Raw genomic sequence first — 144,179 nt, 5'->3', positions numbered from 1 at the left:
TTTTGTAGCCCACAAAAAAAAACAAGGTTATGAATCCCCTGATTATATGAGAAATGATTGATTTCAATGTTAAATGGAGAAAAGTTGAACATAAAATTTGATATCCAATATGATGGGAGCTTTGTCCCAGAAAAATCACCCTAGCCAGTGTACAGAAGGGAGGAAGGAGAGCAGATGACAGGAAGGAAAATTATTCCAAAGCCTTATCATTAGTCTTATTTAAGTAATGGAATATCAAGCAATTTTACTTTCTAACTTTTTTGGTTCCATATTTCCATGTAAGGGACATGAATTATGAATACTTTGTAGGAGGAGGGTACCCTTTTTCACAAAAATTTAACACTGTGTTCTAATTCCCTCCATTAGAGGGAGAAATTATTTCATGTAATTGCACTTTGATGTGCTATATAGAACCAGTCAGGAATTTTAGTCTACTTTCCTCTGACTGTGGTGAGGGTTTTTTGTTTGTTTGCTTATTTGTTTAGAATTTCTTTGCAATCAGTTTTAGAAGATTGATTAAACCATTATATTAAAAGTAGAGGAATTTTGCAATTTTTTCCCCTTTTTCCCCATTGAAAACTTGACTGGCTTTAGTAATGAAACATTAAAGAATTTGAAGTTCTTAGGCTCTCAATTTTTTAAACATGTTCTGAATATAAAGATATATGTTCATTGAGCAAATGCTTGAAAACAATGAACAACTTATTGAAGGAAATAAAAGCCACCTCTGCATGTACACACACCTAATCTGCTCTTTTGTCTTAGAAAAGTATCAAAAATATTTTGCTATGTCACTGAATACTCTTCTACATCAGAGAATTTGATTAAGCTTATGCACCATCTCCCAGGAAAAACACACAGATATATTTTGAATGTAGAACTCCTGAAGCCCATTCATTAACTCTGGTGGAGACCTCCTGTCATTCTTTTCTTAGTGGCTTCATAGCGCATTCCTTCAGATGGTGAGCTGTTTTTATTGAAACCAATCCCAATTTGGAGGCTCTTAGCTTTCTTCTAGGGTTTGGTTATAAACAATCTTATGACATCACGTTGGTAGATAAATCTTTGCCCACATCTTTGATTTCCTTAGGGTAAACTCCTGATGTAGGATTGTTGTTAGGTACCAAAAGCTACTCTCCAGAAAGTGACACCAGTTCCTCTCCCAATGATGGCATATAATAGAGTTCCTCATTCTTTAAGTGATTGTTCAAAGCAGTTAAAATGTATAAATATACCTTACTGTTCTCATAAGTATTCTGATTGTTTATCGCTGCATAAGAAACCACCCCGAAACAGTGGCCTAAAACAATGACAATCATTTATTTTGTTCATGAACCTGGAGGTTGAGTAGAATATTAATTCTTTTACTACACTCTTACTGACTGAAAACAATACCTATTAGACTAGCTCACAGTTCTGCAGGTCAGAAGTCCAGGCACAGCGTGACTGGGTTTCCTGCTCAGATACACACGGGAACATGTGGTTTCCCTCCTGAGAGTGTTAAAGCACGTGGAATTTAAGTGTAACACACTGAGCCCCAAATGTTGGATGTTCACCATAGTTTGTGTGGGTCACAGAGCTGAAATCGGGATGTCAGTCTGGCTGTGTTAGCATCCAGAGGCTCTGGGAAAGAATGCCTCCAAGCTTCTTCGGCTTGTTGGCATAATTCAGATTCTGCAGTTGCAGGACAGAGGTCCCCATTTCCTTGCTGGCTGTCAGTCGGGGGACAGTCTCAGCTCCTAGACGCCTCTCGCTTGCCTTCCCTGCCACAGCATTGGACTTCTTCAGAGCCAGCAATGGAGAGTCTCCCTCTTGTCCCTTTTGTACTTCAATTCAGGAAGAGTTCAGGTCCTTTTCATGGGGTGCCTGAGTAGGTCACATCCACCTAGAATAATCTCCCTATCTTAAAAAAATCAACTGATTTTGAACCTTAATTCCGTCTGCAAAATCCCTTCACTGCCGCACCTAGATTTAGAGTTTGATTGGATAAGTGGAAGGTTTGTGCACTTCAGTTAAGTAGGAGTCTTAGGGGCTCTGTTAGAATTCTGCCTATTGCAAGCAGTGTCCCCACCTCAAGGACTGAAGTGTCTTAGTTCCTAAAACTCCTAAGAGAGTTTATCAGTGTTCATTTTATTTTATTGACCTTGGTGAATGGGAAGACTACCACCTCCGTGAACAGGAATGGCACCCAGCTTCCTGAGTCCACAGTGTGGCTTGCTACTTAGTGGTGTGACCTTGGCTGTGCTGCTCTACTTACTCTACTTCTCTGCCTCTGTTTCCCTCATCTGTAAAATAACACGGAGTTAGTGATTGTTCTTTCCTCGTAAGGTTTTTTTTTTTTTTAATAAATTTATTTTATTTATCTATTTTTGGCTGCGCTGGGTGTTTGATACTGCTCACAGGGCTTTCTCTAGTTGCGTCGAGCGGGGGCTACTCTTCGTAGTGGTGTGCAGGCTTCTCGTTGCAGTGGTTTCTCTTGTTGCAGAGCATGTGCTCTAGGCGCGCAGGTTTCAGTAGTTGTGGCACACGGGCTCAGTAGTTGTGACACGGGGGCTCTAGAGCATAGGCTCAGTAGTCGTGGCGCACGGGCTTAGTTGCTCTGAGGCACGTGGGATCTTCCCGGACCAGGGCTCGAACCCGTGTCCCCTGCACTGGCAGGCGGATTCTTAACCACTGTGCCACCAGGGAAGCCAAGCCCCCTCTTATGGTTTTGATAATTAGATTATTTAATGCCCAGGGAACTCCAGGAAGAGTGCTTGACTGTAAATTGCTTTAAAAGTGATTACTTTTTAAAAATATGCTTTTGAATCTGCAATTATGCAATTCAGGTATGTTAAGCATGTTCATTAATAGGACTTCCTACTATAGAGAGACCCACAAATAAAAATAGAATTTTTCTTTCTTGGTCTTAACTATTTATTTCTGACTTGCTATGTTATACACATATGCCTTTTATGGTGGGCTGCCACAAATTTATGTTGGAAAAAGTAGAATTTAAATAAATCTTTACTATGCTAATTTGATAGATTTTGATAATTCATTTCACTAGCATGGTATGATATTACCAGTAGCAGACTAAAATCTGAATTCACTTCTGGCTATGCCCTTAAATCCTGATGAGTCCTATAGCTGGAAAGGCTTTTGGATATTATACTACGAATTAGTTATAACATTTACTCTGTTTGTTTAGGAAAAACTGGAGGAGTGCCTAAAGCAGTTAAAGGAGGAAAGAGTAATAAGACTTAAGGCTGATAAATGAGTCAATGAAGTAAACAATTTCTTATACTTTTGAGAGTGTTTTGGTTTTATTTTGATTTGATTTTAAGCCATATACACATAGTTTGTAAACTTTAAAACTCTAATATGTTGCAGATTGGTTGTATCATATGGACTTTTGCATTTACTGATATTTAGTGATCATGTGATCTATATTCCAGAAAGTACGTTTTTAAAGATGTGAAAATCTCGTTTTGTGTGTGTGTGTGTGTGTGTGTGTGTGCTTTCTTATGACATTAGCTTATTTTCTGTTCATGATTCTTTGATTCAAGAAAGCACTTTTTGTGCATATACTGTATATACGGTAGCATAAAAGACATGATGAGACTCTCCTGGCAATGAATTAGGAAAGTGAATCATTTAAATAAATTTAAGATATTGGAAAACTTCTAAGAATGCAATGAAAGATAAAAATATATACTATAAGAATTACATTAGGTAATGTGCATGAAAGCAGGGCATAATCTAAAAAGTTCTATATAAATATACTTTATCATAGGTTGAGTGTAGGGAGGAATTTTTCAAAGTGCATCCACTGGATTGGCGGACACGCATTCAATAAATGTTGAGCACCTGCTTATATAAGGCAAAAGGGGCATCATGAACATAACAGCCTTCCTGAGAAATACTAGAGTTGAGCTTATAGGGGGGTTTAAGTGCATAGGTGATGAGCGGAAGGGGAAGAGTGCACGGGAGTGAATATTTTGAAGAAGCCATAGAAAATATTGGCGATCGTACATTTAATAAATCGGGTTGGGTATGATTTAGGACTTTTAAACGTAAGCATTAGATATTTTGCTTACTAAAGTTAATTCTTAACATTCAGCAGAGTTGTAATATGTTTTGTTCAAATCAGATTCTATAATTCACTTTCTAATTTAAGGGAAACTTAAAGCAGGTAATTTTCTAATGTGGAATGAGGCTCCATTATGAATTTAACCAGTTAGAAATGTGATCTTTTGTGAAAGATCATTAATAAAACGATAACTTTGGTTTATTTATATACCATCTAAGTGTTATATAGGAAACTTTGTTGGGTGCCTGGGGGTTTTGGTTATTATGTGATATGGTCTCTGTCTTTACTGGTGGAGAGTTAGGTTAATTACAGATTAATTACATTTTGAATGTTTTAGTTTTGTTCCTTGAAACTAGACAAGACTACTTTTGATGACAATGAGAAAAAATCATGTCAGACATTTTCAGTCTTCTTTTATAGCTGGAACATGAAAATGCCCAGTTAAGAAATATAAATTTCTCTTTGTCTGAAGCCCTTCATGCCCACTCATTGACAAGCATGATCCTGGATGATGAAGGTGTTTTGGGCAGCATTGAGAATTCTTTCCAGATGTTCCATGCTTCCTTGGATCTCCTTAAAGATGCTGGGTTAGTTCATTTCTCTTCATGGCGTTCTCCTCTTTGCGACTATAATGGTAGTTTGCTGAGGAACTGGAGCAATTTTCATCACTTACGTGGCCATATTTAGCCAAATTTATTGCAATTATAGGTAATATAGACGTTTTAAAATGAGGAATTAAATTTTTTAAGAAATGCAGATAGGGGAGCCTGCTTTGGTAGAGTGGGGAGCCCATTATAAAGCAGTAACCTGTAGACAGAGTAATTAGTAGGTATAGTTTTTTGTAAAGACTAAATTGAGGGCAGTTTTCATTGAAAATATTCGGGAATGGATAAGAATTTTCCTATCTTTCATTTATTTTGCTTGTTTGATAAGTTTGAATTAAAGTTATTTTTGTCTTAGACATAAAAATTATGATTAATCTGCAGGGAAGATATAGGTCAGTGGTTCTCAACCGGGAGCAATTTTGCTGAAAGAGGGAAGTGGAGATTGATAGTTGATGGAGTGGTGTTTTGTCAGTGAATGAATTGGTGTTGGGAAGGAAGGAACAAACACATTCTTGGAAACTGGAGGAAAGGTGGTAACGATGTGTGGGAATGGAGGTGTGGCAGGCAGTGGACGGCGTGCATGGTACATGTTGAAGCTGCTAGTGAGACAGTGGGATGTCTCCTAGAGGATGAATCTGGAAAGGGCTGAGAATTTGGGGGAGAGAGAGGCTTGTAGTCTGGAGTAGGATGTTGGCTTTTAAGATTTTAGAAGTATTTCATGATTGTAGGTCTGGGGAAATCTAAACTGCTCTTATGTGATTATAATAACCTTCGTCTTTTCTCCTTTCCTCCTCTGGTCCAGGCTTGGGCAGCTGGCCACAATGGCTGGTATAGATCAGTCAGATTTTCATTTACTAGGTCGTCCCCAGATGAATTCCACTGTTAGTAGTCCACCTAAAGAAGAAAAGAAGGCACTTGAAGAAGAAAAATCAGAATCAAAGCAGAGTGCCCCAGTACAAACGCAAAATCTCCAAGTAAGTGGACAGGACAGCACTTAATGATTCTAAGAGTGATTAGCAAAAAGGAAATGACCAAGTCAGAGAGAAAATAATAATGGTCGGTCTCTAATAGTTCACATGCTCGGGAGCTAGAGGACTGTGGAGTCCTCTCCAAATCTGAGATTAGTAAATGTGGGCCCATTTCATGATACTGTATTGTTGTACATAAGAAAACTGGAAGTTCTTTAGAAAATTTATGAGTTAAAGCAAACTCTCCTTAATGAAGAAAGAAAACATTACAGAAAATATTCCAAATTTTAAATTGTATAAATGTCTATTCTATTCATATTTTATCTAGGTTTCTATTTGTATGCAGTCAGCTTACAATGAAGGAACACTAATGAAGGTACACGTACTGATATAATTTTTAAAATAAATAATCTTGACATAGCTAATATGTAAGATATTATAGTGACTCACCTGGTCATGGGAATGGGAGGGGAAACCTGTCAGCTTTTCCTCTAGCTTTACTTGGAACCCCCTTCGCCCACCTCAGCCAATCTCAGACTGGTCTTGGGAACTGACAGCTTGAGAACACAGTCTGGTCACAAACTATATACTGTTTACATGTGCCTGGAGGATAGAAAAGAAATTAATTTTCTTACAGAGTAGAGTTTCATTTTTAGTGAGGGAAAGGAAATGGGTAATAACTACCCCAATCACCAAAGTCTGAAAATGTAGCGGACATAGCCTTGGATATAGCTAGGTTAAGCTGAGAATCACTTGGCAAGATATAATTAGAAAAAACTGGCTCTGAAATCTTCTGAATAATCAATTGACTGTGTTAATAATAAGATCACAGAGTAACATTGAAGTTTTGAACTCTACTTTTTAATGGTTGGCTTTGTTCATCACTGAATTTTTGTCTTGTCTTTTGTCTTTCCCTCCAGTTTCAGAAAATTACAGGTGATGCTGGGCTTCCTTTGCCTCTCGACTCCTTCCATGTCCCAGTCTCTACTCAGGAGGCCTTAGAAACTTCCAAAGACAACCTGGGGGTCCCAGTCACAGAGCAGCGGCACGAGTCTTTTGAAGATTTCATTGCTAGAACATGCTCTCCTTCAGCAGACATCATTTCTGGAACTGGAGGTCAAAGAAAAGAAGAGGAATTATCTAGAAATAGCAGGTCTTCTTCAGAGAAAATGAGCAAAGCAGGTGAATATACCAAAAAATACTCTGCTAAGAAACTACCTGGGAAGGACCTGCATTCCTGCTCTGACTCACCTGTAAAGCAGAAAAGCAAAGGAATTGGGCAAAATAATTCTTTGCTTAATGAACCAATTAGAAGTGAGTCTTCGAAAAAACACATTTCTGTTAAGAAAGAGAGTAGAATAGTGACTGTTTCATCAAAGACAACTAAAAGTCAACTCAGTCTACTAGAACATTCTGAAAGTGATACTCTTGGATCTGATTGTGAATTTCCAGAAACCATCCATACTCCATCATGCCTAACATAGGTCTAAATCTTTTACAATCTTTTAAAATTATGTTTTTGCCTTCAAATTTTAATAAATTACTTATGCTTTTATTATAGCATATGGTGTTTTAAAATACTTGACTGGAAGCCATTAGAGAAAGATTTATCTATACTTCTTTATTATAATGAAAGTTTTGGTGTATTTTTCCTCGTGACACTTTGCACCATTCATTCAGCTAGTGTTTACTGAGGGCTTCCTATGTACAGTACTTCTCTGGGTGCTATTGCTTTCAGCAGTGAACAAAATAAAGCCTTTACTCTCCTGGAACTAACACTCTGTGGTGGGAGAAAACATAAACAACAAAACAGGGTAAGGGGTAAAAAGAGATGGGAATAATAAATGGAATAGTTTTACCATTTGGTTAAATGTCAAACTATTATAAATCATATGGCCAGAAGCCATTGACATATTTTAATTCACAATAACCAGAGAGCATCAAACATTTACCAAGGTACTTAACCGTGTTTATGGATTACAGCAACACTATAAGGTAGGGAACTATTACCACCCCCTTTTTATAGATGAGGAGTCTGAGGAGACATTATGTGAGTTACCCAAAATTACACAGCTATAAGTAAGTGGTAAGCTGGGATGTGACCAGAACCCATGCTCTTTTTTTTAATGTATGGACTTTATTATGTTTCATTTGTTTCTGATTTATGTGATTTTTTTTAAAAGATTTTTTTTGATGTCGACTATTTTTAAAGTCTTTATCGAATTTGTTACAGTATTGCTTCTGTTTTATGTTTTGGTTTTTTGGCCACAAGGCATGTGGGATCTTAGCTCCCCAACCAGGGATCGAACCCTCACCCCCTCCATTGGAAGGCGAAGTCTTAACCACTGGACCACCAGGGAAGTCCCCCTTATGTGATGATTTTTATGGCAGTTTTTTTAAATTTTATTTTTTATTGATGTATAGTAGAATTACAGTGTTGTGTTAATTACTGCTGTACAGGAAAGTGACTCAGTTATACATGTATATAGATTCTTTTACATATTCTTTTCCATTACGGTTTATCACAGGATATTGAACATAGTTCCCTGTGCTATACAGTAGTACCTTTTTGGGGTTTTTTAAATACATCCACTTTTTTTTAAATAAATGTATTTATTTTTTTATTTTTGGCTGCGTTGGGTCTTCGTTGGTACACGCGGGCTTTCTCTAGTTGCAGTGAGTGGAGGCTTTTTTGAGGTGCGTGGGCTTCTTATTGTGGTGGCTTCTCTTGTTGCGGAGCACGGGCTCTAGGTGCATGGACTTCAGTAGTTGTGGCACACGGGCTTCAGTAGTTGTAACTCGCAGGCTCTACAGAGCAGGCTCAGTAGTTGTGGCGCACGGGCTTAGTTGCTCCACGGCATGTGGGATCTTCCCGGACCAGGGCTCGAACCCGTGTCCCATGCATTGGCAGGCATATTCTTAACCACTGCGCCACCAGGGAAGTCCCATGTAGGACCTTTTTGTTTATCCATCCTGTATATACACCAGTTTGAATCTGCTAATCCTAAACTCCCAATCCAACCCTCTCCCACCGCCTCCCCCTTGGCAACCACCAGTCTATTCTCTATGTCCTTGGCTATGTTTCTCTTTCACAGATAGGCAGAACCCAGGCTCTTAATTACTTTGTTATCCTGTTTCCTTGTTAAGAGAGGAAGGGTTTAAGGAAGGCACCGAGAGAGAAGCCAGTGAGTACTAGAAGTGCAAAACAGTGGGGCTGTCAGAAAGCACACCTGTCTCCTTCCCCCATCTGAGCAGAATTTTTAAACGGCAGAGTATGTAAGAGTATGTGATGACACATCTCTGGATTAAATTATGTCTCCCTGGTAAAACATGTACAGATAAGTCTTTAGTTCAATCAGACTGAAAGGCGAGATCAGAGAAGAGCTGGAGTGTCAGATTTCTTCTAAAAGGTCCTGCCTGATTGTTACTAAGAGGACTACTAGAGTACTAGTTAGTTCATTCGTCACGGATTGAGTGTTAGAGGAGTGAAACAATGAGCAAGATGTAGCGTTGGCCCTTTAGCAGTGGAGTGAGAGGGGAAGACGCACAGCAGATGTCTCATCCTGCGCGTGACATGCTGTGACGGGCATATTCAGGGCGTTTAGTCAGTATTTGTGGAAGAAGAGGGGGAGCTGTGAGGCAAAGAAAAATCATCGAAAGTGGCAGTCCCTAAGCTAAGTCTTAAAGGACTCGTGAAAAACTGGTGAGTCAGCCGGTGAAGGGCAAGGACACTCAAGGCAGAGAGGACAGCGTAAGTCCAGAGCCGTGAGTGCGCGAGGGGTGTGTTACGGAGCCACAGGCACAGGCTCTGGAGCATCAGTGCAGTGTCACCAGGCAGTGGCAAGCGCCCCTAAAGGAGGCAGCGAGGAGGAGGGGAGCGGGTCTTAGCCGTCCATGTGCGTGGAGCTGGTTTCCTCAGAAAATAGCTAAGAATGGAAAGGACAAGTTCAGGTGGCATTTTAGACCACTGACGTCAGTATGGATGAGGAATTTAAAGAAGCCTGGAGACAATTATGCCCCACTCTTCTGAGGAGCAGTGTTTTTTATTTTCGAGTGGGACTTTCACGCTGCCACCTCCTCTCCTGTCCCTACTGAAAGGTTTATAGGCCGGCAGAAGGGAGAACCTGGCTTAAGTAAAGGTAATCAGGTTTCTTTACTGCACAGCTTCTCAGGGCTGCTGTCGGCTAATGTTCATTCTGGATCGTCATGGCAGGCATACTATGGTACACAGCCATCCTCAAAGCTATTTGACTCTAGAGTCCTTTTTTAATAGAACTGCCTAACAACTGGTTCCACCAAACAGCAATTTGGTAACTTCTAGACCAGGTAACAGCAAGAAGAAAGGGGTCTTAAATAAGGTATAGATGAAGGGAGGAAATAAGTTCTAATTGTATTTAGGAAATTACAAGCAAGACTTGATCTTGGGAAGTAAGGAAGAAGTAGGAGGTGGAGGCTGAACCCCCATCTGTGTGACTAAGGTTGGGTGGTGGTATCATTGAGTTTGGAAATAGGGGATAAAGAACTGAATTGGGGAAAAGACTTTAGTTCTGGACACGTTGAATTTTAAAGCACCTGTAGAATTCAGGAGACAAACTGGTAGATAACTGGACCTGCATGTGAAGACATGGAAAGATAAAAATTTGAATGTCATCAGCACATATCAGCAGTCATTAAAATCATGAAAATGGATGAGATTTCAGAAAATTGTGAGTACTGACAACGTTTAAGTAATAAGCAGAGAAAGAATTCTGGGAAGGAGAGAGGTGATAGAGTTTCAAGAAGGAGGAAGTAGATGACAGCATCATCCTTCAGAGAATGTAAGTGTCCATTGGATTTAGGTCCCCAGTGACCTTAGAGCAGTTCAGTGAAGTGGTGGACAAGAAAGCCAGATGGCAAAAAATTGAGGGCATAGGGCTGCCTGTCGGGGCCAGGCGGGGCTAGTGAAGACAGTGGGAATAGGCTGCTCTGAAGGAGTTTGGATGAAAAGAGAAAATAATTAGCAAAAAAGAATTTTTTAGAATGAGAAGGACTTATATTTTATATGTTGAAATGAAGGAACCGATAAAGGAGATCCTGAAGATGTAGATAATAATTTAGAGAATTGGGGAAACATGGACATATGAATAAGAAAAAAACCTTGCACAGTATATAAAAATCACTTGTATCCTTCGAGTTGGATGGATACTGGTAAGTTTGGGAGGAAATAAAGGTAAGAAGAGATAGAGGTAAATGAGTTCATACTGATAGCCTCAGTTTTCTTTGACACAGATTTTTCAGAGACACATATATACATATACATAATTACAGTTTTAAAATTCTTTCATAGTTACATGTTTTATTAACCACGTCTGAGAAAAGTCATTGATTTTCATTTTGTACAGCATTATCTTGTAAGGACAAGATACAGTGACAACTTCCAAGTTTTTGCATATCAGAACTGAAACTGAAAATATCTCCATAATTGAATTTTCACTTCTTATTTGTTATAAGTTTATCCTTAGGAGGATACTTTCACAGTGTTTGATCACAGATGAGTTTGGGCATTGCTATCACTCAATAATGTTAAGCATCTGTCAGGTTCTCTCCTATACTATATATTAATTTTTTCTCCGTTAAGCAAATATTTATTGGCGGCCTGTGGAAATAAGATACACCTAGGTCCTCTTTCCTTGGTACATTCACAAAAGCCTCTGAAACTAAATTTCCATGTCAGGCCATACTAAGGCCTGGCATAATAAGTTTTCATCGTTAACAGTTTTTTTGTGTTTGTGGGGTTTTTTTGTTTTTGTTTTTTTGAAGCAAGGATAAGACACTGTCTTAACTCAGTAGTTGTCCATTGATGAATAAGTCAAAGAAGACATTGATGAAGCATGGTATTTTGAATATCCTTTCCACAGAATAGGTAACGGGCCGTCCTGAAACTCTGGTGAGATGCTTATCATTTTCAGATTTTGGAGTGGCAGAGAAGACCCTATTACACCTTGAATTATCACTAGAAACATGAATTCAGCCAAATAAAAACAGTGCCTCTGCCTACTGAGGTTGTCAATTTCCATCTTAACAAAAGTGAACATTTCTCCTTTAGATTAAAATCAAGAAAATCCCCTCTGTCCAGGATGCAATAATGGGGTACAAGAAAGAGGAAAACTGAAGGTATTCCCTCTTTACACCTAAACAGTGAATTCATTCTGATATCAAATATTTGTTATGATTCTGCTATGACCAGGTGCTTTATTGTGTTTAGAGATCAAGTTACTGTTCATTCTTGGTAAGTAAGAAAAATCCATGTTTTAGGACTCTGAATAGTAACTTTATGTATTTTATATATATGTTAAAAATAAATATATATATTATATATTCCACCTATTCAACAAAATTGTAATTTTCATCATCTCTTACGAATGATCAACTGTATTTACTCTTTGGAAAGGGCTTATAGGAAATTAAAGTCTCCATATACTTTTTATATAAGACCATGGAAACCAAATTCTCAACTGGGAGCAAACTTAGGTTTTACTATGAAGGTTTATGCTTGCCTGGCCTTAGAGTGGTAGGCCAGGAACTCAAGGTCTAGTTTCTTTCCTCTAAGTTACTTTCATTGATGCCACCCTGAAAAAATTTGGAGGGAGTATTTTTTGAAATAGCTTTATCTCAGTAACCCTTTAAAAATGCTTCAGGGTATGGGGCACATAACTGTCAAAATGTTCAAGCAACTCTTGTTGATTTAAGTGTAATTGATCAGGAGCAATACAGGAAAGAGCTGTGTACAAAAGACAAAAGGCCCGAGGCTATTTCATGTATAGTTTTTGGCTTATTGTACAAAACAGAGAAAGTCTCATACACTCACACAGCCAAGGTCCCCTACTGTTCTCTCCTTTTAGTAGAAATAAAAGAGAGCTAGTTTCTCAGTAGCAGCATTCTATCCTTAAGTGGGTACACAGTGATATTCTAATGGTCTCTGGAGCAGAGAATAATTCCGTGGCAGCTCTGACCTCCAGTCACCGGGTTCTCTGTAACTTAGTCTTTCATGGCCAAGGACTATAATCATTATTTCGATTTCTATTTAGCATCTCAAAATTGAAAGGATTCCATGGACAACAAAACAGTAAGTGATTTCATGAAGTGTTTTAGTATGGATAAAATAATAAACTATAAAAATACAAATCATCAGTAAAGCTTTTTCTTTCCGGAGAACTATATTCAGAAATTAATGTAAGCATCTAAGGTGCGCATGTGTGTTTTTTCACCCATGATCACGTTTGTGTGTGTGTGTGTGTGTGTGTGTGCATTCCACTGCTACAGGAGACATGCAAAATAATATCAGATTTGCTACTATATGAAGTACTGGTTTCTCCCAAGAACTGTGTGCTTGCAGGGTTCGTTCAGGAAGGTGAGTGCCCTACCACCACATCGCAGTCATATCTCATCACCTTCGGCAGGAATAATTTACACTTTAACCTTACATGCAGGCGTATTAAATTAGTATTACTCATCGGAACTTGCTTATTAATAAAACAAGCTGAATTAGCCACTGGAGAATCATATTTGGAAATTCAATGACAATTTTACATTTTTAATAAAGGCTCAGAAATATTATTGCAGAGCAGGTGGTACAGAAAACTGTGGTCAAATTTGACATTCATTAATAATTGAAGTGTGGAACATGACAGGTGTAAATTGATATTGATTTCTTTCCTCTAATATTTGGAAGAGTTCTAAAAGGTAAATAAAATGAGATAACAAGACATATCAAATCTCACTGATTTCTTTGATCACCTCCTCCCCACATATCACTCCTTCGCCTACCATGTTTTGAATAATTCAATGCCCATAGTCTTTCCAGTTCAGTGCATTATAAAACACACTCAAGCTGGGTTTCAATCATATTAGACTGAAAGCTGAACTTTTTATGAAGGATTATTTAAAACAAAATGCGTCTTGAGCCCAACAGCCTTTGAAACCAAACAGTCCTGGGAGTTCAGTAAGGAAATGTCAACACTGAGGAGAACTTTTGGATTCAGAAAATTCAGTAATCCTATTTGATGTATGTTAACCATATCAATATTAACAACCTTCTGCTTGATTTCAGCACTGATTTGAGAGCTGAGTTACTACTGGTCTTGTATTTTAACTAGTTGTGAAAGCACTGAGAGAGTTGTTCTTGGGTTGAACTTGACCTGCCTCTGGGAATGCTCTCTGTTCTATCCATCTTGAAAAGCTTTATTCAAGTGCATTTCTCTGCCTTCCTTCTTCTCATCTGCACCCCTTGGGAAAACGAAAGATGCTCAAATATAGATGTTAACACTGCAGATGCTCTGTTTGGCAATGGTGTCTTTCAGCTTCCCAATAAAAAATTATATTGCTGACCAGCCATTTGACTGAAAAGTGACTCATTTTACTGACAGATATCTGGATTGAGATGCCAAAAGAAATAGGTCATTTCAAATTTCCTTTTTAATTTGAGTCATAGCTTTGTGTTGCAACACTACTTGTTCAAAAGTTAGATCATGAAGGTTCCTTCCTATGACCTCCAAATAATTAATTAAAATGTTCTTCAATAAGCTATATAAAAAGCAAGCAGAATATTCCTAATTATCAATCTTTCTCTTGAGTCATATAGTTCTTGTAATTTCAAAGAAGAGAAACTCAAATGGAAAGTGTTACAGTAGCCAAGCATACCAGCACTGTTATCTAACCATTCAGCAATTTTCTCTGCCAAGTCACTCTGAACCTTAGACTAGTGAGAATGTCTTTTTAATTAATTTTTAAGGTTCTCCTCTTTTGAGTTAAAAAATGGTCACAATTTTATAAGTAAAATTAAAGAAAAAACACAAAATAGACCATCTGAGATATTTCCATTAGGCATTATATATATATAAATATATATATATATATATATATACATAATTTTAATATATATACATATATAAATACACTGGGATAAATCTCCATCTTCTGTGTCAGTCGGACATAGGTCCATTTTCTTAGGAATAGGGAACTCCTTTCACAATGGAAGTGAGGAAATTGGCTGGACCATCCTTCTTGAATATAATTCCATGAAGCCGCCATTTAAGGTTGTCTGGATCTTGGTTCCTTCTAGCAATCTACTACTCCAACAGTGTGTAGTTCATCAAATTCAGGTCTTTCTGAAGCCAGGCTAGAAATACAAAGTGAGGTGGACGACTGAGGTAACTGACCAAAAAGGAGGAGGAATAGAGCAAAACAATTTCCCAATTTCATTTTTTACCATATTCTCTGTGCTTTACAAGGGAAAAAATATTTGGGTCTGAGTTCCTTTCATTCTTAGCCATTGCTGGTTCAAAGTCTGAGAAAAAAAAAAAAAAAAAAAGGTAAAAACGAAAATATGGAGTCCAGAATTCCGTTAGCTCTCTTGCATGCAATATCACAACTTAAAAGACCTTCCAAAATGAAGGAATAAAGTTTTAAAAATATAGCCCAATCTTTTCAATCTAAACAAGTAAACACTAAAATATATATTCTAGAAATCCAGCAAACACACTAACCACAGTCAAAGCAAAGGAAGGCTTATGGTTTACCAAATGACAGTGGCTGTCTACAAGAGAGAGAAAGAGAATACTCCAAAATTCTATCTGACCTGGCAGAGCTCAGCACAGCTACTATTCTTCTTTCCTAAAATCAAGGCATAAAGAAATTGAATAAAACTTGCCAAAATGTCACCCGCTGCCTCCAAAAGCAGATTAAAGAAGGGAGTGTCTAGAAATCAGGATGAAGAAAACTACTTAGAGAAGCCCCTTCTCCTATCAGTGGACCACCAGGGTTTATCTGGGTAATAAAATGATAATAGGCCTTTTTGTCATCTTCTTTTTATAATTTATACATTTAAATTTCAGTTAACATTTAAAAAATATCCAATCAGAATGACAGGCATTTCCAGAAGTATCAGTTTTTTTAATCCTCACCCTTTTACAAATGTGAAAACTGAGGCTCAGTATAGTTGCCAAGGAATTTTCCTAAATCATTGAAGCTGTAAATTTGGGACCTAAGTCTAAATCAGATTCTCATTTTATCTTGGCTATCTTCTTAAAATTCTGTTTAGGGACATGGGGAGGGGGAAGGGGAAGCTGGGACGAGGTGAGAGAGTGGCATGGACATGTACACACTACCAAATGTAAAATAGCTAGTGGGAAGCAGCCAAATAGCACAGGGAGATCAGCTCGGGGCTTTGTGACCACCTAGAGGGGTGGGATAGGGAGGGTGGGAGGGAGACGCAAAAAGGAGGGGATATGGGGATATATATATACATATAGCTGAGGCACTGTTATACAGCAGAAACTAACACAACATTGTAAAGCAATTATACTCCAATAAAGATGTTAAAAATATATATATGAAAGCTATACTATAAAATAGATACAGTGATAATATATCTGAGAGGTGGAATTATGGCTGCTTTTTAATCTATTTTTGGATTATTTGATTACTTGATTTCTCTATAAAGAATATGAATCCCTTGTGTAATAAAAGTGACTCAAAACCAAAAAACAAAACAAGAAAAAAAACCAATTCTGTTTAGGAAGAGAGGATAGAATGAAGGTTTGAGCATAGAAATCATCTAGAAATCACTGAAGATACTGGGCCTGTAGTGCAGTTTCATTTGTAGTGGGTTTGACTTACATTCTTTTTTTTTTTTTTTTCGTATATTCTTTGCCTCTGAGTCCTTGTGGGATTTTTTTTTTTTTTAAATTCAGACAGAAAGTCACAAAAATTATACTCATCCTCATCAGTTCACTCAGTCCCATGTAATTAATTTTTTTTTTCATCTTGATCTTTTGTTAGCACTTTTATGAGTTCATCAGTTTTTCATTAGAGTTCTGAAAATGCTTATTCATTCAGTTCAGCAGTACAGTCAGTTACCAGAAACCTGTACTTGTCAGAGTCTTTTCCATGAATTTCTTGAAGACGAAACCCTTTTATAGGAACATATTTGCAAAATCATCAGAGTACACCCAGAACTGTCTGTAAATGACAAAAGACTTAAAAATGACCACGGTTAAAGATTTGATGAAAGTTCATAATAATGCAGTTGACAAGAAAATTAGTTATTTCTGAGATATGCATTTTAAAGTAATAACTAGGATTATTACTTATAACATTATACCAGAACATATAAGATTTTTAGAAATTTCATGTAATGTCTGAAACATTTATATTAACATATCTCCATACATATTTCCATACAAATACAAATATAAGATTTTTAGAAATTTCATGTAATGTCTGAAACATTTATATTAACATATTTCCATACAAATAACCCAATGAAAGTTTAGTATTAGTTGTTTTGTTTGTTGTTTTATACTGCAGGTTCTTATTAGGCATCAATTTTATACACATCAGTGTATACATGTCAATCCCAATCGCCCAATTCAGCACACCACCATCCCCACCTCACCACAGTTTTCCCCCCTTGGTGTCCATATGTCCATTCTCTACATCTGTGTCTCAACTTCTGCCCTGCAAACTGGCTCATCTGTACCATTTTTATAGGTTCCACATACATGCATTAATATATGATATTTGTTTTTCTCTTTCTGACTTACTTCACTCTGTATGACAGTCTCTAGATCCATCCACGTCTCAACAAATGACTCAATTTCGTTCCTTTTTATGGCTGAGTAATATTCCATTGTATATATGTACCACTACTTCTTTATCCATTCGTCTGTCGATGGGCATTTAGGTTGCTTCCATGACCTGGCTATTGTAAATAGTGCTGCAATGAACATTCGGGTGCATGTGTCTTTTTGAATTACGGTTTTCTCTGGGTATATGCCCAGTAGTGGGATTGCTGGGTCATATGGTAATTCTATTTTTAGTTTTTTAAGGAACCTCCATATTGTTCTCCATAGTGGCTGTATCAATTTACATTCCCACCAACAGTGCAAGAGGGTTCCCTTTTCTTCACACCCTCTCCAGCATTTGTTGTTTGTAGATTTTCTGATGATGCCCATTCTAACTGATGTGAGGTGATACCTCATTGTAGTTTTGATTTGCATTTCTCTAATAATTAGTGATGCTGAGCATCCTTTCATGTGCTTCGTGGCCGTCTGTATGTCTTCTTTGGAGAAATGTCTATTTAGGTCTTCTGCCCATTTTTGGATTGGGGTGTTTGTTTCTTTGATACTGAGCTGAATGAGCTGTTTATATATTTTGGAGATTAATCCTTTGTCCGTTGATTCATTTGCAAATATTTTCTCCCATTCTGAGGGTTGTCTTTTCGTCTTGTTTATGGTTTCCTTTGCTGTGCAAAAGCTTTGAAGTTTCATTAGGTCCCACTTGTTTATTTTTGTTTTTATTTCCATTACTCTAGGAGGTGGATCAAAAAAGATCTTGCTGTGATTTATGTCAAAGAGTGTTCTTCCTATGTTTTCCTCTAAGAGTTTTATAGTGTCCAGTCTTATATTTAGGTCTCTAATCCATTTTGAGTTTTTTTTGTGTATGGTGTTAGGGAGTATTCTAATTTCATTCTTTTACATGTAGCTGTCCAGTTTTCCCAGCACCACTTATTGAAGAGACTGTCTTTTCTCCATTGTATATCCTTGCCTCCTATGTCATAGATTAGTTGACCATAGGTGCGTGGGTTAATCTCTGGGCTTTCTATCTTGTTCCATTGATCGATGTTTCTGTTTTTGTGCCAGTACCATATTGTCTTGATTACTGTAGCTTTGTAGTAGAGTCTGAAGTCAGGGAGTCTGATTCCTCCAGCTCCATTTTTTTGCCTCAAGACTGCTTTGGCTATTCGGGGTCTTTTGTGTCTCCATACAAATTTTAAGATGACTTGTTCTAGCTCCGTAAAAAATGCCATTGGTAATTTGATAGGGATTGCATTGAATCTGTAGATTGCTTTGGGTAGTATACTCATTTTCACAATGTTGATTCTTCCAATCCAAGAACATGGTATATCTCTCCATCTGTTGGTATCATCTTTAATTTCTTTCATCAGTGTCTTAGAGTTTTCTGCATACAGGTCTTTTGTCTCCGTAGGTAGGTTTATTCCTAGGTATTTTATTCTTTTTGTTGCAATGGTAAATGGGAGTGTTTCCATAATTTCTCTTTCAGATTTTTCATCATTAGTGTATAGGAATGCAAGAGATTTCTGTGCATTAATTTTGTATCCTGCAACTTTACCATATTCATTAATTAGCTCTAGCAGTTTTCTGGTGGCAGTTTTAGGATTCTCTATGTATAGTATCATGTCATCCGCAAACAGTGACAGTTTTACTTCTTCTTTTCCAATTTGTATTCCTTTTATTTCTTTTTCTTCTCTGATTGCCGTGGCTAGGACTTCCAGAACTATGTTGAATAATAGTGGTGAGAGTGGACATCCTTGTCTCATTCCTGATCTTAGAGGAAATGCTTTCAGTTTTTCACCATTGAGAATGATGTTTGCTGTGGGTTTGTCATATATGGCCTTTATTATGTTGAGGTAGGTTCCCTCTATGCCCACTTTCTGGAGAGTTTTTATCAGAAATGGGTGTTGAATTTTGTCAAAAGCTTTTTCTGCATCTATTGAGATGATCATATGGTTTTTATTCTTCAATTTGTTAATATGGTGTATCACATTGATTGATTTGCGTATACTGAAGAATCCTTGCATCCCTGGGATAAATCCCACTTGATCGTGGTGTATGATCCTTTTAATGTGTTGTTGGATTCTGTTTGCTAGTATTTTGTTGAGGATTTTTGCATCTATATTCATCAGTGATATTGGTCTGTAATTTTCTTTTTTTGTAGTGTCTTTGCCTGGTTTTGGTATCAGGGTGATGGTGGCCTCATAGAATGAGTTTGGGAGTGTTCCTTCCTCTGCCATTTTTTGGAAGAGTTTGAGAAGGATGGGTGTTAGCTCTTCTCTAAATGTTTGATAGAATTCACCTGTGAAGCCATCTGGTCCTGGACTTTTCTTTGTTGGAAGATTTTTAATCACAGTTTCAATTTCATTACTTGTGATTGGTCTGTTCATATTTTCTGTTTCTTCCTGATTCAGTCTTGGAAGGTTATACCTTTCTAAGAATTTGTCCATTTCTTCCAGGTTGTCCATTTTATTGGCATAAAGTTGCTTGTAGTAGTCTCTTAGGATGCTTTGTATTTCTGCGGTGTCTGTTGTAACTTCTCCTTTTTCATTTCTGATTTTATTGATTTGAGTCCTCTCCCTCTTTTTCTTGATGAGTCTGGCTAATGGCTTATCAATTTTGTTTATCTTCTCAAAGAACCAAATTTTAGTTTTATTGATCTTTGCTATTGTTTTCTTTGTTTCTATTTCATTTATTTCTGCTCTGATCTTTATGATTTCTTTCCTTCTGCTAACTTTGGGTTTTGTTTGTTCTTCTTTCTCTAGTTTCTTTAGGTGTAAGGTTAGATTGTTTACTTGAGATTTTTCTTGTTTCTTTAGGTAGGCTTGTATAGCTATAAACTTCCCTCTTAGAACCGCTTTTGCTGCATCCCATAGGTTTTGGGTCGTCGTGTTTTCATTGTCATTTGTCTCTAGGTATTTTTTTATTTCCTCTTTGATTTCTTCAGTGATCTCTTGGTTATTTAGTAACGTATTGTTTAGCCTCCATGTGTTTGTCTTTTTTACGTTTTTTTCCCTGTAATTCATTTCTAATCTCATCGCATTGTGGTCAGAAAAGATGCTTGATATGATTTCAATTTTCTTAAATTTACTGAGGCTTGATTTGTGACCCAAGATGTGATCTATCCTGGAGAATGTTCCGTGCACACTTGAGAAGAACGTGTAATCTGCTGTTTTTGGATGGAATGTCCTATATATATCAATTAAATCTATCTGGTCTATTGTGTCATTTAAAGCTTCTGTTTCCTTATTTATTTTCATTTTGGATGATCTGTCCATTGGTGTAAGTGAAGTGTTAAAGTCCCCCACTATTATTGTGTTACTGTCGATTTCCTCTTTTATAGCTGTTAGCAGTTGCCTTATGTATTGAGGTGCCCCTATGTTGGGTGCATATATATTTATAATTGTTATATCTTCTTCTTGGATTGATCCCTGGATCATTATGTAGTGTCCTTCCTTGTCTCTTGTAACATTCTTTATTTTAAAGTCTATTTTATCTGATATGAGTATAGCTACTCCAGCTTTCTTTTGATTTCCATTTGCATGGAATATCTTTTTCCATCCCCTCACTTTCAGTCTGTATGTGTCCCTAGGTCTAAAGTGGGTCTCTTGTAGACAGCATATATATGGGTCTTGTTTTTGTATCCATTCAGCCAGTCTATGTCTTTTGGTTGGGGCATTTAATCCATTCACGTTTAAGGTAATTATCGATATGTATGTTCCTATGACCATTTTCTTAATTGTTTTGGGTTTGTTTTTGTAGGTCCTTTTCTTCTCTTGTGTTTCCCACTTAGAGAAGTTCCTTTAGCATTTGTTGTAGAGCTGGTTTGGTGGTGCTGAATTCTCTTAGCTTTTGCTTGTCTGTAAAGCTTTTGATTTCTCCATCAAATCTAAATGAGATCCTTGCCGGGTAGAGTAATCTTGGTTGTAGGTTCTTCCCTTTCATCACTTTAAGTATATCATGCCACTCCCTTCTGGCTTGCAGAGTTTCTGCTGAGAAATCAGCTGTTAACCTTATGGGAGTTCCCTTGTATGTTATTTGTCGTTTTTCCCTTGCTGCTTTCAATAATTTTTCTTTGCCTTTAATTTTTGCCACTTTGATTACTATGTGTCTCGGCGTGTTTCTCCTTGGGTTTATTCTGTATGGGACTCTCTGCGCTTCCTGGACTTGGGTGGCTATTTCCTTTCCCATGTTAGGAAGTTTTCGACTATAATCTCTTCAAATATTTTCTCTGGTCCTTTCTCTCTCTCTTCTCCTTCTGGGACCCCTATAATGCGAATGTTGTTGCGTTTAATGTTGTCCCAGAGGTCTCTTAGGCTGTCTTCATTTCTTTTCATTCTTTTTTCTTTAGTCTGTTCCGCAGCAGTGAATTCCACCATTCTGTCTTCCAGGTCACTTATCCGTTCTTCTGCCTCAGTTATTCTGCTATTGATTCCTTCTAGTGTAGTTTTCATTTCAGTTATTGTATTGGTCATCTCTGTTTGTTTGTTCTTTAATTCTTCTAGGTCTTTGTTAATCATTTCTTGCATCTTCTCAATCTTTGCCTCCATTCTTATTCCGAGGTCCTGGATCATCTTCACTATCATTATTCTGAATTCTTTTTCTGGAAGGTTGCCTATCTCCACTTCATTTAGTTGTTTTTCTGGGGTTTTTTTCTTGTTCCTTCATCTGGTACATAGCCCTCTGCCTTTTCATCTTCTCTATCTTTCTGTAACTGTGGTTTTTGGTCCACAGGCTGCAGGATTGTAGTTTTTCTTGCTTCTGCTGTCTGCCCTCTGGTGGTTGAGGCTATCTAAGAGGCTTGATGGGAGGCTCTGGTGGTGGGTAGAGCTGACTGTTGCGTTGCTGTGGCGGTCAGAGCTCAGTAACTGGCTTACATTCTTATGTTTAGTTTTATTTCTATACAACTATCAAAGAAGGAGAAAGAAGTTGGGTAATATTTGCATTTGCAACTAATCAAAGCATAATTGCTTTTAGCTTTAACAAAAAGATCATTTTGTGATCTCAGATTAACATCTTTATTCTTAAATGGAGCATAAATAACATTTATTGGCTAAGATTATTTGCAATGAACAAGACTGTTTACTGTTTACCACCTAGCAGATGACTATTTGTAAGTCTCACTGAGTATGCTAAAAGCTTATACTGAGCTCTCATTTTACCAGAGTGAATTGAAATTAACTTCAGCAGCCAGAATTAATGAAACCGGGTAAATGATGCAAAGATATTCCATAGGGTATTCTGTTTTAATTAGAGATAGAAAATGTGCGTCATTAGAGGTTTTTTAAAATGTTGCATTCTATTACTTTCTCATATTTTAAATCTAGGAATATAGATGAAAACTAAAACATGTTAGCCACCTTAGTTCAGTTTTTAATGTATATCAGCTCTGAATTTATATTGAGTGAATAGTAAAGAGTCTGAATGAAGAAAATAATCTGGAGGCATTCAGGTACAAGTCATAAATTTTATTAGAAGTTGAGTATCTGTTAATTAGCAGGTAGCTATATAACTTACCTATAAAGCCACTACAATTCAAACATTGTAGCATTACTACATGAATGAACACATATACAAATTAAACAGAAAAGAATATCCACAAATAGTTCTAAGTATGTCTGGGAAGTTTGATTGTGATAAAGTCAAGTCATAATCTTTAAAACTGATGCCTAGAAAACTACACACCCATTGAAAACTGAAGTCTGTACCTCACACTACATACCAAAATAAATTACACCAGTTGCACATGTAAGAAGCTTGCAAGTTGCCACTTTATCCTAACAAGATGCGTCTTTTACAAATGTTTTCTCCCACTCTGTGGCTTGTCTTTTCATTATCTTGATAGTGATTTTCACAGAGCAGAAATTTTCTATTTTAATGAAGTCTAGCTTATCAATTCTTTCTTTCATGGATTGTGACTTTGGTGTTATATATGTATATATTTTTTCACACACACACACTGTATTTTATTTTTACAAGAGATAAATAGACTGACCAAGCATTGTACATGGATGACCACAACAAAAGCAACAATGAAGGACAATAAAGGACAACCATCAACCTACCTAATCTGCTCAATTTGAAGACCCATAAAGGACTTTGGGGCATTAGTGTGAAGAGGGCTTCCTTTTGCGTTTGTGTGTATGTGTGTAATTCACTTTGACACTGTGGTTAGGCTAAAGTAGCACTATTCTGGGCTTTCATCTTTGGCAACTTTTTTCTCACCAAGAAGCTTTTTTATTGGGTTGACGCCAAATGAGTACTTGCCTGATTCCTCATGTCCTGATTCTTTAACTATTTTCCTAGTTTGGACAGCCACAAATTTGGTTAGTATTTGTTCATTTCACCCTTCAACGTGGACACACTTGAAGCGAAGTGAACTCCCACCACACTGATGGTAGACTCCATCTGAGCATGCTCAAAAGAGCACAGAAGGTTGTCCACGGGGAGGGTACTATCAGAGGCTGATTGACAGTATCTGTGTTGTAGACCAACTTAAGGGCAAACACATACGGTTCTTACGCTTTCCTGCTCCTGATAATAGGCAATGGCAGGCTCTGGATCACAATGTTTGAACCCAGCAGGAATAGTTTTGCACTGTATGTGGCATGACTATGATAAGGGGTATATATATCTTATCTAGCATGTATCTTCTTTTTTATGATACACAAATACAAGGCTGTCACTTTCTGAGACAATAAACTTTCTCTGGCTGTGACAGATTCAAAGCAGATGCCAAGTTAGAAACATTTCTGAATTAGGTGATTTGGGTTCCTTGACCAGGTTAAAAAACAAAACAAAACTGTTTTTCTTCTTGGTTTCACATTTAAACAATATGAGTTAGTCTAAACTATATGACCAAAAAATAGAACTACTAAAATAACAGGCCCTTATCATTATTATTTTGATATAATAAATAATAGAGGGATATTGTTTTACTAATAATTACCAGCATTTAGTAACGGCAAGCCAAACATTAAGCCTTTAGGAAATTTGTGAACTCCTTCATTTCTTACAATAACTCTGTCAGATTGGTACCAGTATTTATCCCCATTGATGAAGAAACTCAGTTTCAGAGGAAGACACTGAGGCACAGAGAGGTTAACTGTAACTTGTCCATAATTGCCCGAGCTGCTATGCCAGTCTGCTTCATCAACCACTATCACCACTATCACATTTCTTTAATTGGACTTTAGATTCAGATAAACAATTTTTCCTGGTTGCAAGGAAATCATCTAACAAGCCCAGATTGCAATGCTTGAGATGCAAGTCTGAGCCCAAATCAGAGAACCCTAAACCATGTGATCACTAAAAATACTGAGTATCAATTCTGAGCCTTATAATATGAGTTTGCATTTAAAATAACAGGTCCTATTAGGAATAAGCATACAAATGGCATTCTAGGAGGGAATATATCCAACAGGTGTTTTAAATTCCTTTAGTGGCAATGAAAAAGTATGAAGGCATTTCCTGCAATACTAAATGAGCTGATTTGCTTTTGGTGGGTAAACACTGAACTTTGTTTATAAAACTTAACCTGAAAGTATTTTCTAAGTATCCTGCTATTACTCTACTCAAAGTTAGCCTTGTTATCTCCTTTAACAAACAAGAATGGTAAGCCACAGTCTCAGTTAGTATAGTATGGATAAATCATTTGCAGTCTTGGGGAAACTTGTACCTTAACGAGTGTCTTCAGTTTGGGGAAGACATGAATTCACAATTGCCATTCTCTATGCATATTATTGCCATATAAACTAATTCCAGCAAAAGAAAGCTATAGTTAGGTAGATCCTTTCATAAAGTGATGCAGTCACTCAGGAATACTTTATAACCAAAAATGACTGGACAGTCAGTAACCAATGAATTATCCTAATGCTGATTCATCTGAGAGGTCCTTTATTCCAATGACTTTCGCTGCTATCCTTCTCTTTTCCTTTTGGGCTTAAGAACTATGCATAAAGTCTTACTTACTCTAAGGTTCACCTTGTACCTCTCCTGTCATACAACTCATCACTTTCCCCATCATATGCCACCAAATGCCAAAAAGAAATCTGAGTACTCTGTGGTCATGGCACAGGTATTTCTAAAGAGATGAACACGTGTTCAAAAATCACTAATCCGAGAATAAATATATGGGGAAATGAACTGGGGACATGACTGGGGAATCAACTGAAACTGTGAGAGGCCAGCAGGGCAGATATGTGTGTCTGTATGTGCCTTAAAGAATAATGTTCTCTATGAGAAAAAATGCTTTATTGCCCCAAACTTTAATCCAATTAATATCTGGGAATATATTTCAAGACCACTTGTATATACGTGTATGTACATAATGTTAGCATTGTATATTATTTGTGTTATGTTCTCCCTTCTATTCATGGGAATATGTTGCCTTTAAAGTTTAACCTTTTTGTTGATTTTGTACATGGATGAAGGGTCACACAGTAAGATAAGTTCAAGGATTTCTTTCTCCAATACCATTGATATGAATTCCTATTACTTAATTTCTTTTTGATAGATTTTCAGATGACAGTCCAAGACAGTTCTGCCAATGGAAATCACAGGACTACCAAATATGGAAAAGACTCTGGAACACTTACAGTGTGTTTTTATGGTCTGCATCAGAATTCTACAGAAGGCTTTTGGCTGAATTGGCAGTGAAATGAGAATGGAAAGTTAGTGTATCAGTTACTTTTCAGTGTGGTATTTTTTCTTCTCTACTATTCTACTATGTATTAGAAATTATGTAAAAATCAGGAGAAGAGAAATGGTTAAGAAAAAATATAATCTGTCATGTTAAAGACATTCAGCACTTACCTAGACTCACAGGTAACATGAGAGAACATGAGAGCTGGCTTGTGAGTGCTAACCTTGTTCCAATTCCCTCACTGTATTGATGAAAAGCTTTGAGGCTCAAAGAAGGAAGTGACCCTGCCAGAAGCATACCACGAATCAGTGATGAAAGGGAGACTCCTTGGCTTCTGTAGAGCCATGCCTCTGTGCACAAGGTCTTAAAGAAGCATTAATTAAATGCCCCTTTACCTAACAATGTGGAGCTTAATCACAGGGTTTGCGCTTCTTGTCTCTTCTTTTCTTTTGCTTTCTCTTTTACATCCTTGGGGCCTTAGTTTTTAGTTGCTCTCTTGAACTGGATTTACAAGACATTTATTTTCACTAGCCCTTATTTTGTTGGATTGTAGGCTGAATTTTTAAGAAGTTGGGGAAGGATACTGAACTGCCAAAAGTTAACAGATTATTGGCAAAGATATAAAAATAATTATAATGCCAATTTCCCTGGGTATTCCCTGTGTACTTTAGGGGTAAAAAGAGTATTTGTAAAGTGATTTCAGAATGTGCAAATATTACCTGTGGGACATAACCTACTGGTTAAGAGCACTAACTTTGAAATTAATTTGCCTGGACCTTTTTTCCCCAGCTCCACCACTTATTAGTGGTGGGACTTCAGGAGTGTTACTTCTTTGTGTTTCACTTCCTCTTTGAAAAACAAGGGCTTAATAACCTCACCCATTTTACAGAGCTGTGGCGTGGAGTTAATACACGTAGAGTGCTTAGGAATCCATGCCACTCTTAAGTCTTTTAAAATCAATCTTACTATTGTTGTTACTACTATTGTTATTTTGTTAGCTGTCCTTGAAAAAGTTTGCCAGCAGTACTCACTTGCTTTTCTTTTTGTTGTATATTCTCTACATCCCACTTAAGCGTTCTACCAAACCCTAAGAGGCTGTTTTCAGATATTTTACACCTCTTTACATGTTTGTCACAGCAAAAGTAAAAGGAGTGTGGCTCCCCTTGATCGAACGAGCCAGAACTTTGGTTTTCTCCCATTCATACACATTGGTGAACAGATGTGAAAAACGACTCCATGGGGCTTTCAGTCTGGAGCTAAACATCCAGGCTCTGTGTAACTCAACACTGTTATGCGCACATGTTGGTCCCTTAGGACCCAAAAGAATCTCAACTAAGCCCATCATTATTTCAGGAATATGAAGAATGCTTTTTGTGAAGTAGCTGAACATAACAGAAATACAAGAAAAGGCAGAGGTGTTTCGTATCACAACTTTTTGAGAAATGCTCGGAGCTCTAAGATGTAGCTGACAATTCCCCCATCAGCTAATGCTTTCAAAGTTACCATAAATTTCACCATAAATACATTTTTTTCAGCAATGGCAATAACGCGGTGACTATACTGCTCAATTCCTCACAGTGTCAGCATTAAATGCATTAAAAGGGTAAGTTAAAATATCTGTCTGATTGCTTCTGACATAACCCTGAGATCTCTTTTATTTCTATACTCCATCAATTATAATGTGGAACATTAAGACAAATTATTTCTAAACACTAACAAGGAATGTAGCAACAAGTGGCAGACAATCAAGGGGAACTTTGCCATAGCATGGTGCTTATTTTGTTACAAGCGGGAATGCAAACCCAAAGGATGTAATTTAGAGGAAACTCTGTCCTATCTATTCTCTGGGAACTAGAACAAGGAGACTGAGAGAAGATGGTTCTGGGTAAATCAAACCGTTTTCTCCTAATTACAGCTGAATAATAGGGAGCAAACTCCCATGGAAGGTTGTGATCTGCTTGAAGAAAGCTAGGAGGTTGCCTTGGTTAGGGTCTTTCATATACAGTTATTCAAGCTCAGACTTGATCATCTGTCAGGGATGCTGCAGTAGGGAGAGTTTTGCCGTAGCTGTGAGACTCAGCAAGATCACTTCCAACTCTAAAACCTACAATTTTAATTTAATCACCAACACCAGCCATCATTAAGAGTGACCTCAAATAACTCCAAATCTGTTCATCTACTCACATATTCTTTACACAGTCAACAGGCCTCGAGTGATTACTACATGCCAGCCACAGTTCTAAGACACAGAATAAGGGATAAGAAAGGTAACAACCTCTGTCACTGTGGGGCTTGAGTTCTTTGGGAAGAAGTTCATCTAAATACAAAGAGACACCAAAGAAAATATTTGTTTTTATTATTATTCTGTGAAAGAAGTAAGGTAATCTGATAAACTGGGACTAAGTTAGGCTAGTAGGACCATCAAGGAAAAAATATCTTTAAGAGATGAGTGCCAAAGAATAGAAAGGAATCATTTATGGACAATTTTTCTGGAAATAATATTTCCAAAACATGGGAACAGCAAATACAAAGGCCCTGAGGCAAGATGAAGCTTAACTACAATCAAGGAACAAAGAGAAGCTAAAAGGCTAGGTCAGGAGATAACCACACAAATTTACACCAGCTGGTCCCTAACTTCAAGTCTATGTGGATATATTCTTGAGGTGAGTTAGACATATATATCATCCAAAAAACAACAACAAAAAATTGACTCCAAAGTTACCCTGGAGATTCTGAGTGAGACTCTTTACAAAGGCACAACCATATTAAAGATCACAGCCATCATTCTCCAAACTCCACTCTGGCCATCACTTGCAGGCATTTAACGGCGGTGTTTAATATCCTCTCTAAAATATTGGGCAGGAAGAACAAACATCCTAGCATGTCTGCACCGTGCACCTAGTGTCTCACAATTGAAAATTGGCTGGAGCTCACCCTGCTGATGGCTTTGCCGGGTTTTTTTACCTTTTATTAAGAGTCCCATCTCTTTTAAGAACTGGGATATATTTTTTGAGGGAAATAAACTATAGGAAACTTCAACTGACAGAGATCATACTGTACTTGACTTTTCTGTTCTTTGCTACATTTATTTGTTGAGACAAACGTCTGTTCTTAGCCTTTTTTTAGTGGCTCTGTTAAATAGAACAGACACAGAGTACACTGCACATACTTGAAGAACACAATTTAAGTTCTGAAATATGCATATACCCATGGAACTGCCAACACAATCAAGAAAAGGAACATATCCATCACTTGCAAGTGTTTTTATGCCTCATTCATAAAGCCCCTTTCTTTCCCTCACATTCGACCCCTCCACATCCCCAAGTGACCACTGATATGCTTTCTATCGTTAGAGATGGGTTTGCATTTTTCTAGAAATTTATATAAATGGATTCACATAGTGAGGACTCTTTTATCTGGCTTCTTTCACTCAATGTAATTATTTTGAGAGTAATTCGTATTTTTGTGGGTATCAATAGTTTATCACTTTGCTTTGCAGAGGAGTGTTTCACTGTATGAGTATACCACAGTATGTTTATTCATTTGCCTGTTGATGGGTGCTCGAGGTTGTTACAATTCTGTCTATTAAAAATAAACATGCTATGATGATCCACGTACAAGTCTTTGTATGAAAATATGCTTTCATTTTTCTTGCATAAATATCTAGGTGCAGAAAGGCTGGATCATACGGTAGGTGTATGTTCAACTTATAAAGAAACAGCCAAACTGTTGACTGAAGTGACTGTACCATTTTCCTTCCCACTAGCAGTGTAAAAGACTTCCAGTTCCTACACTGCCTCACCAATACTTGGTGTGGTTGGACTTTCTAATTTTAGCCATTCAGTAGGTGTGTAGTGGCATCTCCTGGGGCTTTCATTTTCATTTAGATAATAATTCATTACATTGAGCAACTTCATGTGCTTATTTGCATCCGTACACCTCCTTGGCAGGATCTCTTTTTAAATATTGTTACCCATATTGTTAATTTAAAAAAATTTTTCTAATTACTGAGTTTTGAGAGTTCTATACGTGTTAGAGACACAAGTCTTTTCCGGTATATAATTTACAAATATTTTCTTCCAACCTGTGGCTTTTCTTTTATTAATAATGGCTTCCAAAGATGAAACCCAATTTATCACTTTTTTTCTTTTATGGATCTTGTTTTTGGTGTCATCTCTAGGAAATCTTTGCTTAACCCAAGATCAAAAAGATTTTGTCCTAGTTTTAGAGATTTATGTTTTGATCTACATTTAGTTAATTCTTTATATGGTGTGAAGTAGGGATCAAAGGTCATACTTTTGCATATGGCTATCTATGCACAATATCCGTGTGCCATATGCTTCCAGCACCATTTTTCAAGAAGACTATCCTTTCTCCTCAAAACTGGCTTTGCAGCTCTGTTGAAAAATCAATTGTCCTTATATGTGTGGATATGTTTCTGGGATCTACATTCTATTTGATTGACATATTATATCTGGCTCTTGGTTATAATATATTCTTTCACTGATGTCTTTTCACTTGCTCATGTAAATAGTCTCCCAGTAATATAGTCTTACCATTTTACTGGACATACCTAGGTATACCTGAAATGCATTTGATAAATCGATGGATCTTGCACTCAAACTAGGGTTACTTTCCAAAAACACTTAAAATGTTGAGGTGTAAAAACGATGTATTCTACAGCCTTCCTGCCTCAACCAAGTGTATGTTAACACATCCCCACGAGCTATTTTGCATGTGTATGGGGCTGTAGAGTCTGGGGAGTATGAGAGTGGTATGTGCTGTCTATCCCAAAAGATCATCATAGGACACAAAGGAAACATTAAGAAAATAGATAGGAATAGTCAAATGCCAAATGTTAAACTATTTCTCATGCGTTTTTAATATTTACATTGAGATAAATAAGCAAATTATTATAAAATAAAATACAAAACTTTAGAGAATATTTCAAAATGCTCTTTTTTGCCAGATGCAACAAGATACTAGGAATAAATAGAGGAATTGTCTGGACCCAGCTTGTCTTTCCTTTTTTTATCACCATCGAGTGATGGAGTTGTATTTTATTCAGTCTATTGTACATGTGGATGTGAATAAGATGGAACTTGTCTCAAAAAGAGAAATGAGCAAAGAATATATGTTGTCAACTTGTCTAAAACATTTTTTCATGTTCTGACTCATTTTTCTTTGTATTGGCATTTCAAGGGATTTTGTTTTTTAATTTGACTATTAAAAAACCTTGATAACTTCAGTGAAATCCCATGAAGATAATATAAACAACTGTAATGGAAAATGAAAAGATGATAATAGCAACCAGCACTGTGATATTTCTTGTCAGTGCTCTTTACTATTTAGAATAGTAACAAATCCCATATTAATTTGACTTTTTGAACTTTGGCCTTTACTTTGGTGGAAGAAGTTCCTTTGACTTTGCTTATTATCTGTTTGCAATGAAAAACAATTAATGATGACCATACTTTGATATGATCATCTTAGAGTTGTATAGAGGGGGGATAGTTATGCAACTATTTATATATCTATGGGTTCAAGGAAGTTTAAAGGCTTGATATTTGAATCCTGTGGAATGTAGCCTCCTTTCCCAGAGGAAAATGAAAATATACATGTACTTAATGTAGGTTAAAATAAAGCAACACCTGTTCGTAGAGGCACCTTCTATTCCAGGCATGTTTAGGTATAGGGAAGGGGAACAAGAGCTATAAAACATAATTCTTGTCTATAAGGAGTTTACAGTTTAGGGGGGTTGAGGGCACTCAATGACTCAACGAGGATGAGCCTGATGCAGGTGGCTACAAGGTCACCCTTGGATAAACTCTGCTTTAGGAAAGACCAGCCTACTCTTATTCTGTTAAACTCTTTAACGCGGTGTCCAATAAACCTGAATATCAAGCTCAAACGCCACTTTAGAAATGTTTCCAGGGGTGCTAACAACCAACAAGTTAATATGATTCCTACACACTTGACACAACTCACCAGAGGTCTTGAATTTGGTGAGCATATTGACCTCCTTTAAGAAAGATCACCATTTAAACTTCGAATGCTATGTTCTAAGAGAATGAAGTGAGTAATAAGTGATTTTCAGGTTCAGAGGTGGAAGAGAAAAGAGGTCTCACCTTGAGTAGAACATTTTGTTGGATTCTCCAAAGTGGCAAACAATAAGGAGAACACTAACCAACTAAGACTCTGAATAAATTGAGAATTAAGATGAAAGCCTAAGATGGAAGTCAAAATGTCCCCTAGATTTAAGGATACACTTAGGCTGAAAGGGAAACTATTGAAAAAGATGTAGAAAATGCTAAATATTTCACAAAAAATTTATTAGAACTAATAAAACAACTTAGCAAAGTTTGTTTGCAGAATATGAAATCAACATATACACATCACTTGCATTTCTGCACATTAACAATGAACAATCCGAAAAAGAAATTAGAACAATTCCATTTACAATAGCATCAAAAAGAATAAAATACTTAGGAATAAGCTTAACCAAAGACATGAAAGACTTGTACACTGAAAACTACAGGGTTATTGAAAGAAATTAAGGAAGACATAAATAAATGGAAAGACATCCCATGTTCATGAACTATTGTTAAAATGTCCATATTACACAAAGCTCCCTACAGATTTAATGCAATGCCTATCAAAATCCCCTATTTTTGCAGAAATAGAAGAAATGACTCCAAAATTGATATGTAACCACAAAGGACCCTCAATAACCAAAGCAAACTTGAAGACCTCACACTTTCTTTTGAAATGAAGTTTTCTTGTTATTGTGGGTTAAAAATCCAAAGTCCTAAATGTCCATAAATTATCCTCCTAAATTTACATTTTGGTTCATTCTCAGTGACAGGGCTTTCAGTGCCTGAATGGCATTGAGGGTTCCCTCAATATCTCTAGCTTGGACTTCTGTCACTGACATGGTGTGGGTATCTCAGAACCTTGGCTCTTTTACCAGTTGATCAAGTCCCGCATGAACCATGCTCAGAAGGGCCCCACGTTTGCTTGGTTTCATGCTCTGCTATTGATGTCTTGAAATTCTTAATGATTTTATCTTTGAACTTACGTTTTGTTAGTAAAGTTTATGGGACAATAAAATATACGCATGAGCAGAGGGGACATGTGCAATATGTGTGTCTGCCACCATTCCTGCTGCCCCATTCACATCTAGTTTTCACCCTGCTCATGGTGTGCTTTCCATGACATGCTTATTTGGTACCCATTTGGAGTCTTACTGAATTCCACCAGAATTCTGTGCTACTGGTCACATCCAAGACTAAGTGAAGGTGTTAACAGCTCCGGGAGGCCATGCTTTCCATTTGAATCTGAACTTACTTCTAACACAGAAAGAAAGCAGTTGTTTTTTAAGAAACAAGAATGTCCAAGGAATCTTATCATATCCTTTCTTACTCTTGTCACTTCCCAATATTAGCCAAACACTTCTGCTGAAAAAGATGACATATATGAAAAAGAGAAGAGAGAACAACCCATAGAACCCATATAGGGCTCACCCTAATCTAGTATGATGTCATCTTATCTCGATTCTATCTGAAAAAAGAATTTACTTGGGCACATTCACAGGTTCCAGGTGAACATGAATTTGGGGAGGACACTATGCACCCCAGTGCAGATACTTTCAACAACACTTTTTCTTTGCAGTTTGAACAAGAGGCACTATATTTTCATTTTGCACTGGAGCCCACACATTATGTCACTTTTTACTGTTAGAGCCCATGTTGGAAAAAGGGGCTTCATGAGACAGCCAAGTGAGTCTGTCAACTGAATTCTAGAATTATCCAGACTTACCCACTTTGTTGCAGCAAGTTGGTTCCAGGCAAACCCATGTGAAAGGGGCATGTCCACAGTGGAGCAGAGAACTTTTGTCTATCACCAGACTCACTCCCAAGATGAAGGCAAGAAGAGCTTAGCAAAGCATGGTCAGTTATTCTTCCTAACTTTGCCAGTCAAGTAGGTCACCTCACCTAGCCAGTGTCAGTGAATATAAGAGCAGGGAGGTTAAAAGTTATACTAATCAGGGCTTCCCTGGTGGCGCAGTGGTTGAGAGTCTGCCTGCCAATGCAGGAGACACGGGTTCGAGCCCTGGTCTGGGAGGATCCCACATGCTGCGGAGCAACTAGGCCCGTGAGCCACAATTACTGAGCCTGCGCGTCTGGAGCCTGTGCTCCACAACAAGAGAGGCCGCGATAATGAGAGGCCTGCGCACCGCGATGAAGAGTGGCCCCTACTTGCCGCAACTAGAGAAAAGCCTTCGCGCAGAAACGAAGACCAAACACAGCCATAAATAAATAAATAAATAAATAAATAAATTTAAAAAAAAAGTTATACTAATCAAATTCCCTTCACATGCTGGTACCATTAGGAACGAGAAGGGAAATTGTCACTAATGCTCCCCTGTTTTTTTCAATCTCTTAACCCACTCAACTATGCCTTTAAGCCTGTAATTAATGGAATATGGCTCTCCCTTCAGGAAAAATAATAGAACTTTATCAGGACAGTCCCGCTCACACTTTTATGGGGCTACTCATTTGAGTGGCTTCCGGGAACTGCTGGTGGATGACTTAGAGTTTCATCCCAGAAGTCTCCGATATGGGTGAGAAATTGCATTAATTTAAATTAACTCCAGGGCTACTCATATCCAATGATCAGAAACAACTTTTTGTTCTACCAGCCATCCACAGCACAGCTAACCATAGAAAATTGATGAGGTTAAATGATACACTAAGATTAAATACATAAAAGCATCCAGTAATACAATTCAGAAATCATAGAAATGTTGCAAATTTGGAAGTACACCTTTGCCAGTATCAAATTCTTCACAGAGAAATTAAAAGGGCACACATTAAACGCTCTTATGAATTAAGCTCCCAAAGTATCAAAGTCCAATTTTGAAATCAAGTTTCCTTGTTACTGTGGGTTAAATATCCAAAGTCCTAAATGTCCATAAACAATCCTCCCAAATGTACATTTGGTTCATTCTCAGTGACAGGGCTTTCGTTGCCTGAATGGGACTGAGGGCTCCTTCAGTATCTGTAGCTTGGACTTCTGTCACTGACACGGGTGTGGGTCTCTCAGGGCCTTGGCTGTTTTATCAGTTTATCAAGCCTCTCATGAACCATGCTTTTAAAGAGTCTAAAGAGTTACTAAGATACAATTTGATTTTACAGCACTATCCCCAAAATTTAAAAACAATCTCAAAAGCAAGCCAAGCCCCCACTCCTAGAAGAGTGAAACTAGGCACATTTTTGTTCCCAGAATCCAGTACACAATTTGACCAAAGAACATAGCAGAAACTCAATGCCATTTGAGAGAAAGATAAAGTCTCTTTCGTTTTAGCCTCACTAGGATGTCCATTAGTCTATGCCATTTATTTGAAATTTCTGACCTGCGAACTTCGAACTAGGAGGAATCTTTGAAGCCTGACGTTGATTTGTCACTATGAATTTGCCAGGTGCAGTGCACAGCCCTGAGCATCTGTCACACATGGACTCTTGAGTTATCTTTCCTCTTTGACGACCCTGTGGTTCACACTGCAGTACTGAACTGATTATGGGTTCTGTCGAGTGACATCACACCTCCAGTTCTGATGCGTAGATTTGACAGTCCTATGCCGCCATGGCCATTTTCACTGCCTCCTGCTATGGAACTGCATAGACCAAAGGCGGCTGCCTTTAAGAACATTTCTTTCTCCAACATAATTGACAAATCCAGTGTCAGCTTGGGTCCACATGTAAAGGGAGTCACTTGAGCCTACGGTAGACCATATGTGTCAATGCTGACAAGTTCTACAAAACATGTTTTCCTTACAATTGAGTTTTTGTCTCAGTCAAGCCTGCTTGGGAAAAACTGTACCTGAAGAGTAAGGCAAGGTGGACGGCTGCCTGAGACTTTCCTGTCCTGTAAACTCGTGCACACTCTCATGTCAAGTGCCAGGTAAAGGTGTCTGTATACTAAAGACTCTCCAGGTGCCTTATTCATTCCGCTCCAGGTATTGCTCAGTCACCTGCAACTCCCTAACGCCCCTTTTCTTTATGTCAGACCTTTACTTAAGTGGCTCTAAAGAAACAGCCACTCTGCCACAGCATAAGCTGCAGCCATCAGCCAAAATCAAAGTATCTTACGGCTGGTATAGTGGGTTGGATGGTGGCCCCCAAAAGGATATATCCATGTCCTAATCCTTGACTGTTACCTCGTTTGAAAAAAAAGGTTTTGCAAATGTCATTAAGGATCTTGAGATGGGATTTCCATCCTATATTATCTGGATGGGTCCTAAATATAATGAAAATTGTACTTATTATACAAGAAGGGCAGAGGGACATTTGAAATAGACAAAAGAGAAGATACAGACACAGAAAGGGGGTGATGTGAAGACAGAGACAAAAACTGAGTGATGTGGCCTCAAGCCAAGGAAGCTGGCCACCACCAGAAGCTGAAAGAGGCAGGGATAGAATCTCCCCTAGAGCATCTGTAGGGAGAGCAGCCTTGCTGACACCTTGATATCACACTTCTGGCCTCTACAACTGTGAGATAGTAAATTTCTATTGTGTTAAGCCTCCAAGTTTATTAGTCTCCCAGAAAGCACGGGACACTTACACAGCATGCATTAAACCTTTTCTAGGCTTCAGCAGTTTACTGCACAAACCTAAATATTTTCAAACAGTCAAAGGTCTCAACATCCCACCATACATTAAAGACCAAGGCACTAGACTACCTTCCTTGGCAGTATCAAAATATTTTCCACATGGACATTTTCCTCTCCAAAATGTCTGCTCCTTTCTTTTTATTTCTCAGTGTCCCCAGGTAATGCACCAAATGTTAGGGTCTTTTAATTACCTTCCAGCAAGTACAATGCCTTAATTCCATTTGGTTTGGAATAAATTAGGAAATAAGATAAAAGAGAAAAGATGGAGGGCCGAATATTCCTGTTACTGTTGATAACCCTGGCTTGAGAATCCAGTTTCAATGAAATGATCACATAACGGAACCCCAGAATTGGGCAGATTTACTAACTAGTAATACACAGAATGAGAGAAACAAGAAGACACTCACTCACACTCTCAAGGGAGAGAACAGAATTAGTCAAGGCAAGCATGCTCACTTAATTCTTTTCAAGCTTTCTATATAAGTCACTTGATCACCCTGGGGCAGAGTCAGTAAAGAAGCAGGGCTGAAATGACCCTAAGAGCTCTCTTGACAGGACTGAAACATCAGGAGCAGGAAAGGAACATTCCCTCACTCCCCACCACCACCACCCCCAGCAGTAAAAAATGATCATCCACATTGACAATGTAAAAGAAATCAGAAACTACACTAACTCTGATTCACTCTTAGTATACCAACAGCTAATCAGGAGCCTTGTGCAAAAGCATCTTGATTAGTTGCTAATAAAACTCTTTAGAAGCAGACCCCTCCACGTGCCTCAAAGGGAAGATGCAGACCTGTATGCTTCAGGATTTTCTCACCAAAACCCCACACAATTTCTTTACTATTCCAGCCAAGTATGGCCTAGCCCTACCCTTATCCCTGTTTTTCTTGGTTTAGTAATAAAGAAACATAGATGGAAATAAAGAAGAGCTATCAGGTAGAAAGATATAAAATAGTGGGGAAAATAATATAAGTGAAGTCAAGTACCACCACCATTTACTAGAAGTGAACTTTCAGCACCAACATTAATATTTTTTCCTGTTATATCTGTAAATGATAATAACTAATAGGTACATAACAATTTTCAATTTAATCAAATCTCATTTTTATAACTAACTACTTCACAACAAGTAACATGCTAAGGCAACATCAATAGATGAAAAAAGGTAGTCCCTGGCCCCAAGGAATGTTGCCCAGGAGAAGACAGAGATATGTAAAAAATAAAATTACAATGCAGTGTAGCGAGTGCAACAATCAGGCATGCAGAAGTGCAAGGGCAGCAAAAAGGAGCGTGTGATCACAACACTAAAAAGAAGACTGCACAAAAGACATAATATGTAAATTGAGTTTTGAAAAATGAAGTGAGTTTCCCAGGTGCCCCATAGGGAGAAAGGAATTCTTGGAGGAGGGAAAATGAAGACAGTGAATTGTTCATATAATCCAGAAGTGAAGTAGGCAATGGCAGGAGAAATGACTGGACATAGGCGTCATGAATACTTGTGTGTCTGCATTTTAGCAAGTCCATTCTAAAGGAGACTTGGAGGATCAACTCGGGGGTGGGGGGCCGCGGGGGGACAGAACTAGTCACTCCTGCAAGAAACACTGGAACCAGTTTCTACCAACCCACCAAAAAAACAACTTCAAAGGCAACGTGGTATCACAGGAAGGGCTTGTTTTTTTGTTTGTTTGTTTTTAGTTCATTAGGCCTCACTTAAAATTCTGATTCCACAATGCACTTTCTTTGGGATCTTGAACAACACTCATAACCTCTGCAAGTTTCAGTATAGTAAGTTTATGTGATTACCTTCATCTGTAATATCCCTGCGTTGCAATCTTAATGGAAACTCAAGTTCAGGCCAAAGACAAGTTTCTCTGTGACTTCTCCTCTGTATTGATTCAAAAGCCATCTCTCCCGTCCTCATTTGTCTTCTCTTACGGAATCTCATAAGAACTTCTAAGACCTCTTTGGTTTTTTGTTGTTGTTGTTGTCTGTTTGTTTTTTAATTGAAGTATAGTTGATTTACAATGTTGTGTTACTTTCAGGTGTAGAGCACAGTGATTCCTTTTTCACATTCTTTTCCCTTATAAGTTATTACAAAATATTGAGTAGAGTTCCCTGTGCCATAGAGGAGATCCTTGTTGTATCTATTCTATGCCTTCTTTGAATGACCGTAGCACTTGTTGTCTGTATAATTTTTATGTCTGTTGTGGCTTTGTGACTGAAAATTAAAATTTTCCATTGTTCATGTCCTGGCCCTTCCTTAGAAATGTGTTCATTTATCTATTTCATATTTATTGACTACATCTTAGACACCATGTTAACTGCTGGTTCTAGATGTTAGTAAAATATAGACCTTCCTGCTCAAAAGGTCACAGTATTTGTGGGAAAACAAAAAAATGAACAACCTATGTCTCAAAGAGCTTTGTACGTCCCAAAGAGAACACACCTAGTAGGTACAATAAGTACATGTATCATACGTAAATGTATAAATAGTTAATGGGATTAAAAACTAGAGATAACTGCTTTTCGATTCTGAGGAAATGATGATTGTATTTCACCAGGAGCTCAATGACAGTCTGAGAATGAGGGCTTAACCCCCGTCCTGACTCACTGCATCGCTTTCCTATATAAAAATACACAAGTCTGTACATACACTCTAGAAAAAGGCTTATCTGGCATGAATTTCAGATAGCAAGAAGAAAACTTCAAGAGGTTCAGAGACGCATCCAGAAGCTCACATGATTATCTGGCACTAATACAACTTGCTTGACAGGAAAATAGAGCTGTAAATCTCACAAAATTAGATGATCTTTGAAGAATTTCAAAACCTCTTGCTATTAATTGGAAATCCTAGAAGAACAGCTTCTTTTAAACTATACTGATAATACGCTTTACAGCTTAATATTCAGCAGCCTATGTTTTGGCTAAGTGAGCGTCAGGAAAGAAGGAAACTTGTGGTTTAGCTCCATTTACTCCGGAACCTCTGGTCAAAACATCTGCTTCTGTGCTCAGCCATCTCATCATCTGTACAATGGGGGCAACTCTAAGAAAACATAGTGACAGAGATGTTGCACAGCTTCATGTGTCATTGTCTTCATTTGTTTCAGAAAACCAATCACATCTAAGCTACGACTGAAAGAGTGCAATGTTATTTGGGGTCATCTAGTGCAGCTCTGTCAAAGTAAAGAAAAGGAAAGGGGCCTAGAATAACTATAATTTTCCCAAGGGGACACAATTATTTTATGGTAAATCTGGGTCAAGAACCCTGATCTCTTTGATGCCATTCCATTGTTCTTTCGTTGGGTTCTGAACAACCCAGAGAAAGAAAGAGAAATAAAATTCCTATGTGCTGTGTCACTGGTACAGGAGGTGGCAAGATTGGAATTGGAGAACTACATATTAACAGGTATCTGCGAAATTCTTCAAACTAATTGAGATATATACCAGGTACATAAAAAACAGTATGTATTCTCAAGATGATTCTGTGGAATGAACAGAACTGGTAACTGAAGGTGTGTGTGTGCTGCAGTTCCAAACAGGATGGGTGAATTCTCGTTTTCTGGCACCTTGAAGACTCCACCCCAACATACATATTAAAATAAAATTAACATTTCAACTGGGTCATATTTAATTCTGCATGCTCCTGTAAGTCAGCAAAATATTCCATATACCATTTAAGTTGTCACTCACTTTTTAACTTGATTTTTAATTTCTAAAAGTCTTTCCAAACACAAAACAGAGTTTGGAAAATGGTATATGGGAAGCTGCAGAGATGAAATAAGCTTATTTCATTTGGCATAAAGATGAATACCCAAACAACTTCTTCATAGCTGAAAGTGTCCAAATCTGCTATCTTCATTTTGTAGTCAAGGCTTCCGGAAAAATATGCTAACGGATTCCTAATTACCCAAATGTCCCATATCTGTTTCAGTAAGTATCATTATATATTATGGAAATTTTTCTCAGTGACAGAGAAAGACATCCTGGCTGAACATCCCCCTGCCCATGACACAGAGATGATGGTCTCAAGCTATCCTGAAGGCGCTGGAGCCTACTTTATCCGTTAATAATATTAATGGAGGACAAAATTTAATATTCTGTTTGCTCTGTATTTGTTAAATCACTTCTGCCCTTCATTAAAATGGATGGCCCATAATTGAGTCTGTAGTGTGTGTATCATTGGAAACTGAACAAATTTTTGTTGGTTTTATTAATGTCATAGGTTTCTAGGGAGGGTCTACTCAATAACTAAGTCTAGTTTCTCAGTTACCAATAAATTATGATGTAACTTTGAATAAATTAAGCTCATCATAAAGGAAGGATACTGATAGTTGCTACTACCCCTTCACTGAGGGGCTCTTGTAAAGCACTAAATAAAGTAACAGAGGTGTATATGCATGCATATATTTTCAATGATATTTGTACACACTTAAAAAGAACTCTACAGAATGCATTATAAAACTCTTGATGCTGTGTGTCCCTAGTTCCCAGCTCTCTCATTAAACTACTTAAATGAACAAAATCGTATCTATTAGGATAGCTATCAGAGTACTCCAAATACTACTTCTTGCAGTACCCTGTCCCAACCCTTTGCCTTCCTCTTCCCATTAGTCCTCAATTCAGAAACCCCAGAGATTTGTTCATTAATTTATGAACATATTTCTTCATTCAGCCAAGAAAATTGATTGATCCCTTACCAAATTTCAGGCACCATTCTTCAGTATGTTTCATAGGCATGTTCAGGAAACACAGCAGTGATCAACACAGATGAATATAGCCTCTCTCGAGCTGAGGGGAGAGACAAAAGTAAAGAAGCAAATATAAAATCATAAGTATAAATATGTAAATAAAAATTAAATAAATGGGTAGAATAACTAGTATATCAGGTAAGTGCTGGAGAAAAACAGCAAGCAGGGAAGGGAGATGGAGATTGTTAGCTGGTAGGAGGAGGCTGCGATCTGAAAGTAAGTGATCAATGAGGGCTTTCTGGGGAAGATAAAATTTAAGAGGGAACTTAAGGTTGTGAGAGGGAGCAAGGTGCATATCTGGGAAGTGAATAGTACAAGCATAGGGAACAGTCCGATGGAAGGGCAATGAGGCAAGAGTGGGTTTGGAGTATCCAAGGAGCAGAAAGGATGTCAGTGTGTGGAAAACAGAGGGAGCAAAGTGGAGAGGAGAAGGAAACAGTCAGAGAGGAAACAGAGGCCCAGATTTCTAGGGCTGTGGAGGCACTTTGAGGACTTTGCTTTTCCTGTGAAGAAGCCATTGAAGAGACTTGGGTGACATGATCTGACCTGTTTTAATAGGATCTCTCTGGATGCCATGTTGATTAGAGACTGTAGGAGAATAAGGACAAGCCCCAGAAGACCAACAGTTGATTCAAAGAAGTGATTTACTCAAAAATGCGCCTCCTCCTCAGTGAGGACGCAGAGCCGGGATCGGCAAATACTGGCCACAAATCAAATCAGGCGCTCAGCCTGGATCTGTGTGACTGTGAGCTAATAATGGTTCTCATGTTTTGAAAGGTTGTTGAAGAAAAAAGGGGAGGAGAAGCTACAGAAACTGTATATGGCCCACAAAGCCTAAGACATTTAAAATCCAGAAAATGCTTTCCAACACCTGATGGAAGGCATCTGGCTGGTAGGAGGTCCTTAGCAAAATTTGGAAGAGGAATACATGAGTCAATTAGTTCCTGAAAACATTGTAAAGTGATAGGTGTCAAGAAACATTTATGCCTTCACCCTTAACCTTCACAAATGATGCCATTTCCATTCAGCTATTGAAAAATATATTCTGGCTTGCAACACAATAAACCAGAAGGCATTTTCTCACATAAGCAAGGTCATAAACAACTGTCAGCTAAAGTTGAAATAGCAACAAATCAAATAATAACACAAACATTTTTATGGATTTTTAAACCTTACAAAGCATTTTCATGTTCATTATCTAATTTAATCCTCAAATCAACTCCATAAGATAGTTATTATTTTCCCATTAGAAATGACCACATATTAAATCCTTAGTGATTGCTCAAGAAAAGCTGAAATCTTGAGTGTTACATCTATTAATGCCAAGGTTGGGTTTTTTCCGATGGGAACATTGGATGCTAAAATCAACAGGGATTTTCAGCTCAAGATGGCAGACTAGGAAACCTTTACTTTCTGTTCCTCCTGAAACCATATTTAAATAAAACTGTAGAAATACCAAAATTAAGCAACCAATAAAAGCCAAGACATTGTGGAAGTCATCAACCACAGAAAGATTTCAACACATTTTGAGAAGGCAAACAATGAAATGGAGGAGCCATGAATAAAATCATTAAGAAAAGACTACCCTAACTAGGGTCTGCACAAAGCCAGTCAGCTTTTGCTGAGCTCTGGTTATAGTCAAGGGCAGAGGAAAGAAGAGGGGCTGAAAACAAGGAGACAAAAATCATTTTAGGAACAAAAGTTCATTTAATGAGCTCCAGGGAACACTCAGCCTGCTGCCATACAAACTCATGAATTACAATGGATTGTTGGTAAGCAAGACAAGAAAACAGGGAACAAACAAAACAAACAAAAATCAAGACTTTGTTTCTTACTGAACTCTTCTCAAATGAGATCAAGGAATTATGGTTCAATGCCACAGCTGTAAATCATTTCTGCTCCTGGAGAGGTTAGAAAGGGCTTATAATATTTACCCCTTTTTTTCAGACAGAATTTAGGTCTGAGCAAAACCTTTTGTGTCCTCAAACCTCAAAGTTTATTGGGGATGGAAGTCCAAATTATCTGTCACATATCATAAAAAGAATCTCATGGGCAGAGGGTCAAACTAATTTTGGAATATATGAATTATGCCCAGTGTTATTTTCAATAGGTTTTCAACTAAAATATATAAATAAATTTTTACTCATCTATATGACTCTGGGTTCTGAAACTTTTACATGTCACATGCGTGATACAGAACACACAATGTCAGCCCCAGGAGAGAGAAAACACTCCAATGAAGCAAGCCAAAGAAACAAGTTTCAAACAAGGTAAAGTGATGTGTAGACCAGGATTTTTCAATTCTTTCCTGTCATGCTGAAGCTTCCAGCTCCTGAATAACAACACATGTTTCCCTTGCCCTAGACACCCAAGAGTATGTCTCCTCTCTTGGGCATAAGAATCGCTAGAGTTACATATGTGTAGTAAACAGTGGACCCAGCTGGCATACTCACAATGACCAAATTGTGTTGATCGTACTTTAAACCAATACGTCGCTCCACGATGAAGTTGCAATAAATGATATATTTGCTTTCCAGACATGAATGAGATGCCTTACTGGATATACTCCAGGAAGGCCAGAGAAACTGGAATAACTTACTGGTGAATTTCTTTCCGGATAGCCCATGATTTATCTAGAATATAAGCTTTACATATCTGGATCCTTCAAACTAGACCAAAGGGAAAATCTGGGCTGCAAGCCTCAATTAGAAATGTGGGGTGCTGCTATGCTGACAACTGGTGCTCCCTGACCTGTATCTTCTGAGATTAGAACCCAGTGTGGTGGATGAGCAATTCATGCGTTGAACAAAAGAAGACCTCCTACAGTGCAGTGTACGTGTTCATCACACGTATGGCACTTAGGGCTAAGTACCATAAGGGCCACAAGAAAAAAAAAAAAAAAAAGTAACACATGAAGCATATATGATAAGGAGGCGCCACAGTCCAGAGCACGAGCTCTGGAATCACACAGGCTTGCTTCGAATCCCGGCTAAGCCACTACCATCTGTATACCCTGAAGAACAGTTGAAGGTTTAAATGTTGTTTTACCAAATTTCGATAAAGAAGTGAAGAAAGAACCTATCTGCCAGGAAGGGACATCGTGGGGTGCAGCACCCAGTCGGGTCAGGGCTCTGCATCCCCTGCTCAGAAACCTTTGCCACCTGGCTCATGCTGATGCTGGCAGCTGAGCAGCCCTGGAGAAGGTGCTCCCGTCATCAGGCCTCGCAGAGAAGCTGGGGAGGTCCCTGGAGGAGGCGGGCCACACCCTGGCAAGCTCTGGGTGCCTCCTGCACTCAGCTCTGAACAGGCTCTGGCCCCTGGGCCCCTTGTGGGGGAAGGGCTGGCCGATACATACACAGGGCTGAGGGGCCTGCAGAGCCGGTGCCCAGGCAGGGTGAGCTCTGCAGGAGAAGGCTTCCACAGTCCCCAACAGTCTCCGCATGGTGGCCCATCGGTGCCAAACACCTGGCACCCACAGCGAGAAGTCCCAGCCACTAGAAAGTCCAGAAGGGGTCGGGCTCTGGGGCCCCGCCCTTTGCCCTTGGGCCGGGGTTTCTCCACGGGCTGGGCTTGCATGCGCCCCCCACCCCCCGCCCCACGCCCTGCCCCGCCCGCCCTTTCTCTGTGACGGGTACAATGGACATGTCACAAGCGCCAGGCTGAGCCATCCAGTGTCCAGTGCGTGCTAGACCTTGAGAGGAGGTGAAGCTAAGGAGAAGCTCTCCCAGTTTCACTCTGTTCTCGGATCGCTTGGCGCACAACCGGTCCTACATGGGCAACTTACTATGCAAATTTCGTACCTGGCTCCGCCACCGCCGCCGGCCCCGCCGCCCGCCCCGCCGTGGGGCCCCGGTGGGCTGTCACCCGCTGGTTTTGCCCTCCTGGGAGGCTGCCACATCTGACCGGGACCACCCTGCTGCTCCAGCGCCTGCCTTCTGCCCTGAGCAGGGAGTCAACGTCAGGAAGCCGGTACCATCCAGTCACCTCCCACTGAGGAGACGGGGGCTGGGGAAAACAGGGGCAGAATGGAAAATGACAGCCTGGGAAGGAGGTGAGAAGAGGGAGGTGAAGGCCCCATCCCATGCCGTGCTGTCCTCTGCCCCAACCGCCTGCTGCTCCCTGCTGCTGCAGAGGCCAACAAAAAAAGTGCTGGGGGAAGACCACCGGCCCAAATCACCAGGCTCACCGATGTCTGGGAAGGAGCTGCAGCGTGAAGAGTCTTCACGCATCCCAACAAGAAGCTCCTCTTCCCTGCTATCTACCAGCAGTAGGCCCTGGAAGCGGAAGATTCCCCTGCCGCTGCCAAGGCTGAGGTCGCCCCCGTCGGGGAACGAGGCACTGACATGGGATCGAGGTGAGCTGCCCCCTCCTCCTAAGCTTCTGTGCTTAGCTGCTGCCTAAAACCCAGGCACCTTGGAGAAGAATATTCAGTGTCGCTGGAAAAAGATCCCCAAGAATATAAGGAAGGTCCAGCCACCGTCCCATGAAAAAGAACCCCCAACACCCATCTGTGTAGATTCTACCCCTCCTTTATACTTACCTACCCCTCTTCCAGTCCCTACCATCGATCCCCCTATTTTAACTGGGCAGCCCATGACTTCTGTGGCAATCCCTTCCACCAGCATGGTCACGGCATCTGGAAGTTTGACCTTGCAGCCTAGTGTCTACACGGACACTACTGCCCCTTCCCAAGCTGTCATTGTTAGGTCTCCCCCAGGTTTCAGGGTGGAGCAGAGGCACCCTGCAGGGGTACCAGTGTCCATCACCCCACCTGTGCCGATGGTCCCCTGCGCCACCCCAATTTTTAACCATCCCTTTGGCCCCCAAACCAACCCTCAGCCCATATTTGGGACCTCTGATGGGCAGCAGAGGGCCTCTCTCCCTGGTGCTCCTGTTTTCTCCACACGCCCATTTACAGCTTCAGCTCCTGTTTTCCCCAGCCCCCCATTTATGGCTTCAGGTCCTGTTTTCCCCAGCCCCCCATTTACAGCTTCGGCTCCTGTTTTCCCCAGACCCCCATTTACGGCTTCGGCCGTCATTGGTGCTTCAGCAGGCAGCACCTCTGACACCAAACCTATGGACACCACACCTCCTTCCCAGGCTGTCATTTTCCATTCGGCTCCTGTTTTCCCCAGCCCCCCATTTACGGCTTCGGCCGTCACCGGTGCTTCAGCAGGCAGCAGCTCTGACACTGTACCTATGGACACCACACCTCCTTCCCAGGCTGTCATTTTCCATTCGGCTCCTGTTTTCCCCAGCCCCCCACTTACGGCTTCGGCCGTCACCGGTGCTTCAGCAGGCAGCAGCTCTGACACTGTACCTATGGACACCACACCTCCTTCCCAGGCTGTCATTTTCCATTCGGCTCCTGTTTTCCCCAGCCGCCCATTTACGGCTTCTGCCGTCACCGGTGCTTCAGCAGGCAGCAGCTCTGACACTGTACCTATGGACACCACACCTCCTTCCCAGGCTGTCATTTTCCATTCGGCTCCTGTTTTCCCCAGCCCCCCATTTACGGCTTCGGCCGTCACCAGTGCTTCAGCAGGCAGCAGCTCTGACACTGTACCTATGGACACTACACCTCCTTCCCAGGCTGTCATTTTCCATTCGGCTCCTGTTTTCCCCAGCTCCCCACTTACGGCTTCGGCCGTCACCGGTGCTTCAGCAGGCAGCAGCTCTGACACTGTACCTATGGACACCACACCTCCTTCCCAGGCTGTCATTTTCCATTCGGCTCCTGTTTTCCCCAGCCCCCCATTTACGGCTTCGGCTGTCACCGGTGCTTCAGCAGGCAGCAGCTCTGACACTGTACCTATGGACACCACACCTCCTTCCCAGGCTGTCATTTTCCATTCGGCTCCTGTCTTCCCCAGCCCCCCATTTACGGCTTCTGCCGTCACCGGTGCTTCAGCAGGCAGCAGCTCTGACACTGTACCTATGGACACCACACCTCCTTCCCAGGCTGTCATTTTCCATTCGGCTCCTGTTTTCCCCAGCCCCCCATTTACGGCTTCTGCCGTCACCAGTGCTTCAGCAGGCAGCAGCTCTGACACTGTACCTATGGACACCACACCTCCTTCCCAGGCTGTCGTTTTCCAGTCTGCCCCTGTCTCCAGGCAGAAGCAATAGGCATTTCACAGGGCTGTTCCTAGTTCTGGGAACACACCACCCAGTGGTAGCAATGCCTCAGCCCATGCCTCGACTCATTTACCTGCAACGCCGGCCAACAGATAGACCAACACTTCAAGCTTCCTTAGACCCAGGTCTCCCGTCTCAGGCCACATTGGGGGCCAAAGATGGGCAGAGGCCTAACGATAATTTTCTATTGGGAAACCCAGCAGCCTCAGCACAAGATAAAGTCCTAGTCGCTCCTGCAGCCTAGCCACCGCGAGTCAGCATCATGCCGTCAGCTTTGCCAGCTTCCCTATTCGCCACCACCAGCAACACGCAGCCGGCCTTTGGCGACAACCCAGGCATTCTCCCCAGGGCTGTGTCCGTTGCTACTGGCTTTGGAGTTGCCAACAGGATGCCCAGTACTGGGGACAGTAGCTCGCTCTTTGCCGATACCACACCGGGCCCACTGTTCAGGGGACCTGCAGCCCCTACGGCCGGTGGGAGCCTTGCAGTCGGTGTGTCAGCCCCAGGCCTCACTCATTCAGAGGCATCCAGACCACTTAACTTTGGGGCAGGACTAAGTGGGGCACTCAGCACCGCTTCTGTTCCTACTTTGGGCCAGACAACCTGCCATCTACCTGACCACGGCAAGGCTGCTGCAGTAGGAGGGGCAGGCACCATCTCAGCATTTGGGAACATACTTGATTCCACCTTAAATCCAAATACCTGGGGCCTACCTGGGCTGAATACAGGTGGTACGGTGATGGCAGGGGACAACACCATCCCCATGATGGGAGGCCCTAGTGTTTCCACTTGCCGTCACTGCACACAGGGCCCATCTGGACGTAGAAAATCTACTTTTAAAAGTTCCATCACCAAGGAGAAGGAATCTGTGTCAATGGACGTGTCAGTTTCCACCTTCCATCAGAGCACACCACATCTGTTGGAGTTGCAAGTGTGCTTACCACCCGTGGGTTTCAACACACTTCTAGTTCTGCCTTATTTCCAAACACAAGGCGCCCGCCTGCCCACAATCCAGGTGGTGGCCATCTAGGAGGGAACAACATCATGCCCATGACTGGAGGACCTGGTATTCCCGCTTACAACTGGGACCCACCTGGCCAACACACAGGTGGTGCGGATGGAGGGCACAACATCTCACCGGTGCTGGGAGGCCCTGTGTCAATAACTGCCATCAGACTTGGAACCCATCTGTGCTGAGAACCGGGGGGGGGGGGGCATGGGGGACAGCACCACACCTGCTGTGACTGGATACACTTCTGGTGCCACATTCATACAAAGCACCTGGGGATCCCCCTGGTCAAAACCCAGGTGGTGCCATGGGGGACAGCAGCATCCATATTTAGAGAGGAAGCTCCACTCTCAGGAAGAACACTGGGGTCCCCGAGTCAGGACACCCCTCTGACTTAGACGAGCCAGCATTGTGTTTGCAGGCCCCTGGTCAGGGCAGCTGTGCCTGTGCTCATAGGAGTCTGGCAGCCGCATAACCTGCCCAGGGCTTCATAGGAGCCACCAGCGAATTCCTTTCTTCTATGAAGAAACTCAACAAATGAAGAGCAGATCTTATTCTGCAAACTGTGTGTAACCATGAATGGACTTTGCCTCACTGGAAAGCGGCTCAGCCCCTTGAAGTGAAACTTAACCTCCTCTCTTCCTACAGCAAGCCGGAGGACCACACCTCAGCGGTGTGCAAGAGTGTGTGTGTGTGTGTGTGTTGGAGGGTGAGGAGCATATGAGCTCACTTCAGAACTACACCAGACTTGAGAAGTTCCAGTTAGGAGAATGGAAGAGAGCTGGCTGTATCATCCACTGTGCCATCCCTGGCTTGACTGTTAACTTGGCGGACCCAAGCTCCTGGCCAGTTTTCCCTAGACTTGGAACTGGCAGGATGCCCACTGCTGTTTTCAGATGCTTCCCCTCCCCCTATGCATTTGCCTCAATGGGCCCTTCTCTTTCCCAGCTTTATGTACATATATATATGTCAATAAAACCTTGTTCATATTAATCTGCTTCTGTTTATGTGTCTTTACTCACTGACTCAGCTGTAGAGGAAGAACTGACATATGTGAGTGGTGATGTGTGAGCCAGACTTAAGACACCAAAATTTTGTGTCCCAGTGACTGGGATGTGGAATTAGGCACACATTATGGCTGCATGTGCTGACTCCTGAAATCTGTTTTCAGTGTAACGAGTGACAATCAGGAGGAACTAAGGTCCAGAGGAGGGAGAGATGGGGTGACTCACCCTGGCTTCTCTATATGTCTCTCTGTCCCCTCACCACTCTGACCACACTGGAGGCTAGAGAATCCCTGATGTGTGATAAGGAACCACACTTAATGATTGTACTTTTCAAAAATGTTGAAATGTCTTTTGGGGCATCTTTTTATTCAATTGAGACTTAGGCCAGTCAACTTCATATATTCCCTTTACACCCAGAGAGGACAGATTTGGCATCCAGGTCCATGTGTCTAGAGAAACAAAGGAAGAGTTCATACCTGCTCTGTAATTATTGAAAATTTAAGTTGACCTCAAATGTACCATGTTGCTTAAAATTAAAGATCCTCTTTAATAACTGGCTTGGCTCTGAGCTAACCCACTAAAATATCAAATCACAAGAGTGACAATTGTGCCCAGTTCTGGCTGGCCCTAGAGTTCTACTGGGCCTCAACCAGGTTTAATAATGGCAAAATTCCTGAGTCTGTGCAGCCTATCTTCCAGTTGGAAGGGAGAACAGAAACCCATGTACATTATCTGGTAGGTTCGCCAGGAATAAATGCTATGGAGATTAAGCAGTATATGGTGAGGTGAGATTGTGGGCAGAGAGGAGCAAGGCTTTCAACGTAAACAGTAGACAGGATAAGTCTTACTGGGAAGGTGGAATTTGAACAGTCTAGAGGGAGGCAGATGAGTCAGACATCTGAGGGAAAAGCATTCCAGATCATGGGAATAACCTCTGCAAGGCCCAGAGGAAGGATGCCAGTGTCCTCAGGGAAGAATTAGTAAATAATGTGGCTGGAATAGAGTCAGCAAGTAGGAGGGAGGGAAGGAGGAAAGGAGGACAGAGGAGATGTGTGTAGAATTCCCTGCATCACCATTTACTGACTGAGTGATCACAAACAGTTAATTCAACCTTCAAGTGTTTCAGTGAACTCAGTGCTTTTCCTATGGCCTATTGACCTCTCAAGAGTTTTGGAAGGATAAAATAATGTAGGGAAGTGACTTATAAGCCACTGTTACTGTTCTATACATAAGGATAGATGGATAGACAGGTAGATATAGATAGACAGATACATAGATAGATAGATACATAGAGAGATAGAGAGATAGACAGAGAGAGAGATAGAGATAGATAGAGAGATAGATAGATAGATAGATAGATGGAGAGATAGACAGATAGATAGATAGACACACAGATAGATAGATACACAGATAGATAGATAGAGAGATAGACAGATAGATAGATAGGTAGATATAGATAGAGAGATAGATAGATAGATAGACAGATAGACAGAGACATAGATAGAGAGATAGATATAGATAGATACATAGACAGATAGATACAGAGATAGAGAGATAGAGAGAGAGATAGATACATAGATAGATAGATACATAGATAGATAGATAGATAGATAGAGTTAAGGACTGAATTTCTGTGCCCCCCCCAACCAAATTCATATGTTGAAACCCTATCCTCTTATGTATGATGAAATTAGGAGGTGGAGCCTTCAGGAGGTAATTAGGTTTAGAAGAGGTCATGAGGGTGAAGCTGCCATGATGTGATTAGCTCTTATAAGAAGAGGAAGATACACCAGAGCTTTCCCTCTCCACCTTGTGAAGAGACAGCAAGAAGGTGGCCCTCTACAAGCCAAAAAAGGAGGACTCACCAGGAACTGGATTTGCCTTGATCTTGGACTTCCCAGACTCCAGAACTGTGTGAAACGTCTGTTGTTCAAGACACTCAGTCTATGATATTTTGTTATAGCAGCCTAAGCAGACTGATACAGATAGGTAAACAGGGAGATAATGATTGATAGATGATAGATAGATAGATAGATAGATAGATAGATAGATAGATAGATAGATAGATATACATACATTCATACTCACTTCAGTGACAGATGGAGATACTGCACATATATGTATGCTTAATGAATTCCTTCTAAAGCTTTCACTTGGCAATTCAAATGGGAGATCCCCTTTTTAAAGGGAGCATAAAAGTGCTTACTTTTATGAAGTACACAGGTGGAAAAATATAACAGCCTAAAAATGCACAGCACTGAGCCTAGTGCAACATTTATGAGATTAGACCTGTAAAAACAAAGAACACCATCACAGAGAGGCTTCCAGACTCCTCCAGGCACCCAGGCGCCTGATTCATTTACTCTAAGTTGTTTGTTACGGTTCCAGAGGATCAAAACTCCTGCTCCCGAACCTTTTCTGTTTTGTTCTTTTTTAGATTCCATATATACGTGTTAGCATATGGTATTTGTTTTTCTCCTTCTGATTTACTTCACTCTGTATGACAGACTCTAGGTCCATCCACCTCACTACAAATAACTCAATTTCATTTCTTTTTATGGTTGAGTAATATTCCATTGTGTATATGTGCCACATCTTCTTTATCCATTCATCTGTCGATGGACACTTAGATTGCTTCCATGTCCTGGCTATTATAAATAGAGCTGCAATGAACACTGTGGTACATGACCCTTTTTGAATTATGGTTTTCTCAGGGTATATGCCCAGTAGTGAGATTGCTGGGGCAGGACAGGAATAAAGACGCAGACGTAGAGAATGGACTTGAGGGCACGGGGAGGGGGAAGGGGAAGCTGGGACAAAGTGAGAGAGTGGCATGGACATATATACACTCCCAAATGTAAAATAGATAGCTAGTGGGAAGCAGCCGCATAGCACAGGGAGATCAGCTTAGGGCTTTCTGACCACCTAGAGGGGTGGGATAGGGAGGGTGGGAGGGAGACACAAGAGGGAGGGGATATGGGGATATATGTATATGTGTAGCTGATTCACTTTGTTATGAAGGAGAAACTAACACACCATTGTAAAGCAACTATACTCCAATAAAATGTTAAAATAAAAAACAAACTCCTGCTACCTGGCTTCAGAGAATCTCCTGCCCTTGTAGTCAGAACTGCCTCCCAGAAGCAGGGTTGATATCCAGGTTGCTTCTAATAGTTCCACACCTTCTCTCTGGGGTGCCTGGCAATATTATCAGGGACAATTTTTAATTTTAAAAACTCATACTTCTTGGCTTTTTATTTTTAAAAAATGGCCTTCAAAGCTGATAAGAACGATCCTGATAAGGAAAGCATTTAACAAATGTATGAGAGATTTAAAGATAATTTTGAATTTCATGTTTTGATGCATTTACACAGTTGAAGCTATTTCTAAATAAATTATTTTTAATGAAAATAATACATGAACATGATAGCAACTCAAATAATACTGAAATTCAACCCGTCTAACCCCAGTTCCCCTCTCCAGAGACAGGTTTTCGCTACTTCAGTGTCACCCCCATAATTCTAAACATTATGTTTATCCTGCTATATCCATTTTAGATCCATTTTAACACCCTAACATGAAGGAGGAAGATAAACCCCTACCCCCACTACTACTCATCACTCTTCTTTTCCAGTACATCATATTCATGTCATTACTCATGCTGCTTCTCTTTTGTAACTTCATGGAGTTTTGCTAGCTTTATTGATGGGAGAAGTGGTAGCATAGTAGCTAAAAGCACTGGATCTGGACATGGACCACATGGCTTGGAAGCTTTCTTCCTCAGTTAATTAGCTCTGCAATCCTGAGTAATTCATATAACCTTCCTGAGCCTCTGTTTCCTCACCTGTAAACCGAGGAAATGGATGATACCCATCGCACAGAGTTGCTCATGACAATGCAGATAATAATAAGGCATTTGCAGCCTTTAGTATCCAACACCCAGAAGCTCTCAAGAAATATTAGCTCTAGTATATAGCTATACTCTCAACTTTCTTATGGTATCAACTTTCCCCCTAATCTCATCATTTTCTTTCTGCCTGAGACTATTTGTGTCCCCACAGCTCTCTGTCTTTCCTCTCCCCTTGTACAGCTCACCTTCTGTCAATACCATGTTTGTTTCGTTTGTCTGTGCTGATCACATTTACATTTTCTTATGCAATCACAGCAAAGGGTCCTGTGTTTTATCTACAGGTTGACAACAAGGGTTGAAAACCAAGAAGTTATATTAACTATTTAAGTTTTGCTCAGTCCTGGGGACAAGAGTATGGTAGGACTGTATTTTCTTCTCTCTAGGTATGATGCCCCTACTTCTGTCGTTACTATGAATTATTTAAACTCATGCTATATTTTCGTTTGCTTTTGACTTCAACTATTATCTTCTCCCAAGATTTCATTACTTTTCCTAAAATTTGACCCACCTTCTTCTTTTTTTCTCCCTGCACTATTTGCCCATAATAAATTATTTTTAAAATTTTCAAATTCAATATTGTTTCCTTGGCTGGGTCCCATCCTGTGCCAGAACGCTTGTCCCTCCCCTACTCAGTTTGGAAGCTGTAAGACCAAAGTAAGGATAAGATCTTAAAAGAAAGGGGACCAACTTGCTTTTAGGCTAGGCCGGATGGTGGCCTCAAAGAACGAGTTTGGGAGTGTTCCTTCCTCTGCCATTTTTGGAAGAGTTTGAGAAGGATAGGTGTTAGCTCTTCTCTAAATGTTTGATAGAATTCACCTGTGAAGCCATCTGGTCCTGCACTTTTGTTTGTTGGAAGATTTTTAATCACAGTTTCAATTTCATTACTTGTGATTGGTCTGTTCATATTTTCTGTTTCTTCCTGGTTCAGTCTTGGAAGGTTATACCTTTCTAAGAATTTGTCCATTTCTTCCAGGTTGTCCATTTTATTGGCAAAAAGTTGCTTGTAGTAGTCTCTTAGGATGCTTTGTATTTCTGAGGTGTCTTTTGTAACTTCTCCTTTTTCATTTCTGATTTTATCGATTTGAGTCCTCTCCCTCTTTTTCTTGATGAGTCTGGGTAATGGCTTATCAATTTTGTTTATCTTCTCAAAGAACCAGCTTTTACTTTTATTGATCTTTGCTATTGTTTTCTTTGTTTCTATTTCATTTATTTCTGCTCTGATCTTTATGATTTCTTTCCTTCTGCTAACTTTGGGTTTTGTTTATTCTTCTTTCTCTAGTTTCTTTAGGTGTAAGGTTAGATTGTTTCCTTGAGATTTTTCTTGTTTCTTGAGGTAGGCTTGTATAGCTATAAACTTCCCTCTTAGAACTGCTTTTGCTGCATCCCATAGGTTTTGGGTCGTCGTGTTTTCATTGTCATTTGTCTCTAGGTATTTTTTAATTTCCTCTTTGATTTCTTCAGTGATCTCTTGGTTATTTAGTAACGTATTGTTTAGCCTCCATGTGTTTGTGTTTTTTACGTTTTTTCCCCTGTAATTCATTTCTAATCTCATAACGTTGTGGTCAGAAAGGATGCTTGATATGATTTCAATTTTCTTAAATTTACTGAGGCTTGATTTGTGACCCAAGATGTGATCTATCCTGGAGGATGTTCCGTGCGCACTTGAGAAGAAAGTGTAATCTGCTGTTTTTGGATGGAATGTCCTATAAATATCAATTAAATCTATCTGGTCTATTGTGTCATTTAAAGCTTCTGTTTCCTTATTTATTTTCATTTTGGATGATCTGTCCATTGGTGTAAGTGAGGTGTTAAAGTCCCCCACTATTATTGTGTTACTGTCGATTTCCTCTGTTATAGCTGTTAGCAGTTGCATTATGTATTGAGGTGCTCCTATGTTGGGTGCATATATATTTATAATTGTTATATCTTCTTCTTGGATTGATTCCTTGATCATTATGTAGTGTCCTTCCTTGTCTCTTGTAACATTCTTTATTGTAAAGTCTATTTTATCTGATATGAGTATAGCTACTCCAGCTTTCTATTGATTTCCATTTGCATGGAATATCTTTTTCCATCCCCTCACTTTCAGTCTGTATGTGTCCCTAGGTCTGAAGTGGGTCTCTTGTAGACAGCATATATATGGGTCTTGTTTTTGTATCCATTCAGCAAGCCTGTGTCTTTTGGTTGGAGCATTTAATCCATTCATGTTTAAGGTAATTACCGATATGTATGTTCCTATGACCATTTTCTTAATTGTTTTGGGTTTGCTTTTGTAGGTCCTTTTCTTCTCTTGTGTTTCCCACTTAGAGAAGTTCCTTTAGCATTTGTTGTAGAGCTGGTTTGGTGGTGCTGAATTCTCTTAGCTTTTGCTTGTCTGTAAAGCTTTTGATTTCTCCATCGAATCTGAATGAGATCCTTGCCAGGTAGAGTAATCTTGGTTGTAGGTTCTTCCCTTTCATCACTTTAAGTATATCATGCCACTCCTTTCTGGCTTGTAGAGTTTCTGCTGAGAAATCAGCTGTTAACCTTATGGGAGCTCCCTTGTATGTCATTTGTCGTTTTTCCCTTGCTGCTTTCAATAATTTTTCTTTGTCTTTAATTTTTGCCAATTTGATTACTATGTGTCTCGGCGTGTTTCTCCTTGGGTTTATCCTGTATAGGACTTGCTGTGCTTCCTGGACTTGGGTGGCTATTTCCTTTCCCACGTTAGGGAAGTTTTCGACTATAATCTCTTCAAATATTTTCTCTGGTCCTTTCTCTCTCTCTTCTCCTTCTGGGATCCCTATAATGCGAATGTTGTTGTGTTTAATGTTGTCCCAGAGGTCTCTTAGGCTGTCTTCATTTCTTTTCATTCTTTTTTCTTTAGTCTGTTCCACAGCAGTGAATTCCACCATTCTGTCTTCCAGGTCACTTATCCATTCTTCTGCCTCAGTTATTCTGCTATTGATTCCTTCTAGTGTAGTTTTCATTTCAGTTATTGTATTGTTCATCTCTGTTTGTTTGTTTTCTTTCTTTATTTTTTTAATTATTTATTTATTTTTGGCTGTGTTGGGTCTTCGTTTCTGTGCGAGGGTTTTCTCTAGCTGTGGAAAGCGGGGGCCACTCTTCATCACGGTGCGCGGGCCTCTCATTATCGCGGCCTCTCTTGTTGCGGAGCACAGGCTCCAGACGCGCAGGCTCAGTAGTTGTGGCTCACGGGCCCAGTTGCTCCGCGGCATGTGGGATCTTCCCAGACCAGGGCTCGAACCCGTGTCCCCTGCATTGGCAGGCAGATTCTCAACCACTGCGCCACCAGGGAAGCCCCCTTGTTTGTTCTTTAATTCTTCTAGGTCTTTGTGAAACATTTCTTGCATCTTCTCGATCTTTGCCTCCATTCTTATTCCGAGGTCCTGGATCATCTTCACTATCATTATTCTGAATTCTTTTTCTGGAAGGTTGCCTATCTCCACTTCGTTTAGTTGTTTTTCTGGGGTTTTATCTTGTTCCTTCATCTGGTATATAGCTCTCTGCCTTTTCATCTTGTCTCTCTTTCTGTGAATGTGGTTTTTGTTCCACAGGCTGCAGGATTATCTCAAAGGTCAACTTTAAACATTTTGCATCTAAAGTGGCTTTGGATACCTTTGGATAGAAAGTACAGTCTGAGCACTGTCCAGACACTTAGATACCTAAAGCGCATCTAAGATAACAAACCAAAGTCCTGATATTCCCTCAAAAGCTGCTCCTCCCATCAGCCCCCTTTGTCTAAGTGATACCACCCAGTTGCACACATAATCATCAACGACTTGTCTCCTTGTTACTATTTCCTTCATACCCCACATCTAATCTATCGGCAAGCCCTGTTAGCTACACCCTCAAAACACAACCTGAATTCAACCACTTTTCACTTGCTCCAAACTTCCAACCTAAGCTAAGCCATAAACATCTCTTATTTGGACCACTGTGATAGTCTCCTAACTGGTCTCCCTGTTTCTCTTCTTTATCCCCCCAAGTCTGTTCTCTATACCAGGTCATCTTATTGAGATACTATTTGGATCATGCCATTTCCACTTCAAAACCCCCTACTCGTTTAGAATAATCCACATCTTTATGCTGGCCTTCAAGACCTTACAAGAGCAGACCCTTGGCTAGCTCCTTGACCTCACGTCATACCACACTCTTCTTCACTCAGTACTCTGGCCATGTTGGCCTCCTTGCTTTCCCTTAAATACTCCACCCACCTACATGCCTGCATACTCATTGCCTCCTTGTCCTGGAGTGTGCTTACCCCAGATCTTCCATGGCTTGCTCCTCTCTTCATTCAGGTCTCCGTTCAAATGCCACTTCTCCAGTGAAGCTGTCCCCTAACAAACCTATCCAATGGAGTCCTACCTGCCTCCGCTCACTCTCCTTACATTATGATATTTCTGCACTTCCTACTATCTAAAATTATATTACTTATCTGTTTACTCATTTCTATCTGAACCCCTTCACTAGAATGTAAGCTCCACGAGGGCAAGACTTTTGTCTGTCTGGTCCACTGCTTTATCCCTAGTGCCTAAACCCGTATCTGGCACACAGAAGCTATTAAAAAAATTACTTGTGAATCTGACAAATGAATAAAGTACTCCTTGCTAGAATTCAGAGGTTGCACAAGAAAGAAAGAATGCTCTTGGTGGAAGCAGGCTTAGTATCTAGGTGCACCTCTATTCAGAGTAGAGATAAGAACAATTTAAAGGTATAACTCACTTTAATTAGTACATTATCTGCTAAAAACATAAGGGAAGTGCAACATTACAAAAGTACAGTTGACACTTGAACAACATGGGTTTGAACCTCGCGGGTCCATTGACACACGGATAGTTTTCTATAAATATGTACTATCGTCCTACACGAGCCAAGGTTGGTTGAATCCACAGATGCGGAACCACTGACTATAAACTTATACCCAGATTTTCAACTGTGTAGGGGTCGGCACCCCTAACCCCACGTTGTTCAAGGGCCAACTGTATATGATGAGGAAAGTGAAACATATTAAGTTTTAAAAACTGTCAACACGTGAACAAATTCTTTTTGTTTTGCTATGTGTTAATGAATTTTAAAAAAGTGACCACATACCAACAAGTGGATTTTTTCTTATATCCAGAACGAGCAGAGTTCTGTTGGTTTCAAGGGCCTTTAGTAAAGCCTTTGCTCCTTCACTGGTGAGGCCGCACTGCTGCAGGTCAAGTGCTTTTGATGAAAGACAAAAGGTCACTTGCTAACTCTACAGATTTAATGTATAGACAACTCTCATTTTCTCACGTGTGGAAGAGTCCTGCACAAGACAAGTCATGGCAGGTTTGTAATTTTGGGTATGGAAAAAAACAGAAACATATACGCACAGACATAATGCATAATCCAATTGAAAAACCTCTTCTTGGATGTGCAATGATAACCCTGGCTTTAGTACCAATAAATCATACAACATATTTTACAATTACAGAACTGAAGAATAACTGTATATAACCTATGAGCAAAAAACATCACAAAATGAATCTCAGTTCATTATTAGCAAGGGTGGCAGTGGCAGTGTAAACCTCACAAGCAAAAACTGGTGGAGCTCAGAAATGCACTGCATTCTTTTGATCACGATCTTGAGCTCCAAATCACACTTGAAACTAGTTAAAAGGGGAAAACAAAATAGAAGAAATGTAATAACTGTTAGTTTTAGAGCAAAAAAGACAAGTCTAAGAGGATACAAATAATAACAAATTCAAACAATGTGTGAATAGAGAATACATACTAAAAACCTATCATGAAAGTATGATGGTCAAGAACTCTCTCCATGGGGCTTCCCTGGTGGCTCAGTGGTTGAGAGTCTGCCTGCCAATGCAGGGGACGTGGGTTCGCGCCTTGGTCTGGGAGGATCCCATATGCCGCGGAGCAACTGGGCCCGTGAGCCACAACTACTGAGCCTGCGCGTCTGGAGCCGGTGCCCCGCAGCAAGAGAGGCCGCGACGGCGAAAGGCCCGCGCACTGTGATGAAGAGTGGCCCCGCTTGACGCAACTAGAGAAAGCCCTCGCACAGAAACGAAGACCCAACACAGCCAAAAATAAATAAATAAATAAAATGCTGGCTTAACTCTTAGAGAGTTTCATTATTAAAAAAAAAAAAAAAAAAGAACTCTCTCCATAAAAAGTCAGAAAAAAACCAGAAAAACTGATCATGAATTCTAGGAGTTCTGGGGCTGAACAACCTACTCATTTAAACCAAAGGGATCATCACCAAAGCACAGGTATTAAAAAATATTATATGAAAGGAAACTATCATGAGTCTTTTTTTTAAGTGTTGTGTGGACCATCACATTGAAATAACTGCAGGCTTTCAACACCCCCATGACACACAGAAATAGCAAGTCAGACATACGGATCTGACAGGATATGATACAACCCTTACAAACTCTCACTACAGAAGAATGGACACAGGGTATAATTAACCAAATAGCCAAATTAATACAAACAGCCAGTAAACCTCACCAGTAACTCAAATGAATACAAAATAAAACAAAATGTGGTTATTCTCCTATCAGATTAAGCCAAGATTCTGTAAGAAAAGCCTTTAAAATGTGTATACCCTTTTGATCCAACAACACTCTTTCTAAGAATTTAACCAAAAGAAATAGTCAGAGATATAGGTATGGATATATATCAGAGTACTATTTGTAACTGAAAAACTGGACAAAGCTTATACACAAGAATGGATAAGCTATGTGCACTGTGGCATATTCATATAATGGAACACTGAACAGTCACAAAAAATGATGCAGGAGATGCAAACTGACTGACTTGCTAAAATGCTCATACTAAATTAACTGAAAAAAGTTATAAAATTTGGAGTAATCCTACTTGCATAGAAAATGGAGAGGTACTCATTTTTGTAGTTTTACAGTTTTTTACAAGTGCTACAAGCCAGTGTTTGTGAGAGGTAGGCTTCACATCCACTGTTGGCGTGGACTACAAATTGGCATAGCATTTCTGGATGGTAATTTGGCAATGTGTATCAACAGTCTTAAAAATATGTCACACTCAGGTCATTCCACTTCTTAGTTCCTTATTCTACAGAAGTAATCCCGATGGACACAGAGATGTATACACAACGTATTCACAATGTTTCTGACAGGGAAAAACAAACTGTCTAAATATAACGGCAAAGAATTGATTAAACTATGGGACATCAATATGATGGAATACTACATGATACATCATTAAGTGAAAAAAGCAGGAATATGAAATAGCAAGTATACTCCAATTCTAGTTTTGTAATCACTAAGTGTACAAATATATTTATAGAAAAATAGAAGACTGAAAGTGTATGCACCAAAATGAACAGTGATTATGTCTGGGTATTAAGATTATAGGTAATTGTTCTCTTGTAACTCTGCATTTTCTATAAAGAATATATGCAACTCGTAGAGAAAGTTTACAAGCAAAATAAAACCCATCAGAAAAATGAGGCTTTAAAAAAAATCCTATCACAACAGTATCATGCCAAAAGCTAAGCATATATCATATTAAAAATTCAATATTTTCAATTTTAGAATTTACCTCTAAGCCATAAATCCTCACTAAGAGATTCTGCCAAAGCATTTGCACCCAGGTCACCAATGAGCGTGTTGCAGTTCAGAGTGATGCGCCTCAAACCAGCCATACAGTCAAGATCAGGTCTCCTGGAACGAAGACTCTCAGCCCAGGTTTCTTCATGCCTTCTGGTAGTCTGATACTTCAAAGATTTAATGGGATGAAATTAAGATGCTTGAAGAAGGAAACAGGGTGTGCCTACTGAGTATGGCTTATTATGTCAGAGATTTACACACACACATATCAAGCATATATGCCAGGAGAATCAACCTGAGAAATTAAACAGTCACTGCTGCTTTACGAGTCCAGTGACCCAGATTCTAGTTGGTCAGTGATTAGATTCCAGCCACTGGATGACCTGCTCTTGAACAGTTATGTAAAGTTGGACAACTCAATTACAGTCTATGAATTATTTTCCTTATCTTCTAAGTCAGGGAATTGGTTCTAAATTCTATCATTGCTGAGGCTCTAAATGTCATCATTCTGTCCTCCAATGGTCTCCAAACACCTGACTGGGCAACCCATAAGAAAACTTTTTAATATGCATCTTATTTTTTAACAAATTATATACATGAAGTTCTATACATATAATGTATGTACATTATAAACTACATAGATAGTGTTTAAATGATACAAAGCTAAATAGGTTCTAATATGTTCTTTTCCTAACTCCTAAGGCATTATTTTATTTATTTTTAAAAAATATTTATTTATTTGTTTGTTTGTTTGTTTGGCTGTGCCGGGTCTTTAGTTGCAGCATGCCGGATATTTTAGTTGTGGCATGTGGGCTCTTAGTTACGACAGGCACGTGGGATCTAGTTCCTTGAGCAGGGATCGAACCCAGGCCCCCTGCATTGGGAGCACAGAGTCTTAACTGCTGGACCGCCAGGGAAGTCCCAGGCATTATTTTTAAAACTATATTTACAAAATGGATCTCACATGCTCCCTACGGTATGCACACAAACTTGAGAGGCCTAGACTATGCCCAGCCAGTTGGATGCGCCTTGGGAAAATAATGGTTTGACATTTAACCACAAGTATTGTCTTAAAGACATTCAATTCTTTATATTCATAAAATAAAGTTTGGTAACAGGGAACACTGACTTTAAATGAAAAAAGTCTTATTACATTCTTGAAAAAATAAAAGACTCAAAGTGCCTTTGACACTCTAAAACGAAAATCATTAGGGTCATTTTTCTATTAACAATACCTTATAAAAGCTCCAAGCAGAAATAACAGCAATCACCTACACAGTGCTTAGTATGCGCCAGGCACTATTTATACAAATGAGTTCATTTAAACCTCATAATGAGGCACAGAGGTTAAGTGATTTGTCCATGGTCACTTGCTATGAAATGGGAGAAAGGGAATTTGAACCTAGGCCATTTGGCTTAGGCACCCAAGTTCTTGACTGTTTTCAGCCCCAGGGGTCAATGGACTTGCCCTGTAGAGGCTCAAAGAATTTTTCAATTTTTCAAATCTAAACTTAAACATTTCCAGCTTTGTGGGCTATACAGTTTCTGTTGCAACTACTCAACCCCACTGGCGTAGGGTGAAAGTAGCCATAGCTATCATGTAAACAATGGGTGCGACTATGTTCCAAAGTAACTTTCTTTACCAGGCGACGGGCTGGATCTGGCCCACCAGCCATAGTTTACTACCCTTGATCTGCACCATCAAACTATTCAGAAGGCTTCATGTCAAATTATTAAATAACTTTAGGCCTAAATACAGTAATTATAACCACTGTAAATTTGTTAAGGCATTATTTTAAAAACGTATTTACAAATTGCTGATGTAGTGATTTTTATTAGTTTATAAACTACAGCAGCTAGTAAACACTTGATTCAGTTAAGTCTTGAAGACTATAATGGCATAGTTTTTTCACAGTATCACAATCAATGTTTTCAGTAACTAAAAATACATTAAAATATTATTATATATTAAATCTCTTATTTCTAAAATTAAGTGGACTATCTTTACTACATGGCAGAATCCCAAACTGAAAACGGGTCATATTCTTTCAACAAAACGAAAGCTGCACTCACACGTATCAAAAGACAAAAATTAACTGCCATCTGTATCAATATATTAATGTGCTTCAATCACATATGTTTTCATGAAAGTTCAAACATAAAAAAATCACCTTTAAGATCTTGGCCATGTGATCTATCTGCTCCCTGCCATGTCAGATTACACCCCGTGAAGTTTACTGTTTTAAGAGTGGTAGAGTTCTTTACACCTTGACAAACAACTAAAAGAAAGAAAAAAAACCACACACACAATAAGATGAAGAGCCTATACATTTGCCAATCTTGACTTATTTGCTTTTCTTGAGTCAATTGGACGTTTAGAGCCACATTCTTACAATCATTAACTACAATCTTCCCAAACAGGTAACTGACGAACAGATGCATTCGAAAACTGGTAACAAAGTGTTATTCCAGTTTACAGCAGCAGTTTAATTCTATTTAGATACTAAAACTGAATACACTGAATACTGCAAACTTTATTCCCAACCACTCAGTAAAATACTACATACGTTTTGAGACACAGGAAAAAAAAGAAAAACCTAAAAATCTTAAGACTCCTCCTATTTTCATTTCCAATGATACTTCCCAATCTTGATGATCAATCAGCGATTTAAATGTCAACTATAACCCAGTATTTTATTAGGTGCTACGCAGTATACTAGAGCAATAGAAGAGAGAGGACCTCAAACCCTCTGCTCCCTCAAATTGAAAGGCAGGCTTCCTTACCCCTCCAGAACACTACTGGACACAGGGAAGAAGTCGGCCGCGCTGTCGCAGCGCAGCTTCACCGGTCATCATGGCCCGAGCGCGGCCTCGGGGACGCTGGCTGTGGACACGGTGCCCACACCCGCCTGGGGGCCCCGGCTCGCCTCCTGGCCCCTCGGGCGCCCACCGCCCGGCGGCTGCGGCCCCGCAGCGTGCGCAGGACCCGCGACGCTGCCAGAAGACGCAGGGCCACGGGCCCCAGTTAGGCACGCCCCTCCATGCCGCGCTAACTGTGGCGCCAGCCTGATCGTCCTCCGCGCCATGGGGCTGCCGTTCCAACCGACAGGCGGCCCCGTGGGGGCGGGGCTCGAGGACGTCTGTGCACCCGCTGTGCGTCAGCACGCAGCCCCGCCTCCCATGGGGACCCGGCCTGAGGAGCAGGGCGGCCGGAGAGGTAGGAGGTGTGGAGAATTAGGGGTTTCCAAAAAGCGTCTGCTGACTGATCCAAGCAAAAGTGAGACATGGTTGTATCAACGCATTTTTTAAAAATATTTAATTGCATTGGTTGATATTTTTATTATTAATTAATTAATTAATTTTAAAATTTTATTTAATGTTATATATAAATTTATTTATATTTATATATATAAATATATATTTTTATATATTTATATTTAATTAATTTTATATAATTTAATTTTAATTAATTAATTAATTAATTTATGGCTGTGTTGGGTCTTAGTCTCTGTGTGAGGGCTTTCTCTTGTTGTGGCAAGTGGGGGGGCCCCTCTTCATCGCGGTGCGCGGGCCTCTCACCGTCGCGGCCTCTCTTGTTGCGGAGCACAGGCTCCAGACTCAACGCATTTTAAAAGTAGTTAAACTCCCGACAGATGTCTGTGCTCGCCCCGCCCAGGAGAGAGCGTGCCCTCCGTGAGGGACACGTGAAAGGCTGAGTGGACATCTGCCTGTGGTCTGTTACCTGGTGCACGGGTGTGTGAATTTCTGCGGAGAGCTCTCAATTTCTGTAGTTTCTGCTGACTTGACACGGTGGTTGGCAAATGGTGACGTGTTCCATGCATTCAGGACATGATCGTGGTTACTAATAATCACTTTGTTCTCTCTGTGCATGTCTGTGTCCTAATTTTTTCTTTTTATAAGGACCCCAGTCATATTGGACTAGAGCCCACCCATTTGACCTCATTTGACCTCAGTTACCTATTTAAGGGCCTTATCTCCAAATACAGTCATATTACGAGGTATTGGGGGTTAAGACTTCCACATATTAACTTGAGCAGGACACAATTCAGCTGATAATAGAAGGTAAGAGTAATTTAAGCAAGTAAGTAACTATTTTTTAAAGTGAGTTGCTTAAAGATATGAATTGACTCAAGAAGAACAAGAAGAAATTACATAACACTGTACGTTATACAAAGGTATTAAATTAATCATCATAACATCCTGTGAGATCCACATGAAATCAGACTAAGCAAGATTAAGCAACTTATCCAGAGTTGTATAGTTAGTACTTTCCAGAATTTAAACCAGGTTATTTTCCCAGTTCCATTCTACATTATATTTTCATTTCATTATTTGAAATGAATTTTGAGTCTTCATTTTGCTTAGTTTCTGAAGTTCTATGGGGATAGAATGGAGTTGGATATTTTCAGTGACATTCACACATGGGGAAGGAAATTGAGTCCAGAAGCTTCCGTGATCTTTCCGTGGAGAACGCTAACAACAGAACCAGAAACACCGTTATCCTTTTGGTTCAGTCATCTTTCGTAACACACTACAAGAATTAATTTTAAGAAGCCCGCTGTTTTCCAAACTTTCACCAATGGGCTCTGTAGGGTCCTCTAATAATATCTAAGAGACTCATTAGTTTCACATTCCAAGCCATTTAAGACCAGGAGTTCTGACTGTTCTTTGTGAGAAAATCAAGTGACAATCATAGCTCGTAATTTAGGATGGTTTCTTCAGGGCCCAGGCAAAACCTAATACACAGTAATAATCATTGTTAATTGCATCTTTGACAATGATTGATCGGGTATCAAAGAGGTGTATAAATTGGGAGAAATTATGATCAAAGAGAAACATAGGCCACAGATGTTTAATTAATGCTCAATTATTTATGAGTTTAACTTTAGTTAAGCTAATTTTCCTTCTTCTAGACAATTTCCAATTCACCTCTACAAAGAGACCAGAATAATCACCTTCCAATACAAGATTTATTGTGTTCCTTTAATTAAGAGCCTACAGTGACTTCTACATTCACTCCACGAAGTTTTGCTATGAGAGAAAAGGAGCCATTATATTTTGTCTTGAATTAGATATGCCACCATACTTGACTTAGCTCATCTTACTGGAAGCACTTTGAGGGCAGATCCTACAGTCTTGTCTTACATCCTCTACAGAATCAAGCCAAGGGAATCACACATAGTTACAGCTGGAGGAACACTTGTTCTGGGTTGATATTTTTAGCCTTTACCACCAAGACTTTATCACCAAGACCTATCTTTACAGTCTCTAAACAGAAGACCTTCTTGCCTTCCGTTTTCATATTGACTAGGAATGTCAAGGGAAGAACTGAGAAGTAGCCATAGTCGGCTAGCAGCCAGCCCAGATAAACCATCTGTGGAGATATTGTTTCTTTCAAAAGATATAAACATAAGAGGAAGTCCTAGAGTTTGTAACAATTGTGCATAATAAAATTCCATGAAAACCTAGAAATCCAGATGCAGATCAGTAACATATTGGTTAAATAAGCTGTTATATTCATGCAATGGACAAGTGTACAGACATTAAGAAGAACGAGATACTCTTTTCTATGAGATTCTCTTTTCAATGAACTCATCAGTGCTGCAAAGACAATGTTACATAATAGCTTTTCTTTAACATTATATCAGGCATCTTCATCTTGTCCTGTATTTATTGCCAGTGTTACTAAAGGTTATCATTTACCTCTTTCTCTTTTAGATATATAATTTCTTCTTACTGTGGAAGCATTCATCAATCCCTATTTTACTATTTCTTTTAAATTAGAAATGAATATTGAATTTTATAAAATATCTTTGGGGACTATTTCAACTGATTGTATAGTTTTGTTCTCTTTTGACCTTGTTATATGGTAAATTATATTTTGTTATTTTATATTATGCTATTTATTATATATGGTATTATGTTTACTAATTACATTTATTATATTATAATTACATTATAATTAAGGTAGCATTTTGTTTCAGATAGACAAAACAACCAGTGGAATAGGAAGCATCTTAAAATTAGATGCAAGAGCGTAAGGGATTTGAGATTAAAATAAAATTGACATTTTGGATCAGTAGCCAAACATATTCAACAAAATTGGGAAACTATGGCTATCATTAATAAATTCTAGATATAGCCACTAGTTAAAAGTAAAAAAATCATGAATGTGTAAAAGTATCAGAAACCTGGGAGACTTGAAATAAATTATTCATGAGGAACACCTTTCTAAGATACAAAGAAAAAAGGATACATTTAATTATATAAGAATTAAAATTTTCCTCATGGCAAAATGCACTCCAAAGGTCAGAAAACAAGCAAAAGGAATTGGGAAATATATTTAGAAATAGATATGCTCTCTTTACAACTTTTGAGAGAAGCACATGTTTCTTTTTCCTTTAACCTGTTATGTGGGTATTAACCTATAGTGTAAGTGCATGGTTCCTTTCCTTTAACCTGTAATGTGAGATTTCATCTGTATGGTAAGTGCATGGTTCCTTTCCTTTCATCTGTAATGTGAGTGTCAACATGGGGCACTGTTTCCAAGCACAGAGTTTGGATGTTCCTGTGCTGGTCGCATCACTGACCATCCACAAAAACTTGCAAATGTTGCTTTACTTTCCTGGGGGTTAGAGTCTTAGCTAAGAAATGGAAGCAAAATAGAACCTTCCCCCAGGGATAATAGAAGGTTTAAAGGAGTAAATATGTAAATGACTTAGGACAGTGCCTAGTACAAGAGAGATCAATAGAAGTACTTATCAATTTTTTAAAGAGACAGACGAAAGAAATAAAATGTGGTGATTTCAATCTATTGATATATATTCTTGACATTAAACTACCTTTTCATTCACTGGATGACCTAACTTGCTCATGCTTTTTCTTACTCTAGTGAACCTGGGTAGCTAATATCATAGCTTAAAATTTTTGCTTTTATATTTACAAGTAAATTTGACCTGTAAATTTCTTTTTCTTACAGTCCTAATCTATTTTCAGTATTAGGATTATATAGACTTCCTAAGATGAATAAAGGAGCATTCTTCCTTTGCTACTCTCTAGAAGTTTTTCTTTATTAATACTGATGTTACCTGTTTAATAGAAGTTTGATAGAATTCCCCACCCAAACGTTCTGGGTGGGTCTGGTATTTTCTTGGTGAAAGATTGTAAACTATTGACTTAATTCCTTTACTGGTGAAAGAACTCCAGCTATATATTTCCTCTTGTGTCAGTTTTGGTAAACTTTAGGAGCTAGGAAATTGTCCACTTTACATAAATGTTCAAATTTACTGGCATTTCGTATATTCTCTGTTTGTCCTCTCTGCTATAACATTGTCCTGATTCTTTCTGTGTATTATTTACTTATGTTTTTGTTTTGCTTACTCAAAGTGTGTTTTTAAAATCTTTTCAAAGAATATTCTTTTGACTTACTAAATCACCTCAATTTTATACCTTTTTCTGTTTTATTAAGTTCTGCCCATATCTTTATTATCTATTTTTTCTATGTTCTCAGGGTTTATTGTTTTGCTCTTCTGATGTCAATTAAAACACTTGGTTATTAATTTTAATAAATCTTTTTAGTTATAAATAGTTGAACTTTTTGAAGATGCCAGCTTAGTTGTAAGTATCTAAGGGTCAGCACCTCCACATTGTTGCTGGCCTAAGCCTTAGTGCACCCTATAGCAATGTATATATTGACATTTTTTCCCCTCGACTTTCTGTGTTTTGCTACTTCTCACTTTTCTTTGGAGAGAAGCCCTCTGAAATATCCTTGAGTTACTTTACAGCCAATAAGTCTTTAAAATATGTGTATTTTTTTAAGATAAATCTACTTATATAATTAGGCAGAAAATCTGATTTGCCATATTTTTGAAAACAGCATAATTTCACTCTTCTCCATGATTAATCTGCTGTTTTACACAACCTTTGAGTTTTTAGCTTTATCAATGACATGTACTTTAGAAATTTTTTAAAGACCCTACGCACTCTTTTAAAACATCCTGTTCCTTGTTTCAGTTCTAGTTTTATGTCTATTTTCTGCCTTGCACCTGATAATTCCAACATTCAATGGATGGCCTTGGGAATCTAATTCTGGTATTGATTGTTTTTGCTGATTCTCTCCCATTGTAGCTGATTTCTTCATTATTGTGTAAATTTAGATCATGAGCTCATGTTTAGCTAAACTTTATCTGTGGGAACGCTATAGGCCTGGGTTGAAGGTCTACCTCTCCAGAGAGTGTTTAGTTCTGTGTTTGGAATACCACCCATCTGGGAGCATTTTAAGGTAACTTCTTACCTTCTGTTTGCAAGACCGCAAATAAATTTGCAACCCAAACACTGTGAACACAGATCTGGGGTTCAGAATTCTCAAGATTTCCTACCTGTTTCCTACCCAGAGCAGAGGCCAAGAGAATTTGGTCTTAGTCTCCCTTTGCCAGCAGATATTTTTTTTTACTAGCACACCCTTTCATTAAAGGTGAACCTAGGGATAGATAGGTTTAGTTCTAACTTCCCATCTAGGAGGGATGGAGTCTTATCTCCTGCTTCCCATGTGGTAATGGCCATTTTAACAACAAGTCTCTGTGTCAGGTCAGGTGTGTCATTAAACTATGGCCTGTATTCCAAATCCAGACAGCTGCCTATTTTTTATGGCCTATGAGCTATGAATAATGTTCACATTTTAACTGGTAATATTTTAAATGGTTGCTTAAGTACCTAAATAATAGCCTCAATTTTGCCTCTTTGGTCCACAAAGCCTAAAATATTTGCTATTTCGCTCCATAAAAACAGGATTACCAGCTTCTGTTCTAAGCGATCAAGATCTTCAATCCACTCTTAATATAGCTATAACTCTCACACATGTACCCCCCTTCTTTCAGGGGTCCTGGAAATTTCTACTGCACACTTCAAAAATCAGACACGCACTTAAAAATAAGGTGTTTACATTTAACCTAGCATACCGAACTCTTTTCTTTTAGGAGAGTTTTTCAAGGAATCTTGCCCACCAGATTCTTCAGAGCTTCATTAATAATGGCAAAAAATTAAAACAACTTAACATTCAACAAATGGGAATTGTTCATAACAATTATAGAAGCACATACAGTAGAAAACTATAAACTGTTATTGAAACGGTGAGACATAACTCGTTTTATTCTTCGAGAACTATGTTTATTTAGGTCTCTTTTGTTTAAATAAGTATATTTCTGTGTATGTATGTATATAATCGTGTATTTATGTACACACACATTATTTATATGATATATTTATACAAATATGTGAAATACATACCTATACACATACCTTTGATTTATATTTGTCTACATACACAGGAATATAATTATGTATATTGTATATTTATATACACTGAACTGAAAAGTGGTAGTATACATATATATTGTGTATAAATGTGTGTATATGTGCATGTGTAGAAAAACAGGTTGAGCGATATGTAAGCATGATTTAGACAGGGTTCAAGCTTTTAAAAGTAGTTATGTGTAGGTAGTGAGATTATGGCCCATTTGATTTAAAATATTGCATATTTTTACATCAATTGTTATGAACAGATTCTTACGTAAATAAAATTATAAATAGTTATACATACTTGTATGTGTAGTGTATAATTAAAATATATCTACTTTATATAAGTATTATATTTATATTATATAATATACTTGTCTTATAATAATACATTATGTATTGTGTTATATAGAATACATTAACTATAATGTATTATATCAGATAATAATAATGATATATTTCTATATTATATCATTGTTTTATAATCAATATTACATGATATATCATATTAATACTGTGAACATATTAAACGTATAAATACATTGCATTAGTCATATAGTTTGTGTACAATATATGCTATGCAAAAATACACGTTAATATAATACATAATTGTTATACATTCATATAAACAGTAATATATTACATTTATACACCAATATAATCTTTAATATTGGTATATGTATATTCTATTTAATATATACATAGCTAATGCTCTTTAAAGCCATCTGCTACAAGAAGTAGAATGAGACCAGGAGTATGGCCAAAGCAAATTCTAAAAATATTAGATTATTTATATTCACTTATATGTCATTTTCCTGGAATCTGCATCTGGCTGTTAGAGAGCACACACAGCACAATCCCGATAAAGTGCCCAGGAGGACATGGGATCCTTTATTTACTGGGACCTCAAAGGAAACATAGTGCTATTCAGTCCCCCATCAAAGAGCTAAGAGCAAATCTTGAAGCACCCAGTAAAAGCCAATTCAAACAAAAAAGCTTTTCAACTTGAAAAAGTTAAGTTCCCAAGAGACCCCCTACATCAACCACCGAAGCTCATTTGGCAGTAAAAACAATAACATTCAGCGGACAACAAGAAATCGAAAACAATAGTTGTTTTAACAAAATAAAATCCAGCAGCTAATCAGTGTCTTTCCTGTTTGAAAGAAGGCAGTGGGAAGTGGACAGAAGACCTGATAGGAAAGATAAAAAGAAGAGGAAAAGGAAAATAAAAGTTTCCAGTTTGACAATCAAGCTGTCTTCTGCATCCATTTCATCCCAAGACCACCAAGCCAGTGTGGAGGCTTTTTCCTCCTTTCCTTTTCGTGAGACTGATCACAACCAGCACTGCAGAGTCCATTAAATGAAGAAATGCTGTTGCATACATGTGTGAATGAGCTGTGAGTGAAGTACTGGAGTAGAGGACACCTAACTTGAAACGTCCTCATGAATGTCCATGTGGCTGAGCAGGAAGTTAACCTGTCATAGATGTGCTAAATCAGAATAGTTGGGTTTTATTTTATTTACTTTTCCCGGGACTCTGTTGAATGACTGTCAGCTACAAGTTCAGGCTACTTTTTGCTGACGATTAATGCACTGGGAGAGCTGAGAGAAAACTGAATAGTAGAGCTGTCTTTTTCTTGACCAGTTCACCTTACTTTCCCAAACTCAAAGTCTTTCCCTATTTCTTTCTCCTTTTTATTGTAGTAAAATGAACATAACATAAAATGCACCATTTTGATCATTTTACAATTCACTGTACAATTCAGTGGAATTTAGTACTGTCACAATGCTGTGCAACTGTCACCACTGCCTAGTTGCAAAACATTTTCATCACCCCAAAAGGAAACCTACACCCATTTTAAGCAGTCATTCCCTATTTCCCTCTCTTCCAAACCCCTGGCAACCACTACTGTATAATGTTTTCCGTGTGTATGGATTTGACACTGCTGGACATTTCGTATAAATGGAACCATACAATCTGTGGCCTTTCGTGCCTGATTTCTTTCACTTAGTTGCATCCATGATGTAGCATGTATCAGTAATCCACTCACTTTTATGGCTGAATTCCCTGATCCTGTTTTCTCCATACTGTTTGAATACAAACTTTAAAATATGTTGAGGGTGAAGCTCTGTTTTAATGGCACATCTATTAGGCCAATTCATTTAAAGAAGGTGAAAATGGAGATATTGTTGTGAAATGATAATCGTTGAGCAGCCTCAGCTAATTTGATAATGAAAAGTTTGGGAAATATTGCAAAAAATTATTTGCTTTATATTAAAAGCCTTTTAAACAAGGATTCAGGAGATTGTCTTTTTCTTGCAGGTAACTTAAATGAGGCAGAAGAAACTAACTGCCCTTTAAAACAGATTTTGAAAGGATTTTATTTATTCTGAATAGACGAATGGGAGTACAGGTTGTTCATATCCAATATGGACTCCCTGTCCAAACACTGTTTATCATTCTAGCCACCACTATCGAATTGTATTTCTTGAGACTAATGCAGCTTAACTCCTGCATATTACTTTTGAAAATTCATCTATCAAATCCATTAATACAGTATAAACAAGAGATGTTCATGTTTCAGTGCAGTTCACATATCAGGTATAAAGAGCCCTCAGTAAGAAAAGGAATCCTATATCTCTTGCCAGAATGTGGTCAGCTCTGGGGTGCTTTGCTAGCTGAAAGACACTTTTATTGTTAAGAGGATAGAGGTTGTTTAAGAGAGATGAGAGGCAAAAAATTTTAAGTACTTGTTTGTGTTAAAAACAGTGCTAGGCTATCTCATACTCTATATCAGTCAAGGCTCACCATTTTACATATGTGAAAAGCGAAGTTAAAAGTGTTTCAGTAACTTACAAAAAGGCACGCAACCACTAAATTCAAGCAAGAATTGAATCCCAAATCTGTCACACTGAAGTTTGAGCTAATATTGAGATTAATAAAAATAGCACTAAATTAAAAGTTCAGAGATATTTTTTATTTCGTACTCTTTCACTAACCCTCTTTGGAGATAAATCATTTATATGGGCCTTAGTTTTCACAACTATAATAGTTGGAAGTTTGACTAGGTGACCTCTATGTAGTCTTCCAATTCTAAAATGTTCCATTAATTTGGCTTCCTACAATAATTGCCATTGCAATATATGCGTGCTGCCACCAAGTAGCAGTAGAGAGTACTAGTTCCTTTTTTAACCCTAGTGGGGAATGCATTTTGACATCAGACTTATCCGTCAATAGTACAGCCTGTTAATATAACTATAAAATAACAAAATAATCTGGTATTATTTCCTGTAAAGCAGAAGCTTTACATTGTGTCTATGAATCGTATCAGAATCACCTGTAGGTTTTTAAACATAGAGGAAATCCAGAACCCATTGGATGAGGATTTTCAGAGATGGGACTTGGGCATCTGGATTTTTGGGCTCCCATCATTTGTATATTTTATTTTATTTTATTTTTTGCCTATGTACAACATTTGTCACATCCTCTTGAATCTTTAGTAATTTCTGTTTGTTTTAAAAGTTTAGAATATTCCATAATCTTCACCTACTTTTCATAAGGCGTTATCTGTTATGTTTATTCACTCTTGTGCTTCTCCTGGTTAAAACTTCATTTTTTCTTTCTTTTGGGGGGGGGGCCTGCCTCATGGCTTGCTTAGTTCCCTGACCAGGGATTGAACCCCAGGCCCCCAGCAGTGAAAGCGCCAAGTCCTAACCACTGGACCACCAGGGAATTCCCAACACTTCTTTTTTAAATGACTTTTTTTCCCACTCTGATTCATTCCTGGGATCAGTTTCATGTGGGAACATTAAACCAACCTTGCATTACTAGAATAAAGCCACTTTGATTGTGATATATTACTGTTTTACATACCATGGATACAGTTTGTGCTTTAATTACAAATTTTGCATGCATGTTCAAAAGAGAAACTGGCCTATGATTCTATTCTTGTAATATTCTTTTTACTTTTGATCTGAAGCTTTCGTTGGCCTTATAAACATTTTGAGCAATATATTATTTTCTGTTTCCTGGAAGGGTTTTATGTAAGATTACCAATATTTCTTCCCTAAATATTCGGAGGAATTTACTTGGAAAGCCATTTATCCCTGGAAATCATTTTCTGTAAAGGTACTTAATTATACAAACAACTTTTTGACTAGATATAGATTTTTTAGATATTTCTTTTCTTGGGTTAGTCTTGTTAGGTTGCATGTTTTAAGAATTTGTAATTTTGGATGAATTTTCAAATTTATAAATATAAAATTATAATTTTAACAGCTTTATCGGGATGTAATTTACATACCATAATTTAACCCTTTAATGTATACAATTCAGTGGTTCTTAGTGTAACCACTAAAAGACGTGTGTAACCATCACAACCATCCAATTTTAGATTTCTGTCCCCTCACAAAGAAACCCATTACACGTTAACAATGTTTTTTCATTCTCTCAACCCTCTCAGCTCTAGGCAACCCCTAATCTCCTTTCTGTCTCTACAGATTTGCTATTCTGGGCATTTCATATAAATGGGACCATACAATATGTGACCTTTTGAGAGTGGCTGCTTTTCTTTATAGAATGCTTTCATGGTTCATCCATGTTGTAACATGGATCAATATTTCATTCCTTTTTATAGCTGAATGCTATTCTATCGTACGGATATTCCACATTTTGTTTATTCATTTGTCAGATTGACATTTGAATTTTTTCCACCTTTTGTTTTTAGAAATATGCTTCTATGAACATCCACGTACAAGCTTTTGTGCAGACATAAGTTTCTATTTCTCTTAGGTATATATTTAGTAGTGGAACTGCTGGGTCATAGGGTAACTCTATGTTTAACACTTGCAGGAACTGTCAAGCTGTTTCGTAAAATGGCCGCACATTTTGTAAAATGGCTCAGACTGTACTTTCTATCCAAAGGTATCCAAAGTCACTTTAGATGCAAAATGTTTAAAGTTGACCTTTGCTGCTGCCCAAATCATAGCCACTGTGGGCAGTCTGCCAGATGGCATCTTAGGTTTCTCAGGAAGAAATTAGAATACACAAAGGGGGAACTAAGTGTACAATTACATAAAGTAGATTTCATATTTAATTTTATGGGAAAAGCAATAATTAGGTGGCTTTTGGTTTTAACTGGAAATAGCCACTCATTGGGAAATAATTACTCGCTAATGGCCTTAGCGAGTCACTCTGGAGCTTCTCCTAGAACTAGAAAACCTAAGCTCTGCTCCCAGCAGAACCTGGAGACGGTGCCCAGTGCTGGCGAGGCAGCACAGAACAGGGGAGTCGTCGCTGGAGGGAGCGGAAGACAGTGCAGCCACTCTGGAAAGGAGTTGGCCAGCTCCCTAGAAAGCGAAACGCCATTGCCCGCTTTTCCCCAATGTCACCTCTTGTGAAAGTCAAGTCAGCGTCCCAGCAGGATCCTGACGTTGACACGACTGCCCCTGTCATCCGTTGCCCTGGGAAGGCCCCCGGCGGCTTTCGGTCTGGGGCTCTTCCCAGTCAGGCGAGCGTTTGTGTACAGCTTCTGTGTGGACTTCAGTCTCCATTTCCCCGGGGTAAGTGCCCATGACTGCGGTTGCCGAGTCCTGCGATGGCTGCTTTTGTAGGAAGTTTCGCAGTAGGGGAGTGCCTGGCCTGAGCCCCGCGTGCCGGCCTCTGCCCATCTCTCTGCCGCCTCAACCCCAGGAGGGAAGGTCCACGTGGACCAGCGCTCCCTCTGCACCTGCTCTGCCCTCGGTCCTCAGGGTCACAGGGCTTCCCCAGAGCACGGGCGGCGTTGGCCCCTCCCTGAGTCCTGCCCCACCCCCGCCTCATCCGGGGCCCCCGCCGCCCGTGGCTTTGGTGGGAGGGTCTCAAGGAAGGACCCCCTCCTCCGAGCCTACTCCACCCTCAGCCCCCTTTCCCACAGAGCTTCCGCCCCAACGCCAGGCCCGTGGGGCTCCCGCAGCAGCAGCGCTGGGACTGCCGGGTTTCTGCAGTTCAGTTCGGACTCCATCTACCCAGAGTCAGAGCCCGCAGGTCAGGGCTCGGCCCACGCCAGCCACAGGTCCACGTCGTCCTCTGCGCTTGTGGCCGACAGGCTGTGTCAGGAGTTCCCACGCCCCCAGCCTGAGTTCCGTTCGTTGGCTAGCGCGGGCCCCCAGAACACAAGCCCCCAGTCCACGGACTAGAGCACCGGGCTATTCGAAAGGAACAGCCAGGTGGAAGGAGGAGGTGGGGAGGCGTGGGGCGGGGCGCGGGGCTTCCAGGCCGCCTGCAGGCGCCCACCCCACAGCTCTCTGAACCCCATGTTTACTGAGATTTTGTTCCACGAGCACGATTACAGCGGGGGCCATGGGCAACGGATTCACGTTGCAACCCCTGGCCCTCTCCCCTCGCAGGAGGTGGGCAGGCAGGGGGACTGTAACATGCAACCCGGCCTGTGGCTTTAGGTTTAGGAGCTGTGTGCCAGGACTGGGGGCCAAGACCCGACCCCTTTCTCCCGTAATTCACAGCGCGGCTCATCCTGGGCACGGAGGCTGGGGGACGACGGGAGGCTGAAGAGCATGGCGTCCACCTTCACCCCCTCCCTCCTCTCTTGGCTGAGCCCTGCGGCCGCGCGGGTTCCCAGTGGGGCACCCCCCCCCCGGGGGGCCTGTCCCTTCAGGTCCTCCCAGCTGCCTGACACCCCTCTGCCCCCAGCGTGGACCCCCAGAGCCCCCAGCTCTTCCCACTCCTGGTCCAGCAGGACGGGGTCCCTGCGGCACCCTGGACAGGCGGGCGATGGGCAGCCCGGCCCCTCCCGGGAGGCAGCCCCGTGGGGTGGGGAGGGGGGCGGGCACTGCGAGCCACCCATGGTCGAGCGCGTCGCCTCGGTGCGTGGCGTGGGGCGCCGTGGCTACACGCATCTTGATGGCCGGGATCAGACCCAGCTCTGCCACCAACTGGCTGGGTCCCCGGAGGCCGGTCACTGGACCCCATTGTCCCTGTTCACCATCTGCAACGTGCGTGACCTGAGGACCCCCTCACAGGTGGTCGTGAAAGCTGACCGAGTCGGTTTGTGTGGAGGACAGAGAACAGTGAGGCCAGCAGGTGCGGAAAGAGCTTGTCACTCATGGTTCTGGGCAGGGGCACGCCTTGTCACCTAGGGCCTCCCAGGAGCACGAGGGTTCGGCAGGAATGAGGGGAGGGGTGGCTGGGGACTGGAGCCTGAGGTGTGGGTCCCCGGGAAGGAGCAGGCTCAGGATTGGCTAGAATGAGCCCGGGTCTCCGGGCCTCTCCGGGGTGATGAGGGCAGGGGGACGGTGGCCCCGAGTGTGGGAGCCCCGTACAGAAGGGGCTGGGGTGCAGCCCTGCGCTGGCTGGTTTGCGTCAGAAAGTGACAGACGCGGTGAACGCGGGTACCAGGCCCGACCCAGGGCTCAGCGACAGCTCTTGTTCCTCAACACAAACGCTGTCCCGCTTCGGCCGGTGCTGTGCCTTGCGGTGGAGGAAAGCGGGACTCAGAGGACTGTGGGACTCCGGCATCCAGGGTGGGGCCCGGGCACGTGGGCCCCGAAGTCCACCAGAGCGGCGGGCACATGGAGCTTCGAGGCTGGGGGAGGTGAGGGTGTGGACAGTGGGGCTGCGCAGACCGCCTTGACACTTGAGAACCACTGGCCCGAGGGACCACGGGGACGCCCGTGGAGGGGGGCGCCCAGGAGAGGCGGCCTGCTGGCGCGGGGCGGGGTCCTGAGTGCCGCCCCGCCCTCCCAGGGCGCCCTGTGCTCCTGCCCAGTCGTGGCCGGTGGGGCCGTGAGGCTGCAGGGAGGCCAGAGCCCGGCACGGCGCCTGCTGCCCGCAGAGGCCCGGCGTCGCTTGCGCTGCTTCTGAGCCAGGCGTGCCCGACGAGCCCGTGCGCCTGGCAGAGCCAGCGGGCACGCTCCCCCGGCGCCCCTCCTGTCCTCGGACAGGCACGTCTGCTCAGCCGGGGAGCGGGGCCGGGCGCGCTGAGTCCTGGGCCGGGCAGGGGGCGCAGCCTGGGCAGGTCCTTGAGGCGCCCTGCCTGCTGCTGGCCCGGCAGGGGCCCCGCGGAACCGGCACCTTCCTCTGCGCCCCACGTCGCTCCCTCCCCCAGGCTGGTCCATTTTTACCTGTTTCTGCAAACCGGATAGACCCTGAAGGGACAGAAACTTAGCTCCGTTGAAAAGGCTGAAGCTTAGGCTGTCACCTTGGGGTAACTCCTGAGGAGGGTCCTAACAGTTAGGACCCGAGGCCCTTTCTTTCCCATCTCCCTCCTCTCGTCCGCCTCATCCGCCTCTTCTCCTTGAACCCCCCTCCGTGCCCCCGCCCCCTGTTTTTACGGCCATCTTCTTCCTTCAGAAAATCAAGAGCATCAAGAAGAAGCTGAGGACTTCCCTGTTAGCGCAGTGGTTAAGAATCCGCCTGCCCATGCAGGAGACATGGGTTTGAGCCCTGGTCCGGGAAGATCCCACATACCACGGAGCAGCTAAGCCCGTGCGCCACAGCTATTGATCCAGCGCTCTAGAGCCCGTGAGCCGCAATTACTGAGCCTGTTTGCCACAACTGCTGAAGCCCGTGCGCCTAGAGCCCATGCTCCGCAACAAGAGAAGCCACTACAATGAGAAACCTGCTCACCACAACTGGAGAAAACCCGTGTGCAGCAACGAAGACCCAATGCAGCCACAAATAAATTAATTAATTTTTTAATTTTTAAAAGATAATAATAGTAAACATCACACTTTAGCTGGGCAGGAGTCAGAGTTTTATTATCAGTCTAGGCAAGACCAAAAATTCAAAGCAAATTCAATTTTGCTTAAGGGAACATTGGAAGGTAACAATTCTTCATATCACATGCCTCATATGACCCATTTCAAACCATAGAGAATGACACCTTTATGTGTCACTGTCCCAGGAGACAAACAAATGTGAACAGCTAAAACATTTAAAAGTGCACCAAGCTTCTGAAGTCTCAAACAAAACTTGAATTTTCTGTACATACTCCTGTCAAATGAAGTTATTTCCTGTACACCACTCCTCTTGCAAAGTGGTCTTCTATTTCCTTTCATTTGACCTAGATCGGCTAGGAGACCTAGAAAAAGATCGGGACGGCTTGTGATTTCTTTCCTGGGACAGGGATCTCTCTCTTCTCCTATATCTAGAAAGGGACCTGCTCTGGCTGAGGGAGAAGCTTCTCCGTCTTGGAGATGTGTGGCGAGGTGGAGGACTCCTCCTCTGATAATCATCTCGAGGGCGACGACCCCAAGAAGGAGGCGGTCACGATTTCGACTTCTCTTTTCCCCATTCGACAGGTCCACTCTTACTCAGCAGCCACATAGCATTCTCCCATCTAGTTCTCGGACAGCATCGGCTGCATCTCGGGGGTCTTCACGTTCAACAAGAGCGAAGCTGGGAGGGTTTTTAGCAACCCACACACTTCAGAGTGGTCCGTAATAGCCTAAAGCTCGTTCCAATTCAGTCTTGTTACCACTGTTTCCAAGATTCCCTACATAAACTTGACAGTCCAACGGACAGGAATCACGATGCAAGACCCTCATGGCTCCTGGGTTTCACGGGCCACAGGGTGATCCTGGACCTCTAGAATCTGGCAGCTGAATCTGCTCGCACAAGCTGTCCTGTGGGGATGCTTTTCCCCCTATGTGTCCAGCCCGGGGCCCTACTGGCTTGGCCCGGCCTCCCGGGTGAGAGGGTGAACCCCAGCTCCCTGGAGCAGACACTCAGAGCCCTGTTGACCGGACTCACGGGACTGCAGCAGCGGCTGGACATGTGTGGCCAGCCTGGTGGTGTTTGGCCCCGTCTGCAGTTCCAGTTCCAGCTGAGAAAGAGCCTCGCTCTGTAATTTTCTCCTGGTTATGTAAGGATCCCCGGTGTCATTTGACAGAAATGTAGATGGTGTGTTCTTTCTCTGTTTTCTCCCTGCTTCCTCTCCTCTCTGTCTCTGTCTGTCTCTGTCTGTCCCTCTCCCTCTCTGCCTCTCCTTCCCTGCTGCTCCCACTCCTTCCTGAGAGAGGATAGACAGTGTGTGAGAGAGGGAGACTCAGAGGGAGAGGGAGGGAGGGAGAGGGAGGGAGAGGGAGAGAGGGAGAGGGAAGAGGTAGAGGAAAGAGGGAGAGGGAAGAGGGAGAGGGAAGAGGGAGAGGGGGAGAGGGAGAGGGAAGAGGGAGAGGAGAGAGGGAGAGGGAAGAGGGAGAGGAAAGAGGGAGAGGGGAGAGGGAGAGGGAAGAGGGAGAGGAAAGAGGGAGAGGGGGAGAGGGAGAGGGAAGAGGGAGAGGGAAGAGGGAGAGGAAAGAGGGAGAGGGGGAGAGGGAGAGGGAGAGAGGGAGAGGGAGAGAGGGAGAGGGAGAGAGGGAGAGGGAGGGAGAGGAGAGGGAGAGAGGGAGATGGAGGGAGGCCTCTTCCTCCCTCCCTCTCCCTCTCTCCCTCCCTCCCTCACCCTCTCCCTCCCTCCATCACCCTCCCTCCCTCTCCCTCTCCCCCTCTCCCTCCTTCCTCTGCCTCTTTCCTCTGCCTCTTTCCTCTCCCTCTAGAGACGGAGGGAGAGGGAGAGGGGGGAGAGAGAGAGGGAGAGGGAGTGAGGGAGAGGGAGAGAGAGAGAGAGAGGGAGGGAAACAGGGAGAGAGAGGGAAGGAGACTTTTCTCCTTCCCTCTCTCTCCCTGTTTCCCTCCCTCTCTCCCCCCTCTCTCCCTCTCCCTCTCTGCCCCCTGCCTCTCCCTCTCCCTGTCTCCCTCTCCCTCGTCTCTGCCTCTCCCTCTGTGTCTCCCTCTCTGGGAGGGAGTGAGGAGATGGAGAGACGGAGGGAGAGGGAGAGTTGGAGGGCGAGGGAGAGGGAGGAGAGGGAGAGAGGGATAGAGGGAGGGAGAGACGTCTCTCTCTCCCTCCCTCTATCCCTCTCCCTATCCTTCTCCCACCTCCCTCTCCCTCTCCCACCTCCCTCTCCCTCCCTCTCTCTCCCTCTCCCTCCACCTCCTTCCCTCTCCAGAGAGGGAAGGAGGTGGAGGGAGAGGGAGAGAGAGGGAGGGAGAGGGGGGAGGGAGAGGGAGGGAGAGGGAGAGACGGAGGGAGAGAGGGAGAGGGAAAGAGGTAGAGGGAGAGAGGGACAGGGAAAGTGGGACAGGAAAGTGGGAGGGAGAGGGAGAGAGGGAGAGGGAAAGGGGGAGAGGGAGAGGGGTAGGGGGAGAGGGAGAGAGGGACAGGGAAAGAGGGAGAGGGAGAGAGGGGGAGGGAGAGAGGGACAGGGAGAGAGGGAAGGAGAGGGGGAGAGGAAGGGACAGAGAGAGGCAGAGGAAGAGATGGAGGGAGAAGGGAGAGTGAGAGGCAGGGAGGGAGAGGGAGGGAGGAAGAGAGGGAGAAGGGCTGAGGAGGGGGGCTCCCTCCCCCTCCCATGCTCTCCCCACTGCTTTCTCTTTCTTCTGCTTCAACAGACACCAGGCACCTTTTAGATCAGCTCTGAAGTCAACGTTGATGCTTGGACGGCCTGACCTCCCTGCTGACTTCCAGCCCTGGACCACAGCTGGGAGATGAAGTCTATGGGGCCCTGGGCGGCGGGCTGCACAGGCCCCTTCTCTGATGCCCAATCTCTCCTCGTTTACGAGGCAGCCGCCAGCTCCCCTCCCTGACTCCCCAAGATTTTGGGCCTTGTTAATATGTGTCCATAATGCCATGAGCTACTATTTAACTTTTCTACGAGGACCCATTTCCCGAAATGCAGTGGTTTTCGGCCTTGGCTGCACTAGAGAACCCCCAGGGAAGGGAGAGAAGTCTCTCCCTCCCTCTCTCTCCCTCTCCCTCCGTATCTCCTTCTGCCTCTCTCCCTCTCCCTCTGGGGTGATGCCCGATGAGCTCAGATTCGCAGATGTTCCCCACATCCCCTCTCTGTGCCTTGCGTGGGGTCTGGGCCTTCTCACTGTGGCCCGGGTACAGCCTTGACATTCAGACATCGGTTCCTGCAAGGACACTTGCGTTTGGTCCATACCGCGGGTGGCTGCAGCCTGTGCTCCCTCCCGTTTAGCATCTTCAGTAGATGGGGGCTGTGCACGAGCCCTTCATCTTCCCCGCAGACACCACTGGTGCTTGCTCGGCCTCGCGGGTGATGTGGGGGGCACGGGGGGCAGTCCTGTGTCCCCACCTTCTTGGGCTGCAGACAGGCCACGTTGGTCCTGTGGTGACTGGGGACTCCCAGGAGAACCCCACCGCAGAACCGGAGAGGTGGCCCCAGAGAAGGTGGCGTACGCCTGGGGCCGGGCCTCACCAGCCAGCCATGGGCCACCTGCAGCAACAGGCGTCTCGACGTCCAGGGGCTGGGTGTTCGGGCGCCGTGGGCATGAGCTGCTGTCTGCTCGGCAGCCGAGTTTGTAATGTTGAGCCCGGGGAGGCCCCTGGGTGGCTCCTGGAGAGGCTGGTCGCATTTCTTCCTGCCCTTGGCCTTAGAGCCCATCACGGTTCACACCGTTTCTGGTTCCAAAAGGACCTGTGTTAAGAAAGACCACGTGTTAGGACAGCACCAAAGTGTCTAGAAATCCGGGCCAGGAGGAGGAGGGAGGGGGATTGGCTGTGCCCGCCAGTGGCCTGAGAGGCCTGCCCGCCCGCAGAGACCTGGCCCGGGGCCCCACGGGGAGGGCATGGCCCACGGTCCCCAGCGCCGGCCGGCTCTGGGTTCCAGGAGAACTGCACGATCCTCGGGGAGCTGGTGAGGCTGCAGGCCCAGAAGTCCTGCCTGCTGGGGTTCAGCACGCGTGCTGACTCCGTGCTGGAGATGAACATGGCCAAGACCAGCCAGGTGGTGGCCACTTTCCTAGGTAACCCCGCCTCCACCTGAGTCCCAGTGGGGAGGGCGTCAGGCGGACCTTAACTGGACGTGGTGCTGCCTGAGACCCCACTGTGTCAGCCCTTGGGGGTCACCTTCCCGGACCCTTCATTCTGCCTCGAGGGGCGCAGGGTGGGGCAGCTGGGGGGCCGCCACAGGGACATAGCCGAGCCTCTCCCCTCCGCCCGCAGATGAGCTGGCCCAGAAGCTGAAGCCCCTCGGGGAGCAGGAGCGGCCGTGATCCTGGAGCTAAAGAAGGCCGAGTGCCAGAGGCGGGGCCTGCACTTTGCCGGGCTCATCAATGCCTGGGACCTGCACTACTACATGAACCAGGGGGAAGAGACGTGCTACCACGAGGACCAGTACCTGCGCAATGAGTCCTTCCCCATGCAGGTGGTCACGCGCGGGCTGCTGGGCATCTCCCAGGAGCTGCTGGGGCTGACCTTCGACCTGGAGGAGGGCGCCAACGTGTGTCACCAAGACGTGAGGCTCTACACGGTCCGGGACGTGGCCTCGGGCAAGGTCATCCATCAGCAAGTTCTACCTGGACCTCTACCCTCGGTGCGTGCGTGCGTGCGTGAACCTGTCGGCCATGGGCCGGGGCTCCTCTGCGGAAGCTGGGCCTCACCCTGCGTCCCTCCCCAGGGAAGGGAAGTCCGGGCACACGGCCTGCTTCGGCCTGCAGCCAGGCTGCCTGCAGCAGGATGGGAGCCGCCAGATCGCCATCGTGGCCATGGTGGCCAACTTCACCAAGCCCACGCCCGACCCGCCCTCCCTGCTGCAGCACCATGAGCTGGAGACCTACTTCCACGAGTTCTGGCAAGCGATGCACCAGCTCCGCTCCCAGGTGGGTGCGGGCGCGGGGCTGTGGGCAGGGGCCGGGGAGGGCCCGGGCGCGCGTGGTCCTCAGGCAGACCCTCGCCACGGGATTCTTCCGCTGATGTCACCCCGCACGTGGCGACGCCCTCGGTGTCAGCTTCCATCATCAAAGCCCACGCACTGGGCACGTAAACAACAGAAATGGATGTCCTCGAGACTCTGGAGGCTGGAAGCCCCAGATCAAGGAGTCAGGACTGGTTCCCTGCATGTTAAGTACATGTACTCAAGAGCTGCCTTTAAAAAAGACAAGAGAAAAGAAAGGCACGTTGCATGCAAGTCTGGTGACAGGCGGCGATGAGAACCAGAGAGAAGGCTCTGGGGCCGGGAGCGCCACGCCCTGTGAGGCCCTGGGGCTGCTGCCAGTCTCAGTGGAGGCTCAGCAAGTCCCAGTGACTTCCCCACGGCTGGGGGGGCGGGGGGGGGCGAGCTGAGCGTCTGGGCCCAGGACCCACTGCTCGTTCAGTCTTCCTGCGGTCAGCCCTTCATCCTGAGAGCGATGCTCTCACAGGCTGCACCGGAGTGCGTGGGGACAGTTTCCTGAGCTGTGCAGCCATCACTACTGCCCTGTTTTGGAACATTTCCATCACCCCAAAAATGTCCATCACGTCCTTAGTTATCACTCCCTCCCCTCCCCAGCCCCTGACAACCAGGAACCCACTCTGACTCTGTGGATCTACCTGTTCTGGAAGTTTCCCCTCAGTAGGGTCACACCCTGTGTGTCCTTCTGTGTCTGACTTCTCTCGCTGAGCATCGTGTTCTCAGGGTCCATGCACGTGGCAGCGAGTGTCAGGGCTTCACCCCTTTGCGTGGCTGAGGGCCGGAAAAAAGAAAAGAAAGGCACGTTGCCTGCGACTCTGGTGACAGCCGGTGATGAGAACCAGAGGGAAGGCTCTGGGGCCGGGGGCACCGCACCCTGAGAGGCCTTGGCGCTGCTGCCAGTCTCGGTGGGGCACGGGCAGCGCCATCCCCCAGGGGCTGCGGGACAAGCTCATCAAGTCCCGGCAGGCCAACTCAGGTGCAGCCGGGCCGAGGGAAGGGAAGGGGGCGCCCGGACCGCCCGGCTGGAAAGCGCGGCCTGGACACAGTGCCATCCCCCCGTCTCCTTCCTCCCGCCCCCCAGGCCTCTTCAACCTGCGCCAGATCGTCCTGGCCGAGGTTGACCAGGCCCTGCACATGCAGACGCCTGTGGACCCAGCCCAGAAGAATGCCCGCCTCTGCCAGGAGATCCTCGGGGGCCCAGCCATGCCAGGTAGCCAAGCACACGCCGGGCCCACCTTAGCGGTCGGTTGGCGGCTACTGCCTAGGTCAAGAGGATCGTCTGGTGGTGTGTGAAAGGGGACCGACTGACAGGCTCTGGCCGAGGCCCGGTGACCTCTGGCCTCTTCCTGCCTCGGTTCCTTGGCTGGTCCCTCCAGCTGTGGCCCGCGGAGTCTGAGGGTGGGGTGGGCGTATCTGCACGTGCTTTCTGGAGAGCCTGGAAGAGGCAGGAGAGGGCTTCATAGCCCAGACGAGGGAACGCGTGGACGAGGTTTGCCCATGCGTGTCGGTGCGGACACGCGGTTCACTCCCTCGTGAGCGCTTTAACCCGCGCTCTCCCCGTGCTGGAGGGCGAGCCCTGACTCATCCCTCGGAGCCTCGGCAGTTGACCTTGTAAGAGGCTTAGGGGTGAACCCTCGTGAGCTTCAGCAGAAAGTCGGCAAAGATTGATTTGTGTCCCTCCACTGAGTTGCCCACAAGGTCCCCGTTTTCTACAAGTGTTGGGCCAATACTCCCTCTAGTGGCAGGGGACTGAGACAGGGCTGTTGGAGGCCCCCCGCTCTGGGGAAGGGGCACCGAGCGGCCAGGGGGCCGGGCAGGAGCCTCTCCGCGTGTGTCCCACGGACCCACCTGCCTGCGACCTTCGGCCGCCTGGCAGGAAGATACAACGCCCAGTCCTATGGCTACCTGTGCAGCGAGGTGTACTCCGCGGATACGTTCCACACACGCTTCAAGCAGGAGGGCGTCCTGAGTGGCAAGGTGAGAGACCGTCCTGCCGCGCAGACCAACACGGAGGTCCTTGGCCTGGGCCTAGATGCTTGTGCCGCCCGCCTGGGCCAGCCAGGCTCTGAGAGCCCTGCCCTGGACCTCCTGCTCCCCGCCCTTTGTTCAGTCACAGCAGAGGTGGCCACACCCACACCCTCAGTGAAGGCGGAGCTCCACCCTCCTGCAGCCCCGCCCCCTCTCGGCAGGTTGCCATGGACTACAGAAGCTGCATTCTGAGGCCAGGCGGCTCCAAGGATGCCAAGGGCATGGTGAAGCTCTTCCTGGCTTGCGACCCCAGGCAGGATGCCTTCCTCCTGAGCAAAGGGCTGCAGGTTGAGGGCTGCAAGCCGCCGGCCTGCTGACGGCACGGGGTTCTGGCCACCCAGGCGGGCCCGGTGCCTTAGCGCCCCGCCGGGGCGGGGGAGGGGCCGCGTGTCCTCCCAGCCCCTGAGTCCCTGGCGGCCGGCCTCAGCCAAAAGTCTCCACCTGGACGTGTCTGGAGAGCCTGGCGTCAAGGCTCCCCCTTGTTGCACTAATGCAATCCCTTCCTGGGGAGCTTTCCTGCTTACAAAACAGTTCTTTGAAAACGCAGCCATTCATAAAAAGACTCCACTCCTGGTCTCTGCCTGCGGTCCCTTCCACCACAGGAGCGGCATGGGGGCCATCACACTGGGGGGAGTTCTGACCTTGGTCGGGGATCAGCCCTGCGGCTGTTGCAGGATGCTCTCTGCTGGTGTAGCGTCTGGGTCACTGGGAGATGGCTGAGCTGTGGGGTGAGTTCAGACGGGGATGGCTCCCCCAACCCCGGCTGGGCCGGCTCTCCAGTGAGGGGGTGTCAGGTTCCTGCCGGCCTCTCGCCTGCCCGGCACTGTTTGGCATGGCGAGGGCTGTGATTGGCTGCAGCTGCTTCTGGCGGTGGGCACAGCTGTGGGAAGCCCGGCTGTGGCTGTCCCTGTGCCCGTGCCCTGTCCTCCTGCTCACAGCCGGCCGGCTGGCTCCCTCCGCTCATCGGCAGCTGGTGAAGTCTGGACCACAGCAAGGGGCCGCCTTCCTGGGTCCTAGCAATTCTTCCCAAAGGCCTTAGGGATGTGTTTTGGCGGCAGTAGGAATTCAGAGAGAGTGCTGCCCCACTGGAGCGGTAGGGTGGGTCTGGACCATTCCGTGTGTCCTTCCCTGGCCTTTGAACTCCTCGGGAGCCCTGCCTCCGGCCCTTCGCCCCCACAAAGGACGCCAGGCAGCGGAGCGAGGGCGCGGGCAGCGCCCCGACCTTCTCCCCGGGGCCCAGGAGGGCAGGCTGTGCCATGTTCTGTCCTCCCCTCAGCCTGCCCGCCCGTTCTCACCCGCCCTGGGCCAGTCGGCTGTGGACCAGGCTGTGGTGTCTGCCCTTCTGCAGACCCGGCTCAGCTCCCTGCACCCACTTCTGTGCCATCTGTGTTCTGGGCTGGTCGCAGGCCCAGAGCCAGTGGGCAGGCACCCCGTGGCCGGGAGGGCTGTTCCTGCGAATTGCCTGGGGCTCGAAAGGGAGCACAGCCGGCCTTCCATCCCGCGCTTCTCGATGGACGTGGAAGGGGCGTGTCGGGGCCTGGGGGCTGCTCCTCTTCCTGTGCACCGAGCCCCCCGATGGTCCCCGTGCAAAAACCAGGTGTGGCGTTGGCACCCCAGCCGTGTGCCGGGCAGTCTGTGGCGGGCGCCACAGGCCTCGGGCTGGTGGGCCACAGGGTTCCCAAGCGGCAGGTCAGGACTGAGAGGGTGAGGCCTTTCTCTGGGTCCAGGGCCCAGACTGACGCCGGCTGGAGGCCCCTCCGCTCACCCCCCAGCCCCTGCCCTCACGTGAGCCCCCAGGGCTGAGCTCAGGTGTTGCATGCCCAGGCTCTCCGGCAGCCCAGCCCGTTCCCACTCCTCCATGGTCACTGAAGGACTTGGAAGCAGGTTGCCCCACAGAGACTGCTATTCCCCGAGCCCTGGGCAGGGGGCAGGGAGGACGGGCACAGGGCCCTGCAGGGGTGTGGGCGCCGGGGCAGCTCCACACAGTAAGAGCATCTCACCAAAGACAGTGCGTTTCTCCAGCCGCCCCGGGACCTGGGCTCAGGTCCTGGGGCAGGAAGGGGCAGCAGTGCAGCTGTTAGCTGTCACTGGGGGTCGACTGTGGCCCGGTGCCACCTCTTAGATCCTCCCCCGTCCCCTTCCGGGGTTGCGACCGGACCCCTGCCAATCGGGTTCTCACTCCTCCCCATCCCCTACGCCTGCTCCATGAAGGTGGAAGGAACACATTTTTTAAAAGGTTAGAGCTCGGGCTTCCCTGGTGGCACAGTGGTTAAGAATCCGCCTCCCAATGCAGGGGACAAGGGTTCAAGCCCTGGTCTGGGAAGTTCTCACACGCTGCGGAGTAACAAAGCCCGTGCGCCACAACTACTGAGCCTGCACTCTAGAGCCCGCGAGCCACAACTACGGATGCTCGCGTGCCTAGAGCCCGTGCTCCGCAACAAGAGAAGCCACCGCAATGAGAAGCCCACGCACCGCAACCAAGAGTAGCCCCCGCTCGCCGCAACTGGAGAAAGCACGCACGCAGCAAGGAAGAGCCAACGCAGCCAAAAATAAATAAAATAAATAAATAAAATAAATTTTTAAAAATCGTATTAAAAACCTATTAATGAGATTTTAAAAAAGTTAGTCAGTTAGCTACTTAGTTAATTGTGCCGGGTCTTAGTTGCCACAGGCCGGCTCCTTAGTTGTGGTAATCAGATATTTTATATGCTTTTTTGTTCCTGAACAAAGGCCTCAGAATCCAGTACCTATTTGATAACACTCACAGCATAGCTCAGCACGGAATAGCCACATTGTTTTTCTTTGGCTGCTATGTACCAAACAGCCTTTTGTACTGTTTTACCAAATGCATGTATTTAATACCTGTTTTAAAAAACATAGTGAGATCTCAAAACTTTAAATTGACTAAAGTAAGATTCTCTCTGTAGTACTACTTGTTTGACCAACAAACACTACCTGATGACACCGGTGTGGTGCACTGAGCCTTACTCTAGCATATCGGGATAAACCCTGTTGCGACAAGTGTTCACCCTCCAAGTCCCCAAGGCCTCTCACACACTGCCAGCGAAACTGCTTCCTGCTTGGGAAAGAGTGCCCCAGTTCGTTTCTTCAGAAGCTTGAAGGCTATGGAAGCCCTCCAAAAGTTTAGAGGGCAAAGAACAACTCTAAAACTGGCACATTTGTTTAAAAAAAAACACTTGTCAATATTACAAGAGCCAGCTTGCTTCCCTTGTGACACGTTTTCTTAGGAGGCAAGGGATGTGGCCATGTGACTTGGACAAGCTGTTTCCCTCTGTCTCAGTGTCCCACCTGTGAGTGGGTAGTCTGACAACTTAATTACAGACATCTGAATAAGGATCATGAACAGTGGCATCTAATTTCCAAAATAAAAACAGGAGAATGAGTATGTCTTTTACAACAGGACGTCAAGTCTACCTCAATGATATTGCTAGCCTTGAGTCCAGTGCTTCTCGCTCAGTGCAATTGTGCCCCCCAGGGGACATCTGGGAAAGCCTGAAGGTGATTTTGCTTGTCACAACTGGGAGGAGAGAGAGGGAATGTTACGGGCATCTAGTGAGTAGAGGTCGGGAACTTGCTAAACACTCTACGATGCACAGGACTCACACCCACAGCAAAGGTTTATCTGGCCCCAAAAGTCAATGCCTTGCTTGAGAAACCCTGCCTTAGAGCAAACCACGGATACTCATCTTTAGCAGGTAACAAGGCATTTACTACCCACCTGTAAACCTACAGACTTCCCGACTTACACAGCTAATCCTGTGGCAGGAATGAAATAGATAGCGTGTGACCATCTGGTAGTATCTAGGTTTGCCCCTCAAGTCACACGGGACAGTGCTAGAGACTGACATTTTCTATATTGGAGGCCTTTGGCAAGCCACCAGTTTTCTAACCTAAAATGTCTAAGCAGCATTATTACAATACACATAATAACGCGACAACTCTGCTTTTACAGAGAAATTAGATGTGGGAAAGGAGCTTATCTGACATCAGAAGGAAATGCTCTAAACGCATCACATCTGCTGGTTTGACTGGAAAATCTTGACAGCTGGAGAGGTAGGAAGGTAGACAGGAGAGAACACACCAAAGTTACGGGCCTGCTGACTCCTCGGGTCTAACCATAATACACTACGTACTGCCCTGGGTCCAGGGATATGTTCTAACACCCTCTCAGTCACTTACGGTCCATAGACAGACCAAGTGTACATTCACAATTACCAGCAAGTGTACCAAAATAAGGCAGAGTTAAGAAACTGAAACGCGAGCCCTACCTGGTCTTTTTCTTCTTCATCGACAGAATCACCTGATTTTGCTTCTTCAGGGTCTTCCTCAGGTTTCTGTTTGGCAGGGCTGTCACACACAGTAAGGCCAACTGGTAGCTCAGCCAGACCCTAGACTTGCAGTGGGCACAAAACAACTTATATTCCTCCCTACCAAGAGTACTGTCTGTTTGGAAAGATTCAGGCCATGGACACCCTCTTCCCTCCAAGGAGAAGCCCTTTTTGCCAGGACACTAAAACAAGCTTCGAGCTTAATGTTTCTTTGGATGACAGGTTTAGAATACCACCGTTTTGCAAACCCTAAGAAATAATGGATCTAGACTTTGATCAACGGCTGCTAGAATCACCGAAGAGACATTACATGTCTCTGATGGACAGCCCCATACCGTCAATGAAGTCGCACAAAACAAAGCTGGAATCTGATCAGGACTCTAGGCCTATCTACCAGTTGACAGAAAACTGGAGACAAGGGAACACATTCACCACCAAAACGATGCAGTCAGCCAGACCTAGAAGCTATTAGACAAAAGACCTCTTTTCTTTAAATAAATGGCAAGAAAATAAGGAATCTATCACTTGAAAGGCTTAAGGAACAAATCAACCAAACTCTGTTACACAAGGGGAGGTATGAACACTGCTATATATTTGTTAGTAAGGAACTGTTACACTTTGTAAGGCATGCTTTGTCTTCTTCAAAAGACTGTTTGCTAGATGTTAGCAATTATAGCAAAATATGAATAAAAAACTTGTCAGAGAAAGAGACCTTGTCATCTAGAAATATCGTATTTGTGGATAAGATGACATGTCCGATTTGTCTCAAAGTAATCCAACTGGGGGGACATGGGGGTGTATGGAGTTGTAATCCATTTGGAATAGTTTTCACTTGGAGCATATGGCGGTATAGATGAAACAACAGCCAGGAGCTGTTAACTGTTGATACTGGGTGATAGGTACACAGGGGTTCATTTTACTATCCTTGGTATTTTGTGTATGTACATTTGAAGTTTCCTATGCTAAGAGTAAAAATGGATGAGGTCTTCAGAAATGCTGTTCATGAATGTCTAAAAACAGAATATCAAAAGGAAAACCTAAGCAATGTGGAAGTCAGAATTACTAAGTTACATCCTACTAATTCTATATGTGTTTTAGCAAAAACAGTTGGCCCCTAAAATGGGGGCTGTCCATTCATTATATACTGACCCCCTTGTGAAATGAGATGTGATGGTGGTCTGCCTGGTAGTTTGCCTTGTAATCCTGGGGCTACATGAGACTTCAGCTGCTTACAGAAAAGAAACAAAAAAGCCACTATGAACAAAGAGTTCACAGCCAAGGTACAGTTCTTCAGCATTAGCAAGCTGGTGCACAGACCAGGTTCTGAGGATTAAGTACCCTTCTCTTCTTATTCTAAGCAACCACCGTCTTCATAAAGTCATCAAATTAGCACCTGCCAGTTTGCTAGGCCATTTTAACACAAGCTCTTGTATGAAGGGCCCAACCCTGAGACGGATAAGGAAACAGAGCCTCTGCTTATTTCGTCAAACGATGAAGTGGCCAAGCACCTGACCTGAGCTCAAGTCCCAGGCTCTTATTTTTAAAAATTCCAGAAGAGTTACTCTGACTACAAGCGGGGAAGGAGTCTAAGAATAAATGTTTAGCTTCAACAGGCATGTCACTTACAAGTCATAAATATCAGCAGCTCCTGTTTTCTTATACCTCATAAATTCAACCACATTTGGGGATCTAATGCTCTATAACTTGGTCGAAGACAAAAATTTAAAGTATATATCTAAGCTAGCTACAAGTATACACAAGAGGGAATTCCACGGCGGTCCAGTGGTTAAGACTCGGCACTCTCACTGCCGAGGGCCCGGGTTCGATCCCTGGTTGGAGAACTAAGATCGTACAAGCCGAGCAACACAGCCACCCCCACCCCCCAAAAAATAAAAATAAAAAAAAGATACACAAAAAACAAGTACTGCCGGTGGAGGGGTTGTGTGTGGGGGAAACAGACAGACCCTACGGCACCAAGTCTGTCCTCCCCTTAGGCGGTACCAGACTCCAACGAGGTCAAACGAGTCAAGTGCTCTTACATTTTGTTTCTCCATCGGACTTGCTTCTCCTGGGCATGCAAAGTTTGGAAACAGGTTTGGGGGACTTCTTTTTCTCTGCTATTTCCACTCTGCGCTCCTCACCACTTGTCTGGCTCCCGTTTTCTAGACATCCATTCACTTCCCGACTGAAAGCATGTTCTCCAAGGACAAATCTGTATTTAAAAGGGATTTGACTTCAGCCAGGTAGCCCTCCTACAGCAGGAAAGGATAATTTAAGTAGCAGTGAATGTCAACAAGTGGCCATGAGAGAATAAGGAAACACATGCGCTTCCTTTCTAACTATCAGGTAACAGGGAGAGGTGGGATGATCCTGCCTCCCTGGTCACAGTCAAGTTACATGGGAGGAAACGTTTTCTAGCCCCCGGGATGCTGACGACTGAACCTCTGATAATTCTTCTTTATGTCATTTGGTTTCCAAGTCACATAACTGATTCTTTATTTCTGTCTGCAGAAATTCAGGCAAGAGATTCCATTTCTCCTTCACGCATTCCTAAGGGAAGGATATAGGTTTAGAAGTCTCCACATTCCCAAGCTATGAATCAATGGACTAATACACAAATAGTTACACTGCCTGGTCACATAACAATGACTGAATGGCAGGCAATGCTGAGTCGGCCAAAAAGAAAACGAAATATTCACAAGACATGTTCCTGTTGTTTTCATTAAGATCATATCACACCATCTCCAGAGTGGTGAAAAATGGAAAGATTAAAGGTGAAACAGACACATAACAGCATACTAGAACAAACCTGATTTTGAAAAACAGTGTGACCAGGACAAATTATAATCCAGACTCGATGGTACGGAACCCAGACTGGGAAACTCGATGAGTTACCAAAAGCTAACCAATAATAGCCTATTAGTCCAGCACGTTAGACAAAAACATCCACGTTATCCTCAACTTCAGGGAAAAGAGAGCCAATTCCACTTAAATCTGTTTTTAGGAACTACATAGTGTCTGTCAAATGGTCACATTTGATCATACATTTTGTTCAGGTGGAGATTACCTTACCTTTTCTGTTAAACTCTCTCTTTCCAAATCTTTGAGCCTGGGGGAAGAAAAGGGAAGAAACAAACGCTTGTTCAGCAACATTGTCTACCTGTAAGAATACCACAGTTTAAAGAACTTTGGAAAGAAGTTTAACATGAATGTTAGAAAAAAATACAATGGCTTTTCCCTCCCCCAGTGTCTAGAATGCCCTAAGGTAATGCCTACACGGTAAGAAGTTATTTTCAATATGAATGAGGTCCCCCTTTTGGGGGGTGGTTTTCTGATGGTGGTAAGAGATGGTAGAGGAGCTCTAGAACAACATTTTTTCTTTTTTTTTTTTTAACGTTATTTTAAAGACACTGGGTCACACAGTTGGGTTCCTTCCCAAGCTAATTGACCTATATAGGTGGTCTTCCTCCAGTTGGACCTGACAAGATTTCATAGAAGGGCATACAGAGGTTAGAAAGAGTGGACCAGGTTGACAGGATGCTGTGGGGAACAGCCAGCTAACATTCCCAAAGGCCAGGATGGGGTGGTGGCAGCATTCTGAGGAGGAATATACGAAAATGGAGGAGTCAAGGCATCTGGGGCAGCAGGCGGTGCCCACACACAAGCAAGAGAGATGAAGCTAGAAAAGTTGGCTGGCGCCTCACCCAAGAGCTCATCCTTGCAAATGTTTGTACCCAGTCATTCAGAAGTGCAGAACTGTCATGAGTTTAGCTGGAAAATCATGGCCTGATTTGGTTCTTGAAGATTAGTATCTTGCCTCTCTGGGGAGGAAGGCAGCGAAAAGAAGAAAGGAACAAAACTAGGAGACACCGAGGAAACGGGGAGGCTGCTGTTCCTAGCCTGGGCGCTGACTGTGGGCAGTTGGGTGCGAACAGGTCTAACCAGCTGGGCGAGCGTCCCTCAGCAGAGGGGCAGCACCCTGGGCAGGCACTGGGCCTCCACCATCTATGGATCCTCCCCTCCAGCACCCAGGCTAGGTACTCAGTTACCAGCAGCCCAAAGGGCAGGAACAGAGCTCTGCCAGGCTGGCCTTCCCAGAGGGCACGTGTAAGCAGCACAGCCAGGAAGGTGAGCGACAGGCTTTGCTGGCTTGTCGGGACGGAGGGCGACGTCTGGCTCGGCACGGCTGGAGTCAGCGCTAGCCTCCCCTCGGACACGGGCACTGGGCCCCCGGTCTCAGGCGCACACAGGCCTCCAAAGCCCTTCCCTCAGGATGGCGCTCAGACCCTCCACCCAGGCCACCCTCCCACCCCAAACACCAGCAGGTCAAGCACCACTCAGAGAAGGGGGCCTTTAAAGGGCTTTGGAAAATCTTAGAATCCGGATATGGAAGCTACTATGTTTCACTTGTAGCTGAGAGCTCTGCTCCCAGAGCACAGGATGGCAGAGGGGGGCGAGATGGGAGGGTCTCGCTGTGACCCCCCGGCACCGCTGGCCTTTTCAGCCACATGCCTGCCTTCCTTGGAAATACATTTCATTAACAGCCAAACGGAACACCCTGAGAAACAGGAGGAATTCTTGGTTCGTCTCAACCCTTAGCAACAGTGAATTTTCACCACCGGGTATTTCGTCTGCTCTCTGCAATGCGCTGGAACTTGCCTTTGCGCTAAACGTGCCTCAGCTGTCCACGGCACCCGACACACTTGGCGACTCCTAATATAGGCCTCCTAATATGCATGTGGTTAATACTGGCTGTTTTAATTTTAGCACATCGGAAAACATAAGGGGTATAAGTTCTAGTAGCATTAAAAACAAGAAAGAGTTAACCAATTCTAATAGTAGCTTTTCCTTTTCGACCACTTCCCAAAATTATAGTTCTCTTTTTCTGTCTAGCAGTTGTGGATGCTTCCTTCACCAATGGAGAAGTTATCCACTGGTACTGAGACAGAAATGATAAATATGCCATTTAAGTTACAGGTAATTTAGGAGGGTTTGATCTTCATTGGAAATTAAGATACTTTAAGTTAATCAAAGGTTTTCAATCTGCATTTCTGGGAACCTAAATTAAGGCATCACACAACATTTTCAAAAACAGAAAAGCCATTTCATTGGACTAAAAACTTAGTTTTAAGGTGGCAGAAAGTACCTTGATAATTTTCTTTTAAGAAAGAAAGAAAAACAAGCCATTAAAGAGAAATTCTTCCGAGAGAACTAAAACATGTTATATACCTCTGACTTGGCACTCCTTCCATCTGGAGAACATTTTGGATAACCGCTTTCATCACAGAATGATCTAAAGTAAAATAAATTGAAATTAGAGTAATTATTTCCCAGTGAGTGGCTATTTCCATTTAAAACCAAAAGCCAACTAATTATTGCTTTTCCCATAAAATTAAATATGAAATCTACATTATGGAATTATACACTTATTTCCCCCTTTGTGTATTCTAATTTCTTCCTCAAAAACCTAAGATGCCACCTTGCAGACTGCCCCCAATGGCTACTATTTTGGCAGCAGCAAAGGTCAACTTTAAACATTTTGCATCTAAAGTGGCTTTGGATACCTTTGGATAGAAAGTACAGTCTGAGCACTGTCCAGACACTTAGATACCTAAAGCGCATCTAAGATAACAAACCAAAGTCCTGATATTCCCTCAAAAGCTGCTCCTCCCATCAGCCCCCTTTGTCTAAGTGATACCACCCAGTTGCACACATAATCATCAACGACTTGTCTCCTTGTTACTATTTCCTTCATACCCCACATCTAATCTATCGGCAAGCCCTGTTAGCTACACCCTCAAAACACAACCTGAATTCAACCACTTTTCACTTGCTCCAAACTTCCAACCTAAGCTAAGCCATAAACATCTCTTATTTGGACCACTGTGATAGTCTCCTAACTGGTCTCCCTGTTTCTCTTCTTTATCCCCCCAAGTCTGTTCTCTATACCAGGTCATCTTATTCAGATACTATTTGGATCATGCCTTTTTCCAGTTCAAAACCCTCTACTCATTTAGAATAATCCACACCCTTACTCTGGCCTTCAAGACTTTACAAGATCAGACCCCTGGCTAGCTCCTTGACCTCACGTCATACCACACTCTTCTTCACTCAGTACTCTGGCCATGTTGGCCTCCTTGCTTTCCCTTAAATACTCCACCCACCTACATGCCTGCATACTCATTGCCTCCTTGTCCTGGAGTGTGCTTACCCCAGATCTTCCATGGCTTGCTCCTCTCTTCATTCAGGTCTCCGTTCAAATGCCACTTCTCCAGTGAAGCCGTCCCCTGACAAACCTATCCAATGGAGTCCTACCTGCTCCCCCTCACTCTCCTCACATTACTATATTTCTGCACTTCCTACTATCTAAAATTATATTACTTATCTGTTTACTCATTTCTATCTGAACCCCTTCACTAGAATGTAAGCTCCACGAGGGCAAGACTTTTGTCTGTCTGGTTCACTGCTTTATCCCTAGTGCCTGACCCGTATCTGGCACACAGAAGCTATTAAAAAAATTACTTGTGAAACTGACAAATGAATAAAGTACTCCTTGCAAGAATTCAGAGGTGCACAACAAGGAAATAATGCTCTTGGTGGAAGCAGGCTTAGTATCTAGGGTCACCTCTATTCAGAGTAGAGATAAGAACAATTTAAAGGTATAACTCACTTTAATTAGTACATTATCTGCTAAAAACATAAGGGAAGTGCAACATTACAAAAGTACAGTTGACACTTGAACAACATGGTTTGAACCTCGCGGGTCCACTGACACACGGATATTTTTCAATAAATATGTACTATCGTCCTACACGAGCCAAGGTTGGTTGAATCCACAGATGCGGAACCACTGACTATAAACTTATACCCAGATTTTCAACTGCGTGGGGGGCGGCACCCCTAACCCCCAAGCTGTTCAAGGGACAACTGTATACGATGAGGAAAGTGAAACACATAAAGTTTTAAAAACTGTCAATACGTGAACAAACTCTTTTTGTTTTGCTATGTGTTAATCAAGTTAAAAAAAAAAGTGACCACATACCAACAAGTGGATTTTTTTCTTATATCCAAAACGACCAGAGTTCTGTTGCTTTCAAGGGCCTTTAGTAAAGCCTTTGCTCCTTCACTGGTGAGGCCACACTGCTGCAGGTCAAGTGCTTTCGATGAAAGACAAAAGGTCACTTGTGAAGTCTATACAGATTTAACATATAGACAACTCTCATTTTCTCACGTGTGGAAGAGTCCTGCATAAGACCAGCCATGGCAGCTTTGTAATTTTGGGTATGGAAAAAAACAGAAACGTATACACACACACATACTGCATAATCCAATTTAAAAACCTCTTCTTGGAATGTTCATTGCAGCTCTATTTACGATAGCCAGGACATGGAAGCAACCTAAGTGTCCATCGACAGATGAATGGATAAAGAAGATGTGGCACATATATACAATGGAATATTACTCAGCTATAAAAAGGAACGAAATTGAGTTATTTGTAGTCAGGTGGATGGACCTAGAGTCTGTCATACAGAGTGAAGTAAGTCAGAAAGAGAAATACCGTATGCTAACAGATATATACGGAATTAAAAAAAAATGGTTATGAAGAACCTAGGGGCAGGACAGGAAGAAAGAAGCAGGTGTAGAGAATGGACTTGAGGACACGGGGAGGGGGAAGGGTAAGCTGGGACGCAGTGAGAGACTGGCATGGACATATATACACTACCAAATGTAAAACAGCTAGTGAGAAGCAGCAGCACAGCACAGGGAGATCAGCTCGGTGCTTTGTGACCACCTAGGGGGTGGGATAGGGAGGCTGGGAGGGAAACGCAAGAGGGAGGAGATATGGGGATATATGAAAATGTATAGCTGATTCACTATGTTACAAAGCAGAAACTAACACACCATTGTAAAGCAATTATACTCCAATAAAGCAAAAAACAAAAACAAAACAAAACAAAAAAAAGCACTTTTTGCATGTGCAATGATAACCCTGCCTTTAGTACCAATAAATCGTCCAACATATTCTACAATTACAGAACTGAAGAATAACTGTATATAACCTATGAGAAAAAAAATCACAAAATGAATCTCCGTTCATAATTAGCAAGGGCAGCAGTGGCATGTAAACCTCAGAAGCAAAAACTGGTGGAGCTGAGAAAGGCACTGCATTCTTTTGATCATGATCTTGAGCTTCAAATCACACTTCAAACTAGTTACAAGGGGAAAATGAAAGAGAAGAAATGTACTAACTGTTAGTTTTAGAGCAAAAAAGACAAGTCTAGGAGAATACAAATAATAACAAATTCAAAGAAGGTGTGAAGACACAGTACATACTAAAAACCTATCATGAAAGTATGATGGTCAAGAACTCTCTCAGTAAAAGGTCAGACAAAAACTAGAACAAATGATCATGAATTCTAGTAGTTCTGGGGCTGAACAACCTACTCACTTAAACAAAAGGGATCATCACAAAAGCGCAGGTATTAAAAAATACTACATGAAAGGCAACTATCATGAGTCATTTTCTTAAGTGTTGTGTGGAGCATCACATTAAAATAACTGGAGTCTTTCAACACCCCATGACACACAGAAACAGAAAGTCAGACATATGGATCTGACAGGATAGGATACAACCCTTACAAACTCTCACTACAGAAGAATGGACACAGGGTATAATTAACCAAATAGCCAAATTAATACAAACAGCCAGTAAACCTCACCAGTAACTCAAAGGAATACAAAATAAAACAAAATGTGGTTATTCTCCTATCAGATTAAGCCAAGCCTTTAAAATGTGTATACCCTTTTGATCCAACAGCTCTCTTTCTAAGTATTTAACCAAAAGAAATAGTCAGAGATATAGGAAGGATACATATCAGAGTACTATTTGGAACTGAAAAAATGGACATAGCTTATATACAAGAACGGAGAAGCTATGTGTACTGTGGCATAGTCATATAATGGAACACTGAACAGTCACAAAAAATGATGCAGTAGATGCAAATTTACTGACTTGCTAAATTAACTGAAAAAAGTTATGAAATTTGGAGTAATCCCACTTGCATGAAAAAGGGAGAGGTACTCATTTTTGTAGTTTTACACTTTTTTAAAAGTGCTACAAGCCAGTGTTTGTGTGAGGCAGGCTTCACATCCACTGTTGGCGTGGACTACAAACTGGCATAGCGTTTCTGGATGGTAATTTGGCAATGTGTATCAACAGTCTTAAAAAGGCGGAAGCAAGAACTACAATCCTGCAGCCTGTGGAACAAAAACCACATTCACAAAAAGACAGACAAGATGAAAAGGCAGAGGGCTATGTACCAGATGAAGGAACAAGCTAAAACCCGAGAAAAACAACTCAGTGAAGTGGAGATAGGCAACCTTCCAGAAAAAGAATTCAGAATAATGACAGTGAAGATGATCCAGGACCTCGGAAAACCAATGGAGGCAAAGATCGAGAAGATGCAAGAAATGTTTAACAAAGACCTAGAAGAATTAAAGAACAAACAAACAGAGATGAACAATACAATAACTGAAATGAAAACTACACTAGAAGGAATCAATAGCAGAATAACTAAGGCAGAAGAACGGATAAGTGACCTGGAAGACAGAATGGTGGAATTCACTGCTGCAGAACAGAATAAAGAAAAAAGAATGAAAAGAAATGAAGACAGCCTAAGAGACCTCTGGGACAACATTACATGCAACAACATTCGCATTATAGGGATCCCAGAAGGAGAAGAGGGAGAGAAAGGGCCAGAGAAAATATTTGAAGAGATTACAGTCGAAAACTTCCCTAACGTGGGAAAGGAAATAGCCACCCAAGTCCAGGAAGTGCAGCGAGTCCCATACAGGATAAACCCAAGGAGAAACACGCCGAGACACATAGTAATCAAACTGGCAAAAATTAAAGACAAAGAAGAATTACGGAAAGCAGCCAGGGAAAAACAACAAAAAACATACAAGGGAACTCCCATAAGGTTAACAGCTGATTTCTCAGCAGAAACTCTACAAGCCAGAAGGGAGTGGCATGATATACTTAAAGTGATGAAAGGGAGGAACCTACAACCAAGATTATTCTACCCGGCAAGGATCTGATTCAGATTCGATGGAGAAATCAAAAGCTTTATAGACAAGCAAAAGCTAAGAGAATTCAGCAACCCCAAACCAGCTCTACAACAAATGCTAAAGGAACTTCTCTAAGTGGGAAACACAGGAGAAGAAAAGGATCTACAAAAATAAACCCAAAACAATTAAGAAAACGGTCATAGGAACATACATATCGATAATTACCTTAAACGTGAATGGATTAAATGCTACAACCAAAAGACACAGGCTGGCTGAATGGATACAAAAACAAGACACACAAATATGCTGTCTAGAAGAGACCCACTTCAGACCTAGGGACACATACAGACTGAGAGTGAGGGGACGGAAAAAGATATTCCATGCAAATGGAAATCAAAGGAAAGCTGGAGTAGCTATACCCATATCACATAAAATAGACTTTAAAATAAAGAATGGGGCTTCCCTGGTGGCGCAGTGGTTGAGAATCTGCCTGCTAATGCAGGGGACGCGGGTTCGAGCCCTGGTCTGGGAAGATCCCACATGCCGCGGAGCAACTAGGCCCGTGAGCCACAACTACTGAGCCTGCGCGCCTGGAGCCTGTGCTCTGCAACAAGAGAGGCCACGATAGTGAGAGGCCTGCGCACACAATGAAGAGTTGCCCCCGCTTGCTGCAACTAGAGGAAGCCCTCGCACAGAAACGAAGACCCAACACAGCCAAATAAATAAATAAATAATAACTAAAGGTGCTAATAATTAAAAAAATTAAAAAATAAAAAAATTTAAAAAATAAAGAATGTTACAAGAGACAAGGAAGGACACTACATAATGATCAAGGGATCAATCCAAGAAGAAGATATAACAATTATAAATATATATGCACCCAACAGAGGAGCACCTCAATACATAAGGCAACTGCTAACAGCTATAACAAAGGAAATCGACAGTAACACAATAATAGCGGGGGACTTGAACACCTCACTTACACCAATGGACACATCATCCAAAATGAAAATAAATAAGGAAACAGAAGCTCTAAATGAGGCAATAGACCAGATAGATGTAATTGATATTTATAGGAGAGTCCATCCAAAAACTGCAGACTACACTTTCTTCTCAAGTGCGCATGGAACACTCTCCAGGATAGATCACATCTTGGGTCACAAATCAAGCCTCAGTAAAGTTAAGAAAATTGAAATCATATCAAGCATCTTTTCTGACCACAATGCGATGAGGTTAGAAATCAATTACAGGGAAAAAAACGTAAAAAACACAAATACATGGAGGCTAAACAATACGTTACTAAATATCCAAGAGATCACTGAAGAAATCAAAGAGGAAATCAAAAAATACCTAGAGACAAATGACAATGAAAACACGACGATCCAAAACCTATGGGATGCAGCAAAAGCAGTTCTAAGAGGGAAGTTTATACCTATACAAGCCTACCTCAAGAAACAAGAAACATCTCAAGTAAACAATCTAACCTTACACCTAAAGGAACTAGAGAAAGAAGAACAAACAAAACCCAAAGTTAGCAGAAGGAAAGAAATCATAAAGATCAGAGCAGACATAAGTGAAATAGAAACAAAGAAAACAATAGCAAAGATCAATAAAACTAAAAGCTGGTTCTTTGAGAAGAGAAACAAAATTGATAAACCATTACCCAGACTCATCAAGAAAAAGAGGGAGAGGACTCAAATCAATAAAATTAGAAATGAAAAAGGAGAAGTTACTACAGACACCGCAGAAATACAAAGCATCGTAAGAGACTACTACAAGCAACTCTATGCCAAGAAAATGGACAACCTGGAAGAAATGGACAAATTCTTAGAAAGGTATAACTTTCCAAGACTGAACCAGGAAGAAACAGAAAATATGAAGAGACCGATCACAAGGAATGAAATTGAAACTGTGATGAAAAATCTTCCAACAAACAAAAGTCCAGGACCCGATGGCTTCACAGGTGAATACTATCAAACATTTAGAGAAGAGCTAACACCCATCCTTCTCAAACTCTTCCAAAAAACGGCAGAGGAAGGAACACTTCCAAACTCATTCTATGAGGCCACCATCACCCTGATCCCCAAGCCAGACAAAGATACTACAAAAAAAGAAAATTACAGACCAATATCACTGATGAATATAGATGCAAAAATCCTCAACAAAATACTAGCAAACAGAATCCAACAACACATCAAAAGGACCATACACCACGATCAAGTGGGATGTATCCCAGGGATGCAAGGATTCTTCAATATACGCAAATCAATCAATGGGATACACCATATTAACAAATTGAAGAATAAAAACCATATGATCATCTCAATAGAGGCAGAAAAAGACTTCACGAAATTCAACACCCATTTATGATAAAAACTCTCCAGAAAGTGGGCACAGAGGGAACCTACCTCAACATAATAAAGGCCATATACGACAAACCCACAGCAAACATTATTCTCCATGGTGAAAAACTGAAAGCATTTCCTCTAAGATCAGGAACGGGATGTCCACTCTCACCACTATTATTCAACATAGTTTTGGAAGTCCTAGCCATGGCAATCAGAGAAGAAAAAGAAATAAAAGGAATAAAAGTTGGAAAAAAAGAAGTAAAACTGTCACTGTTTGCAGACGACATGATACTATACATAGAGAATCCTAAAAATGCCACCAGAAAACTCCTAGAGCTAATCAATGAATTTGGTAAAGTTGCAGGATACAAAATTAATGCACAGAAATCTCTTTCATTCCTATACACTAATGATGAAAAATCTGAAAGAGAAATTATGGAAACACTCCCATTTACCACTGCAACAAAATGAATAAAATACCTAGGAATAAACCTACCTAGGGAGACAAAAGACCTGTATGCAGAAAACTATAAGACACTGATGAAAGAAATTAAAGATGATACCAACAGATGGAGAGACATACCATGTTCTTGGATTGGAAGAATCAATATTGTGAAAATGACTATACTACCCAAAGCAATCTACAGATTCAATGCAATCCCTATCAAATTACCAATGGCATTTTTTACGGAACTAGAACAAATCATCTTAAAATGTGTATGGAGACACAAAAGACCCCGAAGAGCCAAAGCAGTCTTGACGGAAAAAAACGGAACTGGAGGAATCAGACTCCCTGACTTCAGACTATACTACAAAGCTACAGTAATCAAGACAATATGGTACTGGCAAAAAAACAGAAACATCGATCAATGGAACAAGATAGAAAGCCCAGAGATAAACCCACACACCTACGGTCAACTAATCTATGACAAAGGAGGCAAAGATAGACAACGGAGAAAAGACAGTCTCTTCAATAAGTGGTGCTGGGAAAACTGGACAGCTACATGTAAAAGAATGAAATTAGAACACTCCCTAACACCAGACACAAAAATAAACTCAAAATGGATTTGAGACCTAAATGTAAGACCGGACACTATAAAACTCTTAGAGGAAAACGTAGGAAGAACACTCTTTGACATAAATCACAGCAAGACCTTTTTGGATCCACCTCCTAGAGTAACGGAAATAAAAACAAAAATACACAAATGGAACCTAATGAAACGTCAAAGCTTTTGCACAGCAAAGGAAACCATAAACAAGACGAAAAGACAACCCTCAGAATGGGAGAAAATATTCACAAATGAATCAACGGACAAAGGATTAATCTCCAAAATATATAAAGAGCTCATGCAGCTCAATATTAAAAAAACAAACAACCCAATCCAAAAATGGGCAGAAGACCTAAATAGACATTTCTCCAAAGCCGTACAGATGGCCAAGAAGCACATGAAAAGCTGCTCAACATCACTAATTATTAGAGAAATGCAAATCAAAACTACAATGAGCTATCACCTCACACCAGTTAGAATGGGCATCATCAGAGAATCTACAAACAACAAATGCTGGAGAGGGTGTGGAGAAAAGGGAACCCTCTTGCACTGTTGGTGGGAATGTAAATTGATACAGCCAATACGGAGAACAGTATGGAGGTTCCTTAAAAAACTAAAAATAGAATTACCATATGACCCAGCAATCCTACTACTGGGCATATACGCAGAGAAAACCGTAATTCAAAAAGACACATGCACCCCAATGTTCACTGCAGCGCTATTTACAAGAGCCAGGGCATGGAAGCAACCTAAATGCCCATCGACAGACGAATGGATAAAGAAGATGTGGTACATATATACAATGGAGTATTATTCAGCCATAAAAAGGAACGAAATTGAGTCATTTGTTGAGACGTGGATGGATCTAGAGACTGTCATACAGAGTGAAGTAAGTCAGAAAGAGAAAAACAAATATCGTATATTCACGCATGTATGTGGAACCTAGAAATACGGTACAGATGAACCGGTTTGCAGGGCAGAAGTTGAGACACAGATGTAGAGAACAAACGTATGGACACCAAGGGGGGAAAACCACGGTGGCGTGGGGATGGTGGTGTGCTGAATTGGGCGATTGGGATTGACATGTATACACTGATGTGTATAAAACTGATGACTAATAAGAACCTGCAGTATAAAAAAAAAAAAAGTCTTAAAAATATGTCACACTTAGTCATTCCACTTCTAGGACCTTATTCTACAGAAGTAATCCCAGTGAACACAGAGACGTACATACAACGTATTCACATTGTTGCTGACAGGGAAAAGCAAACTGTGTAAATCTAATTGCAAAGAATTGATTAAACTATGGGACATCAATACGATGGAATACTACATGATACATCATTAAGTGAAAAAAGCAGGAATATGAAATAGCAAGTATACTACAATTCTATTTTTGTAATCACTAAGTGTACAAATATATTTATAGAAAAATAAAAAACTGAAAGTGTATGCACCAAAATGAACAGTGATTAAGTCTGGGTATTAAGACTATAGGTAATTGTTCTCTTGTTACTCTGTATTTGCTATAAAGAATATATGCAACTCTTAGAGACAGATTAAAAGCAAAATAAAAGTTACCAGTAAAATGAGGGTTTAAAAAAAATCCTATCACAACAGTATCATGCCAAAAGCTAAGCATATATCATATTAAAAATTCAATATTTTCAATTTTAGAATTTATCTCTAAGCCATAAATCCTCACTAAGAGATTCTGCCAAAGCACTTGCACCCAGGTCACTAATGAACGTGTTGCAGTTCAGAGTGATGCGCCTCAAACCAGCCATACAGCCAAGATCAAGTCTCCTGGAACGAAGACTCTCAGCCCAGGTTTCTTCATGCCTTCTGGTAGTCTGATACTTCAAAGATTTAATGGGATGAAATTAAGATGCTTGAAGAAGGAAACAGGGTGTGCCTACTGAGTATGGCTTATTATGTCAGAGATTTACACACACACATATCAAGCATATATGCCAGGAGAATCAACCTGAGAAATTAAACAGTCACTGCTGCTTTACGAGTCCAGTGACCCAGATTCTAGTTGGTCAGTGATTAGATTCCAGCCACTGGATGACCTGCTCTTGAACAGTTATGTAAAGTTGGACAACTCAATTACAGTCTATGAATTATTTTCCTTATCTTCTAAGTCAGGGAATTGGTTCTAAACTCTATCATTGCTGAGGCTCTAAATGTCATCATTCTGTCCTCCAATGGTCTCCAAACACCTGACTGGGCAACCCATAAGAAAGCTTTTTAATATGCATCTTATTTTTTAACAAATTATATACATGAAGTTCTATACATATAATGTATGTACATTATAAACTACGCAGATAGTGTTTAAATGATACAAAGCTAAACAGGTTCTAATATGTTCTTTTCCTAACTCCTAAGGCATTATTTTATTTATTTTTAAAAAATATTTATTTATTTGTTTGTTTGGCTGTGCCGGGTCTTTAGTTGCAGCATGCCGGATATTTTAGTTGTGGCATGTGGGCTCTTAGTTACGACAGACATGTGGGATCTAGTTCCTTGAGCAGGGATCGAACCCAGGCCCCCTGCATTGGGAGCGCAGAGCCTTAACTGCTGGACCGCCAGAGAAGTCCCAGGCATTATTTTTAAAACTATATTTACAAAATGGATCTCACATGCTCCCTACGGTATGCACACAAACTTTAGAGGCCTGGACTATGCACAGCCAGTTGGATGTGCCTTGGGAAAATAGTGGTTTGACATTTAACCACAAGTATTGTCTTAAAGACATTCAGTTCTTTATATTCATAAAATAAAGTTTGGTAATAGGGAACACTGACTTTAAATGAAAAAAGTCTTATTACATTCGTGAAAAAATAAAAGACTCAAAGTGCCTTTGACACTCTAAAACGAAAATCATTAGGGTCATTTTTCTATTAACAATACCTTATAAAAGCTCCAAGCAGAAATAACAGCAATCACTTACACAGTGCTTAGTATGTGCCAGGCACTATTTATACAAATGAGTTCATTTAAACCTCATAATGAGGCACAGAGGTTAAGTGATTTGTCCATGGTCACTTGCTATGAAATGGGAGAAAGGGAATTTGAACCTAGGCCATTTGGCTTAGGCACCCAAGTTCTTGACTGTTTTCAACCCCAGGGGTCAATGGACTTGCCCTGTAGAGGCTCAAAAATTTTTTCAATTTTTAAAATCTAAATTTAAACATTTCCAGCTTTGTGGGCTATACAGTTTCTGTTGCAACTACTCAACCCCACTGGCGTACGTAGGGTGAAAGTAGCCATAGCTATCATGTAAACAATGGGTGCGACTATGTTCCAAAGTAACTTTCTTTACCAGGCTACGGGCTGGATCTGGCCCACCAGCCATAGTTTACCTACCCTTGATCTGCACCATCAAACTATTCAGAAGGCTTCATGTCAAATTATTAAATAACTTTAGGCCTAAATACAGTAATTATAACCACTGTAAAGTTGTTAAGGCATTATTTTAAAAACTGTATTTACAAATTGCTGATGTAGTGATTTTTATTAGTTTATAAACTACAGCAGCTAGTAAGCACTTGATTCGGTTAAGTCTTGAAGACCATAATGGCATAGTTTTTTCACAGTATCACAATCAATGTTTTCAGTAACTAAAAATACATTAAAATATTATTATATATTAAATCTCTTATTTCTAAAATTAAGTGGACTATCTTTACTACATGGCAGAATCCCAAACTGAAAACGGGTCATATTCTTTCAACAAAACGAAAGCTGCACTCACACGTATCAAAAGACAAAAATTAACTGCCATCTGTATCAATATATTAATGTGCTTCAATCACATATGTTTTCATGAAAGTTCAAACATAAAAAAATCACCTTTAAGATCTTGGCCATGTGATCTATCTGCTCCCTGCCATGTCAGATTACACCCCGTGAAGTTTACTGTCTTAAGAGTGGTAGAGTTCTTTACACCTTGACAAACAACTAAAAGAAAGAAAAAAAACCACACACACAGTAAGATGAAGAGCCTATACATTTGTCAATCTTGACTTATTTGCTTTTCTTGAGTCAATTGGACGTTTAGAGCCACATTCTTACAATCATTAACTACAATCTTCCCAAACAGGTAATTGACGAACAGATGCATTCGAAAACTGGTAACAAAGTGTTATTCCAGTTTACAGCAGCAGTTTAATTCTATTTAGATACTAAAACTGAATACACTGAATACTGCAAACTTTATTCCCAACCACTCAGTAAAATACTACACACCTTTTGAGACACAGGAAAAAAAAGAAAAACCTAAAAATCTTAAGACTCTTCCTATTTTCATTTCCAATGATACTTCCCAATCTTGATGCTCAATCAGCGATTTAAATGTCAACTATAACCCAGTATTTTATTAGGTGCTACGCAGTATACTAGAGCAATAGAAGAGAGAGGACCTCAAACCCTCTGCTCCCTCAAATTGAAAGGCAGGCTTCCTTACCCCTCCAGAACACTACTGGACACAGGGAAGAAGTCGGCCGCGCTGTCGCAGCGCAGCTTCACCGGTCATCACGGCCCGAGCGCGGCCTCGGGGACGCTGGCTGTGGACACGGTGCCCACACCCGCCTGGGGGCCCCGGCTCGCCTCCTGGCCCCTCGGGCGCCCACCGCCCGGCGGCTGCGGCCCCGCAGCGTGCGCAGGACCCGCGTCGCAGCCAGAAGACGCAGGGCCACGGGTCCCAGTTAGGCAGGCCCCTCCATGCCGCGCTCACTTTGGCGCCGGCCTCATCGCCCTGCGCGCCGGGGGGCTGCCGTTCCAACCGGCGGGCGGCCCCGTGGGGGCGGGGCTCGAGGACGTCAGTGCACTCGCCGTGCGTCAGCACGCCGCCTCGCCTCCCATGGGGACCCGGCCTGAGGAGCAGGGCGGCCGGAAAGGTAGGAGGTGTGGAGAATTAGGGGTTTCCAAAAAGCGTTTGCTGACTGATCCAAGCAAAAGTGAGACATGGTTGTATCAACGCATTTTTTAAAAAAATATTTAATTGCAGTGGTTGATTTTTTTTATTATTAATTAATTAATTTTTAAAATTTAATTTAATGTTATATATTTATATATAAATTTATTTATATTTATTTATATTTATATTTATATTTAAATATATTTTTATATATTTATATTTAATTTTATATAATTTAATTTTTTATTAATTAATTAATTAATTAATTTATGGCTGTGTTGGGTCTTCGTCTCTGTGTGAGGGCTTTCTCTTGTTGTGGCAAGTGGGGGGCCACTCTTCATCGCGGTGCGCGGACCTCTCACCGTCGCGGCCTCTCTTGTTGCGGAGCACAGGCTCCAGACTCAACGCATTTTAAAAGTAGTAAAACTCCAGGTAAGTGTCTGTGCTCGCCCCGCCCAGGAGAGAGCGTGCCCTCCGTGAGGGACACGTGAAAGGCTGAGTGAACGTCTGCCTGTGGTCCATTACCTGGTGCCTGGGTGTGTGAATTTCTGCGGAGAGCTCTTAATTTCTGTAATTGCTGCTGACTTGACACGGTGGTTGGCAAATGGTGACGTGTTTCATGCATTCAGGACATGATCGTGGTGACAGCACCACAGTTGCAGCCCTTCCTCCAGGGAACTTGTCACAGACCTGCAAAGCCACTGACTGGCAGAAGTGACAGCGCAGCAGATAGGAGGACCTTAAACCAGAGGGGGCCAGGTCAGCTGGCACATATTTTCAAGTGATTCCAAAACCTTCCATCTGCATCAAACCATTAGACAACTAGACTCGTTTTAGGCTTCGAGTTATTTAAATGTATCGACTCAGGGAGAGTAAAGCTTCTTGTTTTCCCTCTGGGTTAGTCTGCTCATTTCAAAGAGCAAGTCCAATCAATCAAGATATTATTCAAGAAGGTGCCGGGGAAGCTGACCCCAGAAAAGGCTGCCAAAGAGTGTGGCACTTTGCATCACTTCTGCTCTCAATACATTCCGAAGAGTGTGGTGAAATTCTTCATTCGAGGTCTTGTCATGTGTTTCCTGGCCTTTGGAGAAAGGTACCACTGTGTTTTGGGAAAGGGGCCAAAAAGCAGATGAAAATCTAGTATTATGACTGGAACTTTTTTAACAATGTAAAATTTCATAGAAAAAAATGTTTATAAAAATATGCCTCTTTATGAATATAGAAGGTTACATTTTCTGTTTTTGGTGAGTTCAAGTCGGCACTCCCTGTAAAATGAATTCTCTGTTTTCTGCCTCAAATCCTTTTGAGAATGAGTGTAGAATACATAAATTACATGTTTCTCTTTGCAAATTGGCCTTCAATATTTCATGTGCCAAGAAAATGTTACAAAATTAGGGCAGCATTAATATCTTTATGCTAATAATGCTCTCGAAACACAGTTTTGTGTATTTCACTTCATCTGCATAAACTGTTTGGTGGCTGGCAAAACTGGGAGTAGATTAATATGCTACAGACAAAACCCAAGATGCATTTAGTGCTCAGATGTAAATTATTCCCATTTTGGCATCCTTGCCACTACGAGGGATCTTCACACCATGTTCTAGGAAACCTGAATTACAAACGTGATGTCCTGCCTTTGGGTCAGTTACACTGTTTTTGATGAACAGAGCCTTCCTCTACCCATGGCATTCTGCTCAGGGACACAAAGCGCCTGTACCTTCCACCTCTTCCCCACCCCGCCTCCCTCAGTCCCCCAACCCAGACCATCTACTTGTCATGGCAAAGGTCTTATTGGCTGTTTTGCTTTGAAACCAACCACAAAAGGATTGCAAACGTTTTGGTGACCATCCAGAAATTGCTCTCCATGGATTATAGACTTCAGGGATAATGAAAAGTACTGATTTCCTCAGAAACTTTGTCCGGCTATACTGAGGGAAAACCAATTTTAAATGGGCAAAAACCACCTAAATCCTGGTAAATTTCATGCCAGTTATAAATGTATGAGATTTCTCAGCTTTTAGTTTATAGTCAGAACAGAAATGGATACAGTGACCTATGAAGGTCAAGTAATCGTACATCTTTTATCATCACAAGGAACTACTTGACGTCTAAAATTTGGAGGGGGTAGGAAAAAGAATGACAGAGTTTTTAGTACACAAAATACTGTAAATAGGCATCTCAAGCAGTCATTTGCTCCACATCTGCAATATCATCGGGACTACTTAGGCTAAGAGTGATTAATAGCAGTGATTGTAAGAAGGTTTTTTTAAATTTCTATTTATTTATTTATTTATGGCTGTGTTGGGTCTTCGTTTCTGTGCGAGGGCTTTCTCCAGTTGTGGCAAGCGGGGGCCACTCTTCATCGCGGTGCGCGGGCCTCTCACTATCGCGGCCTCTCTTGTTGCAGAGCACAGGCTCCAGACGCGCAGGATCAGTAATTGTGGCTCACGGGCCCAGTTGCTCTGCGGCATGTGGGATCTTCCCAGACCAGGGCTCGAACCCGTGTCCCCTGCATTGGCAGGCAGACTCTCAACCACTGCGCCACCAGGGAAGCCCAAGAAGGTATTTTCTAAAGTGCATTATCATCTGTTATTTTCAATTTTGGTTTCATGAGGTTCCACTGCCAATACGACTTTGTCAGAGTTTTCCAGCTGAGTCTTCCTTTTTCTGAGGTTTCTTTGTATCCTAGTGTCTAGGTACTTGAAACTAAAAATAACTTGTTAAATCTTCGTACTCTCAGAGGACATTAATCTTATTTCTTAAGCATTTGTTCTTCAGCTGTGTCTGTGTTGGAGAGGAGTCCTGCTTTTTGTTCAGCTGTTTTTCTAGCCCTGATGGGTAGATGAAAAACCTAAATGAGTCCAAAGGAGTCTCATGTAATTAACAATTATACCTATTAAATGTCTCAGAAAAGACCACTGCCTTTGCTGGGGAAGCTTTTCTCAGGCTTAGGGAGAAATTGTCACTGGGCCAGATCCATTGTGTATCTTATCAGCGCCTCATTTACAGCCCTTATGGCTTTCAAAAGTGAGGAGTAGGCCTTCCAAGGGGAAGCTGAGCTCTGAGTCAAGGGTGATGGCAAGGGCCGGGCTTGAAAGAGAAGACTGACAGACAGGCAGAGGTGGAGCCATAGCATAAAGAAACAGTGACAGAAACAGTGGAGGAAGACAGCTGTGTCAGGGGTGGGTGGAGTGAATCACAGCACACACCAATAGTAAGTTCACAGTAAATGTGTGATTAATTGGATCAGATAAAAGGCAGGGAAGGGGGGATTATGTTACTGATTGTTTCTAAAGAAGATTAACTTTTTCTTTCATTTCCTTTCTGCTTATCACCTAAAATTCAATAGCTACACTGACTTAGATATGTGGCTATTAGTTCCTATTTACATCTTGTATTCTTTTCATTCTTCTTACAATGTGTTCCTTGGTTTTTTTTTTTTAAATAACTGCTTTATCATTTCAATAAAATATTTGGGGAAACTATTGTACACATTTCATTATGTTACAATACTTGTTAGTGATTTCTAAGGAGATGATGAATTAAAAATAAAACAAAACCAAATATGTACAGGCAGGAAGCTGTAGATCCTAATTTTTAGAAACTAGATGGATCTGTCATTTTACAGTTGAGTCGATTATACGCCTTCAGAAATGTTTGAGTTCATAAAGGTACATATTGTCCTATTTTCTTCTAAGTGGCGTTCATTTGGGGGTAGATTCAGGATGTTGGTGTGTTTTGTGGATGTAACTAGTAATTTGGTCTTGAGAATGTGTTAGAAAGTACTCTGGACTGCAGTCAGAGACAGGAGTTGAGATTCTCCTAGAGTGATGCGTAAAGAGAAACACCACAAAAATTACGTCATGCCATCCCCCTGCTTAAAGCCTTTCAGTGACTTTCTTAATAAAATCCAGCTTCTTCAGACGCCTCCTGTGAGCTCTGGTCCCGCTCTCTGAGTCTTTTCCTATGTCACTTTCTCCCCTTTGGCTGGGCCCCAGTCGCTCACACATTCTTTCCAAGTTCCTAGAAAACGCAAGCTCCTTCCTGCCTCAGGGCTTCTGTGCCTGATGTTCCTTCCCCTGAAATTCTCTGCCCCACCTCCTTGCCCAGCTGGCTCCCTTAAAAACCAGCTCCTTGGAGAGGTCTTCTCTGACCACCCATCTCAATCCGGCCTCCTGCCTGTTCTCCCAAAGCATGCGAGTGATTTTCTTTGTAACACATGGCAACACCTCTGAATATTTTATATATGTAGACTTTACTGTCTCCCCTTCTGGAATATAAGCCAGTTACCTTATCTTGTTGAACGATGAACCTCCCCCCCCCCCTCCCCCCCCCGGTGCCTGGCCCTATTCCTGGCTTATGTAGGTGCTCAGTAAAAAGGTTTGGGTAAAGGGAAGCTTGAGTTCTGAACTAAAGCACTAAACTTGCGAATCTGTACAAGTGAAAGGAATCTGCAAATAAGAAAACCCGGAGACTTGACAACTGAAGTTTAGTGCTCATTTGAAGCATATACAATGAAAAGGAGCCATTGAAAAACAGAAAGGCAAAAAAAAAAAAAAAAAAGAAAAGGCAAAAAAAAACTTTCATATTTAAAGCAAGTCAAGAATAGCAAAAGTTTAAACTATCAAAATCTTACGATGACAGAGCACAAACAAAAATCGATGTATTTTAGTGCCTTTAAAAAATATATATTTAGAAAGAAATATAAAATATTCAAATCACCTTCAAATTATGAGGAGAACATGAAAACATTGGACAAATGCTAAGATATCACTTCATGGGCAGTTTTAAGAGAAGGAAAATGGGAAGAAGAGTAAGAAGGGAAATAGGAAAAGGGGGATGGGAAGAAGAAAAACAAAGGAAGGAGAGAAATACTCTGAAGACTCTGGTCACTTGGGGGTTGGAGAACACTTTGCTTTCCCTGTCCTGTGAAGTACTAATCAGTTGAGTAACCAGGGCTGAGGGCTCTGGACCTGCCCCACAGGAGGGAATCTGCCTACAGAGCTGCAGAGCTTCTATCCAGAGCGATAGCCAATGATAGCCGTGGACCAGGTGAAATCAAGCCAGCCGTCAGACTCGGCCAAGAGGACAGAAGTTCCAACAGTGTTCCCTAAGCCACGGGTACTTGTGATCCGGGTGCATAGGCACAGTGAAATGGAAAATGGCATCACCCACAGGGAACTGTCTTGCTTTTGTTAGAATGGTTGGTAGCAGTGCCCCAGACCCTGGGGTTGATCTGGCAACCATGACGATGGAGTTTGGGAATGGGTGAAAATTGCTTTGTTAAGCCTAATGCAGGTTCTAACCTTGGTGGAGGAAGTGATATTTAATGTCACATAAAACCAAAATGAATTATCCTCTAGAGAGTCATCTGGTTGGCATTTCTTTCCTATTTTTCTTCCTTCTTAGGCCAGCTCAAGTCTATTAAAATTCTGTTAGCTAAATGTCAATGGGTTCAGCATGCCTCCTCTCTGTGGCACATTTTGAAATTTTCCTATAAAATACTATTTTAATGTATGAAACAGAATTTTATTAATGTCAGCCCCATAGATTTCCATACAACCCAGTACCCTGTCTGGAGTTAACATTTACCGGCGTCGGTTTATTTTTATTATTCTCAATTCATGATGACAAAATACTTAGTGGGAACAAGAAAAGGGAAAGTAGCTTTGCTGCTTGAGCTAAATTACTGGAGGACTAAGATTTGCATTTAGCATTCTGGCTGTTGGGCTTAATTAGGCCAATAGTTTCCTAAAAGAATTGAAGCTAGAGTTTTCTCTTGGTTGTCTAAAAAGAATTAGCCAGGCTTGGCTGTGCCAGGCTGGAAAATTTACCGGTTTATTAAGAAGGGGCATTTTGCAGGCACGACATTAAAAGATTTTGAGCTGCGCTGGCACTTTGGTTTCCCCAATGAGGAATTTTTGACATTAATCCTGTGTTTGCTCTGAGGAGCTTCCGGGGCCATTAGCACCCTGTGGGCTGACATTATCCAGGGGCAGTGTTAAGATCAGCTCCGTGCTTTGTGACCACCTAGAGGGGTGGGATAGGGAGGGGGGCAGGGAGATGCAAGAGGGAGGGGATATGGGGATATATGTATATGTATAGCTGATTCACTTTGTTATAAAGCAGAAACTAACACACCGTTGTAAAGCAATTATACTCCAATAAAGATGTTTAAAAAAAAAAAAGTTAATTCATTTTGGAAAGCTGGAAGATTTCAGAGTAGAAGTGTCCTTATCTTTTTTAGTACCCATGTTACCGAACAAATTTCGAGTACCTGACACACAGTGAGGCCAAACAAACCAAAACATCAGAGTTTGGAGCAGAGAAAGGTTATTGCAGGGCCATGCAAGGAGACAGATGGCTTCTGCCCAAAAAACTCCGAACTTCTCAAAGGGTTTCAGCAAAACACTTTTATTAAAGGCAAGGTGAGGGAGGGCGTGGTTAGTTGTGCAAACTTCTTAGTGTTGGAATCCTTTGTTCTTGCAGATATCTACATAGGTCAGGGCAGGATGTTCCTGTAAACCTCCAATAAAACAAATGTTATTTTCTGTTCTGCAACTTTTTATCTCTATATGAATGGACTCTTAAAGGTCAGAGTCCTGAGAACAGGCTATCCTGTATATTTCAGGCTATAGGCAACATTCTTTTACAAAAGGTTCAGAGCACAGGCAACAGAACAGATCTAGTTTGTCACATACAAGCTTATCTTTCTTCTCGACCTTGGATTCAGAGTTATACTGCAAGGAAAAGAGAAACATTGACTTTTTTCTGTTGAGAAATGCTAAAGACATATTTCCCTCTCTCTTCTCACAAATAAAAAGACTTTAATGATCGTTCCATTAATACAAGGTACCAAGGATTATCACTCAGGCTGTTGAACGGCAAATGCAGGATACTTACAAGAAACTTGCCTACAGCAACTCGTGCTTTACTTAATCACAACTGGAAACTCGTTATTTTTTTTAATGAATCTAAGTAATAAAATTTAATTCATACAAAGATGGTCACAAGAATGCAGCATCATTCCACCCACCCCAGTTAGGGATTAGACTGCTGGGATGAATCATATATCCAGGGGAAAAAAACTGGGCTGCTTTGAAAAATTATTTGATGGGTGTAAGTTTTCTCCTTAAATGCTTACATTTTCCCATATTTCAGGCTGTTCCTCAAAATGTACCAGGTTCATAAAAGTTAAATCTGCAGTTGTAAGAGCAGCTAAAAGAAAATATAAGCACATGACAGAAAAAAAAACACTTCTCTCTAAAATGGTGAAAGGACTATGCTAGTAGGGAGGGCAGTTTCCCAGAACATTCCCAAAAGGCGTTCTCAGTTTGGGCTAAGTGTGAGGCATCCAACTGGAATTCAAAGTTTTATATGCATTGCTTTTTTTTTTTTTTTTTTTTTAAAGTTTGCTATTGGGGGTGCACGTGTGAGAGCTATAGTTTTGTTTTGTTTTTTTTAATTTATGGCTGTGTTGGGTCTTCGTTTCTGTGCGAGGGCCTTCTCTAGTTGCGGCAAGCAGGGGCCACTCTTCATCGCGGTGCGCGGGCCTCTCACTATCGCGGCCTCTCTTGTTGAGGAGCACAGGCTCCAGACGCGCAGGCTCAGCAATTGTGGCTCACGGGCCCAGTTGCTCTGCGGCATGTGCGATCCTCCCAGACCAGGCCCCGAACCCGTGTCCCCTGCACTGGCAGGCGGATTCTCAACCACTGCGCCACCAGGGAAGCCCTATGCGTTGCTTTTTAACCATTGGAATTGCTGAGAAAGCAAGAGGCCAGCCCCACCCCATCACTACAGCCCATTCTGATGGATTGGATTTTCATTTTGTGGATGGAAATGTCATGCGAATTACGTGGCTGTTTCAGGGGAACCCAGTGCACCTAAGCTCGAAGGGCAGATGGGAGAGGATGGAAACTCTATTAAGGTGAACCTGATCAAGCAGGATGACGGCGGCTCCCCGATCCGACACTACCTGGTCAAGTACCGAGCGGTGAGTGGCCTCCTTCCCGGGCTTCACACCACCCCGCAACCCTGACACCTGCCTTCTTGGAGCAGCAGCGTGCAAAGCCCAGGGGGGCAGGGGCGGCCTCTGTGCCTGGCAGGTGGCTCCTGGGTCCAGGTTAGGGTTTTACATTCCAGGATTGACTTGCAGCCTTTAGGTCATGTCTACACTGAGACCATGTTTTTTTCAGTCCCCTATTTTATATTTTTTAATTGAAATACAGTTGATTTACAGCGTTGTGTTAATTACTTCTGTACAGCAAAGTGACTCCATTATACATATATATATATATATATATATATATACATTCTTTTTCTAATACTCTTTTCCATTATGGTTTATCATAGGATATTGAATATGGTCCTCTGTGCTACATATAGCATGGATAAACACACTGAGACCATCTTAAAACCTCTAAAATGATTTTGGTGACAACAAATCCATACCATGATTGATTTTTCTGCTTCCTAAATTATTCTACGAAGTTATCTTGCCATCACCCAGTACTTTTTGCAAATAACATACTGATATCTGATAATCACACTTGGATAAAGTGTGTATCATAGGCCAGGCATGCAGGCCCATGATCACATGCATTTTCTTCTCCCCAAGAACCCTACGAAGTTGGTCTTAATGATTATCCCCACTTTACAGAGGAAGTAAGTGAGGCTTATGCAGTCAGTGACAGTGTCACTCATACAGCCAGGCAGCCAGGGTTTGAATCCAGGTCTGTGTGCCTGAAGAGATGGGGTCCTTAGCCCCCGGCCTGGACTGCCTCAGGTCCTAAACCAGCTCCTTCCCTCGCCCCACCCCCAGTGCTCGTGCAGCCCACCTGAGCTGTTGTCACCCTGCTGTCCGGCTACCAGTGAGCCTGGCTTTAAGCCTTTTCTTCTGGATTTGCCCACCACCCATCTAAGATTTCTGACATTCCACCTGTCATCCCCGACCCCCAAACTGAAAATCATCCCATTGTGGTTTTTTGGTTTTTTTTGGTTTTAGAATGACCCTTGGCCATTGCCTTCCACAACCAATTGCTGAGAGGTTTAGAGGCAGCCTCTGAGCATTGGAAATAGCCTCTTGCTAGGATTTCTTGCCCGTAGAAAATAATGAACTTGAGAGGAGTTTTCTTTCTTCAGATAGCCCCCAAAATAGGCTTTTCCCAGGAAGTTTGACTTACTCCCTCTCTGCCTTTTGATCAGCCCTGCTTGAAGTGCCGTGGGAGCCCTAACCTGGTTAGGTTTACAGAGAGTCCGTACAGCACAGAGCACTCCCGGGCACACGTCTCAGCCGCTGGGCAGCCTGTCAGTCCACTCAGCCCTCTCCTAGTTAACTGTGAAGTCCGGTGTGAGCCTGATGTTGGAGGAGGCGCCTCAGTTGACTTTCCTAAGGCCCAGCCCAGAGGCACCACCATCTGAGAGGTCCCTGTGGTTTCCTTGCCGTGGAGTAGGATGCAGGGACTGGGCAGGTGGTCCCATGGAGCCCACTGGAAGTGGGCAGTGTTGGGGGAGGATGTTATTATGTGTTGTTATGCTGATGTGGCCCAACAGACATGGGACCCAATTCCAGCTTTGGGACCTGAATAGGTCACCCAGTCTTTCATAATCTCCATTTCTCCATCAATAAAATGGGGAGAGCTTATCGAGCTGTTGTAAAGATTAGTTATAACATAAGCAAAGAACCTGAAATGTGCCTGACACTTGGAAAACTCTGTACATGGTAACTGTGATAATCACTGCTATGATGCAGGCTGGGGCTGGAAATATCTCCCTTATGAGGCCACATCAGGTGCCAGTGTTCCAGAAGAGCCGTCCCAGCTGTGCCAGGCAGGCCTGCCTTAAAAAGACAATTGGGGCAAAACACTGGGATATGTTAGACTTCGACAACCTTAGCTGTCCTCTCTCTTCCACCTCAAAATCCTAATGTTTGCTGAACATTACTATTATTATATATTATTAATATGTATTACGTAACGTAATGTTTGCCTTATATTCTGGCTCTCTCTTTTGTAATGATGTTTGCCAAGGAAAGAAGCCTTTCAGAGAAAGAGAACAAAAACAGCTGAATTTCTTCATTTTAACTTAAAATGGGGCACATGCTGACACTCTCAGGAGCCAACTTAGAGCCGTAGCCCGGCTTCCAGTTAGACTCTGAGGACACGAGCGCCCCCTTCCAGCATTTCCCCACACTGCTCATGGCCATGACAGGAGAGCTATCCCATTCCTAAAGGTATCTCTTCGGCTGGTACAAAGCATTTTTCTGGGAAGGCGGCTGGCTCTCCTGGAATGTAACTCTTCCTCCAGCCTCAGCCACGGGCTAGACCACCTTCCAGGTGACACTGCTAGCATGTTCTGCTCTTCCAGGGAGCAGCCCAATATCCAGTAGACATGGGTCAACGGCTCCCACCCAGAACAAACTCACTGGCAAACGTGTAGGATAGAACTGGAAAGAACATTCGAGAAAAGAAGGGCACCTATAACTCCAGTTTCGTGCCTGAAATTATGCCCTGGGCAGTGCTCTGCTAAGCTGAGTGTACCTTGTAGGCACTCTGGGCACCTCAGCCTTGAACCTGACAGAAGAATTCACACCTGTGACACCTCCAGCTCCAGTCTCAGAGACCAGGTCACACTGCATGGAAAAGGACCATCCAGTTCAGTGCAGCAGATGTGTGTTGAGCTCCCTTCTACGAAAGGCTTTGGGCCCAGAGGCTCTTGGCCACAGCTCGACTGCCCGTGTGGCTTGGGGAAGTCACCTGACCTCTCCCTCCCTTCCCCGTCATCAGCTTTAGTAAGGGCCTGGCAAAAGCGCTGGCAGGCTTGTTGTAGGGATGCAGTGAGAAAATGTGCAGAAAGCCTTTAGTCCAATGCCTGGCACGTAGTGGGTGCTCCATAAATGATAGTTTTTATTTTTAATAAAAGTGGAATCTGTGCAGTGTTCCCATGTCAGGGAGGTGAGTCACACACCTGAGTGTGACCAACATTCTGAAACAGGACAAGAAACACAGTTGTTGGATTACTCTTCTAGGTCATCCTTAGGCCATGGGCCAGCATTCCAGAGTGTAGCTTGGGTCCCTGCATGCTCTCAAGGTGATGCACAGGACATTGAAGAGTTGGCCGCATGCCACACTGGCAGTCTGCCGCTGTTTGTATTTGCAGGCACGCACGGTTGACCTCCTGACCTGCGTGATCATTTACCTTTGGGTTTTTCAGGCTGGTTAAGAATAAAGACCATGTCCTATCTTTGGTTTTTATTTCTGTTTTGCACAATCCCTTATGTTCCTCCTGTTAGCTGGTCTTAGCAGCTATTTCATCTAAAGCTTTCTGGCGTCTTGTATCTTTCTTGCCGGTTTCTCCCAGAAGCTCTCCTCCGAATGGAAACCAGAGGTCAGGCTCCCATCTGGCAGTGACCACGTCATGCTCAAGTCCCTGGACTGGAACGCCGAGTACGAGGTCTGTGTGGTGGCTGAGAACCAGCAGGGAAAGTCCAAAGCAGCTCACTTTGTGTTCAGGACCTCGGCGCGGCCCACAGCCATCCCAGGTATGACGGCTTTGCTTTCTGTGAGTTTCCCGCTTTGAATTAATGCACAAGTGCCGCACCTCCTAATGTGCCTGAACAGCCCCTGACAACTCGCTTGCTTACAGCCATCCTCGTGATCGGTTGCCCATGCAAAGCTTAGTTTTGCTTTGTACCTAGCTGTGCAGTAGGTTGAGATGGACTGGACCCCCAGGAAGGCTTGGCCAAGCCTCCTGAGTGAAGGTCCTGTGTCATTCAGCCTGGGAGGACTGATGATAAGCCAGTCCGTGGGACCCCTCAGATGGGAAAGACCCCAGCTCCAGCCAAGCTTTGGATGCTGGTTGAGGAAGGATCCTTTTTCGGGACCTTATCTGCTATCTACCATTTCATACAAGGACCACGTAACTCTTTTTAAGCGCTTTCTATCTGATGCTTGCTTAGCTGCACAACTGTGGTCCAAATCTCTTCTCTGTGGGAACCCCGAGAGAAGGAACGTATGGTGCCCAGTTAGTCAGTTAAAAATCCTCTCTGCCAAGGGCCTCTCAATTGAAACAAAGATTAAATCGAGCCACTTGAAACAGAACAAGTGGAGAAAGTAGACGCTGGAAACCCCCATCCGTGAAAGGCAGTCCAGTCTGCTAGCGGCCGGGATGGGAGCAGCTCTCCCAGGAGATGCAGATCTGTCTCTAGGGATCCAGGACCAACTCAAGTGTGGGAATAAAGTGAGAGTTCTGCTTTCCGGCCCAGCTGGCTTGCTGCTGATGGCCAGTCTCCTCAATGACCTAATTCCTCGGAGCAGAAGGAGATCTTCATCGTCCCTCTCTGCTTTTCCAGAGCAGCCAGATGCCAACCACAGGCAGGAGAGGTGGGCATAGAACCTACAGCTGCAGCCTAGTGGAGGGGTCCCCGTAAGCGCTCTGCAGTGTCCAAGTGTGGTGGGAAGATGCCCCAACCTCCCGGTGGCCTCCGTCTGGCCTCCATTACGCCTGTCCTGTCTAGAGTGCCTGCCCCCAGCTCTCAGCTCAGTGACCACGATTGCTCTTTCCAGAGGGAGAGAGGCCAGAAAGGACATGGGCTACTATGCCACAGGGCTCTGTGTGTGGAAGTGGGTTAGTCGAGCAGCAACAAAGCAAGATCAGTGTGTGCTTCCCGACGGTTGGTTGTGCATGAGTGTGTGTGTGTCTGATAGATGTGTGCGGGCCCCCAGGGAGCTGGCGGCCATAGCTGAGAAGTGTCCGTGGTCCTCCCCTCTGCATTGACAGGGAGACCCCTTAGCATAGGCTAGGGTGGGTGTCTCTCTGCAGGCACCGGGCAGGTGGTCAGTGATGAAGCCAAGGCATCTGGTTGTGACTGTAAACAGTGTTCTCCTGACTGCTTCATAGGCTGTCCAAATAGAGGTGGCTCTCTCTATTCTCTGCCCCTTCTTTCTCTGCATTCTTGGGTCCGTTTTTCCCTGAAATTGACAGTCTGGTGGGAGTGTCCAGATCTGCTCGGCTTTTATGGGGCACTTAGGAGATGGGGGAGTGAGAAGCCTTGAGTGATTCCTTTGCAGTGAGACAGATTTCTCCTGGCATCTATTTCCTCGGGTAAATAGACTTCGTAGGTGGTGATTCCGACACACTGCGTTCCCAGGCTGGGTACTGCCAGCGGCATCAGCTTCTGGGGTTGGAGAAGTTGGGGCCACTGTGTGTCAGATACAGAAATTCTGGGAAGACCAGTCCCCCGGGTCCTGCCCACCGGAGTTGTCAGAGTCCTTCTGGCTAATCTCCCAGGCTCCCAGTTAAAGGGGAGGGTTGGAGGGGCTACTCACCTCCCCAAGAGGGCTTCGGCCTCCACTGCATAGGTTTTAGAAGGAGGTTGCTTGGTTGGACTTCTCTGGGACCTGCGAATAAAACCTCTGAATTACGAGATGTACGTTCACGGTGGAATTCTGTGGTCAGTGGGCGGTGGAGGTGAGAGGTGCAGAACTAGATTCTCTTTAAGAGCGCTGTGGGTGGGGGGATTGTACAATAGGAAGAAGAGTCCGATTTATTGCTGAAAAGGTGGCCCCCGTCCTTGCATACAGTTTGCTGCACATACTACAGTGATCAGATGCATCTCTACCCCAATGTGTAAAAAGCTCTAGAGACTAGAAGGCCGTGGGGAGACTCCTGACTGCATCTTAGAGACCTCCCCTTATCAAAGGTAACACTTTCCTCATCAGACTCTTGTATTTGCCTGTGGAGGCTTCTGTTCTCTCACTTTAATTTCATTTGCTCGCTGACCCCTAACCCCTGAATTCACCCTGCTGTGCTGCTTCTGGCCTTGCTGAGCTTCGGAACTGGCCTTATGGTGATAATACCGCACTGAACTCTTCTCTAACCTTTGTCAGTTTAATTTACAAAGTTGAATTAACCTTTGATTCGTGCATTTTCTATATTTGACCTTTTTTTTTCTTTTTATCTATTTTTTTTTCTCTGTTTCTATCTCTTCCTTCTCTTTCCTCCTCCCCCCTCCCCTTCCTGTGTCTGTCGTCACACATATCACCTTGGACGTCACTGGGACATCCCCACTGCCACATTTGTTTTTAAACAACCACATTCTCTCTGGGGACCCATTGCTTGGCACCTGCAGCGACCTTGGGAGGCTCCTCCGCGTCCTACACCTTTGTCTCTTTGCTTTTCTCTGCAGTGACTCTTCTCTTGCTCTGTTAGGGACTTGAATGCCAAAAAACTAAATTTGCCTAAAAGCCCAGTTCCTATGACAATGATCAGTGCCCCCTTTGGAAGAATCTGTCAGGACTGCCATGGCCACACCACCAAGCTCTCTGTGGAAGAGGAAGGTTTGGCAATTGGAAAAAGCTGGACCTCCAGACTTATTACCCTTCACAGATACTCTTGTGCCACTTCATAAGGAGTTTGCCCCCTTTTTCATAGCAGTATAAAAATGTTTGGGAGCTCTTCTCTTTAAACTCTCTCTCTCTCTCTCTCTATATATATATATTTAAAAAACAACAAAAAACCATTACACTAGGTTTACAGAAAAGTTTCTGCACATCTGCTACTGGTTGCATTTTTGGTTCTTACCTGAAAATGATGTAGCAGAGAAGGATTTCTAAGTACTCTCTAAAGCTTGCATCAGATTGTTAAAGTCACCCCATGTCCCCATTGTAACCCTGTGCTCCTCTGCTGCCCTTCAATAAGTAGTTGGCTTCGCTTGCATTTAAGTGCCCCTGGTAAGCCCGCTGTGATTCACCGGAGCATTTTGCTGGCATGATGGGCAAAGTAAGTCACCCTGTTGCCCATGCAGCGGAAGAACTCGGATTTGTTGAGTATTTTCTGGGGCTGATCCAACATCCTGGGAGGCGCTTTGGTCCTGGTAGTATAACCAGCACCCGACGCTGGCTCTGTGAACAGAGCCACCCTAGGACGTGCCCAGCACCTGTGGGCTCTGGAAGGTGCGTGTCTCCCAGTCAGGGTGATACCGGCTGCATGGCTACAGATCAGCCACAGACCTCGTGTCTTGGCGGATGTGGCCCAACTGTGACCCACATTATCGCGTAAGCATCAGTCCCCCAGGTTGGAAGCATCCACTGTGAGCCTGGCGCGAGTCGCGGCCCCTCCCCATATGTGCTCAGTAGAGCGCAAGGCAGGGCCAGCCCGGAGTGCCCATAAATTGGAACCCAGCCAGCCTGTCATACTGCCCGAGTGCCCCGACCCCCTGTCGGTCAGTGGCTTCAGTGACATTTTAAAAATTCTTGTGGAAGCCAGCTGCCCCTCTGCTGTTGGGGGTACCCCACGACATGCCCAGGAGAGGAGGTGAGGTGCGTTTGTTAAAGTTCCCCGTAGAGACTCGGGTGAATCCTGCTCAGGGGCATCAGTGTCTGAGCTCGGGGGTACCTTCTCCTGAATAAAAACTGCCCCCTCCGTTGTGGTCACATATCATTCCACATATCTCATCTCTGAGCATCTCCACAGAAGTTTGATCTTTGTTCTTTTTGGTTTCTTTACTTTTTGGTTCTGTTGTTATTTTTTAATGTTCAAAGACGAGCCTTTCTCTTTGGGAATCCAAATGATCCTATGGTCTGCAGGGCAGAGCTGCCCGTGTCAGTGGGCACAGGCCCGTGTCCCCAGCGCTGGCAGTTTAGAGGGTCAGGTACACACACCGGAGCTACCCAACAGCTACCCAACAGCTACCCAACAGCTCAGCCAGGCAGCGCCTGTCGCCCCAGCCCCGTTGGCCTCCAGCCCCGCCATGAACCTCTCCCCCGGGATCCCCGATCTCCCGTCCCACCATGGCAGCAGGAGCAGACACAGTTCTTAGGCACAAGGCAGAGTATCAAGAAGAGGCCCATGGTGCCTCTGGGCCCGGCGTAGAATCCCGGGGCCATTAGGAGGGCAAAGGAGGGAGAGGTGGTCTTCACGCAGGTCACCCGTCACTGTCGCCTGACTCCCGGCAGGCTCTTGGTATCATCTTTGGCAGAAGTTGCATATTCACCCAGGAGGGCCCATCTCAGAGGTCTGCCCCACCCTGGTCCCAGTCCCATAGGCAAGGGCCTATGTCTGTGTTTCTGAAGATCTGGCCCAAAGTGTGGGGAGACCTGACATCCATGACCCTGTCCCCTCAGCTCATTCTGGGCCAGGCAGGCCTCAGCTGAAGCAACTTTGGGGTCATTGCATTGGCCCCATTCAGACAGGCCCATGGTTTGTAAGGGATGCCCTTCGGGAGACAGCATTCAGGCACGCCCGCTCCCACCGGACACTGAGTTCTCTCATGGCGGCTGCAGCCCTCAGCCCTGCCGGGAACCCCTAAGACAGTCCCTGAAGGAGGGAACGCTCGCTGCCCCGCTCAGCCGCCCTGCCCCTGCGCCCTGTCTCAGTGCTGCCCACTCTCGACACGCCACAGGGCTTCTCTGCTCGTTTTTTGGAATATTTATACGGCAGGTGCGGATCACGTTTTTCTACTAATAAGAATGCTAACATTGTTGTGTAGATAATCAGCGAGGCCTTGATGAAGTTTACACCTTCGCATTATTAAAGGAAATAACAGTTCATGTGAACTCACCAGGGTGTTTGGATTTTATTTGATAGTTGTGTATCCTGCAAAGTGCCAAAATCCCTTTGCCTCCACCTCACAGGTACCTGGATTACTTTGATTGCCCCAGAGAGTCCTTTAAATTGGACCCCAAACTCGTAGCTTGCTGAGTGGAGTTCTAGCCAAAGGAATCGCTTTCCCTTCCTCATGAGGAGTGATGCAGTTTTCTCAGCTCTCCTAAGAGCTGCTGTGTGTCACCGCCTCCTTGGACTTTCCCCAGCAGACAGAGCGAGGGGAAAGTGCCTTTGCAGAGCCAGAAGGTGGTCACCTTGGGATCAGGGGCACACTCTGGGCCACCAGAACCACAACTCTGTTGCAAGTTCTCCCGATTGCACGGCTCCCTTCACGACTTCATATCAGAGGCTTCACAGAGTGACGTGGTGACAGAGAGAATCTAAGAGAAGGATCTCATTGGCAAGCCCTATTCTGTTTATAATCACACTTAGTTGGATGCCTCCTGAAAGCCCCAAGGCCAGCCGTCTATTCAGCAGATTCCAGGAAGGAACAAGCAGACGAGTGAACCAGAACCTCAGCTTAATGGTTCCGAGAGTCGGAGGCAGGAGGGGGCACTTCTGCACTGATGTCCCGCGACACAGTGACTCGGGCCCCCTCAACTGTAAGGTGGGAGGTATCTTCCCATTTTGAGGCATTTATGAGCGTAGGCACTTGTAGGTCTCAGTCTTGGGCAAGCCAGGTGTTCAGTGCCGACACCTCCCAGACCAGGAACCACAGAGGATGGGCAGCCCCAGCTTCATAACCCCACCGTTCAGCGCAGCTCTAAGCCCAGAGGTTGTGGAGGAACTGCTCCCAAGAAGCACTCTATGTATGCAGGTGTGCAGTTGGGGTAGCCAGGAGAGGTCAGGGGAAGGTCATGCAAAGATAGACCCCAAAGTTGTTTTCTTTTCCTTTTGTAAAATGTTAAGCAGGATGCAGGAGATAACCTTTGTCCTTCTAGTTTCCTGGACTAAACAATTCTGTAACAGCCACCAAGAGGTAATGAATGTTGGCTTGACTTGGATACCCTTTCATCTGCATCCGGTGTTTCCTTTATTTACAGATTTTTGTAAAAGCTCCGCACATCCTTTCTACAGCTTGAGGGGTACCTCACTTCCTCTGGAAGTCTAGACTCTTAATGGTGAACTGGGTGGTCCCTTGGGGATAAGTCTTTGCTCTCTCTCCATCCATCAAGTACATCAGTTAGGTCAGGGCCACCAGGTAAGACTGCACAACTCATCCTTGGGTGGGGAGTCATAGGAACAGCTGTTATTCATTGTAATGCAGGCAGAAAACTTAGAAACAGTGGTCCTCAAAGTCTGGGGTGCATGGGAATCACTGGGGTGCTCCATCAAATCCTGAGGCTGAGCCTCACCCCCAGAGATTCTGACTTGGAATGGGGGAACCCCAGAATCTGAATTCTTAACAAAGCACCCCAGGAATTCTGCTGCAGGTGGAGAAACATTATGCTAAAATGTATTTATTTTTCAACTAAAGATAAAATCATAAGAATCAATGAATAAAGATGGGACCTACCGATTGTCTTGCAGGAAAAAGTCCTGCTCAGTACACACTGTGGAGGACATGGACATTAGGGAATCTGTACCCTGTGCTGGGGACTGTAGGACATCTCACATGCAATGACAGGCTCTTAGAGTTGAAGAGGACCTGAAGACATCCTCTATCCTAGGCTCTTGCCAGTGCAGGAAACTCATCCAGAGCATTACGGTATCCCGGCCAAGGGATTTTCCAGCCTCTGCTTGAATGCCTCTGGCAACAGGGAGCTCTTCCAAGGCAGCTCACACCACACTTAAATAGCTCTTGTGTGTTAGTTCTGTCTCATGTGAGTTCAAGTTTGCCTCCTACCCCCATAGTTGCCATCCATTAGGGACACTGAATAAGACTACTTCCTTCTCATGACACACCTTTAAATATTTGGAGACAGTGTTCTTATCTCCAAGGCTAAACACTGTTCCTTTGTTCAACAAATATTCTTTGAACGTTTCTTATAAGTTGGGTTGTCCTAGATGCTGGGGAGACAAGAGACAGACAGGGTACCTGCCAGGATATTCTAGAGGGCGGGGCAGCCAGATAAAAAGCATGTCAATGAACAAAAAATGGCAGATAGTGGTAAGAAGAGAATAAAACAGGGTAATGTGGTAGGTACTGGGTAGAGGTGCCTGAGTAGATAAGAGATCGGGGCAGGGGAGGGGGGAACCTCTGCAAGAAGGTGACATTTGAGCTGAACCTGCAGGATAACAAAGAGCCACCACAAGGTGACAGGGCTGGAGGGTTCCAGGCAAGGCATCAGCCAGGCGCTCTGACAGGAACGGGCTGGGCGTGGTGAGCAGAGAGAATGGAGGCGCTCCCGGCTGGAGCACAGGGATGGGAGGCAGGGCTCAGTTCCCTGAGTTACGATGCTCAGAGGAGTGGGAGAGTCCACAGCACGTGTAGCACCTTTTAGAATAAGGGAAAGAACTTGAATTTTATATCAAATGAGAGAGAAGACCATTGCCCTACCTTCTGTTTTCTATCAGTCTCGTTGCCCTCCTGGCCCTTGGAGGTGTTGGCCTTGGCCTTCAGAGCAGTGCAGCCCTCTGATGGGTCTGCCGAGCCCAGAGCACAGGTGGATAACGGCTGCTTCTCCCACACGGAGCAGCTTTGCAGTGGTTTATTTTTCTTCCTTAGAGACATGACTAGTTCCCTAAAACCATATTTATGTATAAACCTCAGAACATGGTGTTAGTGCCTTTGAGTCCAAAAATACAGACATTCTTTCCCCACAGAAATACCTTAGGCTCCTTCTGCAGGAAGTAGACACTTAACACCTATTGGGTATGGGTGTCAGGTGGCCTCCAGCCCTGAGTCATGGGATGGGGAGGAAGCCCAAGGCCATATTTCTTCCCTGTTCAGGGAAGCAGCTTTGGTATTCTGAAGACCAGGAAGGCCTGCATGTCTTTCTTTGCTTTTGTGTGTGGATGTGTGAGCACCACGGGGAAGCAGAGTGGACGGTGTGCTACTGGGGAGAAGACCGGCTCTAGCTGAACGCAGGGACCCGTGGCCGGTTTCCTGCCGCCAAAGGCCAGAGACAGAGTGGCCAGAGCTGGGTCCTCTGAGCATGGAGCCCGTTGCCAGACTCGGGCCTTCCTGGGGAACAGGCTGTGTCTTCAGTGTGGGGTTGAAAGGGACCAGTGGAGGAGCCTGAGGAGGGGCTGGGAAGCAAGAACAAGGTCCCAAGGAGCCAAAAATATTCAAGATCCTAGGAGGCTCCTGTGGCGCAGGCCCAGCTGAGCCCTGGGTGCCAGGAATTAGGTTGTGAGTGGTCGTCTCTTATGTGCTGGCCAGTGGCCTATACCCTGAATTGAAGTTAGAAATAAGGGCCATCAGAATAGGACAGCAGTTGAAGGAGCCCCGCCATGCCTGAGCAGGGCCCCTGGGACACACAGAGGGCCTCCCAGGAGCACAAACCACAGGGAGACAGAGTGTGTGGCCCATCTCTGTCACCCTGAGTTACCTGTTCTTTCCATCATTTGGCACGTGATGTGGCCAGAGGCCCCTGGGCCTGGCCCAGATTCAGCAAAGGCCCAGTGAGACCCAGGTTGTGTTGGCCACAGTTCCTGCCTCCAGTCAACAGGCCTGGGTGACCCCAGTGGGTCCGGAGGACACAGGAAGCTTCAGACAAGGTCTGGTGGTGTGATGGGGCTGCCCCTTCTGGAACCCTGTCCTTCCAGAGGAAGAAAAATGAAGCAGCGTACCCACTTTTCAGCCTGGGGTCATGGTTTCCACACTGGCTTCGACAGAGCTCCGCATGGGTCCTTGCTTCCCCCAGCACAGCCTTCCGCCTCCCAGATGCTGGTGGGAATCACCAAGTGGTCAGGGGTCCACCACAGGCACCTAGCACCCATCACAAGGGGACCCGATGGAGCTGAGCCTGGGGTCCTTCTGTGATACCATCAATAGCCCAGGGCCCCCAGGGGATTCTAGATGGACACCAGGGAGTAAGACACAGAGGTTGAGTCATTCAAGTGAGTCCAGCTAGAGCGGGGATGCTGGGTGCTGCTCAGAGGTGAGAATGTGTGTCCGTCTGTGGTGGGCACGTGTCCTGTGTGAGTGAGCCTGTCGTGCGTGCGTGCGTGCATCTCTGGGTGAGTCGGCTGGGTTTCCTGAAATCTGATCCAAGCGTGCCTGGCTCCCAGATGGTGAGTATTCCCAGACCTTCCACCTTGCCCTCTGGGCCTGGCGAGGCCCCCATATCTCCAGAGTAAGTGAGCTTCATTCGTCTTCCTGGTGCAATGAAGAAGGATGTGGTCCAAAGTCGGGATCCTCTGGAGCGGCTCCTAAAGAGGGGGAAGGAAGAGCGGAGGTGCGCGGGGCATCTTGTTGTGCCTGACATCACCACAAGCCCAAAGGAAGCCCTGGGAACCCTCTGTCGCCCCATCTGGGACCCTGTCCCTGGCAGCTCCCAGGGCTCACGGGGAGACCAGCTGAGTGTGGGTTGAGAGCAGGGATGGAGACACAGTGCCCAGTCTCCTCCTGACTTGTGGGTGCCTTGTGCCCTTGTCCCCTGGTCTATGAGAGGAGGCTGCCATCCCTCCCTCTTGAAGATAGAAAGAGACCCTGTTGTCTCAACACCTGGGGGTAGAAAGGCCCCAGGGAAAGTGTCACTCTGAACACAGATGCCACAGCCGTCCTGTGGGCTCTACCCCACCCCCAGGGCTGTTGCTCGGCAGGTCCAGGTCTGCATCTCAGTGTACTAACCAACACCATCCCTCTCTCCCTCCCCCCCAAGCCAACGGCAGCCCCACCTCAGGCCTGAGCACGGGCGCCATCGTGGGCATCCTCGTAGTCACCTTCGTCCTGCTCCTGGTGGCCGTGGACGTCACCTGCTACTTTCTGAACAAGTATGGCCTGCTCATGTGCATCGCCGTCAACCTGTGCGGAAAAGCCGGGCCTGGAGCCAAGGGCAAGGACGTGGAGGAGGGCAAAGCCGCCTTCTCGTGAGTGCAGACCCGCCCGCTGCTGCGGAGTGCTAGACTCTGCCCCGGCCCGGGACCCAGCAAGGGAGCCACCTCAGCTTCCCCATTGGAAACCCCGAGGGGAGCAGAGCATTAGAGAACTGTCTCTCAAAGCAGGGTCTTCAGGGGTACCTGTTTAAAAAGCAGACACCTGGACCCAACCCCACAACTAGAATCGCATAGACGTTTGAAATCCCTACGTAGGTCAAAATGAGAGGAATCGTCAGAGCTAAGCCTGGAGGGGAGCTACCAGGGAGGGGTCAGCATTTGAGAGACACACTTGCCTTGCTGCCGTTCATGCATCCATCATTCAACAAATATTTATGGCGTAGCCGCTATGGACACGGCACCATCCCCAGGCGTTAGGGGACAGCAGTGAACAAAGCAGATGAAAATACCTGTCCTCCTGGAGGACGATCCAGCATCCTCCTGGAGGATGTGCTCCAGCATCTCTGGAGAAACAGATCCTGAGCCAAATAGCAGGAACCTTCACAGACTGTCACTGGGCGCGGCTGAGGTGGAGCAAGGCGAGAAGGGACGGAGCAAGGAAATAAGTTGTTAGCACCACCCCATGCCAGGCCCTGTATATACACACACATACATCATATACATATATGTACATGCATATACACATACGTATACATGTTTTACTTACATATACGTATAGCTATACTGATACATGTATGTACTTACATATACGTATACACTTATACGTATACATACATCATATACTTACACGTATACATACTTACACATATGTACACGTATACTTATATATACATCATATACTTATCCGTGTTCATACTTACGTATACACATACACATACGCGTACATACTTACGTGTATACGAATATAGATGACTTGAGCACTGAACTGTGCCAGGCACTGTGCTAAGCACTTTATATCCATTATCTCAGTTAATGTTCATAACGTCTAGGCAAGGTAGAGACTGTTATTTGCCCCATTTTCCAGATGAGGAAACGGAGGTATGGGTGAGCAGGTCACACAGCTAGCAAGAGCGGGGGCTGAGATGCCGCACTTGACCCTGGTTCTGGATCCCACCGTCCCCCGTCCCCCAGCCTCGGGCCAGGCACAGGTGCCTGAGCTGTAGCTGGCTTCCCTGGGAGCCCCCTGCATCCCCCAGCTCCCTGGGATGGAACCAGCAGAGCTGTCTCCACAGGAAAGATGAGTCCAAGGAACCCATCGTGGAGGTGCGAACTGAGAGGAGCGGACCCCAAACCACGACGGAGGGAAACACACAGAGCCCAACGAGACCACGCTGCTGACGGAGCCCGAGTACGTGGGCGGGTCGGGCTGCCACCTCCTCGGCAGAGCCTCACACCCACCGCGTCACCCTACGCACAGCTCCATGCTTCCCACCCACGGCTCCCCGCCGAGCATGGCAGGCCAGAATTCTGGAGTGCTGGGCCAGGAGCGCCTGACCCCACTCTCTCCCTAGAGACGAGGCATTCTTGATGCTACCTGGGTGGCTGTGGATTCCTTAAAGCCTCCGTGCATACGTGGGATCCCTAGACCCTGTGTCCAGGTCACGCACACATTCTGGAAATGGCTTAAGGAGACAAAACTTCATTGAGAGAGGCTGAGCTTAGCAGATTCTGTTTAGGATTTCCAAGAATTCTAGGGTTTTCTGCGTTCTTCCTAAAAGGGCAAGGGAAGCTGGGGCCCTGGTAAAAGCTCCCTCGTTCTCCTGGTCTCGGAAGCCTTGGGGACCCTCGGTCAGAAGCCACATCCAGCTGTGATGGTAATGACCACGTGGGTATCGTGGGTCCTGTGGGTTTGAAGGGAATGGAGTTTCTTGGAAGCTTAGAATCTCTGGCTGGACCACCCACATCCCTGAGGGACCACGTGGAGCCCTCTTCGTCTCCGGGGCAGGTGGGCCCAATTCCCCAGGGACCTATGACGGCTGCGGTGGTGGACGCTGAGCTCCAGCTGGCCTCTCCCTGAGTCGAGATGCAGGCAGGGGTCCGAAAGGGCCGCCAGGGCCATAGGGAAGGGAGCCCCGTGCAGATCGGGAGAGGAGTCAGCAGGGAGGAAGGTGACAGACCCTGTTAGACTGCCAAGTTCTCTGTTGTCTCCTGTGTCCTCTTCTGCCCGCCTGGGCTTGTGCTTCCTCTCGCGTCCTCCTCTCTCTGTGGGCCTGTGTCCATGCCTGTGCGTCCCCCGCATGCCAGCCCCCGGCCCCCGCCTTGGCCTCCGCCCTTCCCGGCTTCTCTGTCCGTCTCAGCTTCATCGTCTATCTCTTCTATGTCCTGTCCTCCCCACAGGCTGCCTGCTGACACCACAGCCACTGTGGAGGACATGCTGCCTTCTGTCACCACCATCACCGCTAACTCTGACACTATCACCGAAACCTTTGCCACTGCTCAGAACAGCCCCACCAGTGAGACCACCACCCTCACCTCCAGTATCACCCCCCTGGCCACGGCCACCCCTGATTCAAACTCTGTGCCCGCCGGCCAGGCCACCCCTTCCAAGGGGCCTGGCGCCGCCGCCACCTCCCCACCCCCAGCCTCAGCCCCCAAGGTCGCCCCCCTCGTTGACCTGAGCGAACCCCCAACCTCAGCCCCCGCCGCCAGCAACCTGTCCTCTAGCGTCCTGGCAAACCAGGGGGCCGTGCTCAGCCCCAGCGCCCCTGCCAGTGCGGGCGAGGCCCCTAAGGCCCCTCCGGCCGGCAAGCCGGTGGCCTCCCCCCCCCCCCCGGCCGGGGCAGCCGGTCCCCTAGCAGTGGCACCAACAACCCCCACCCCAGAAGCCCCCCCAGGCCAAGCAGGAGGCTCCCGGCACCAAAGGTCCAGACCCTGAGCCCACCCAGCCCGGCGCCATGAAGAGCCCGGCCGAGGCAGCCAGGGCCCTCGCCAGCCCGAAGAGCGAGGCGGCCTCCATCAGCACCACAAACCCTGCCCGGGGCGAGGACTTTAAAATGGCCGAAGGGAACTTCAAGACCCCAGATACTGACCTTGCAAAGGATGTTTTTGCAGCCCTGGGCTCTCCTGCTCCTGCCGCCGGGGCCAGCGGACAAGCCCCTGAGCTTGCTCCTTCCACGGCCAACGGCACCGTTCCTCCTGCGCCAGCCAAGACCGAGTACGGCCTCTCTCTGTCCACTGTCGTCGAGGGGTGTCCCGTGGTGGTGTGCGTTTGTGCTGTGTCCTCCCTGTTAGATGTGTCTTCAGCCTACTCCAGAGCTGCTCCGAGGCAACTGTCAGCCAGGGGCTGGGCCGAGGCAGAGAGTGGGCACAGGCAGCAGGCCCGGCAGGCAGCTGCCTGCTGACTAATTAGGCCACGTTAATTAGGTTGTATCCTTACCGTCCTAGCAGTGGTGTCTGTCGTCCCTGCAGGAGCCTTTGCATTCGGGCCACGGATGAGCGTAGCTTGGGAAGTGAGCTAAAGGAGGTCAAGGTGCCCTGATCGGCCACCCTGGGGCCCGCAGGCAGTGTGTCATCCAGGGCAAGGCCGAGTCCCCAGCAGAATGGCACGGGTATTCGGGAAGTAAGGAGGCAGACCCTGAGGCTCGTGTGGGGAGAGGCTCTGTGTGGTCCAGAAGGCCCCGTCACACTCCAACCGACACACCCACCCTTGCTTCTCCTGCCCTTGAGTGACTGGGAAGAAGCAGAGCTCCCAAGCACTGAGTGACCGCTGGGTCTTCCAAGTTCGAGGCCAGGTCCTTCAGCTTACAGGTTTCTTCAGTGTGAGGCCAAGATGCAGGGGCACCAGCTGGGTCTGGGGTCTGAGTCTGCTCTGGTGCGTCCTTAAACCAGATTCTCACTCTTGGGACTGATAGAGGCAGAGTCAGACAGAGGCTTTTATAGAGGCTCCTGTGGCTGCTCCCAGATAAGCGGAGGTGCTGCCACCAAGAGCAGCAAGGGGACCCTCACCAGGAGCCCCGAATCTGTCAGAAAATAAAAGGACAGCCCCGCCCACTCCACCCCACTCAGCTCCCCTGCAGCCCGGCAGCCCACTCTGGCCTCTCACCGGACTCCCATGGAAAGCTGCCTCAGTAACAGAGCATTTTCTTACCCTGCCCGGGCAAGCCATAGAGGCATCACCAGGAAAGGCAGAGCACAGAGGTGGGGGGGGCAAGGACAGGCAAGAACAGGTGGTTTGCAGAGGGCCCTCCAGAATCAGTACCAGGGAGCCCAACATACATGATTCATACCAAGCTGAGCCGCTGCAGCCATGCAGGGTGAGGAAAAGGCTGCACCTGCTTCACTTGCACCACCCCAGGTAAAGCTGGAGCCCCTAGCATCAGATTAGGGCCGGAAGGGCTCCTTCCGCTGATTCAGTGGCTCTCCACTTTGGCTGCAAGTTAGAACCACTTGGGTGCTTTTAAAAGTCACCACGTTCAGACAAATTAAATCGGGATTTCTGGGGACACGGCCCAGGCATCAGTGATTTTTAGAGATGCCAGGTGATCCTGACGTGCAGCTGAGTTTGGAGACCAGTGCTCTAACTGGAGCCCCCTTTGAGGAACTGGCCAGAGGGTGCGTTACTGCAGACCATGGTCTCAGTGCTGTTTTCCTGATTCTCTGCAGGAAGGGTCCTGTAGAAGCAAAGCCGGAGTGCCAGGAGACAGAAACGAAGCCAGCGCCAGCCGAAGTCAAGACGGTCCCCAACAATGCCACACAAACAAAGGAGAATGAGAGCAAAGCATGATGGGTGACGAGACACCAGCAAAGATCAAAATAAAAAGTGACACAACAGCTTCACCAGAGCATCTCCAATATCTCATACACACACACACACACACACACACACCTCATTCCTCTAGTGTCTTTTGCCTTTAAAACAAAAAAACAAAAAACTAAGCAGATCAACGTGGGATCTCCTTTTTGTAGATTTACAGAAAGTGTTCCTTTGTTGCGCACTCACTTGTAAGAAAATGAGACAAAAAGGTGAAACCAACAGCCAAACTAGGACTCTCCGTTCCCTGAAACCATTTAAAAATCAAACAAAAGGACCCCAAATTAAGAATCTAGGAAGCTCAGAAAAAAAAAAAACCTCTAGGTTCAGGAAGACCACACTTGGTGTTGCCCAACTGGCACAGACCAGGTTCAGAGAAATATTCCAGACACTAAGACTAACCGAATGAACAAAGTCCCAAGTTTATTTTTATACTTTCAGTCGAGTTTGAACTCTGTAAAACCTCATAAATAAGTTATAATTTCTGTTCACTTTGTTCAGTATGCAAAGTGTGTCACCCTTTCTAGCTGAATTCAATTCCCACATAGACTCTTGTTTTGTAGGAAGAATGCCAAATTGCAGCTTCTGGGGGTAGATCTCAATTTGCAGTATTCGGATTTCTTTTCCTTTTCTTTTTCCTTCTTTTTTTTCACCTTTCTGCCAACTTTGCTTTCCAGTGTTTACAAGTTGACAAATGTTTGACTTCAGTTGTGTTTCAATGTCCATGTAAAATAGCTGCCTTTTTTTTAAGTTACAAGTACTGCCTAGGGGTGTAGGATCATCACAGGACAGCTTCACGAAATCTGATTGTTTACAGTGGCTCTTCCCCCCTTTCTGATTTGAAATCGCCTGTGTGTGAGTAGCCTGTGTGCGACTCAGGTGAAAATCCATCTCGTTCTGGAATGGTTTTGCTTTCGGGTTTTCAGTTCTTTTTTGTTTCCTAGGGGGTTAGACCACTTCTGATTAGCTACCACCTGCTTGTATCTGTGAAAAGGATCTGCTCCCCAGGCATCCCTGTCCTTCCTTTTGAAAGACTCTTAGGCTTTGTTGAATGAAGCAGAGAAGATTGTATAGTTGGGGCTGGTCTTGGTGAACACACATTTTTACCCCAAACATCCCCTTTTTTGTAGAAAGCCAAATAAAATATATACGTACAATTTCCTTTTGAGCCCAGAATCTAGATTTGAGTGGAAGAGCATGTGTGCTTCAGGGAATTAGTGTCTTTTTTTGGAAGTCTGTTGAAGTAAAATAACATTGGCCTTCTGTTCACTTAGGCAGCATTTGTAGAAACAAAAGAGAGAAAAAAAAAAACCAACCTGCTGTCTGGAGTCATAACACAACTTTCCTGGATTGGAAACCAAGTGGGGGAACAAAAAATACAGAAACTTTAAGGGGGATGGGAGGGGGGAGAAGGGAAAAGCCAGCCCTTTGTATAGAAATTTTGCTTTTTTTTCCTCATTCTACTTTAGAACTGCAAGCTTGTGCACTGTGGATGCGTGAATATTTTAGTGTGAAACGTGTTTTTGTCATAGTATTGAAATAAAACTTCAACATAGTTTGGTTGTGGAAGGTATAGCAGATAGTTCAGAAAAAAATATTCAGGAAACAAAAATAAATCTTGAACTGAAGCCTTTAAACAAAGAAAATGAAGTAAAAGCGATTGTGATAATGAAGATGATGGTAAGTCAACAGAAATCAGCACTCTGCAGGTACCTTTCGCAAGGTACAAAACAGCAAGAGGTTAGGGTAGCAAGACTTCCCCTGAGTCTGTTCTGTGGGCCACACTCCCCAGTGTTCTGACACTTCTGCAGACTAATCAGTGGCGCTATGCTAGATAATCATACCAAACTGTGAAAAATAATGGTCTTGTCATTTGCTCAATGTGGGGTTATTTTGCATTTTCTCAGCTCCTGGGGATGGAAATGGAGGCTCCCAGTCTACACAGCTCTGGCCCTTTGATGTTAGGGCTTGCACAAATCTATGGTTCGAATGCACCAGCCCTCAGGAACAAGTCAGGTGAAGACAGTTGTTAGAGCACACAGAGCACACAGCAGGTGGGAGCTCCTGGGCGTCTGAGACAGAAGGGGAGGACCCAGCAGGGAGTGGTAGGCTCTTCCGGTTCCCCAGGTTGTCAGTGGAATCAATTCCTCATCTTGTGATGTTAATGGCTTTGACTACCTAGGCCAAGCCCACACTATACCTCGTCAAGACTGTGCATCTCACTCCGAGGGGTTGTGGTCAAGTAAACTGATTTTGGTTCCGGTGGTTAGGAAGAGAAAGAGGTATGGTCAACCCTCAGATAACCTGGCCCAGGGCAGCTGACTCCCCTGCCCCCTCCCTAAACCCTGGCTCTGCCATTGGCTGGAACCCAAAACTCTGCCAACCTTTTGTTTTGCCTCTCTCCCATCATACATAGATTTGTCTCTGCATGCGTGAGCTTTCTTTTCTTTAAAAAAAAAAGAAAGAAACAGAACAATGCTTTCTTTAAAATCAAAGAGGGAGTCCCTTTATTTTCAAGACGTTCTATCTTTTATGTTAAAGGATAAAAGCTTATAGTTTTCCATTTTTTAATTTTTTGAAGGAGGGATCACTCTACCGGTTTCCAGTGTCTATGTGTCTATATGTGTATGTGCCATACATATGTATTCACATAAATACCGGCATGGCCAGGTTCTGCTGGAGGGGCACTCAAGTGCCATGCAGGGGGCCTCGGAACCCTGAAGGGCTGTAGTATATATAGTGCAGCTTTGAAGTGGAACGCTATTTTCACACTTTTCTATGGAGCCTTCCAAGTCCCAGGTTTTCACTGTAGGCTGTCTGTCTGGATGGTGGTTATCAGATCTCCATGAACATCTCTACCCAGCATTCCCGACTTCGGGGGCCTTCTCTCTTGTTACAAACTTTTTACCAAGTGAAACATCGATACCACCTTTGTTTCCATTCTCACTGGTGTAAATACTGAGTACTAACTGAGAATTTTGACTTTGCATTCTGTCAGAATACTTGTGTTCAATAAAAATTGAAAGCAAAAAAAAGCTATTATGGTCCAACTGGGATTTATTTCAAATCCATGGAAGTCTGGCATGTGAATCAAATGTGGAAATGCCTCTGGTATTTTTTTTTTTTTACCTCATTTAAACCCAGGGTCTTGAGTTCATGTTGCCTGAATGATAGTTTTTAGTCTTTTCTCTCAGGTTGATACAGGAGTCCTCGTCGAGAAGGGCCAGAAATCAGATTCAGAAAGACTGCATTCAAATCCTGGTTCTGCCACTTCCCTGTTGACCTTGGAAGAGTTACCTAATCTCCTCCAGACTCAGTTTCCTCTGTTGACAAACAGGAAATACCAAGCTATTAGAGTTGGGGTGCTGGGTAATGAATGAAGCAGCGTATAGGAAAGCCTTGGCACATAGTAGGTGCTCAACGAATGGGAGTAGAGCTGTTGCCTCCCTGGTGTGTGATAACATCAAACCCACGTGGAATAACAGTGTACACCTGAGCTCCAAGGTGCCAACGCCGAGGTAGATGCATGAGGCTATTCTAGAATACGTTATCCCTCTCCTTATTACTTTGTCATTCTGCTCAGCACGTGGAGCCTTAATTCAACCCCTGGGATTTACTGAAACCTCTGATCTAGACAGAGAGTGAAGAAAACTTCGCCTCAGCTCAGAATTCTCTTGCATACGCTGCTGTCTGGCTGTGTTGGGAAGAAGCAGCCAGTAGAGTTGGGATCATCTATTAAACTATGGAATCAGGAGTTCCTGGAGAAGAGGCCAGGACGAGGGTGAGGCAAGCAAGGAGCCCAGGGAGCAAAATGTAACTCCTTCTCAGGGCCAACCCTGCACCTGCACGAATCTGAGTGACACCATCTTTCGGGTCTATGGCCCTCAGCCTGGTTTCAGCCTGGGTCAATGGAGCCTTCTCCTGGGGTGGTGTCTGCAGCCACTCCCAGAGTTTGTCCCTTCACTGGCCCTAGGGCCTGTTTAAACGGCACAGAACCACATGCATCTATGTGACTTCCTGTGCCACGGACTTCCAGCTGCATATGGCGGGGTGAGGGGCTCTAAGAGCACATTGCTTTTCAAGATCTGGATAACCCTCTCCATTGATCCATGAGGGCTTGCTTCCAGAGCCTTCCTCCTTCAGGCTAGTCTCCTCTCTGATTCACTAAGTATTTCTTGAGTGTCTCAAGGTGCTCCAAGAGACAGCAGTGAACAAAACACTCTCCAGTGGAATGTTTGTTCAGTGTGGGGCTGAGGATTCTAGACAAGAACCTAGTACGTTGTGGAGTCATTGGGCTGTTCACCTGCATTCCAGTTCTCCCCCCTCCTTCCCAGCACGTGACAGGATTACACTTCTCTCTTCACTTACAGTAGATGTGGCCACGTGGCTTGCTTCCCACAATGAAATAGGAGCAGGGGAGTGCATGTCCCTTCTAGGTGGAGCCTTTGAAAGCCAGTGGGTCTCTTCCCCTGCCACAGCAGTCAGCAACACTGCACGTGGTAGAAGTGCCATCACCTGGGCCCAGAGTGAGGGGTGTGAACAGAGGACCCATGATGGGCATGGCATGTGCATGTGGGATCAACCCAGTGAATGTTTAACAACCAGCTCTCCAAAGAAGGAGGGGAGGGGTGGGTATATAGGTACGAGGTGTGTGTGGTGTGTGTATATGTTTATTAGAAACTTTGCTGATATAAAGAATGCAATTCACAAATAGTAAAACAAACTACACCGAAATGCCATGTACCCAATCGATACAGACGCTTTGGTTCATTTTTGCTGAAGTCTTGTATCCATAATCAACCTATGGCTGCAATTGATAGATGAGTGTACTTCCAACATGAATGTTGCCTGATATATTCATTTATGTTAATAAGTAAGACGAAAGTGACACGATGAAGACCTATGGGTCAGAACTTCACTCATTCATCAGTGGTGAGCAACCTCTTTGCCGAATCAGGTGTAAGTTTTTGAATACTACCTCAGTTTTTGCTATTCACGGTGTAATGGCTGCAGACGTGACACACTTTGAAGTTTAATCTGCATCATAAGTATTTTCCCCATCACTTTTTAAAGTCTAGACAAACACACACAGAGAGACACAAAAACGATCAAACCCTGATTTGTAGCTTTACTGATTTCAGGGGTATGTAAATATTCCCAATATGGCTGATTTCTACATGTCATCACTGGATGAGGAGTTAGGTAGAAATGCACAGTAGCACATATTATATATTAGTATTTCCACAATACAAATAAAAAAGACATAGATAACCTCAAGCACAGAGGTCATAATAATATGGAGTAATAATAATAAACTTCATATACATTAATAATAATAGTAAAATGTTGTAAAACAATGGAGATCTGATGTGTTTTGAGTACATACTGCCCTCATTTTTAATGTTTGTTAATTGGAAGTTTATGTAATTTAACTTTTAATAATGACCATGCTTAACACTGACTTAAATTTCCTGAAAATTTAACAATTGGCTCTTCTGACCCAGTACAAGCTGGCTTCAGCATACCACTGGATAACCCTTTACGTTATGAGCCACTTCACCTTGGGATCTGTTACCATAACGTTATTTAGCCTATCATGGCTAAATCAGGGAGTGGTCAGTCCTATGGGCAACAATAAGTCCAGGTGAGGGGGGAGGTCAGAGTAGTCTTCTCTGAAATGATGACATTGGGCAGTGACCTGGAAGAAGTGAGCTACTGAACTATGCAAGTATCTGAACGAAGATATCTCAGGCAGCGAGAACAGCAAGTGCAAAGGTCCTGAGGTAAGGACTTGCCTGGTGTGTTTGATAAAGAGCAAGGAGGGCAGTGTGGCCGGAGCAGAGAGCAAGGGATGGTGTAGGACAGAGGCTGAAGAGGTAGGAGATAAGTCAGAGGTATCCACAGCTAGATCACATAGGGTCTGTAGACTATGGTTAGAATTTTGGCTTTTTCTTCAAATAAGATGGAAAGCCAAAGGAAAATTTTTAGCAGAAGACTGACATGTTTTTTAAGTTTTAAAATTTTCACTCCAGCTGCTGGGTAGAGAATAGACCAGAGCAAGGCAAAAGAGGAAGTAAGGGTACCAGTTAGGAGGCAATAATGTAGATGAGACAAGATGGAGTGCATGGAGCAAGCTGGACCCAGTGGAAGCAGACAGTGGCCAGATTCTGGCTCGGCTGAAGGTCAAACCGTCAAAAATGGATAATAGATTTGATGTGGGTTTGAGAGTGGCGTCAAGGATGACTTCCAGATTTGGGGGCCGAAACAATTGAAAAGATGGAATTGCCATTTACTCTCTAAAAGGAGTAAAGAAGAAGCAGAGTTTGGGGATGCAGACTCTGGTTCTAGACACTTTAAGTCTGAGATCCATGTGAACATCCTAGCGAAGATTTTGAATAGACTGAAGCTCGAGAGTCCGGAGACACAGGTAGCAGCTGGCAGCACAGAGCTTGGGTTTAAAACCCTGGCACTTGGTGAGGTCACCCGGGAACGAATATAGAGGAAGAAGAGGAGAGAACCAAGCATGGAACCCAGAAAAGAAAATTCACAGGCAGCTCTATGTCAGGGAAGAAACTGAATGACTCTTTATCCGGCACTTAGAACAATGGCATTTACTCAGGGGGTCGGGGGAGGAACAAGCTTGCACCGACAAGATGAAAGACCATCTGATTGCATCTGATTCCAGGCTGTCCCTGCCATGTGCAGTCTCCTGACTATGCCTCTCATCTGTCAAAGCCTTGACTTTTGCTCATGATCTTCCGCTCTCCTGAAGTCCTCCATCACCCTAGATGACTTCAGTGCTTTATGCAGACAACCCTTCCAACACACAGCTTGACCTCCTCGTCTCCAGCGACCTTGAACCACCTAATCCCTTGACCAAATCCCAGACCCGATCATCACCTCAGCCATCCAGCCTGAATCAGACATTCAGACGCATATTCCCTGCCCTCCAACACTGCCGTGGCCATCCAGCTCTCTCACTCAGCTACTCCCAATAAACCAGTGCTTTGTCCTTGCTGAATCTGCTACTCACTGACTCCCAGATTTTTCCCTACTTGCTACATTCTCCCTCCCCCTCCCTCCGTATCCAGCTTCCATTCCCTGGTCCAGCACGTCACCCACTCATTCCCAAAAATCCAACACTCCTTTGCCTCGATGTTCTCACTTTGCGTCTCTCCTGTAAAACTCCAGCCCCGGAAAATCATCTGGCTGCCCCCTCTTTGCTCACCCCTGGACAGCTGGCCGCCTTTGGAGAGAAACCAGGTAATCAGTCACAATAGTACCAATAGATAAGCCCCTCTCAACTAGACTCTGACACTAGCACTGCTTGACAATCTTACGGATATTTCTCAACAACTCGTTCATAGACTCCACAATGTCTTCACTTTCCCCAAACCAACCCCTCCCTCAGCCACGCCTTCCATCTCAGCTTATGGTCTTGCTTCCTTCTTCTAAAGGAAAAGTACAGTTGGCAGGAAGGAACAACCTCAAGCACCCACACAAAACCTACAACCCCTCTGTCCCCTTCCCCTCCCCCCCACCATCTCTTGGCTCCCGTATAAGGAAGCAGCATTTCCCCTTCCTAAAGGCTATCTCCATCCCTGGGTGCTGGCCCTTCTCTCCGCCTTTCATGGGGTCTTTCTTCATCCATTCAAGATCCATTCAACAAACAGGTCCAGGTGTCGGTGTGTTGGCCTGCCGGGCACAGCACCGTGCGGTTGCCTCTTCCTGAGCAGGTGAGCCCAGGCGCGTGGCTGTCAAGCCCAGCCCAGAACAAGGAAACCCACAGGGTCTGTCTGTCTAGAGTGCTTCTTGTCATGATGGCCATCAGCAGCCTGCTGGAAACGTGACAGTGAACATGAGGAAGAAGCTCTGACGAGCTCTTGGGCTGAGAGAGGGTGAAACTTCTCAGGGATCCACACTTTGGAGCCCAGGGATCCAGCCCACAAGTCCTGCCATACTCCGTGTCCTAATGCTGAAGGAGGAAAGAAAGTGGGTCCTTAGAGACAAGAAGAGGGTCTCCCACGGGCAGCCACATCCGCCCCACCCCGCCCAGGCTGGGAGGTCAGTGGCAGCAATCGTCCGCAGCCACATTTGGTCGAGCTCCTCCATCATCCCCTCGGCCAGTCTTCTGGGTCTACTGAGACACCGTATAAACTGCACATTCCTGGATCCCAGATCCTGAGGCTGCAGGTCTGGGGTGGCGGGATTCCATTGTAGCTGGCCCTGAGACCGCAGGTGGAGGAAGGCTGGAAGGCGGGTGTCTGGGGACCATCTCGCTTCAACATCAGGCGCCTGGCCTGAGGGCCCAGCCCGTCCAGCTAAGGGCAGGGAAAGGCTTCTTCAGGAGGCTCTGTGGTAGTGCAGGGACAGACAGGAAGGGCTGCAGACACAGTCGGGTGTCTGGAGTCAGCAAGACACTGCCCACGGCTCAGCACACTTCACCACACACGCTGGAAGGAAGATCTAGCATCCCAGCGAGCCAGCCGCTTGAGACAAGGAGCAACCAAGATGACGTCGTGTCCGAGGAACAGATGTGAACTCCTGCACACTCCCTGAAGTCCAACTGCCGAAGCATGTGCTGACAGGATGGGGCTTAGCAGCAGAGCCTGTTTTTTGAAAAAGAAAGAAAAAGAAAAAAAAGACAATGGATTTTTAATTGGCTATAAAGTCAGCATGAGAGGTGATGCAGTGTAGACATTCAATAATACTTGTGATATTGACACTGACGGTTGTATTCATTTGTGCTTCACACTTCTTGAATATTATGTAAGCCGCTGTTCTAATTAACTTAAATATTTACTCTGTTAGTCTTTATAATAATTCTATGAAGTAGATATTATTGTTATAAACCCATTTTACAAATGGAGAAACTGAGGCACAGAGAGGTTTCCTAACTTGCCCAAAGTCACACAGCCAGTAAAAAGCAGAGCCAGAATTTGAACCCAGTCATAAGGTACCCAGAGCGAGGAACACGTGAGCCAACACTCCACCTGGCCCTGGGCAGACCACACTTGTGGTACAGCTTTCATACCACAAGATCCCGCATCACATCCAAGAAGCACAGGCCAGTGGGGTGTGTCTAGGGCAGAACCACTGGAGGGGGAAGGAA

At 43.9% G+C, this 144,179-nt stretch overlaps 4 protein-coding genes across 13 annotated transcripts; 3 read left to right on the top strand and 1 right to left on the bottom strand.

Moving 5' to 3' along the window:
- Positions 1-3,331: 3,331 nt before the first annotated feature.
- Positions 3,332-64,053, bottom strand: LOC137771947 (centrosomal protein of 78 kDa-like). Of its 10 annotated transcripts, XR_011075440.1 has the most exons (8): positions 63,744-64,053; positions 63,131-63,238; positions 60,952-61,126; positions 58,483-58,596; positions 41,274-41,364; positions 6,504-6,755; positions 6,096-6,248; positions 3,332-5,571 (listed from the first exon to the last, which is right to left on the bottom strand). XR_011075440.1 is itself a non-coding variant. In XM_068555755.1 (6 exons), exons 2-5 carry the CDS (start codon positions 63,146-63,148, stop codon positions 41,294-41,296), a joined length of 378 nt encoding a protein of 125 aa, XP_068411856.1. In that variant the 5' UTR covers positions 63,149-63,238; positions 63,744-64,053; the 3' UTR covers positions 12,044-14,802; positions 41,274-41,293. The 10 variants fall into 10 exon arrangements, 5 of the variants coding, with proteins under 5 accessions (XP_068411856.1, XP_068411855.1, XP_068411857.1 ...); XR_011075439.1 differs by lacking the exon at positions 6,096-6,248; XR_011075441.1 differs by lacking the exons at positions 3,332-5,571; positions 6,096-6,248; positions 6,504-6,755 and adding exons at positions 12,044-14,802; positions 14,893-14,970.
- Positions 4,571-8,763, top strand: LOC137772145 (centrosomal protein of 78 kDa-like). Its single transcript, XM_068556051.1, has 4 exons — positions 4,571-4,659; positions 5,480-5,651; positions 6,566-6,959; positions 8,741-8,763. Exons 1-4 carry the CDS (start codon positions 4,571-4,573, stop codon positions 8,761-8,763), a joined length of 678 nt encoding a protein of 225 aa, XP_068412152.1.
- Positions 64,054-82,904: 18,851 nt separating the features above from the next.
- LOC137772143 (thimet oligopeptidase-like) lies at positions 82,905-86,347 on the top strand (the record flags this gene model as incomplete). Its single annotated transcript, XM_068556050.1, is given in 9 exon segments — positions 82,905-83,076; positions 83,276-83,317; positions 83,320-83,609; positions 83,611-83,645; positions 83,730-84,150; positions 84,828-84,978; positions 85,084-85,212; positions 85,843-85,979; positions 86,192-86,347. Coding segments are annotated over 9 exon segments (1,533 nt in total), but the record flags the coding sequence as incomplete, so codon positions are not given.
- A 5,288-nt stretch (positions 86,348-91,635) lies between these two features.
- On the top strand, positions 91,636-135,149 carry LOC137772142 (neural cell adhesion molecule 1-like). The gene is given in 11 exon segments (XM_068556049.1): positions 91,636-91,659; positions 94,184-94,704; positions 108,327-108,751; positions 116,640-116,764; positions 120,130-120,310; positions 130,143-130,350; positions 131,550-131,587; positions 131,590-131,665; positions 132,655-133,144; positions 133,146-133,471; positions 134,920-135,149. Coding segments are annotated over 11 exon segments (2,535 nt in total). The 3' UTR covers positions 135,041-135,149.
- The last annotated feature ends 9,030 nt before the right edge of the window (positions 135,150-144,179 follow it).

This window comes from Eschrichtius robustus, chromosome 11 (genome assembly GCF_028021215.1).
Source record: "Eschrichtius robustus isolate mEscRob2 chromosome 11, mEscRob2.pri, whole genome shotgun sequence".
In the NCBI taxonomy this organism is placed as follows: domain Eukaryota; kingdom Metazoa; phylum Chordata; class Mammalia; order Artiodactyla; family Eschrichtiidae; genus Eschrichtius; species Eschrichtius robustus.
The sequence above is the reverse complement of the archived record's forward strand: the minus strand, read 5'-3'. Positions and strand labels throughout refer to the sequence as shown.

Excerpts from the sequence above, each read along its gene's own strand:
- LOC137771947 (XM_068555755.1), bottom strand. Across the intron at positions 58,597-60,951 it reads TGAGGATTTATGGCTTAGAG|CACTTGACCTGCAGCAGTGC; the intron begins GTAAATTCTAAA and ends TTTCATCAAAAG. Across the intron at positions 41,365-58,482 it reads AAGAAAAAATCCACTTGTTG|CTCGAGAGAGGCTATATTCA; the intron begins GTATGTGGTCAC and ends CTCTCCCCTCAG.
- LOC137772145 (XM_068556051.1), top strand. The coding sequence starts at position 4,571 with ATGATCCTGGATGATGAAGGTGTTTTGGGCAGCATTGAGAATTCTTTC. Across the intron at positions 4,660-5,479 it reads GATCTCCTTAAAGATGCTGG|GCTTGGGCAGCTGGCCACAA; the intron begins GTTAGTTCATTT and ends CCTCTGGTCCAG. Across the intron at positions 6,960-8,740 it reads GCTTAATGAACCAATTAGAA|ATAGGCAGAACCCAGGCTCT; the intron begins GTGAGTCTTCGA and ends TCTCTTTCACAG.